Below are 144,179 nucleotides of genomic sequence, written 5' to 3' on the forward strand. Positions count from 1 at the left end.
AGCTATAGCTTAAATATATACCAGCCTTTCTGGTTATTTTGTTGTCATCAGCTCCATGACGACAATTTAAAGAACAAGTTCACCTTCATAATGATGCATGGATTGAATGAGTACATGCAATACTATAGTAGAACACATCAGTGACAGTTTGAGGAAAATCAGACAATCCGTTCAAAAGTTATGACTTTTTAGATAAGGGGTCACTGCTGATGGATAAGAACTTACTACCACAGTAAATGATTGCACATGCGTAGAAAGATTATACAGAAAGTACAAAGAGAATTTCATAAAATTTCATGTTTTGAAAAAAGTACACACATTCCCTCGACGTGTGACTGACATTATGTTAAGGGTAATAATATATTATGCCCTGCCTGCTGAAAGAGGCAAGTCAAGTGCTCTGTTATTAAGTGCGAAAAGTGAAAATATGTTGAATTTTCTTTATATTTTCTTTAGATTGTTCTACACAAGTGAAATCAGAAGCTGTAGTATTTATAGCAGTCTTCTCATCCTGCAGTGACTGCGCAAAAACTTCAAAAATTCACAACTCTTGAATGGATTGTCTTATTTTTCGAAAGCTTTCACTGATGTGTTCTATCAATATTGCTGCATTCTCTCAATTCACATGTATAGTGAACTTCTCCTTTTATCTTGAGAGGATATAGATGCCAACGGGTCTCACACATTGTACATTGTAGCACCTATAATCATTTCCACTCTTTCCTCTTTGCTTTCTACGTCTTTACTTGCAGCTGCTATCATACAGGACTCACGGAAATTAATTTATGCCCTTCAGGGGGCATTTCATGAAGCGTTTTGTCAGATATTTTGTCTGAAAAACTGTTAATACAATATATACAACTGTAATACAGTGTACAATGTGATTTTGCACGGCACAAAAAGACAACTTTTTTTTAGAGGGGTATGTTTGAAGCATATTTTCTAAAAACTGGAGCGAACAATTGACATAAGTTGGCTGAATTCGTAATTTCCAGGAGTCTGTGAATAAGTGATGTTTCATCCTCTGAGAACGGAATTCAAAGCCACGAAAAAAAAAAGCATCCGGTAATTGGATCTACTATATCCTACACATACACTGTTGTATTACATTTCTAATTGCTGAAGTGTTAATCAACTGTACTAATTTTATATTTTCCTGGATACGTATTACAAAATATTTAGAGTCTGGCAAAAATAGTCAAAGCTTAAGGCCGACTGCATCCAACACAACACACAACACCCACCCAGTACCACCCATGCAGTCTATTACAATGCACCTCCTTGGTAGCATGGAGCTACAGTCTATGTTCTTCGTATTTGCGATCTATGTGTTTGTAAATAACTGTAAATAAATTGTATTATGTAAATTATACATTCGAACGAAAGACGTATATACTGTGAGCACACACAGTCTGTATACAAGAATCTTCAGTTTATTGAAGGAGGCAGACTTAACCAGACGAAGAAGAAAAATAAGAGATCATGTCAGTGATGGCCACTGTAGTATCCCTCCACATCATCGCATTCACCGCACGACTTGTCGCTTCACGTTTTCCTCTTTTTGTTTAATTTCTTATTACAAATATAGAACAAATTTACTCTGCCTAATTTCGGGTTTCTGGTTAAAACTATGGGCCTTGGTGTCTCCAAAAGGACTAGTTATATTTCGGGGCTGCGCTGCGCCCCTTAGTGAACGCATGTGTACTACAATTGGGCAGTCAGACCGCAACGTCCTGAAAAGCCTTCGCATTTATCGTACGCGTATGCATGGACCTCGCGGACATGAATACGTAATGAGCTGGGAGACCACATTTTTAGAGTGTCTGTAAATCTAAACGACATTATCAATCTTCATGATTTATACATCGATAAAAAGCTGAAGAGTTGTACTTTGATGAAATTTGACCACTTAAAAGGTTATGACATATAAAATATACTGAACAAGGAAATTATAAAACACAAAATTTGCATATTTTTCATTTTTCTCAAGGGGTACGCTAGACTAACGAAATTAAGGTGGACCAAAATGGAAGAGGTATAAAATGAAAGAGGAAATATCATTCTATGAAAACATAATGACTTTATGTGGACTGATCCTATGAACGGGTCAGGTTGGCGAATAACTCATTGCGTTGTACAGTTAATTTTTGACGAAATTTCAGTTTGCCGCGAATACGCGTTTCTGATTGGTTAATTCCCTCTGAGTGGAGAGTTGAACGAACCTCGCGGAATGACAGTAAACGTGTACTCTAAATACACTGTGTGTAGATGACAGTGTAGGACCCTATGGTGTGTGTGTGTGCGCGCGCACAACGTATGTATACGCGCTCAGGTTCAGGCAACTGCAGCTAAGATCTCCACGTAAACAACACTCCACTCTGATCGACATGCTCAACTTTGGCTTGAACTTTGTTTGCACAACTAGATAGAGTAGCGTGCATTAATAAATAGCATACGAATCAATAATAAAAGATCTAGCACTAAGTTTGCACACATGAGTTCTTTGGGGCTCTCTATTTGGTATTAGAATAATTATTTCTTATTAATCCACTGTATACATCGCTGAGTAATTTATCTAATGATACCCTGGGAGCGCATGATCATTCATGTATCTCAAATTGCCACACTATGATTTTTACTCGACGAGACTTTCAATTTTTATTGTTTTCTGAGCGAGGGACCAATTCAGCTCTTACTGTGCTATTATAACAAGTATATCTAAAACGTTGACTATCATTCATGTGGTGATTCAACCTATGAACGGGTCGGGTTGGCAATAAATAGAAAGCCTTGTTCTAATTTGTCCCAGGGTCGTTTGGAAAATATCGATATATTGCAGAGATATGAATAATGGTATCATAAGCTCATTTTATATAATGTAAGCATTAAAAGGTGTGATTTATTTCAAATATTCACAAACCATGTCAATTAGTCGCGGATAGTAGATCTTCATGTCGTCAATAAGTGAATCTCGTAGACCATGCACTTTGTCTCTGAATTATCTCGCAAAATCTCGGGTGCTGAGAAGGACATGCGCAAAAACCTGCGCGTACGATAAATTTTTGATTTGAGCTCATTAACAGCAGCGTTGCGGTCTGACTGTGGGGGCGTCGATCCGTTTTCACGTTAGGGCAAAACTTGGAAAATGTATACAATGTGCAAGGGAGCGGAGCGACCAAGCGTGAGGGGGGGGGGGGTTGAAGAGGCCACATGTGTAAGAGGGATATCCCCCTCTCACACTAGGGAAGGATGGGGGTGAGAAGAGCTTTTTTTTTTTTTTTTTTAATGATTGCAATTCAACGATCTGGTACACACTTTCGGAGGAAGATTTGGAAATTAATTGTCAATCCACAAAGTGTATAATCAATGCATGGAGGGGAGTCTATAATAGCAGAAGTGTGTGTCCCCAACCCGTTTCATCGACGAGAAAGCTTTTGCATTTTAAGAATTGCAATGAAAATATCTCTCATATAGCCAGGCCGCATAGCGTTAAATTCTGAGATTATCGTTACAGGCCCGGTTACAGGGCGGATAAAAGCGCTAAATTTGGAGAGATGATCCCTCAGGATCTACTCAGTGATAGAGTATTAGCCATCTGGATTTTTTTTTTTTCATTTTTATGGTATGAATGCTGAATTTCTTTTTCCAGGAATTTTTACATGCATGAAACTTTCGCAAATTTCGCGAGGAGCTAAGATTCGCGAAAGGAACATTTGCGCGACTCTACACAGTGCATTGAACGCCAGTGACAATTCGCGGAAGTTTTATGCAGCGAAAGTAACACTGTATTAATGTACTTAGTATCTGATGAAGTATAATAACCAAAAAAAGAGGTTCAGATTTGCTGTAAATTTTCTCATTTCTCATGGAAATGAAAACATAAGCTCAATCTTGAATTCCATGATCAAGAAAGTATTTGAAAACATGGAATTGATTGAATTAATTGCTGGTTTATATGCTGTTGAGGTGCCACAGTGTGACTATTATGAAACTACAATAACCCAGTTCAGAGTTACGTATGGGGCTTCGGAATGTTTTCTATGATAATGTGTGTAATGTGTGTGTGTGGGGGGGGGGGGCGTTCAAGGGTCAGTGATCCCCCCCCCCCCCCGCCACACACACACACACACACACACACACACACACATACAAAACGATCCCAGGCCCCTTTGATATCGATATACGCAACTTTGAACTGGAAATAACGCAGCACCTTACACTGCAATGCACAACACCTAAACAACATTTTAAATTTAAAAATTGGAAATTAAGTCAGCCACCTTCATGTTTCAAATGCTTTGTTGATCATGGAATTTAAGATTGGATTCATGTTTTCCAGCTCCATGGAAAATGAAAACTTACAACAAATCTGAACCTTTTCTGTCATCCCTCAGATACATACAATGTTACTTTCGCGACATGAAGCTTTCGCGAACTGGAGCCGACGGTTTTTTTTTTTGGTTTTTTTTTTTTTTCGCGGCATAAACTTACGTGAATTCCCTTTGCCATACAATGCATTCAATGTTCAACATACTTTCGCGCACATTTTGCTTTCGCGAATCTTGGCCCCACGTGAAACTTGGCGAATGTTTCATGCATGCGAAAATTTCCGGAAAATCAAATTCAGCATTTATAGCATAAAAATGACAAAATTCTAGAGGGCTCCCATACTCTAATATCAATGAGTATGCCCTAAGGGATAATCTCTCCAAACTTGGTGCTTTGGTGCCGTATAACGATGAATCGAGCGGGGGAGGACAAATTGAAAGAGGATATCCCCCTCCCTCATGAGGGAACTTTTGAATTTGTTGGAACTGAATTAAGTGACAGATGTGGTGCACACTATTCATAATAATAATAATAATAATAATAATAATAATAATAATAATAATAATAATAATAATAATAATAATAATAATAATAACAATAATAATAATAATAATAATAATGTCTTATTTACCCAGGGTAACCTCTTCAGTGTTGTCACTGCTCTACCAGAGGGCCCTGCCATTATTATTACCCCAGCGTTGCCAGATACCCATTTATACACCTGGGTCGAGAGGGACATGGTGGGTAAAATATCTTGTCCAATGACGTAAGCACTGGGCGGGATTCAAACTCGGGTCCTGATGAAATATTCGCATAGCTGTAAATTTAAAGTATATTATGGCCTTTTATAGGCCTATACTATGAAGAAAATAAAGGACCGAGTGGGTAAGGTGTGCGAGGGGGTAGGCTTATCCCCCTCCACGCGAGGATTATTTTTGCATTTTGTATATTTGGACAGTTTCTATTGAAAAAAAAAACAAAAACAAACAAGAAAATATTCCACATCTAGGAAATTTATTGAGATGGGGCAAAGCGATGCACTTGCTTCCCTCCCCCCCCCCCCCGACGCCCCAGGTGCTACTTTTTTGGAGTAACCTCTGCCTAAAGCTTGATGCGATGTTATGTACCTCTGGAGGTGGTCCCACTTCCCTGCTGGATGTACAATCCCACTTCCAGGAGCTCAGTCTCATCATTGATGCAGCACAGGACATTTTCATCAGTGTCGATTTTCATCTTTGTAGGACGCCATCTTCGATGTCAAAGGACGAATGTTAGCGCACTGGCATGGCGCGGCGGCACAGATATAAATAGGTAGATTGATCAAGCCCATTCACAACCCACGCGTAGCTTTATAGCCAGTTGCGCGCACATTACATGCCGCCATTTTGATTAGTCTTTTGTTACGTCACGGCTTGCGATGAACAGGGGGAGGTAAAAAAGAAGAAAAAAAAAGTCAGCGTAGGCCTGCGCTATGCTGCAACTCTGCAAACCCTGTTCTGCGCACGCTAGCCGTGACGTAACAAAAGACTAACCAAAATGGCGGAGATCGCGTGCGCTGGCTATGCTTTCAGACCCCACTTGATCATTCTACCTATATAGTTCTGTGCGCGGCGGCAGTACTCGGTATTCGCGTACACCGCGTATCGAAGATCGGCAGGGTACCAGTCTTATGTACAGTACGTGCAGTGGAATGGGAATGTTATAGGCCTACGCTGTATGACTGGGAAGGAGATGGTCGTAAAAAGTGTGGTAGCATTATCATAGCATGCACGATACGATCGACAGCAGTGCCGCCCCGTAAATCCGTAGCATGCAAATTGTTCAATTCCCTGACTGATCACTTAGCTAGCTAGACGTAGACGCCGATGAATCGAGTTTGCGGCTTTACCAACAGATGGAGGATGTCGTTGTGTGCTATGCACGAAGTGTGAGTGACTTTTGGAAAATTACCGGACATAAACTCGAGCAATAACTGGCGTTTGTGCTGGATCATACGTCTTGTTAAGTTTCGTCATCTCGTGTTGGTACCGGTGGTATGTTCATGTTTGCTGCATGAAAACATCTTCTTTGCAACCAACAAGTTTCAGCAACATTTACTTCGAGTCTCCTCCAGTCGTACAGTACGCGTACGTTGTAGGACATTCGTTGCTTTTTCCAGCAAAACGCTGGTGTTCGTCCGTACGTTGCGGCCGCTCAGCTATCGTTGGCAAACAGGGTCGTAGAGCTGGCCTGTAAAACGCGAATAATAACGGTTAAAGGTATTTCACTGATGAAACCAGCATGGCGGTGCCTAACAGCAGAGATGTTGTCGGTGAGTGAGTCATCGTGACGAATAGTTCTTGACTATTTAAACCGTTAGTGTCTAGATAGGACTCATAGGAGCTCTGCCTCTGGGTTTAGGCACGCCAGTTTCTCTACTGTACATACACTCCGGTTCCTTACCCACCAATGCACCATACATTGGTCATTGCATTGAAGTGACCGACTCCCCCGGTCACTTCTTTCCGCATCCCTAGCTACTTCACTTCTTGTTATGATCGAACGTCTACAATGTACAGCACCACCAGTTGTATTAAAACTTTAGACAGAGAGAATAGCCAACCATAGCCTAGGTATGCACTCTGGGCCAGGCTGGGCCTGGGTGAAACAGTGGATAGACATGTAGGCCTAACGGTTAGATCTAACGTCTAACGCCACGGTTAGTGCCCCCAGCCCTGCTTGCCCTCACTACTCCTCAGACTCGGTCGGAGTAGAATCTAGTAAACTGCGACCTCCCCATTCACTGTAGTGTCAGAACACTAGATAGATGGGTATCTACTGCATTTAGAAAGTAGCCTAGGTCTACAGGAAAAATTATTTGAATATCTGCTCTGATGCTATAGAAACCTGGGCCTGGGTTAGGACTAGAAGCCAGAAGGCACTGGGCCATTCATACTATTATATATTAATAATAGTTGTGTTGAGATCAGTAGAGTTTAGTAGAAATACTGAGAAGAGAGAAACTGATACTCAGTCTGACGTTAATGATAATTGTATTCGTAATCTTATTCCTACTATTGTACTAATAAACGAAAGAGGTTGATATGACCAGTGCAGACTACTGTATTCCTATTCTTAGTAATAACGTCTTTAAATTAATGCATTTTCTATGGTGATCATTGTTGTCATTTGAGTGATGAATGAATGACACCATGACAGGATGGGGAAAAAAAAAAAGGATTAAAAAAATGTAGAAAATGAACAAGGCTGGTAAGGCCAAAGCCTAATGGCTAAGGGGTCTTGCATCCTGCACGCGTACACACTGATCTCTGTTACTTTAGAGATCAGTGTGCTTGTATATATGACGTGTATGAATTATTTGTATTCAATGATTCGTGTAGCTAGCAACACATCGCCTATATTTGTTTGTACATTTGAGGTATTTAGGATTGCATGATGTGAACAAAATTAGTTCTCTCATACAGTGTATGTCAGCATGTACTGGCTGACTATACATTTTATACAAATTGTACATCAAAGACACCACAGAAGAAGCACCTAACTCAAGAAAGGTCAGTCCATACAGAAGCATAATAAACCATGAGACAAGCAGTAAGAGATGACCACAGATCTTCGGTACGGCATGTACATGTACATGTACATTGTAGATGGAAGATATCAGCATAGGGACCACTGGTCTCATATCAGATATAGATGGCGCTTCACATTTTGCAACGTAACATGGAAGGAAGCACTTATTCCTGGCTGACCTAGGGCCCGTTTCATAAAACTTGTCATCAAGTGACAAGTTGTCATAGATGTGACAAGCTACTGAAATCCTTGCATCTGATTGGCTGAGAGCAAATTTGTCATACTGTAGAAATGTGGCAGTTGTCACTGATCACAAGTTTTATGAAACGGGCCCCTGGTGTGATGGTGGCATCTTTTCCTGAAACTTCTCCATGTATAGTTACGTCCTCAGAAAGACAGTGATGTTTTTTTATTTTTACTCTCACATGTTTCAGTTTCCTCATCTTGTCATTGGAATCCTACTTTATCAGAAGGTTGTAGATGATGAAATAATCAAAATGTTTGTAATGGTGCCAGAGAGTACATGTGCGTGAACTGTACAGATGCAGATATGGAGATCATGTACAACTCACAAGGACATTTTGCTGTACATACAGTATATCATGTACAACATGTACATTGTACGTACACTGTACGTCCTCTACTTGTCAGCACTGTCCACTATACAAATGTAGGTACATACAATATATGTACATTCATAGGTGTAGACCCCTCTGTCGTTGTATATACAGTAATGTCAAGGTATGGTGGCCTTTAATACTCCTGAACAATGGAGGAACACTGGAGTTTGCCTTATTTTTTATTCTTCTTTTTTTCTTTTCACTCTCAAGAAGAGACAGCCTTATCATGAAAATGCATTGAAAGTGACAACAAGTTTGATGTATTTGGATGAAGTATTATGAAAGATTATAACGATTTAACATCACAAGGAAAAATGAGACATGAGAGAAAAATATTCAGCGAACCAATCAATTTGTGTCATTCTTTTTCTTTAGAACCAAAGATCCCTCATCAATGTTTATCTCCAATGCCCTTGCTATGTACAGTGTGTATGTAGTGTATACATTGTATTGGATGGCAATGAACGGGATATCAGGGAATATTGGCCCTAATGTTTGCAATATTCCCTGCTATTCCATGAATTATTCAGCCATCAAATATAATTATTATTATCTATAATCATTATCTATCAGAAGGCATAAACTGTAAAAAAAAAAAGTCTTTTACGTGTATAAGACTTTGAAGTTGACTCTGCACTGAAAAAGGAGTGACTTGCACTTGTGTGTGTAGTATCAAAGATGTTTGTGCACTTGTGAATTGTAACGAGAGTTTGTGCACATACACAGCACAAGCGTTGGCGCATTCAGCAAGTGCTCGCACAAGATATGAGATAGAATACAATGTATTATTGCACGGCCTCTAACAACGGTAGGTTGTGGGAAATTACATGTAATACATTCATCTCAAATGCAGTTTGTTCAGTGCGCTCTGGTATTGCACAGTGAAAATTGAGCGGACAAGAATTATGCATCACTAAAATATCCTGCTGTAAAAGTGGAAATTTTTGCGGTGTTGAAATTTTCACGCAACCAGAAACTAGCGCAAAAATAAAAGCACGCGAATACGTTTGCTTGCCATATGTTCCTGTGTGTGATGTCTTGATTCCGCGGAATTAAAAAACACACAAAACTCTTCTTACCTGGCCAAGCGCAAAAAATTAGTCGCGCGAAAATATCCACTTTTACAGTACATATGTATATGTTATACAAGTGTATATTATATAATTGAACACAAACCTAAGCCTGTGTAATGTCCATGTTTAAGCAATATTTGTGACTTTTTTTTCATTTTTGATATTGAAAAGGTTTGGAAAAGGGCCTATTAAAATTATATCACTTGATATTGAGCCGTTGCTTTTAAAATGTAAACAAATGAGTGATTTGCAAGAAAGACATTATTACTGCAATAATGTGTACATGATCAGTATCATGTAAAATAATATTGTACAGATGTATGTACACTGTAAACCTGATGGCCCATGGCCTCTTCAACAAAGCAAAGTCATGTGACTGTGAGGTTACATGGCCTGTGAAAAACTCCTTCAATACTTGTACTGCTACAGTGTAGTGTGTTTTGAATTAAAGCCAGAGTTGTTTTCTATGCTATTGCAATCTCAACTCTAGAACAATCATTCAGAGCCATGCACCTTCATACTTTTTACAAAGATGGTAATTTATGTTACTTCTCTTAAATCTACCTTTTTAAAATCTATATTTGCGAGATTAGCAGTCGCATGTCTCTTGAAGCTGAGTGATAAAATATTTTTTAACATAAAACTTAGACCCCTTTTGGTCAGAAAAACAATACAAAGGTAGTACTCACTGTAATAGCATAACCAAGTTTGCAACTGATTGACAAATTGCCCTACATCGACGTAAATAAGCACTGAATTGATCAGTGTTTTAGTAGTAGCCATGATAAAAAATCATGGGCGTACATACTCGAGCAGGATTTTACGTCGATGTAGGGCAATTTGTCAATCAGTTGCAATGAAAACATCTCGACGGAAGAATTTCATGAATTTGAATAACCAAGTTTGTAGTACAAAGATGGTAACATATATTTCAGCAGATCTGGAGACACATTTGCATCAGGTATTTTGTTGTTAAAGAATGGTTAGCTTAAAAAATTGTGTTAGGTTTTCATAGAACGTTAGGCTACTTTTCTGAAACTGTTAGTAGGCTTCTTTTTTATACTCATATTTTCCCACAGAGTTGAGAAAACATAAAAAATCATCGTTGGCGACATGCACTTTTAAGCCTGTTGGCCGAACTTAATCCTCCATCAATGGCTTAGTGGTATAATCTCGCCTTTGAAATGATTTCAGTTTTTGTTTATATGTCCCTTGGCATCACATAAAATCACAGGAGCATTTTGAAAGAGCTTTTTATCTCTCCTACATCGTGAGTAGGAACATAAGCGACACGATTTTTGACCAATTGCGCCGAAATAGTGGTTTTGGGCCTACATAAATGTATGTGTGTAATTTAAGAGGAAGTGAGTGCACATTGTATGATTCAGCATTAATTCATCATCTTCAATGCATGTGCTGAATACCCTCCTTGATGTATTCAAATCATTTGTTGCTTTATAAATACCTGGTACTCTTTTGTTCCACTCTGTGAGGATAAGGCCATGACCCACATGTCAGATGTAAACATTTCATTAACAACAACGATCGTGGGAGAGGGTTACAATTATTTTCTGACACAAGTCGATACCTCGTGATTGAGTTGCCCTCACTCCTTGTCCAAGTCTTGTCATTATTTTAATTGGTACTTGTTCCTGCTATGTACTGCTGCTCTCTGTGATCGTGACTGCCTTCAAAGAGGCCCCACCAGGGAGGTTCACCTCCCTGGCCCCACCAATCATCTTGTCTTGCAAATGAATGGCCCTAACTCCAGAATAGTGCTGTCCCTCCACCACACCCTCCAAGGGCAATTGGGGCTGGAAGGACATGATCTCGAAGGAGAAGGATGAAGCAGTTGTAGCAGCTTCAGCACACTTTGTGGATGCTGATGCAGCAGTTGACGCTAGAGAAGATGAGGAGGGTGGTTCCAACAGCGATCCTGCTCGAAAGAAATTTTGGTTGTCATCTTAGACGGCGCCCTGGAGTCTACTTGATGAGAGCGCAAGCTCTTTGTTGTTTGTTTGTTTCTCAAGTTGCCCAAGTCACCACAACTGCTCAGTTGAGACAGTTGCAGCAATATTTCTGCTAAAGAGATGGACCCCGTAGTGGTACCCGATTTTTCAGAGACTATTGTACCACCTATAGATGTCAACTTGAGCTTATAATCAGAGTTGTTGACTCTAGAGGTATTTTTTCGGAGTCATCCCACTAGACCGACACCCACGAGTCATACAGCCCACGAGTTCGACGTTGAAAACAGGTCCATGAGTCATACAGCCCACAAGTTCGACACTAGGCAATAAAGCCCATGAGTTCGACACTAGGTAAAGACAGCCCACGAGTTCGACGGATACAACACGGCGCGTAATGTGTCTGTCTCGTGGGCCTTGTTGGCTTAGTGTCGAACTCATGGGCTGTATGACTTGTGAGCTGTATGACTCGTGGGCTGGGCCAAGGAAAAAAATATTTTGGTTTCCGGTAACCCGACCGACCCGACCAAAAGGTGCCGACCCGGCAAATTTTATCCTCATAGATGTGCTGCAACCATCGTTTGGCCCCCTGTACTCGTTGTTCGGCCCCATATGTCCGTGCATCAACATGCGCGACGTACCGCCCCGTGCGCTCGCCCTGCCTATGTGAATGTATTAGCGCGTGTGCTACGCATGGGCGAAACTATATACATACTGTAGTACATCGCACTACGAGAGCGCGGTACTATATCCATGTACTCGCACGCTGTGCGAGAGATTCAACGCATTCACAACATGTTGCAATCGAACACTTGTGATACAGCAAATTCTGGCACGGGTGGCATGCAAAATATAAATATCGCGTAAACGCTCAAGTTATCTCAGAAACGGCTGCAATTATGGCTGTAAGTGTACTTGCTGTATAGATTCAATGCAGATAAACGGACTAGTAACGTCAAAACTTGGAATGAAACGAGTCTATATGTGTTGCTATGCAACTTTACTTACTGTACCTGTTACTTACCCGTTGAACTGCTTGTGCGAGTTGACCCAGGAGGGTTCGACAATGATTTCGGGGGTCCGGCGACATGGCCCACTGTTGTGCTCTTCGGAACATGTGTGGAGATACATTGTAATTGCACAGTTTGAATTTCGCACTTGATATGCGCCATTTTTTATTCATGAATTTCAGTGAATTTTTCTTTGTAAGAGTGGGTGATTCATGGAACCCTGTCGAATCAAGGGCCACTTGCTTTACTGCACGCAATTTACTGTGAAGTACCGTATAGCGTACCCGATACATTTTTTTACACAATGCAATGCATGTGTGTACGGTATAAAATGCATAGATGACTGTGTGTGCATTGCAATATTGTGCGACTTGCATACGTACGTTCCTGTAACGTATGCTGCAGAGCTCGGTCTACTTATACGATACGGTACATGTATGAAAGATACCGATACGTACCACACAGACATACATAAACATACATGGTACGCTCCGGAATTTTTCTATGGTACACACACATTACACACGTACACGTTCACATTGAAACAGAAACCAAATTTTTCTATAGAAAGGGTAAAATTTTTTTGAAAAACATAATTTCTGTACCTTCCGACCCACTGTTCTTGAGGTCATGTTACCGGAAACCAATGTATTATTTACTTTGGCCCTGTATGACTTGTGAGCTGTATGACTTGTGGGCCGTATGACTCATGGGTGTCGGTCTCGTGACGTGCACCCATTTTTTCTTGTTTGCTGTAAAGCATACTGTGCACCTACATTGTACCTGTACTCACTTTGATTTTCTGTCAGTGTGGAGCAACATACAAACTGTACATGTACAGCCATGATGAAGAAGGGCAATATGCAATACAGTTTGTATTTTGATGCATATAACTGGTTGCAGGTACAGGTACACATGCACATGTACTGTATGTACAGCTGTATGCAGACCAAGTGGTTCAGATGCAGTAACAGTTTAATTTTCGCGAATTGTGTGAATAACTGTTGAACTGTGAATTTAACCACACACAAAAATGTGTCAAACTGACAGGCATTTACAATAGTGCACTTATGATAGCCGAGGTGTCAAAATTGCGAAAATGTCCTTGACTGCCTCATTCTCGAAAATATATGTACGCAAAAATGAAGGCTTTACAGGAGTGCACTGTGTGCTTTGATTGTTGTTTTTTACTTCACGAGGGGTAAAACTCATACTGTAGTGGTAAATCACAAATGTTCCCTTTTCTGTGTACATTGTAGGGTTTTGATATTGGTGTGATTTATGGTTCAAAAATTATTTTAAAATGTAAGATTACCATGTGATAGACAAACACAAGTACAAAATTGTATATGTGCCCATGATCAACTTTTACAGGGTTTACAACATATGTAATCAGAAAACCAACACATATGATAGCATCCCCTCTTTAAAGGTAGGGGATACCTTTTACAGACCTCCCAAAATGCAGCAAAACATTAAATATGAACCTCAGGGGACTTGCTTAGGCCACTGCTTAGAAATTTGGAAGTCAACAGTTATCTAAAATTTGAATAATGCACAAAACTCAACTACTCAGTAGTTCTGTGTGTCAGCCACACTTAAGCCTTTTTGTTACATTCTTCTGTATTTGTGATCTATAAACACAACTCTAAAAGTACAAGAGCTGATGTAATAACATATAGAGTGTGTGGCAAGAATGTATATAGAAATGTTTGTAAGTGTTGATGAACTTTCTTCACAAAATATACATGATGGACACACATGCAGTACATGGGTCTGCAAAGGTAGCCTAGCAATGTACTGGAATTTACGGTGAGCCCCGAAAACAATTCAATTCAAAATCTAACAGTCAAAAAAAATGTACTAAATGTTACCTTCCACTTTCAATACTTTATGGGAGTTTCGAAAATGATACTCTCTTCAACATACCACTGTATTTATACAACTCTTCATTTAGGGCGTGCAAATGGGATTCCCTACCTTTAAGGTGAAATAGGCCTACATCTCTACATTGCATGAGGTGTAATCTTCATTTTCAAGATTGATTGATTTCATTCTGAATATTATTTTCTTACATTTAAACATACAAAGTCATTTGAACTCAGTTCATTAAGTACAATGTACCTGGTATTTGGATCTAACAGTTGAAACAGGTAAGTGATTAACTAAAATGTATGACATTGTTTCATGATGATACAAAATGAAGATGAGCAGGTGTTATTCTATGCATATTCAAATTTGAAAAAAACATTGTTACAACAAAAATTCAACATGCTCCAGCTGGTACTAAGAAAAATTTAACAAACTCTTGACATGGATTATGGCCTTTCATATAAAGGTTGATACAGAACATTGATCTGTTTGTGTCATCACAAACAAATGTCATCAAACTTATACGGAATTCTTTTCTGGGAACCACCTCATCAGATTGTGGGAAATTATTGCTATCCTGTGAATACAACATGTGCATCGTGTCTCATTCATATTGAAGGAAACAGACATTGAATAAAATATTTTTGATGAGGTTTGATGAGATTCAAATGTTAAAGGTCCAGTTTACCTTTGGGAGCAGTGATTTCAAAAATGTTCAAGATATCACATTTGATGCATATGTGTAGGTCTGTTGTATCACAAAACATCCTACCATATACAATTTTTGCAATAAAGCCTAAAATATGAGGAGATATCAGCATTTTTCTCAATAAACCATAAGTGTATACGGTTTAGTCTTGAAGCATTCTTATTATAACTATTGTTCACATTTTGCGTATTCAACAATACTTAACATCGATTATACGGATTCAAATTTTTACAGTGGTTGTTTCTATCCCTAAATCACATTTTAGAACTATTTTAAAGCACTAATGTTGGGTTTTTGTTTCATCTGCAAATGGTAAATTATGCCTTTAACCCTCCTGTTGGCTTCTATGCAAAGATTTTGTAAAGGTTGATTAAGATTTTGCTCTCAGAAATTATCATTGGTATCTTTTGTCTTGTTTTCTTTTTTTTTAAAATGAAAGCTAGAATGTGCACAGTTGGTCACAATACTCACGGGTTTCTTCTTTCTGATTGTACTTTATACAATGCAGTGCCTTTTTTACGTAGGCCTGATCGACCATGAGGAATACATGTAATTGTATTGTTAAAATATTTAATAAGAAATAGAAGGAATGTTGCATACCAGAATGTGCCGAGACTTCCAGTTTCAGTTTCGTCTTTGTCTGGAATATTCTTGTACAATGACGCTACAGTGTAGTTCAGTGTTCTTGTTGTAGCGAGTGTCTGCTTTTGAGTGGTTCTGTACAGTTGTATACCATGTATGTACGTGTGTTTTTTTCTGCTGGACCTTGAGTCCCATGAGATTGGTTTCTATATCATTTATGCTTTCCAAAACTTGTGTACTTTTTTCTTTGTAATAGTAGCCTTATTTGTAGTGCAGTTTTGGCGCATTCACTTGCTGCAAATGTATATAACATGTATACAGTAAAATGCCTTGAAACAAATCAAATCTCAGTTTGATTAACAATTTCTCGTATGGGTGTTGAAGAGAGACGGATTTCAGCGAAACTGCTTGTACACACTAGTCATTGAAGAGACAACATTAAGTTGGCAATCCCTTACTCGTCAAGGTGTTGATGTCAATGCACTTTCAAGTTGTATTTTCTATCTTTATCAAGGCACCTTTAATACAATGTACTACACGTAAGGAATGCTCACAGCACATGGCAGTATTGGCTGGAACTGTGGCACTACTGTAAGTATAAAATCCAACCCTCTCAGAACCAGCGTCTTGAAATGTCAAGTACAGTAGGCCTACGTGTACATGTACACTGTACATTGTGAAATAAGCAGTGAGTACAGCTTGTTGGCAGTAACAACAAAGTTATTTCAGCATTTGAAAACTTTTCAGCATTTGAAAACTATACAGCAGTCGTTTCTTTTGCATCTAGGAGACCTCCTTTAAAGTTAGTTTTCATTTTTTAATAGTATTGTATATTTGTACCCCGAAATACATGTATGTACATGTAGTTTGCTATACACTTGTCAGATGAGAAGAAGAATTTATCACTTGACCTCTCTTGAACCATGTGGTGCCATTTTGCAGTGGGGGATCCAGAGGGGGGCGCAACCAGTGCACACCCCACTTTATTTTTTGTTAGAAACAAAAGAAATAAAAAGAAAAAAATGAAATGAAACCCGGAAGTGGCACCAGCCCCCCTTTATAGAATTCCTGGATCCGCCCCTGATTTTGAGTGATGTGTTCCAATACTCCATGGACCATAAGTGGGGCTGCGACCTCTGAGTGCTACCCAAATATCATCCATAGACATACAAGAATTGTATGTTCAGTGTTGAAGAATTCCAATCTCAGAATTGAATATTTGTTTTCTCCTATCAAATATCACACTGTGGGATACATTTCAAACATACAACAAACAGAACAAAAAGTGTATCTGGCGGGGGGGGGGGGGGGGGGGGGAGGGCTTGTTTGGGGGTGGTGCATTTCATCAAGCATTTTGTCAGATACAGTACATGTTTTCCTGACAAACTGTTTTAAGCTAGTGAAATCCTGGCAAATGATTGACGCAGAGCAAATTTGTTACACCAAAAATTGACAAAGCGCTTGGTGAAATGCCCCCAAGTCATATTTCAAAGACAGTGTTGATATCTATTCTGAAGACCAAAAACACACAAGAGATTATTAAGCCATGTGATACATTTTGTAGCATTACATCTTGCTGTGGCTGATGGTGTAATCTCATTATATGATTCAGACAGCCCATGCACATTTGTTTTTACATATGTACGTGTATACATGTACAAATTTGTATTATGCATGATACTCTTCATAGCAAGCATTCTGTAGAATGTGTGTCACAAAGTGGTATTCATATTAATCATGAGTGCGTTGTCATGGGGGCAATGATACAGTACATGTGTGAGGCAAGCATTAACACTGAAAGTGCACTGGGAATACATGTTCAAGTCTGCAAAATCACTGAATTGAGTTGATTTGATCTCGTGCCGTATGAGTTGTGCATCATGGGTGCCATGGTGGACGTGATGCTGGATGTACAGGTAGAGGTAGTAGAGTGACACTGCTGTATAGAGTTTGTTCAAATGAGGACTCAGGAAGGTGACTCACAGCATTGGGGTCAGTGGTTTTCCCTGAATTCCTGGGATACATTACTGGTGGTTTACTCAGCAAGGACTTGAATCACATCACCGGCGATGTGGGTTGTTTAGCTTGACTAGCATGGCATCCCTGCTCAGAGGGTAACTTGTACTTTTTGGCAACAAAACTTGCACATGTTGATATGTGTATATGTCTTTGTACCATCATGAGCTTGGTTAAAGAATGTGTTCTGAAGATCAGAAAAATGTTGGGGGCTGATGGAAGTCACAAGCTTGATTGGGACAAGTTCATGTATGGTCTTCTACATGGTGTAGATGTACAAAGTAAACCACTGCTGGGTGGAAAAAACAGGTTTGAAAGTACCATTTAAGGATGTTCCTCAATTAAAGTGAAGTCCATGTAATTTTCTTCAAACTTTCCATACTGTAACTTTGACCCATCCGAAGCCAAAATATGTAAATAAAACCATAGGTTCATGTGCTTGTTTTTCTTCTACGGGACTTTGAAGAATATGACTAATCTACCGTCTTGTACCAAACTACTGATAGCGTTACAGGATCAAGACCATGATTGGCAACAAAATATGCAATGACAAACTTAAATCCCTACAATTCTTTCAAAGTCCGCGCTATTTTCTCCAAATTTGCAAGAATTGCAGAAAAGGGTACCCAAAACGAGGAAAAGGTTTTAAACTTAGGGTTTACACTCTCATTCTTGAGCAAGCAGCGCCCTCACGCGGCAGAAAACACTGAAATCTCTCAAATCCTTCTCATCGACGTTTTCTGTTAGGGGTGAGCCAAAGGACAAGGTTCATAAAACTTATGCTGTACATTCAAAACCCATGTCATTTTCACGAAACTTGACCAAATTGTAGAAGAAGCCTTACTAATTCCAGAAAAACAATAAAAAGTGGGGGTTCATGTGCTCGTTTTTGTGCTAGCAGCGCCCCCATGCGACAAATATCATTGTAAGTCCCCAAAATCTGTTCAGGAACCTATGCAGGGATGCCCTGACAGGGTGGGTTCATAAAACTTATGCTGTACATTCAAAACCCATGTCATTTTCACGAAACTTGACCAAATTGTAGAAGAAGTCTTACTAATTGCAGAAAAACGATAAAGAGTGGGGGTTCATTTGCTTGTTTTTGTGCCAGCAGCGCCCCCATGCGACATATATCATCGTAAATCCCCACAATCTGTTCAGGAACCTATGCAGGGATGCCCTGGCAGAGTGTGTTCATAAATCTCATGCTGTACATTCAAAACCCATGTCATTTTCACGAAACTTGACCAAATTGTAGAAGAAGGCTTACTCATTCCAGAAAAACAATAAAAAGTGGGGGTTCATATGCTAGTCTTTGTGCTGGCAGCACCCCCATATGATAGAAATCATCCTATGACCCCCAAATCTGGTTATAAACCTATCGTGGGTGCCCTGATAAGGTGGGGTTCATGAATGTCATGCTGTACATTCAAAACCCATGTCATTTTTACGAAACTTTATCAAATTGTAGAAGAAGGGTTACTTGATGCAAAACAATGCAATAATGGGGGGTTCGTGTGCTCGCCTTTGTGCTAGCATCGCCTCCTTGCGACAGAAATCATAAGACCCCCAAATCTGGTCAGGAACCAATGCAGGGATACCCTGCTAGGACGCATGAATCTCATGCGGTTCACTCAAAACCCCATTTTCTTATCTTTTTTTAAAAAAAAAAAGGTGTCAAATTGCAGTGATACGGTGCAAAAAATATTCAGAAAGGGAGGTCCATGTGCGTTTTGTTATTATTTCCCTTACACAGCCATAATGATATCATGTGGACGCAAGCGTGGAAAACTCCTCATTGACATGCATGCTTGTTTGTTTGTTTGTTTGTTTGTTTTACCCACTTGCTGTAACCATGTGCAGAAAGTGATAATGGAGGAAGAAGAATAGATATAAGGAAATGGGAATTTTGACATTAGTCTGACGGTCCTCCAAGGTAAAAACAAATCTTAATATAATGATGTTGATAGTAGATTGCATGTGTTGGTTGTTGCAGTGGTTGGTAAAGTGCATGTTGTGAACTATGGATATGTGCCTTGAGTACCCCCCCCCCCCCGAAAAAAAAATAATTCTTTGATTCTTCTTTTGTTACACCAGATTTGATAATCAAAAATTAATATCTGAATGGTGAAAGTGATAAATACATGTGTGGTAATACTTTCGTGACCTTGTATTTTGTAACCAAAAAAAAACCCAAAATATTTTGTATTATGTAATGACAAGTTTAGATCTGATTTAGATTTTAACAGAGATACTCAGATTGTTTTAGTTGTTAGACCTAAAGATGAAATGTGTGTCATATGTTTGTTTTTTTGTTGTTGTTTTTAACGCCTAGTCTAGTAGACTAGTAGTCCCCGACTAGGGCCTATAGGCCCTAGGTACCTTAGCACTCGATTTGACCATGTTGATGAACAGATGATGAACTGCATGTCACAAAACAGATCTATAGATTGAAAATGGAAACAGCTCAGTTCCACTTCCAGGCTTCCCGATCCTGTCGATCAGTGTTGTGCTACTATGACCATGTATATGCGGCTCAGACCGCTGAACTTTATGTTGTACGTACAGATTGTAACGTGTACAGTCGGCATGCGAGCCGAGCGAGGCCGCCCAGCGCGGCTGCGGTGGGGGAGCTGTTGGGTATCCATACAGACCACACTCTAGCCCGATCTTCTAGTCAGTGTACTGCATGCTCAGCTCAGCTAGCTCAGCTCATCACTCGTGCGTGCGCTTCTGCGCTCTTTGTTACGTCACTGCCAACCTGCGCAGCTAGGATGTGCACAAACACAACTGAGGAACGTCCTTAATGTGTCCTGTAGAGTAGGACCTGTAACACTTGTTTCTTTTTTTCACCGGTGGAGGACGAGTCCCGAGTATACTCGGGCAGGAGTCTATGGGAAATGCGTGTTTTAGCAAAATCAGCCCGTCCTCAACGGGTTAAAGATAGTAAAAAGTTTTGGTACCTCAAAAGTTTCCCTGAATTTCCGTGTTTCAGGTTAAAGTACGTTTCATATAACTAACACTGTGAGACTTACTCGCCCCAAAGTGCTCTCATTTCTTAGTAATCATGCAATTAACTGCGACCAGCAGCCCCATAGGCATAGCGACCAGCAGCCCCATACGCATAGCGTAATGGGGCTTGGCATTGTAGCATTCAGGATCATGACAGATTTAGTATTGCGGGTAAATATCGACTTAAAATCCAAAAAATTCTTCAATTTGAAGACTTACCAATTAAGTTGAAGTCTTGAAAACAGGTTTCGGGCAACGTTTGGTTCTGCCAATAGTCCCTTTCTGTTCGAATTGATGACTGAATGTGACTCTGTCGAGAGGACCTTGGGAGAGCTACATACACTGAATACTACGGCCAGCGCATTGGCACACATCACATGCGCACAAATTTCAAATCCATGAACGGATAAGATGTTTGTGTGCGCATGCGCTGGCCGTCAATTCAGTGTAGCTCTCCCAAGGTCCTCTCGACCGATCCTGTAAGCTACCATTTAGCTATGCGTATGGGGCTGCTGGTCGCAGTTAGCTACTCAGTATGCGTATGGGGCTGCACGCTGCTGGTCGCAGTTATCATGCAATAATGGTTTCGTACAATACGTGTACTGCCTCGCCGCCGTACGGCGGCGGCTCTGGTACGAAACCATTATTGCATGATTACTAAGACATAAGAGCACTTCGGGGCGAGTAAGTCTCACAGTGTTAGTTATATGAAAGGTACTTTAACCTGAAACACAAACTAAGACAAGAAAATTCAGGGAAACTTTTGAGGTAATACCAAAACTTTATATTATCTTTTACGTGATACTTTGCAGGGATTATCATTTCAAACGTTGTTGGCTAGCATTAAAGAGGGTAACACTACCGCTCGGAGCAGGAAGTTGTTAGACTTATATTGTATCTCGAGCCTTTCATGTCAATGTGACATACCGGTACATATTTCATGGACACGAAATGTATGTGGTATGTATTGTAGATGACTATACTGTACATACAATGTCATTGATACATCTCCCCACCCCCCCCCCCCCCCCCACCCCCTCCCCCATGCATAGTGATGCACCTGATCAAGTGTGTATGATACCGGTACTCAATCTTGACAGTTTCTCTTTCCTTTTCTTTTTTTCTTTTTTTTTTGTTGAGATTTTGTAGAAAGGAAAAGAAGAAAAGAAAAAATAGAACATCTGGGTAGTCAGTACAGTAATATACACTGTGTACAAATGTACCTTGAAGTAGATACTCATAGCTGATGGACATTGCTGAGATTGTATTGACCATATTGCCAGCTGGGCATCTTTTCCTCATGTACGAGTACAGTGTAGGTGTGTGATGAAAGAATACGATTGGGGAAATCCAAAAAGAATGGCAGTATTCATAAGTATAAGTTATAAGTTTACTATTTATGCGTACTTGTAGATGCACAATTACCTCCAAATTTTGCCACTAGCAAGTACAGTGTTTACAAGCAGAGATGTCTTGAGGCATGTGAACCTCATATTGCCCTGGGAGAGAGACCAGAGTATACCCAAGTGAATGGTGAGTCATGCTACTGACCAAAGCCAACTGCCGTGATCATTCAATGGGTTACCAAAGTAACATCCATTCTCATAGAGGGGACATCTGCTTGTGTTGACAGTGTGGGACCTGTAGACTCAGGTGATGGAAAAGTGATCTTTTTCTCCCACTCATTCCCCTGCTACAGCGTAGTATCCAAAAGCTGTGTACCATACCTTGCCTTGGACAAGGGCAGTGAGCTTGTGGGACTGTGTCTATGTACATTGTGTAACAAACCGTATCACTATAATCGGTGTGTATGATACATACAGTGTACAGACATGTCGACCTTCAGAGAAGGTGTTGTAAAGGAAGTTCAAGTGCACACACACATGTGTAAGCTGTGCCTCCTCCTGTAGTTCCTATCTATTGTTTTGAGAGAAATTATTGTACATCAGGGGCAGATCCAGGAATTCCATAAAGGGGAGGGGGCAGTTTATATTTCTGGTGCCACTTCTGGGTTTAATCACCTGACAAAAAAAAAGAGAGGCCTAAACAGGAATTTTCTCGTACCATTTCCAGGTTTCATCAGCTGACAAGCAGAGAAAAAAAAAATTGTGCAATTTCATGCATGCTTAAAAAAAAGAGAAAACAAAATGGGGGGGGGGGGGGACGTGCGCCCTGTGCACCCCCTCCTGGATCCGCCACTGGTACGTAGTATATATTGGTATACACCATACACCCTTGTATTGTTTTATGTGTGTGATACAGTACTGTATATGCCATATATTTCGCGAGTCTGGAATTCCTGATGATTTCACGAGTGGTTAAATTCGCGATCGTGGAGTCTTGTAATGAACAGAGAAATTTACATGTGTACCTCACATCCACATTGGGATCAGAGTCAATATTTTTGCGTGTTTTTTTCGCAAATAGCACCTGACTCGCGAAATTCACGAAAATAAAAACCTCGCAAATTATTCGGCGCACACAGTAATTGTTGATAAAATGTGCCATATTTATGGGTAAACTTGGCCCCTAGCGCCCTCATTACAAGTGGCCGAGTTTATCCGCAAGGCCAAGTTTACCCACAACTACAGTACACTATCTATATTTGCCAAGCAGGTGAAACTACTGGTATTTGCTTGAAATCGTGTCCAGTATATAATGTACAGGATGCCAATGCCTATTCCAAGTTGTAGGATTTTGTGCAGACCAAACAAACCAACACTTTACCAACAAAACATACATTGTACCATGATACATGTGGTGTGTTTTTGATACTGGATAGATTTTAGCACAGAAGATTTTGATTTTTATATCCATTGTTTCAGGTATAGTGGTGATGTTTCCTTATAACACACACACACACATTACGTGATATGTAGTGTATACTGTAAAACCAGAAATATTTGCGTGCATTCTAATTTCACAAATTTTGCGAGATCCAAAATTCATGAAATTAAACTGCACGATCTGTGCTGATACAAGTATCTGTGCTCCACACTCTTGAATTTTACCACTCACGTAATTGTCATGAAGTCCTGATTTGCAAAAATATTGGACTTGCCAAATATGTGGTGAATACAGCACACTCACCTAACAAAGCATTACTTGTATACTATGCTATCAGCATTAGATATATTATTATTTTCAATCTAAGCTATTAAACTTAATCACTGATAATATGGCGCAGTTGTATAACACTAGTGACTGGAATGAAGATATGTTGTGAAGTGCTGTGAACACTACGGATATGGTGGAAATGTGATACGTGTACATTAAAAAAAGACAAATTTTTCTATTCATTTCGAAACCACAGCAGGAAGTTGACACAGTGTAGGAGGACTTTTGTTTTATACATATATGTACACTTTCATGTCTGTTGTTATCATGAGAAAACTTCCTGTTGAGGGGCTACTGAATGCCAGTCCAGTACAAACCCAATATCTTGGAATTTTTTCAGCCTTCTCTCAGAAAATGCTGTGGGATTGTTCCTGTTGCCGCAGCCATTCCTCAGTAGTGTCTCAAGGTCTTTATTGTGAGGGGTTTTCCCTCATCTTAGCAGTAGTAACTACAGAAGTTGATTTGGGGCACTGCCAAGTGGTACAACATTGTATATTCAACCAGGAATTCGGGAACTACGGATGTTATTTTGTTTTCCTACAAGCTATGTATGAGTTTCCTCCTACAAAGTGATCTGTCTTTGTATTCCATGTTCACTAACATCAATGAATACCATGATAATGAGATGTAATGCTTGCCACCATCAAAGAAGAAATCATGTAAATCAGTCGACACATGCATGAGTAGAAATCAGTCACACTGGATTGTACAGAGTGCCTACCCAGTACAATGTATAATTGGTTGAATGATTATACACATACAGGGTGTAGTCATTGTACATATTATACCAGTTATCGTCATTTATGCCGGTTGATTTTAATGATCATATGGTGTTATCAAATACATTTTGTATGTACATGTGTGGTATTCAACTGAAGAACTAGTAGTGTGTAGGTGTAGGAAATAACATGATTCATGTACACTGTACCATTGTTGAGTTTTGCTGTTATACACAGGTGTACAAGGTGTTGTTGTATATATAGGAAGTGGTACACCGTAGAGAGAATCTGTACAGGGAAGAGTGGAGATGTCTGTGATAGCGTAGTCTACCTGGACGTCTGTCTCATTAATCTGAAACAGAATGTTGGCTCCTGAAAGTTTTTATTGCATTGTTTATACCTGCCGGTAGAAACACATATGAGTGATCTCAACTGCTTATATATTTTGCCCCCTCCTTTTTTTTTTTTGTAGAAATATATTCGCTGCAATTTTTATTGTACCCTATAATACTATCACATTTTTCACACATTCCAGAGCTATAAAACAAGCACTTGTATACAAATACTGTAAATGGGAAGTGCATGTCTAAACATGTTATTAGGGTGTATGCTCTATTCAGAGATGGAGAAATGTCGTGAAATTGTGAAGAATCTGTGGATTCATAGCATTGGAAATTTTATTTACATTAATAGATATTTTAAACTTTAAAGGACAAGTTCACCTTCATAGACATGTGGGTTTTGTGAATGCAGCAATATTAGTAGAACGGATCAGCGAGAGTGTGAGGAAAATCGGACAATCCGTTAAAAAGTTATGAATTTTTTGAAGTTTCTGCTCAGTCACGACTGGATGACAAGAATACTATAGCTTGTGATGTCACATGAGTACAACGAAATAAAGAAAGTATAAAGAAAATTCAACATATTTTTACTTTTCTCGGGAAACAAAAGAACACTCGACTTCTCTCTTTCAGAAGGCATGGGGAATAATATTACCCTTAACATACGTCAGTAACAAGTCAGAGAAATTTGCACTTTATTTAAAAAGTAAAGTTTTGTGAAATTCTCTTTTTATTTTCCTTATATCATTGTACGCATGTGACATCATACACTGTAGTAGTCTTCTCATCCAGCATTGTTGTCTTCACTCAATCCACATGTCTTTGAAGGTGGACTTGTCCTTTAAGAAGTAAGAGCTTCATGACAAATAAGTTCCATTCTACTTTGCTATATTATAACCAAATGGACTTGTGTGGTTACGTAAAAGGCATGAGCTGTGTGGTTTCCTAAATGCCAGAACGATAACACTAATGTTAATTTTAAAGCACACTTAAATGATAGGATTTAGCATGTCAGCCTTGTGAGTAGTGATTGTCGGGTATTCAGATTGTACAATAGAATGTATTATGATATCTAGTAGCACAAAACAACCATATTTTCTCACTGTGCTATTGTTTTGAAACTACTTATCTTCATGCTACAGTGAGTGGAGGAGGGCGAGGCAGGCTATCACTGAGGTTAAACATACACAACAGCACACCCAACCTGGTGGAGATGCCTGCAGAGAACACAAGGGAAAGAGAACAGCTGTAAGTACCCATGACTAATGTTGTTTTAATAAGCAGGAGATAGTCATTGTAATGCATTGTTCTACCTGTCAGTGATTTGATAGAAGTGATCACATTACAATGTATAATAGAACCAGTTTTTATGTTCTCCCATGAGCAGAGCATCCTGGGATATTTTACCCTGGAAGAAACATCCCAGCAACAAATATTGGCATATTTGCTTGCAACAGGTATCACTACAGTCAGTGAAAACATGTTAGATTTTGAAATTGTATACTCTTTGAATACATATTTTAAGTTCAGTTGGCATGAGATTTCTGCCTTTCTTTTCACCTGATTTGACTTTGGCAGTTACAGCATGTTAAATCTCTTCACTGTGTTGTGCTGTTAGTCATGCAACGTGTGGAGTGGTTGGTGTATGAGCTGGCTAACTGTACGTAGTTGTAGATCAAGACCCACTTTTTTGTTGTTACCATTCAATTAAACAACACAGAGCATAAATTTAGCCATAAGACAGCTGTCCTCTAAGGTTGTCCAATCTCAAATGTCAGGGAGGAATCATTACTTGTACGTAAAATTCAGATAATGAGAATATGATGCTAAGATGGAAAAATATATGGAACATATTTTGGTTTGATACATTTTTTTTTTAGACCCTTGTTGTTGTCTACTGTGTGTTTAGTATTAATATTTGTAGTGCATGATGGGATAGATTGGTCATTTTCCTATCTGACTGTATGCACTCAAGAGAATTTATGACTACAGAAGTGTGTAATAGGAGTTTTTATTATGCAGGTGTGACATATCATTTTCTTAAATTTCCATCTTTTTTTTTCCTGTAGATATGAAGGATGCTAGACTGTTAATTTTCCCTAACTCTTTCCCGCTATCTCTCTCATCCATAGAAATTCTATGAGGTCACGCAGTATGGAGTCTATTGGCAAGCTCAGCATCTCACCCGATGAGGTAAGCCATTAAAGTCAGCGAACACACCCAGGCCTCATAAATCAGTTAAGAATGGCTCTGTTAACCCACTGGTGCATTTGATAGCAGTGCATCAGGTTCACATTCAAGTCCTGTATATGTGCACACTTTATACTTACAAAATTTGTTTTTGACAAATCAGTCAATTAATCAAACATACAAACCAAACGAAAGTACAGAGGTGTGATGAGAGTTGCTATTCTGTGGGTATGGCTGTACTGTCCATTGTGTGATTATGATTTGTATTGTTTAATATCTAAAAAAAGGAAACAGAAATGGAATTTGACTGTATTACCGTTTTTTTTTTGTTTTTTTTGTGCACATTGTGGTTTAATTTTTAGTTTTTGAGACTTTTGACATAGTTTTCCAGAAAAATTAGGGATGTATTTAATTTCAGTAGGCCTACTCGAATGTTTTATATTAAGTCAGGCATGTAGATATAGTTTCTGAGAATTTGTACTCAATATTATGAAGAAAGCAAAACTTAATATTTCTGATTTGTGTGTGTGTGTGTGTGTGTATGTGTGTGTGACTATTTAAAATAATTCAAGGAGGACAAACATTTCTGTCAAATTCAAAAAGATACTTTGAGAAAAATATAGGGGGTCAATTGGTAATCCTTTGGAAAAATGTTATATGTGTATTAGAAATGTTATGCACTGATATCATAACATGCTAGACAAACCTATGGACCACTTTGAAGTGATCCCCACAGATCTACCTGATGGCTTTAATAATCTAAATGTTTGAAGTTCATGGCATGTGCATACACAGTACAAAACATTGACAAAGTTGTTATTTTTGTGAGCTGCAAAAAAAAAAAAAAAAAAAAAAGGGGGGGGGGGGCAAAATGGAGTCCAGAATACTAGAATCAGAGGTCAAAGGAAAGAATATTTATACTGTAAAGTAGGTGAAATGAGGTAATGTTTCAATGTATATATTTACATGCTCATTTTGTTTTTCCCACTTCGCAAGATTACACATTCAGAATAACAAAGGAATACAAAATGAAGCCTTACAGTAAAGTACTTCAGACATTACAGCAAGGTTCTATTTCCCACATAAAAAAAACTGTTACTGAGTGCACCTGTTTTCATAGATTTTTTTTTTTGTTTTTTTTTTTTTTTAGCAAATTGGAAAATCTGCTGTAAAAAATTGTAGCACCAGAACTTTTTTCATCTATTTTAAGCTTGTGAAAGTGTTAGTAAAGAGGACTTCATGAATATAACATCTTGTCTTCACTGCAATAGTGTATTTGATGCTGCCATTGCTCTGTTTGGAGCTAGCACCCCATGAAAGATTTAAATATTCACATGTATGCATTGATACATGAAAGGGTTCCCTGTGAAGCAGAGAGTAAAAAAAAAAAAAAAAAAAAAAAAAAAAAAAAAAAAAAAAAAAAAACTTGCCTATATTGGTTCCTAGCAGTGGGAGGAATTAATCAATCATATGGCTGCAGGGAGTCTGAGGAGCCATGGAGATTTCTGCTCCTTTTGGTATAGGGTAACATATGTTTGAAGGAAAATTTACATCATTGGGCCCCATTTGCACATAAAAACTTGATCTATATAGATGGAGGCTTCTGAGAAAACCAGTAGAATTTATGCTCATATTGGTTTGGGGACAATTTTCAAGTAGTCCTTTATGCATAGAAAACCTGATTGTTACATATGTATTTTTTCTTACTCTCTAAAAAAAAACCGAGTGAAAATATTCACTCTTAAAGGAGTGAATACAAAAAAGAGTGAATTTAGAGTGAAATTAGAGTGAATTTTGAGTGAAAATGTTCTTTTTCACTCATTTTGGAGTGACCTCAGGGATCACTCCTAAATCTTCGAGTGATCCCTGAGGTCACTCCAAAATGAGTGAAAATGAACATTTTCACTCAAAATTCACTCCAATTTCACTCTAAATTCACTCTTTTTTGTATTCACTCCTTTAAGAGTGAATATTTTCACTCGATTTTTTTTTAGAGAGTAACATTATACATTTGTGCTTATATTTGGGATGTGAAACTTTGAAATTTGGGTGTCTTTTATGCCCATGGTGGTCCCTTTTTATTTTTTAGTACAGTGTAGACATGTATTTGAGCAGGTTGAAAGAGTATAAATTGAACTTATAGTTGTCTCAGATGTGTAAGAAAATTATTTCTATGGTGTGTCTATTGGGTGAGGTCTGAGGAAATACCTTTTTGAAAAAAAAGAAGAAGTTGAAATCAGTAAAATTCCAAGTGCAAAAGAAAGAAAGGAGTAATGAGAGAGCTTTATTATACTAGTGGCCCTGGCATAATTATGCCCACTGGATATGATATTGTTGACTTATTGGTAGTCGTATGATATTAGCAGTCGAGAAACTTGATTTGTTTGATTTTTATTGAGTTGATACTTTTCTTTAGTTTTATTCCATTTTTTCAAAACTATTTTCCTTGTCTGGCTAGGATATCATAGATTTATTATTTACCCACAAGTGATTACAGAGCCTCCATGTGATTGGCTTTAGCTCTCAAGCTGAGCATGCTACACAAAGTGTACATTAATTTATTGTTAAGTGCCTAAAATGTGAAGTGAAATGGTGAAGCCATGTGGTGATAAAATTCCATGTTTACCTGAATATTGATTTCAGTATGATATTCACATTGCATGTCAGGAAACCGTAATGTATGCTCCCAGCTTGTTTCCAAGAAAAATTCACTTTGTGATTGAGAGGGGTGTTGAGCATAAGTGGTAATACATGTTGTATCTCCATTGTCTGCAAATTGATCGGTGATACAGAGCATCAATTGTCTCTTTGGTGGAGTGAGTGTTTCTCCCAATATTGACACAGATTGAGCATTACTATTCCCTGGCTACAGGGGCTATGCTGTCTCGAAGATACTTCTTGTGTGTATGTGAGATGTGCAACCCTGACATTCTCTATTAAGTGGCATTTAGGCATGAAGCATAAATTTTGCTGATTAAATTCGCAAAGTCCCCAGTATCTAGGTCAAGAGGGTGTGTGTGTGCATGCATGTATGGATGCCTGTGTTTGTATGACGTGTAGGGGACAGAGAGGCATTTATGTATTAGATGCAGGTTAGGGTCAAACTGAGTATGCTGGCTGGTTAAACTGAGCCCACAAACTGTAGGAGCTTCAATGTTGTTATTACATTAAATGACATTAAGATCATCAATACCTCCGGTTCCTTGTATTTGTCTTGAGCAGGTTAATAGAACTGGGCTACCATACCTGAAGGGAAAAAACAACAAGAACAAAGAAGATTATCAAATTTTTCTTGTCAGCCTTGCATCTGAAATGTTTGGAATCTAGCTTGTTAGAGACAGGGATTCAAATTCAGGTAATGCAAATTTGCATGCATTGATTCTTGTCAGTTTCATGCCAGTAACTGTAAAATGCCCAGACGATGAGCTGCAGAGGAACACAGAACTGTAATGAGGTGTTTCCAATGAGGCCAAAGACGGATGACTAAGCAGCTTCCCCATCTCACCAGCCAGCCATTTGACTGGAGAATGGTAGTTTGATTGCCTGCCCACCTCATCATAGACTCGATCAACTTTGGGAGAGAGGAGGGGAGGGATGGGAATGGGCAAGGGCTGTGATGTGTACTAAATATTTCAGAGAGATCAGGAATGACAATCAGTATTGCTTGAATATTGCAGAGAACACTGCTCAACAGTCAGCTTTTCAGGCAACATGTACATTGCATCTTCAAGTTTTTACTGGTAATAGGGTAGTGTTGATCCACAGTCAACGTGGGATAAAATCAGCACTTGGCAATCACACTGTCAGTGATGATTTGAAATACCCTCATTTTTTGTCACATTTAATTTTATATTGGTCTCATGGAACTGGGATTTCAGTTGATGGATGGTAACATCCTAACTGAAAATGTTAGAATTTTATTCATCTGTTATCATTTATTTTCAAGTGGGTAGCATTGCTACAGGGTAGAGGCACAGTCCAAGACTGAATTGAGTAACATAATTTTCAAAATTATAAAGATTCAATTTGCCTCTTTACCAAATACTAGGCCAAGAAGGGGCAGGGTAAATGGATGTAACACATTTTATATGCCAAAGCTGTAGAGCCCTTCACCCTCATGAGAAATTCATGAACATTGATCATGCACAAGTATGGTTTACATTCTTTCAACCAAATCATTTTTGTCATTTAGATTTTGACACTTTGCCAAAGTCAGCTGCTAAGCACACAATGGACATTTTCTGTCAGTGAGTCATACATTTTGTACCAAGGTGGAAGAGTACTGATCATGTGAATTGTACAGAATTTCCAGGGCACTTGCACACTGCATTATACAAAATGTATCATATGACATTGACTCATTGATAAAGTTGATACAGTGTAGCTGTGCATTACTAAACATGTTGCATTTGGGAGAGTTATTTGAACAAAAACGGGCCTCTTGTTTGATTTGACATATATGATAATCTGGTACAACAAATAATGCTCATATGATGCTGGCAAATGCCCATCTGCTAAACTAGATCTGACAATCACAGGGCAATAACACTGAAATACATCATTGTCTTTTTTTTTTTTTGTAATTGTATTAAGTAGCGTCTGCACATGATTACCAATAAACATACCATAAACATATATCAGGCAAAGCGAGAAATTTTGAAAGCAAAAATGTCTGCTGTTTGTCACGATTTCATTGTATGTGACACAGATGGCTCTTGTAGTTTTACTTTAGAAATCTCCACCATGTTAAGTACTTAAGATGTGCACTCACTGTCCACTTGTATGGTTTTGATTGATTGTACAGGAAATGAAACCAAGCAGACCCATTCTTATATGATAAATGGTCTTGGCATCTACTATTTAACACAAGCAATGCAGGACATGGCACATGTAACATACAAGATTATCTTGCTAAGATGTACAAATATCAGTGTAGGAAAGGATGCTATATTTGGTGACTTTGCTGGATAAAATGGGGTCTCTGGTTTGTGTTTTTATCCTGGGCTGAACATGGGCAGTGGCATGGTACCGCCCGGGGCCACTAAAAATTGATTCGGACCACCAATAAAAAAATAAAAATAAAAAAAAAGTTTTCTTCTGGAGGCCAAATCGGGCAACTAAGTTTCAAAATGGATCGTTATAATTTCCTTTAATTTTGGGTTAAAACATTTCTTGTTCAGGCCACTAAGATTTAAGATTTTAGGGTCCTGAATGGGCCACCAAAGAAAAAAGATAGTGTCAAGCCCTGTGCTATAGATCTATTAACTGTATGTCATTTTCTACTGAAGTAAAACAAGCTTTGAAAATTCCAGAGAGCAGTTACATGTACTTGATTTTATGTCTCTCTTAATAAACTATGACAAAAAGAAATCATTGTCAAAGAAAGGAGCAGATAACATGTACCTTTAAGACAACATCAATGGCAGTTTCATTCATGAGGGGAAACGGACGCTAAACAGAGAAATAATGTCAGTGAACTTGGTCTTGTCTTCCCTTCTCTCTCACTGTGGGGATCATCCAGTGAGTGTAACAAGTAATTCCCCCTGCTGGATGCATTTGTCCTCTTCATCATCATGATGGGGCTGTGACTCATCCAGCCAAGGATGCTTTCTGACAGTGTTGGCTTGCTGGCACACACAGGGTGCATGGTCTTCACAGCTGCCCATGCAAACTGTTGAGGCAGTGGCTGCCATTTACTCTTTTGCATCATTTTCATCACAGTTTGAAATTTATGTATGTGCAGTCAACATTACAAAACACAAAAGATGACAGTAAGAATGTACAAAGAAAGCTATCAAAGTATACATGATGTTGGTTATTTGTTTATCTTGATGGAAACAATAGTGACAGCATTAGATGATATGCAGGACACATTTTCACATCCATATTGCCGAGTGAGCGCATGTTAGGTACACTGTAAATGCATATTGTATGTCTCAGTGTAATCTTGCATTCATGTATTTATTTCCTATTTGCCTGAAGATGCCTCATTCCAAGCTTTATGGATGAGGAGCATGTATGCAGAAAATGTCTCTCAAGCCTGTTTAAGCCTGAAATGAAATAACAACACAGTAGATTATGTATCTTTTGCATCAAATATTTACTTGTCATTAAACCAAGCAAGGATGTCTTTTAGCTTTATCTTGATGTCATGATCTTTAGTGCCATATTCTTTGTGTTATCAGTTTTGGCTGATATTGGTGTTTCATGGAAATTTGTTAGATTTCCTACTTCTTATTGAATTTACTGTCTGATATTGACACTTCCACCATATTGTTTGTTATGTTTCTTATGGTTATGAATATTTTTCTGAAAGTCAGCTTTCAAAGCCTACACCTGGTCGTCTTCATATTTTGCAGACATATGAGTTCACATCAGAAGATCTAGAGGACAGGGGAGAGATAGGGCGGGGTGCCTTTGGCTCAGTCAACAAAATGTGGCATCGACAGAGCCAGAGCATCATGGCTGTCAAGGTAAGATTTCTTTTGAACTTTAGATGGAATCTTGTCTACGTGAATCATATCACAAAATACTATAAAAGTGACTGATACACTAACTTTTCCTGCCATAGACCTTAAATTCTTCTATATTTTTGTATATTCATGAAAGAGAAATGAAATTTTCTATTGCAATATATCTATTTGTGTGTTTGTTTCATTGTTGTCATATCGGATTGCTAAAATACAGTCTAAGATGCCAAGTTTAGTCTGAGGTTGGTTTTTGTTTGGTTGTTTTGCTTCATGAGTGTTTGACAAGGAAATCTCAATGTTTTGTCACATAAAGGTACAACTGAGAGGTTAACCCTTAGCACTCTCCATCCTAATGGACTGTGTCACGGTAGATTCAACACACTTTGCCTAAGGTTGTAGTGGTCATAAACACTAGACTGTATGTTCTATGTGATATTTGTTGCCAACAGAGGATACGGTCCACCGTGGATGAAAAAGACCAAAAGCAGCTCCTCATGGATTTAGATGTTGTCAAGCGAAGTGCCAACTGCGAGTACATCATCAAATTTTTTGGAGCACTCTTCAAAGAGGTACGTGCAAAGTAACATGGTTGTTAGAATGGAGAGGGAAAGCTGTAAGCATTACAAGAACTAAGACAAGATATAGTGAACTTATGTTACATATCTGTGTACCTGAAAGCACAAGAAAGGTCTTTATGTTTCTTTCATTGGTCTAGTAATACATTAGTACTTCCTTGCCTGTCTCAATGTTGCTGATTGGTGTTGATTATGGTAAGTAATTTTCTTGGAGAGGGATACATGGTCAAGGAAAGTGAAAGTCGAGCTGTCATTTTTTTTTCCCCTCAGTGCAGATAATGGACTGTCATTGAAAATATTTTTTTTTTTCTATTGAAGGTTGACAGCCCTACATGTATTTGATACTTCCTGAAGGGGATATTTCCCTAGACTCATATGTGGATTCAAAGAATACAGGAGGATCACTGTACAACCAGAATTATTTATGTGTATGAAACTTTTTACATTTTGCAAGGAACCAAAATATTTGGAAGTAAATGCATGCAAAGGTTTTTGTCTGCACAATGTTGGAAAGCCAGGAGTATTTCTTGCAAATTTCATTGCCGCGAAAAGGCCATTGCACTCTGCATATGTTTCTGGTTTTACAGTAATGAAATATGCGGAAGCAGTTTTAGGACCATAAAACTATACATTGAAAAGTTTTGCTCAATGCTGTGTGTTGACCTTTTTAATTGCAGTTCATTTGTAATGCTGACATGGTACAGTGATATTATGAAAATGAAATTTCACAAGTTTTTTTAGTTTTTTTTTTTTGTTTTTTTTTTTAAATGAACTTCATTTCCTTGACTGAAGTTTTTCTCCATACCTTGTAAAAGAGCTAAGTCATGTGCTGTTTTGGCAACCAAGAAAGTTTTTTTTCTTGTGTGTGTGTGTGTGTGTGTGTGTGTGTGTGTGTGTGTTATGTGTTTGGATTTTCTTCATGCGAAATTGTATTTTTGTAACAATATTTGGGGGAGCACAATATGGTTTCCCCCAGATATGGGGGAATATTCAATTAACCCAAACTTTAAAAATTCTAGACTTTTGAGTAGAATATCTGATTTTCTTTAAACTTTCATTGCACTCATTCATCTTTCTACACTCAGCAAAAAAAAAAGAATAAGCATTTTTTGAGTTCATATTTTTCATAAAAGATTTTGATGAAAATCAGTATACCATATTAAAGCTGATTTAATTGGTTATCAAACTGGCGGGTCAATATAAAGGGAAACTTTACGCATGGGTGAACACTTTCATTTTTGTCCTCCAAAACACAAAGTGAAAATTGCAAGAATTGACATGTTTTTCATTTGGAAATGCCCTTTAAGACAGCAATGATAACAAATGACCAGTTTGACACAATGAAAAACATAAATGAAATAGCAAAAATATTTTTTCAATCTCTTTATTTCTGTATAACCTCAAATAAAAGCAAAATTAGAAACTAAAGGGGGAAAAAGAATTTTCTGTCAACTCATACATCAAATGACATAGGGAGTAAGGGCACAAAGATGATTAAATTATTAAACAGAATATCTTTATTCTTTTAATTTAGTTATTTAATTCATAAGACAAATTCAAGGGTCAAATATTTACAATATTTTGATATGAGAAATCAATTCAATTTCCTATCATTTTTTATATATCTTCTCTCATTTTTTTTTTAAATCTGGATTTGACAGAAGATTCTTCATTTTCCTCCATTTTCTTTTTAGCCTTGATTGAGCTTTTAGGCTTCAAAGATGCTATAGAGGTCATAGCTTTATTTTTGCAGATTAATTAAATGTCTTTTATTATTAGATTTGTCTGATTTCTCTTATTGTTACATGGAAAAGCACTTATGCAGAGCATGCATGAATTACAACTTGCTAATTCTTGCAATTTTAACCTTTGTGCCTTTGAAAAGAAAAACGAAGGTGTTCACTCATACTCAAAGTTTACCTTTTTATTGACCTACATGTACCAGGTTGATAGCCAATTAGATTAACTTTCATATGGTGTATAATACTTTAACTTTTAGACAAATATTCTATGAGAAATATAAACTTTAAAAAGTGTGTACTTTCTTTCTTCTTTCTTTCTTTCTTTTTTTTTTTTTTTTTTTTTTTTTTGCTGAGTGTACATTCAGTGTAGTGCTCATATAGTTTCAAGTTTGATGGAACTTCTCCTTTCATCCAGGAACAAAGTATTGTTGTTTAAACCTTTCTTCAAGGGAAACCTGTCAAACTAATCATCTTCAGTTTTGGAGATGTGGCAAGGTATACATGTATATGTCAAGTGTATTAATTAAAAAATATATATTTATTAAAGTTAAGGGCTAATAGTATTTCTTGGTGTTGGGATGGGGGTAGGTAGAGTTTGACTATTCCTGGTGCCTACATATTAAAACCCCCTCTTTCTCTCTCTCTCTCTCTCCCCCCCCCCCCCCCCATGTATTGACGTCTATGCACCCACTCTTACAGGGGACTATAACAGCTCTTTGAATTCTGTTTCGTTTTGTTTTGTTTTTCTGTGAACATGCAGGGAGACTGTTGGATCTGTATGGAGCTCATGGATACCTCACTAGACAAATTCTATCGCTTTGTCACGGAAGTCCAAAACAGTCGGATACCTGAACACATCTTAGGAAAAATTGCCTTTGCAGTGAGTGAAGCACCATCCATTTGCTGATGCTGGAATCTATGATGTTTACTTCTAGAAAGCATGTGTTGCAATGAAACTTCCGTTACCTTGTATTGTAAAGTTGTTATACATTTTATGGTTAATACATGAAAATGTTATATAAGTTTTGAATGAGAATGATACCAAATTCAAATCAGTCCTCGCAGGGTCCAGTGAGTCATTTTTATATACCCCCGCCACACATAGTGTGAAGGGGGTATATAGGAATCACCATGATGTTGGTCGGGCGGGCGGTCGGGCGGGCGGTCGGTCGGTCGGTTGGTCTGTTGCAAAATCTCGTGTCGCGAACTCCTACAGTCTTGAAGCAATTTAAATGAAACTTAGGGTAAATGATGATATTGAGGTATAGATGTGCAAGACATGTTTTTTGTGTTTGTCAGACAATGCGTTGCCATGGTAACCATAATTTTACCAAAACCTTGCGGATTGAATAACTTCCATAGTATTTAAGCAATCAATTTCAAAATTGGTATCTATGATGATCAATAGGTGTAGTTATGCAAGACACTCTTTGTGTTTGTACTTGACAAAGCGTTGCCATGGTAACCACATGTTTTCTTCGAAATCTTGTGGAGTGAACAAGTTCCACAGTTTTGAAGCAATTGAAATCAAATTTGGTAGGCATTATGGCCTTGAGGCATAGATGTGGAACACATAATTTTTGTGTTTGTCAGACAAAGTGTTGCCATGGTAACCATAATTTTACCAAAACCTTGTGGATTGAATAACTTCCACATCATTCAAGCAATTAAGGTCAAATTTAGTATGTATGATGATCGGGAGGTGTAGTTATGCAAGACACCAATGTGTTAATATAAGAAAAATGTATTGCCCTGGTAACCACTCATTTTTGTATCAAATTGAACCATTTAATCTATGAAGGTGAAATTTGGTGTGTATGATGCTCTTTAAGTGTAGTTTTGCAAAATTCCTTTGTATCGGACAATGCATTGCCATGGTAACCGCATTTTTTTTTTAATCCTGTGGAGTGAACTTCTTCCACAGTTTTCAAGCAATTGAAACCAAATTTGGTAGGCATTATGGCCCTGAGGTACAGATATGAAACACATAATTTTTGTGTTTGTCACACAAACCATTGCCATGGTAACCACAATATTACCAAAACCTTGCAGATTGAATAACTTTTCCATCATTCAAGCAATTAAAGTCAAATTTAATATGTATCATGATCTAGAAATGTAGTTTTGCAAGACACCAATGTGTTAGTATAAGGAAAATGTGTTGCCATGGTAACCACTCATTTTTGTATCAAAATAAACCATTCAAGCTATGTAGGTCAAATTTGGTGTGTATGATGGTCTTTAAGTGTAGTTATGCAAAAAATCCCTTGTGTTTGTATCAGACAATGCATTGCCATGGTAACCACACTTTTTACCCAAACCTTGTGGAACCAACTGTTACCATAGCACTCAAGCAACTGTGGTCACATTTTGTTTGTATGATTGCCCTCATGACATCACATACTATAAAGCAACACTATGGGCGGGGGTATTAATCACCTTCAGTGATGATTCTAGTTTCTTTTTAAATTCTGGTGAGGCATTGAAACTACATCATACAAGCACTTTCCATGAAGACCAGGTATGCAAAACTACTGTTTTGGTCCTCAGTGTGTCTGCTGTGGCATTAAGATACTATGTATTTCAAATGTTGAATCTGATGAGACCTATGGGAGCAAGTATATCATCTTTCTTTATTTAACCAAGAAAGTTCACTCTGTTTTTGATATGTTTTGTGATTAAAAGGTACAAAAAGTAGAATTCTGTCCTGATGGATGTGGACACAGCTGAATGATATCATTGCTGATTTATCAAAACTTCATCTCATATTCTCTCAATAATGATTTTTTTTTTCAAATTTCTGTAGTCAGTACAAAAAGGGTACTTTGTTAAGCATATCCATCATACTGTTTATCTTGAATGCAGTGACATGTTTCTCGTTCTTTCTACATCTCCGTCTGAGAATTTAACAGAAATGTGGTGATAACCACTACATGCGTTTGTTAGATATTGAAACTTGTTTTCATCCTGCTCATTTTGAAGTCATGGCAATATTTCATGTTTGTTCTTTCTGCAGACAGTAAAAGCTCTCAATTACCTCAAAGAAACACTAAAGATTATCCACAGAGGTAAGACTAAAGCTGTGGTGAGATTGCTTGTCCTAACTCTTGAAAGGGTGGAGGGAACAATTTTGAGAAGGATTAGTCTGAGTGTTGGCAGACAGGATGCATCCTCTGCCATTTGCCTTACAATATCATAGTGTTTAAAATGTGCCTTTGAAAGAGTAAGTGCAGACCAAAAAAAAAAGAATGAAAATGAAAGTGCAAACAAGCATTCATAACTCATATATCCTTTTAGTTATTGTATGGGTTGATTTTTTTAATTTGAAACTCCCTGACTTTGCCAGGAAGAATTTCCCACGCTGGTCATTGTCCCCCCCCCCCCCCCCTTTTTTTTTTGTGAGGGGAGGGTTCTTTTAATGCAGTTTGAATATCTTTCAGTAAGTGTAATCTCTGGCCTAGGAATTCTCATTTGTTACAGAAGTTGGTAAAAAGGTAATGATGTGTCTGACACAAGAAGAGTTGACAAGCTCTAGTATTTAGATTAGTGACATTTAGAAACAAAAATTCTTGCTACCTATGCAGTACATGTGTAGTATTCCTCCTGTTCCATTCTATCATCTATACCATAACACTTTGAAGTGAATGCACTTTTTTTAGCAGTCATAGGACTCATAATTGTTTGCTTAAAGTGACATGAACATTTCAAACTTTCTGGGAAAGTCCAAAGAAGATGAAAGCAAATTTGGATCTTTATGTATTGAAACTATGCATCTCAGATCAGAGAAGACCTCTATGACAATGCTACATACGTTTAAAGGAATTTTTAAGAAACCTTTCTAGATGTGAAGAATCGTCAATGATGTATTTTTACTGTTCTGAGCAAAATGATTTCTGTGACATGTCTTTTTCTTCTTTACTTACCCCCACATATTAGATGTAAAGCCATCAAATATATTACTGGATGGAAAGGGCAACATAAAGCTATGTGACTTTGGGATCAGTGGTCAGCTGGTGGACTCAATAGCAAGGACAATGGATGCAGGATGCAAACCGTACATGGCAGTAAGTATTCAATGGTCACTCAGTGTGCTGTTCTCAAATCTTACCTTGATTCTAAGACTCTGGCCAGGGCGGGAGGAGCACTGTTTGTTTGTTGTTTTTTGTTTGTTTCTGTTTGTTTGTTTATTTGTTTTTTTTCTACACAGGCAGAGACACATGCCATGAAGAATAGAATAGGGCCATTATTTGTTTGTGTAATTCATATTGAATAGCCAGAGCATATTTTACCCTTCCCCTGTTTAGTCTTGACACAGATTGGAGACTCTGTCTTTGAGGTCATCAGTAATACGTTAGAAAAAAGAAAATGAAGTGGTGACATTATGCCATAAAATGAATCCTTATGTGCATAGAAATTTTTTGGAGAACGCTGACCTCCACCAATGCAACCTTTTTTCTGCCATTTCAGCCATGAATCGGCCACTCTGTCAAAAGATTCAAATTTTAAAAGTTCCTGTGTCTACATTGCTGGATGAAAAGACTACAACAGTGACTGATGTCACTGCAGAACAACAATATAAAGAAAATATATAGAGAATTCAACATATTTTCATTTTTCTAGCATAAAGAAAGAGCGCTTAACTTATCTCTTTCAGAGAGCAGGGGGATATTTCCTTAGTATTTGTCAGTAAGAAGTTGAAGAAATGTGCACTTTCCATAAAAAATTAAATTTCATGGGAATCTCTTAGAATGTTTTTTTTAAATATTATAATATAGTTTTCCTGCAGTGACATCTCAAACTGTATTAACTAATTTTGTCACAACTTCACTGGTGTGTTATACTTTTACATTGTATTACTGCATTCACTCAATCCATATACGAATTTGGGTATCTTTCCCCTTTTACGTCAGTAAAAGCAGTCAATCACATTTTACTCAACATACTCTGCATCAATTTCCAGTGTCACACCAGTTAGGTAACTGACTTCTGCTCTAGCATTGTATGCTCCAGTCTTTGTGTGCATTCAGTCTGTGCTAGTACATACAAAAATTTAATATGGCTTTTTAATGTGTGATGTGATGTAATCAACTTACATAATGTGCTGGTATCAAGCATGATTAGAAGGCAGCCATATGTGGAATACAGTGCTGACCTCAGCTTCCCTGATGACTTGTATGTCAGATTTTTCCCCCTAAAATTAACTGTTTGCCACTGTGCCATTGAATTGGTTGTTGACATGTTATGAAAAGAAAAACTGCCATTCATGTGATTGTGTATATCAAACCAGTATCTTGTATATATGGTAGAATAACAAGAAGTAATGACAACTTTCAATAAGTTTAAATATTACACATGAGCATGCTGTTCTTTAAGGAAACTGTGGGTGCATTCGAGAGCTCAAATGCTCCCAAAGTGTACCATACTGTACCATACAGTTAAAAAAATTGGAACACTTCCCAGTTGTGCTCCAAAAGCGTAATGCACTGTCCTGTACCATGCCAGAGAGCATTTGAACGCAAAGTGGTTTAAAGTGTACTGAACCAGAAGTTGGCATGAGAAGAATTCACATGACACGCACATCATCATAATGCACCAAATTGATTAGTTTTGTACGGGTCACCTGTATGTGTCGAAAGTGTGCAAGGTGCATGACCCTGTTGCTAGAAAACATTTGACCCCTCTGACTCAAGTCCCAAAGTAACTTGTGAGGTACGCTTTCTCCACAGTGATCTCAAATGTTCCTGATTTGGCAAGGTTGCTATGGTATGCTTCGGTTTGATTTGATTTTAACCTGTTGTGGAGGAGTCGGGAGTATACTCGGGCAGGTGTCTATGGGAAATGCGTGTTGTAGCAGAATCAGTTCATCCTAAACGGGTTAAGCTTGAACACGGCCTACAATATCAACTGCTTCCTTCAGATCAAATCTTGTTCATCATTTCCATGTGAGCTGCTTTACAACCAGAATGTTATATGTTTATGAAAATTTCTGTTTCGTGTTTGCAGCCTGAGAGGATAGACCCTTTCCAGTCAAGACCAGGCTATGACATCAGGTCTGATGTCTGGAGCCTTGGAATCACCATGGTAAGCATACCAACAGGTTCCATCAGACTTGCTTCATCCTGTGTTGTTATACCTAAAACTGCTTTTCTAATGTAGGTACATATTCATTTAAACTACTGATATTTGCAAGACAAGAAAAAATTATCTAGGCCCCGTTTTATCAAAAGATAAAATTAACTTTAAGTCAAGAGAATCTATGATTAACTTCCAAATCCAAAAGTCCGTTTTTATCAAGAGACCCAGAGTTGAAATCCACTTTAACTTCCTTCCAAATCCTTCCAGTTGGTAAATTTATAGTTGATAAAATATTAACTTTAAGTAGAGACAGTCTAGGTAGACTCAATTGTAAGGCAATTTACAGAAGAAAGACGACTGTCACACTTTCCTAGTCTAGCTGGGGTCTTGTCACAAATGTTTGTCTGTCAACTGCTCACTTTCTCTAACATTTAGTTACATTTCTTTCATCTAGTTATGGTCTTTTCCTTGCATGAAATTCACGATCGGCATGCATTGCTTACGCGACTGCTGCACGCAAACACCTAACGTTAGACATCAGTCTCAATCCTACCCTGCGCGCCCGGGGCCTCGGCCCACCCATCAAGCCACCGCCAGCAAGGGCAAGTAACCGAACGCTGGAACTACGTCTGTGTGTGATGCATATCTTGCCAAAGAATATGCGAGGAAACCCGCGATTTCTGACGTGCATAGGCCTACGTAGAGCTAGTTCATTAGATACTAATTAATAGTTTAGAAGGCCTATACAGAAAATAAAGAGTTTAATCCTATAGCACCGAGTACGACAGTAAGATCTATCTAACCAGTTAGGCCTAAGTAACGTTACAGCGGGTTGTTTGTACTTACCGTAACACTGCAGACTATGCGAGAGCATCTACTAGGTCTAGAATTTCGACATGTAGACTCTCGATCTATTCTTTACAAAGCTGATCTGCGAAGTAGATTACTCACCACACTCTCACAAGTTTCCATAATCCTACATGTAACACACAAGACTTGAAACAATGCATGCATTGGACAGTCCCACTGCAGAAATCCTCTGTATCAGTTATTTATCCATGTCAATGAAAACTAACGTTATGTTATCTAAGATCCTCGTACTGTAGTGTGCATCAAAGAGTATAGAAGCTAGCGCTTCTATACTCTTCGGTGTGCATGATCTTCACGGTACGCGCGTACACAGAGTTTCGTTGAGCTCGAGATGTGCTAAATCTATCGACCTTTTTTCGTCAATACAACACAAAACGGTGTATTTTGAGGTTCTGTTGCAAACATAGGGCCTACTTCTAATTCAGCGGCTGTAGCGCTAATTATACTATGGCGCACTAGCAGACTACGCTTCCGTGGCTGTGGTAAACAATCATACATTCGTGTTTTTGTTGTTTGTTTTGCTTTATGTATTGTATTGTTTTTAAGCAGACAGTACCGGAAACCAGCCTCGTCCTGTGTTTTTCGTTTGATTAAATCAATAATTAAGTTATGGTAATCAGCTATAACTTTAATCGACTATTAAGTCTCTTCGTAAAACGGAAACTTAAAGTTGATTTAAAGTTATAGCTGACTTTAAGTTGGTTAAAGTTAGAGTTGATTTCATAATCAACTCTTAACTTTATTTTGATAAAACGGGGCCCAGAGTGCCAGAAGTGTCATGATAGCCTGATTCAGTTTTGAATAGGACAAGTCAAGTACTGTCCCAGTGATCTGTTTTACACTGTACAGCCAATGATAGCTCCATCATCACATGGGTATTCTGTGGATGTATGTAATGTAGACATGAGTGGAACCAGGAACAGTGTGCGTAGAATAAATGGCTGTAATAGTATGCCATAGAATCAGAATGTGATGGTATGAGTATCATTGGACTATTTCATGAGAAAATATATATCTTTGGTTTTAAGATAGACCTGAATTTGTGTAATACTTTTTATTGGAGGCATTTGACATAGGGAACTTTCATATTATGGTGCTGTCCAAGTTCATGTGCTATTACGTAGGTCAAAGGTCATCAGAGGAAACACGATAAAATTTGTGCACAAGATTCTCCTGTTTTGTTTTGTTTTTGTCCATGATTTTCTAATGCAATCATCAATCACCAATTAAAGGGAAATTTACCCCATATACATTATATGAATCCAGAGACTGACACAAAATAGAACACATCAGTGAAGTTTTGAGTATTATCAGATTTTCTGCTCCAAAGGTTTGGATTTATAAAGTTTTTGATAATTCCATGTGCCATCATTGAATTAGCCAAATTATTGTTAATTTTAACATATATCCCAAATGTAGGGTAAAAGTGATACAGTTATATGGTTATGAATTTTGTGTGAACGGATAATGGTTACTTGAGTCGTGTTTATGTCTTTGCAATTTTTGGCATGCACAAGTTTGAATTAGGCCAAGTTGTTATTGATTCAGGGTTCCCACAGTCATGGAAAATCCTGGAAAATCCTGGAAAAATTTGTGAAAAGTCATGGAAAAGTCATGGAATTGCATTTACCTCTTGGCTATGGCAGCTTTCCAGTTTGTCGTGTCTCGCAACTCTCATACTCTGTGATCATACTCTGCTATTATAATTGGTGTTCATGATTTCCATTTTTCCCAGTTTTTTGACATCCCAAATTCTACATAACTCCCGGGACATATACTAATGATAATAGATGTACCTTATGTCATGAGTAAGATAGTGGGTGGAACGGATGGCTGTGAGGGGAGGTGGAGGCTATCATAATGTGTCTGATTTTGGAAACCATGCCAGAAAAGAAGTCATGGAAAGCAGCAATTTAGTCATGGAAAAGTCATGGAATTCTGTTTTCAAATTTCTGTGGGAACCCTGTGATTTAAGCATGTACTAACTAATATTTAGGGTATGGGCAAAATAGTTAATCTGAAGATATATAAGAAAAACATAATGGCCCGAATTCACGAAGGTGGTACAAATGAAACCATGGACAAAAACCATGGAGCACCAAGTGTCTCATGGAATATTTCGTTACGAAATCAGTCATTTCGTCGATGAAATGATTATTTTGTAACGAAATGACAACATTTTGTAACTAAATGAACATTTCGTGCACAAAATGATAATTTCGTTAACGAAACGGTCCGGTCCGTGCGACACTTGGCGCTCCATGGTTTTTGTCCTTGGTTTAAACCATGGTTTCATTTGTACCACCTTCGTGAATTCGGGCCAATGGTTTCATTTTTGCCACCTACATTGTTCTCTCCTACTTACACTAGGATGTATCATTAACATACTTTGTACCTGTTGTTATGTCTCTTCATTTCTTCCCCAGTATGAAGTGGCCACGGGGGAGTTTCCCTACCCAAAGTGGAACAGTGTCTTTGAGCAGCTCTCTCAGGTGGTGAAGGGTGACCCACCCCGTCTCAAGAGCAATGGCAGACTTACATTCTCGGAAGATTTTGTCCACTTTGTGAACAAGTGGTAAGAGACGGCCCAGTCCATCTTGAACCTCTAGTATAACATCAACAAAGGAAGAAAAAACCCAGAACATGATATTTCTTGCATTTATATGAAGTGACAAATTGTAGCTTTGAAGAATAAGTAGGTGTATGATGGCCTTTGTGCATTGTAAAGGTGGTATATCGCTTTTGCAAATGTTACAAAATTTTGCATGAAGAATAGTGTCTCCGAACAGGGTGTATGAAATCTTACACTACTACACGTCAGAGTTTTAAAATGGAAATGAAAAATTAACCCCATGACACTCTGAATATGCTCACATTTTCACCTTTTCTACTGTGAATAATTGTTCAATTTTTTTTATTTTATTTTTTTTTTTGGGGGGGGGAGGGGTCAAAGGTCAAATGGTCAGTTACTGTAAAAGTGGAAATTTTTGCAGTATTGAAGTTTTCCCCCATTTCGCGCATTCAGAAACTAGTGCAAAAATAGAAGCACGCAAATATTTTTGCTTGCCATATGTTCCAGTAGTTGATGTCTTGATTCCGCAGAATTAAAAACGTGCGAAACTCTTCTTACCCGGCCAAGGGCAAAAAATTAGTCATGCGAAAATGTCCACTTTTACAGTAACTTAACCTGATAAGCACTGTACACATCGTCGCTGGGGTGACAAGACCTTGTATCTGCAATTTTGGTGAAAATGACTTTTTTGAATTAATGGTCAAATAATGGGTTAAGTGATGTCCTGTCCAAATCCCAACTGTCTTACTCCAAAAATGAAGCCACCATGGCATGTCAAAGGAAAGGCTATCCCATTGACCACAGTGCTTTGGCCGCCATGTTTTTTGGCTCTCCTGAACATTTGACGTTTTATAGATACGAGGTCTTGTCGCCCAAGCGACGACATAGTACTAGTATTGTGGTGTACTCTCAAGGTACATTACCTAAAGATGCCAGTCAAATTCGAATAAGAGTGAATTCTGACAAGGTCAAACTGTCAAACTAGTAGTATTCCTGGTTCAAGCGCCACATATTGTGTGTGCTCAATAAATTTCTACAGCTTTGAGCTATGACCACAAATCTCACACCACAGGCACATTACCTAATGATGACAGTCAAGTTCTTATGTTGGTTAGGTCGGACAAGGTCAAAGGTCAAAAGGTCAATGAATTTACATTGAAAAACACTGTAATCTCAAATTGCAATATGCGGGTGAGACATCACTTGTTGTTCGCCTGGTTTTGTCTGAACAGTTCACCCTGTAAGGATTCACTTGGAATCTGGTTTTGACAAAACAATTCTTGCTAATGCACAACAGGTGTTTTGAGTGTCTGTGTTTGTGTGTATAATGTGTGATACAATATCATGCCAATTGTAAGCTTTCATCCTGTCTTCGTGATTTGTTTTTTTTCCAGTCTGACCAAGGATGAGAAATACAGGCCAAAGTACCGAAATCTAATGGTGAGTTTACATTTTGCATTCTTGTGATTGTAAACTTTTTGTGAAAAAAGTTAGGATACTTTTAGGTTTGTATTGTAGTGCCACTGTTTCTTTTTCATTGCATAAGCCATTATATCTTTACAGAAGTTAACAGTTAAGTTGACATTTTAGATTTTGAGTAATAGTTCTGTTTTACCTGTATACATCCATGTGTGATGTTGTGGCATAAAATGTTGGCATGACTAACTGATCAGGGTTAGAATGCTGGACTTTATTTTTTCTTTTTAACAATATCATTTATTAATTGATAGGATTGTCACCATTACTTCTGTGATGCAGTCTAAATATTTATTCCATTCTGTTATGCTCTCATTCTCTGCAGGAATACCAATTCATCAAGGATTATGAAAATGCAAACATCGATGTTGCATCATATGTTGGTGAAGTTATGCTGGAAATGAATGGACACAGTTGAGAAAGATTCTCTGATCTGCCATTAATCAGACTCTCATTCTCTTGTCTTACTGGAACCAAAAACCAAATGAGAACCAGAGAATTTGTGATGATATCAAAGAAGAGTGAAAGTGAACAGGTCTGGATTGGATCTGGCCTTCGAACAGTAGAATTCCCCGCCTGTGATTTTGTTACATCCATTTTCTTTCTTCATTTCTTCATATTTTCTTGCAATACAGTGATACTGGCCTTTGAATGGCTGATTCTACACTTACAGATAATGTACCTGATAGTGCTGTTATGTATTTTGTTTGATGAGGGTTGAGTGTGAAGTCTGACAGAGATTTGCCACCGCTATGTACAGAATGCTTACAAGCAGGGATGGATGCACAGTAATTCTCCTATGCGCAAATCTCACATGTGTCATTGGAGAATCCATATGAAATATTGTGATCTGTACAAATCCTTCTTGATGGAGTCAATCATGTCTGGACAAGATTTTTATCTGCAAAACAACGTAGTTGTGCACGTTATCAAAAATTAGGATTCTTGGCTTCTGATATTCAGAAAGAGCAAAGATTTACAACAGACATGTGGTCTTTTCTTTTCTTATCCTGTCAGTCATTTTTAGAAATTGTAGATGCACTGGTTATCTGTCCTGTTCAGTTGGTTTGATCTACCCTCTGTATGTGACAGTTTAATAATGAGCTTTATTACACAAACTGTGTACATACGGAGCCGAGTTGATGTAATGCTGCACATGATGAAACAGGACTTTGGCACAGTCTGCTGTTTGCCAACCTGGAGAGATAAATATCTAGGGTGCCTCTTCACTTTACGCACCCCCCCCCCAATACCAGACATAGGTGTATGTGTGGGTAATTCATGACATTTTTGTAATACATCACGTGGTATACAGTTAGTATTAGTCAGCCATCATGTATGATATTTGTGGTCTTCATACTTGATAAATTGCATGTGAACACCGAAACACCTATTAACAAAGCTACTTTTGTCTGACCTGATGTTTAGTAAAAAAATTGTTTTGTTGCGGGCTTGTTGGCAAACATTTACTACAATCTATTTTACTGAAAGAATGATTTTTCAGAGAGATCTTCCATTTAGTGTACACAATGAAGTCAAGTATTTGATCATTTTGCTGCAAACATGTGTAGTCAAAGTAGGAGAGCCAACCAAAGCTCTACAGTTTGCGACTGAGGGCACTGAATTTCTGACAACAAATCATAATGCACCAAGGATTTAAACAGGTTTGAGGTGGTGTTGTTCTCCTTTTCACTTTTGAAATTGTCAGTACAAATTTTAGGTAAAGTATGCAAATATTGATGTTTGTATGTATGCACTTACATGTATAAAGTTGTATATGTATAATTTAAGCATACATGCGCATACTAACATAAACATTTATTGCAGACAGAGGTGTGGAATTCTGTAGTGTCAAAAAGTAAGGTATCCCTTGTGATTTCATGTGATACTGATGCCATTACATTGACTTGCCAAATAGTGCTGTAAGTGAACTCAAAGCCTGGAACCCTGACTTGATAGTAACCAGATTTTGAATTCTTGAAAGTATGAAGGGAGGGATAGGGTTAAATGTAACCTGTGTGTGAATTTTGACAATTTGGATTTGTTTTCTGTTGCAGTGAATATGGTCCCCCTTCCCCTGTTCCAAAAATATTGAGTGAATCTTTTAAGACAGCAAGTACTCTTTATGCCATTAATCGCAAGGTTTAGTATTAGTGTTCTCTGTGTAATTTGTGCCACTGGTGTAACAGCACTTTGCCCCTCTCTGCAGGCTTTTATATACAGTCAAACCTGCCTATAGCGGCCATCCAAGGGAGATGAAAAAAGTAGCCGTTATAGACAGAGTTGTTAACATGCTTTTTCTCTCGGAGGGAAGTGTTTTTAGTGGTCGTATACGGCAGGTGGTCATTACAGACAGGTTGTTGCTAAGACAGGTTTGACTGTATTATCATTTCATATTATGCCAGCCTTGCAGTGGCTATGTACCCCAAGTACCTTTATTCCTACATTAGGGTATGAGTTGACCACTGATATATGTCTCTTTTGAAGCCTGTGATGCTGCCAACTTTTGGTTATATAAACGAAATCAACAAACATGCAGGCAAATTGTTTCAAAACAGTACTATATTTCCACAGCCACATCATTCTACAGGATATGGCAAGTAAAGAATTCTCAGATAATACCATAGAATTTCCACCCTGCAACTTTGTGATGTAATGTGAAGTTGAAAATCAGGTGACGGAGGATTACCTCTGCAATCATTAAATAACTATTTAGGCATGTTGTAATTCTTTGATCCCATATTGCGGCACTTGTGTGTATTATTTGTTTCCGCATCTTTTTATCTTTTCTTAAAATCAGTTTAAGTAAACCTTCTTTTTTTATGCCTCTGCCACAAAGTGTCGCTGGAGGCATTATTTTTTTTATCATTATTATCTTTTTACAGTGAGCTCACAAAAATCTTGCTTTCACTCCAGTTGGAATAATTCGTAAATATTTTCATTCAAGGAGTGTTTTGCTTTGATATTGGATCATATATTTTGCTAGTAAAGGTTAACTACTAGATTCCAAAAGAAATCATGCTTACCTGACTGACAAATGTTTGTACACAACAATCCCCACTACAGAAACTGTGTGTAGCCTGATGTGTTAAATGAAGAAGAAGAAAAGGGCTTGTGTATATCAGTAGAGGCTGATCATTTGCAAAATAATGAATGTGTCTTTTTGCAAACCAATGCCCCTTTTGATTTGTTGAAATTCCTGTGTTTTTGCCTTCTTGTATTTGCAATCATGGAGGCATATGCTCAGCTCTCATTCTATTAAGAGCATTTTGACCAGAAAGAAAGAGTGGAAGTTTCTAGTGCTGTGTTGCAAGGGTAAGGGAGTATGCTTGATTGTAGGATTCACACATTCTCTGTGTAATGTTTTAGCATCTGACCTAGTGAGCAAGTATTTATTGATTTTAGTTGGGTTTATAAGAACAAAGAACAGAAGTACATACACTTACATACAATGCACATATCGTCGCTGGGGCGACAAGACCTCGTATCTCAAAAATGTCAAATGTTCAGGAGAGCCAAAAAACATGGCGGCCAAAGCACTATACTGAATGGGATAGCCGTTCCTTTGACATGCCGTGGTGGCTTCATTTTTGGGGTAAGACAGCTGGGATTTGGACAGGACATCACTTAACCGATTATTTGACCACTAATGCAAAAAAGTCATTTTCACCAAAATTTGAGATACAAGGTCTTGTCACCCCAGCGACGATAGGTTACTCTGTGTGTCCACCTGGCATTGGAAAAAAGAATAAGTGGCTGCAATCCTGTCAAGAAGCATCAATTTGAATATAAGGCAACTGACCCATTTCATATGAAAGGCATTTCACTACAGGTAGGCTGTAAGTATATTGTGATTAAAATGTAGTGATGAAATGGCATAGTTTTCCTCCATGTCCTATGATAAGACATGACAAGACCCATATGTAGGGGAGAATAACACCTTCTGTATAAGCTGCTATTTTCGCGAGGGTTTAATTTTTGTGAATTTTGCGAATCACAGTTGGATCGCGAATTTAACATCATGCTTTGTTAATAGTGCATTAAGGTAAGCATCGGGGTCAAATCGCGAAAACATCTTGTGAAAATGTCTATGACCTCGTCATTTGTGAAAATTTCTGTACGTGAAAAATAACAGCGTATACAGTATTCAGTTTTCTCACTTTTAATTGCAAGAATTGTGTCTCATGACATTTGACTAAAACTCTGCCAATGTCGCTCAATTCGAAAATCAAGATCTTTGGTTGGTTTCCCTGAGAAAAGGAGGAAAATGGATAATGTGTGAGTGAATAAAAATGGAAGATTATTTTGTTGAATCCTCAAAGATCAACCGTCACATGTGGCATAATGTAAGCTGTGGTCCATGGCAATAGGTTTTTAGGTGGTTTGATGAACCTGAAAAAGTACCGTTTCTTGTTCAGGGGTATGTTGATATGTATGCCATGTGTATTTGGTTTGGCTGGACCAGTTCCTAGTTGTAGTGTGTGCCTATTACTATATTTGAAATCACTAGTCAAGCGGCATGAAATGTCTATGATTTTAGTGGGGGGGGGGGGGGGTGGAAGAAGGGGAGTTGCTACTTGGTAGAAGGACATTGATTGTGATGGGTTGGTTGATCATGGAAGTGAATACGATGTTTGATGTTCTATATTCGTAATCTTTCAGACTAGGAATAAGATATACTGTAAGTTTCATAGTATTGCTATTACCATTTGAATGCTCTGTTGCAAGGGCATAGTCAAGAACTAGTGAGCGTAACAGGAGGTTTTGAATATGGGAGGTATAAACAACATCTTATGATCACTGTCTTTATGTTGTTAGACTCTTTTGTACACACATGCTATGAATGAATGATATCATGCAGTTTACATTTCATTTCATATGTCGTATATGTAAATGTGTATTTCATGAGATGGGGTGGTATATTCATTATCTATCCTCTTCTCAAACTACTCCTGGCTATGCCCTTGCTTTATGTACAGTCATCTCAAAGACAGAATATTGAAATACTAGAAAGAAGAGAACTCTATCTTTATAAATCTCACACATCGAAACAGTATTCTTTAAGGGTTTCTCATTCCCTATTCACAAAAGTGGTTTAAAGTCAGTATAGGGTCAGTGCACATGTGTCGTGAGTGTGCATTGTAATTTGAATATTGAAGAGGATGTAATTAATGACTGACTTTGAAATTTAGTAGTTTACTTAGGAAGAGGACAGAGTAGAGGTGTCAGTTTTAAGTGTGTCTGTTGTTTGTGCAAGTGAAGATGGCTAGATTTGACCTGAATAGTACAAAAGCTTGGAGTTTAAACCACTCTTGAGAATATGAGACTAAATGTGAAATATATTTGAATCATGTATAGTGTTTGCATTGAATTGAAACAAAAAATAAGTGAGCTGAGGTGTCTCATTTCTTTGTGTCTGAAAAACAAGAAGATAATAGAGAGATGTATGTATTTATATTTGAAATATGTTTAAAGATTGTATTTGTCTCGTCCAATGAATTTAAAAAGCATCTTTGATCAAAGATTTAAAAGACAAAAAAAATACAGTGAACTTTGTTGTATATGTTTATTATTACATGAAAAGTTATGCGTGTATTAAATATTTCTGTTATTGAACAAAAGGGAGTGACTGAATTCTTTGTCGTCTTTTATCTCTATTTTGATTCCTTAAAGATTAGGATGATTTAACATACAGTCCCTGGTAAGCCTGTATAATTAAACTGGTGAGAAAGGTTCTCGCCATTCTGCAGTGCCATTATTAAATGTTTTAGTGGCTTGGGTTAAACCTGTGATATTTTGATATTCCATCTCTTGGTGGTTTGATCCCATACACTCAGAACTAATGTGTGGTGGAGCCAAATGAGTGTGACATTCTCTTGTATAGGGCAGAGAAGTGTTGCGTCTTTGGGTTGTGTGTGCGTGTGTGTGTGTATATACATTCACTTTCTCTTTCATCACAGATTTTTTTTTTTTCAGTTGTGGGTATCTCTTTATTCTAGAACTTAAATTCATTAAAAGCTCCATTTGCACGGGCACACCTTGTATATAGATGGGTATATTTACTGCTCACAAGTTTGTGGGGGGGGGGGGGAACAAAGCTGATTCTTGGGTTTTAGATCAGATTGTGTTGTTCAGTGATACAATATAATAAGGGCACAACTTCTCAATAATGAAGTGTATGTTTCTGGTACAATTTTATAAAGCTTAGCAAGTGGATGTAGCATGACAGAATGATTACGTGATGGTAAGAAAAAAAAATCATTGAATGTCAGAGATGAGAGGTTGGGGTAAAAGAAAAAAAAAGTCCATATAATTCTGTACATTTGATTGTATTAATGTTGACGTTGAGACATGATTGTGGGCTTGCTAGTGCTTCAATATTGACGTAATGAGGAAATGCACACGTGACTAACCATGAACAAACACTACTGTGAATGACCTTGATCGCTGGGGGAAAAAAAAATCATTTTGCTAGGGATTATGATAAACATAGTTATGAATGAGGTCCACGTTTTGGGAATTTAGGCTATCTTTAGGATGCACAGTGCAGGCCGCTACATGATTTCTTCATACAAATTTGGACATAAATGTAGGTGGTTCATAAGGTTTATATTTCTCCTCAAAATTTCAATTTCCCGGTCCACCATTCGCTTACAAATGATTATGCCGTATGTGTATACCAGTACCAGCGCGCATCTCTAGACACAAAATGTAAGAAATAATCAAGGTATGACGTAGACTTTAATGATTACAACATTTATTGATGATTATTAGTCATGATTAATTCCGTTTACTCTTAGATCTCCTTGAAGGGGATCTCTGTTATCAGTGCATTTATTCTAATTACAGGAAAGTGCACAATTCATGAAATCATTCATACGCCTTCAGATTTGTTAGCTTGTGCGATATACATGTATTCTTGTTCATTACCATGGCGCTTGCATACGAAAGTCACTGACGTTAGACGTATAAGGAAGAAGCCCGTCGTACAGGTTCTTGGTGCTTATTGATGTGTGTATTATTGTGACTGTTGTCACAATACATCTGAAATTTCAACCTACTGCAGTCACTCACTCTAGACGGACTTGAAGGTGCTGTTTTGAAGATGTACGGAAATCAAGGATCATACTAGTTGAACAAGATATTCATTTCTTGTTTTTATTCTTTTTAATGATATTTGAGAATACATGATAAAACTCCTGCTTGAAAATTTGACGTTGAAGATTTTCATGCGAAGAACAGATAAATTTGTTTTACAATATTTCGGCCGCATCTAAAAGAACACACAAAAGAAAATTAGAAAAAATGCAGGCCAGTCTATCTAAATTCTAGCAAGAACTTGATATTGAAAAGAAGAGCTCAATCGTTGAAGCAAACCGTGATTCTTACCAAGTTGCTTTTTGTTCAATATCAACATTTCAGTGTAAGGTGGAACAGTGTGCTCGACGAAAAGTTACAGTGAATAAAAAGAAATAGAAATGATTTTACTAAGAATACATGTATTGGGAAAATGTTGATGTAGAGATGTTGTGAATGAGTGAATATGAAAGCAAGAGATTATTAAGAAGAGGGGTGAAGTTTTATGTGTGAGTTTTCTTCAATTCCCAACAGTTGCGATCTTACAAATTTCGTTTGTAAAGCGAGACAAATAGAGACAAATTGAAGAAAACTCGCACCCGAGTCTGGATATGTTTGCCATTAACACGATTGTATAGCATTTTAGGTACAAGGTAAGGTGTGGCTGAATACTGTCGTCACTCAATGATGCCATTCAATGATAAGACAATGGGCCGGATGCATAAAAGGTATAGCTTATTGCTTGCAAGCAATTGTCGTTTTTATGCGATATACTGTATATGGATTCAAGCAAATTTATAGCCCAAGCAATTGCTAGTTTTTATGCATCCGGCCCACCCTTTCCCTGTTGATGCTTTGGATTATTCATTATAGAATGTTTCCTTTAGGTATTGTGCTGAACATGTTGCTGAGGACACCGTTCGTTTCTCTTTGCCTCGATACGTAGAGTAGCACTGTAGGGGAGACCCAGGAGAGTTGAGCCACTTTTTACATAATTTGTCATATTTCCCCCTAATTGTATTTTGGGCTGAAGACTTTCTTATGATTGGAAGTTAAGATCATATGTCATAATCCAGTTTTGTTAATTATACGGAAGGTGATTGCATTTCAGAATAAGAGCCCGTTCAAAAAAAGATGTCAAATGGCACAAGTCTCCTGTAGGACGAGGAGAGTTGAGCATACCCGCAATGAGAGTTGAGCCACCCATGGGTGAGTTGTGCCACACTGTACTAGGGAGTGGGAAAGTCGTATATCTCGTTAGGACGGGCCCGCATAAAAACATTTAATGTGCTGTTCTTATCGAATATCACTATTTTGTAAATTGAGTTACAATGACTCTAACAGAGAACTATGATTTTTTTTTTCAGATAGAGAGAACTTCAAGATAGGCTTTCCAAGTTGTAGACAAATTGATGATGTCATCGAAATGTTCTGACTTAGAGTTGGCTACCTGGGGCCGACAATCAATAACTTTAAAACACTTCCATGACATATGCTCCGGCGACAAATGCTCCGGCATGAATTGCTAATGTTGAAGCTTTACCTTACACAAACCCTTACCCCTACCCTAACCCTAACCCTAATCCAAATCCTTACCCTGCTCTGACCCCAAAACTCAATCATACCCACGAGGCTCACTCTCTCTTCGGAGAGATATTAATGTCAGAGCAATAATTGTCGGCGGAGCATAATATGTCGTGTCACCCTTTAAAACACAATAACTTCTTTGAGAAATCATTACTCATGAAGACAATAATTGAGTAAGCGAAAAACCATTGGCAGCTTAATTAAAACTTTAAAACAACATTAAAACACAACTGATATAACCCTTACTTAGATCTTACAATGCTTTTCAGAGCTCGCTCAAACAGATATGCAACCTTGAACAGGAGATAAAGATTGTAGTGCGTGGAAATTATCATGACATTTTGTTTCATTTAGCTCACATCAGCTTCATGCTATGCTATTGATATTTATGTATCATCCTCTTTGTTGTGAATTTCAATTTCCATGGGGTTTCATTCAACGTCTAAAGACAAGGGGCCACAAAACTTTCCAGAATTGCCTGAATACAGTCACATCTTTTCCAGTCACATCCTTTCAAATTTCAGACGATGATATCATATTGTTAACAATATCTGCTCAAAAAATGTAGTCCCATGAACAACATAATGCTAACCAGTGACTCTTCCATCTACCTGGCAAAACAATACAAAATAACAAAATGACCTCAACAAATGATTTGTTAAATTCAACGAAATGCAGAATACCGTGATTGCAGTGTGAACCAACACAACTTTAACAATAATGACACAACAAATGATGGTGCCCTTCACTCTTAGAAAAAAAAATGTGCTGATTAGAACCTCTTCTTGTCCCGTATTTAAGATTCTTTATAGACCCTTTTTGTATAGTGTTCTACAATGTATAATGAACCCTATACAAAAACGGTCATTTTTCTGTTTATTCATGTATCTCTTGAGTGTCATTCGATCTACACCAAATGCTCGAGCGGCAGCTCGAACACTGTTCAACTCTTCGACCGCTTTTGCTCCTCGCTGGAGCAATCCTGGATCACTCCCACGGTCTGATGTCCTTTTGTACATTTGTGGCATTGTCTGAAAGAAAAGTAAAAATTTGTATAAATAAGATACTGGGAAAAGGAGAGTTGAGCCATGGATCATGTCTCCTCATGATGAGTGGCTCAACTCTCCAAAGGTCGGCCATTTTTGCATGTGACTTAACTACCACTAGAGCAGTTGCATCATATTTAACCGAAAACATCAGAAATAATCAACAATGCAGAGGCTACGGGTTGCCCATATTGCGACCAAAGTAACTGCTAGTATATGAATAATAAGAAGGGTCTTACCTCTAACTCTCAAATCCACTTTTCAGCGCGATATTTGGTTTTCCTTTCACAAAATCTCCCATGAGGTACCATGGATCTTGCTGACTTAATGGAAAGAAAGTTATATTATACACTACCAGCAGAGGGAGTTTTAACTTTTTATCTAAAGTGCAAGTGTGAGATTTAGGGGGTGGATCAACTCTCCTTGTGGCTCAAGTCTCCTGGGTCTCCCCTATAGAACTGCAGGTTGGACAGGAGCATCTGAGCTGCAGGTTGAACAGCGTCTCCCCTTTCTGAGCTGGGAAGCAGGTATATCATATCTTTGGAGTGCGACTCCACAAGGCTTTATAAGAAAACTGTCTCCATACTTTGTATTTCTCACGTGTCGATGTTGCAAGAGATTTTTTCTTTTCTTTTTCGTCCATGCTGCTACATCTCTGTCCTAAATACAAAATAAATCATGAATAGTATAATATAAACCATCATTAAAAGCATGCTTATCCTGTTCACACCAATGGTTAAGTAGCATGTAACCTACTATCAGTTTCTCGTCCCGTGGTTCATATACTTTTCTATCCAGACATGAATGTCAGATGATTTCCAAATCCACGCGACAACTGCGACCACAGTAACTCATTCAAAGATATATCAAATATCAGAAGTGCCTGCTTTCCCAACTTGTCGATATGCTCAGCGTGCGTCATGGCCCAAACAATCTATGCATTATGAGTGAAGCTCTCGGTATCCACGGTGAAGGTGCAGCTGCTTCGCTTCCACACGGCGACGAGTTTACCGGACCCCATCACACGGCCGCCATGGCCGACGAACTTGACATAACTCCACTCAAACAGTCTTTCGCTGTCCAGATCATCGCCTACATGCTGTACGCTGAAGAGGAGTTCAACTATACCCCTTTGGCGGAATCGGCGAAAGACAAATTCTGTGTAAAGAAAGTGTAAAGGCAAATATAAGATTTATTTATTTTATTTATTTATATGTTTTATTTTCACAGGGTGGCTCCGTCAGTGGGTTAAACACTGTTGTTCTTGGAGGCCCTGCATAGGCTGCATGAACACATACATACCATACAAATAAACACAAAAATGTAACTTAGATAATCATACAATACCAACAACAAAATCATATTTGCAGTATCAAATCTGTATACTGATATATATTAAACTCAAAATTTAACAAATATTATGCAACACATTACATTACAAGATATGAGTATACAGTAGTTGTCAAAATGGAGTTTTGAGATGGAGTGTTAAAACAACTTCATGTTTTACGCCCTATGTCTGTCGCATGGTGGACACTTAAGACGAATCTTGAATAAGGTTTGATCCTTAAATCACCACATTTTCTTTGTTTTATTCCCAATTGTGTCTATGTGGGCCTACTTGATCAATTGTCGAAAACGACTTCATGGCACATTCAAAATATACAAAAATATCTAGGATGTATTTAGCCATCCCCTTCTACTCCAACACGATTTTATGAATGTAGTCAGTAACAAACTGTAAAGATTTAGCTTTGGTATCATGAGAAACGAATAAACGCGAAACAATTCGAGTGAAAGAATCTATAATGGCGGAACCGAGCTTAATTTAAGCAAAGCACAAAATTGGACAGTCAGATTAATGCACACCCTATCCTTTTCCATAGTGTAAAGGAAGTTATGAATTTTTTTATTTATTTCATCTATAATCACGGATAAAACACCTACTTTCAGCTATAAGCTGATTTTCAGCACGGCCCTAAACATAGAGCGAATATTTACAAAATAAGTTACAATGGTTGAAAGTAATTTAGCAAACAGTTCTCCAACAGTCTGTTGATATGAATATTCAAATTAAGATTGATGAGTGAGTTGATGGTGTCATCACTTTACGATTTCCATTGATTTTGTGCAAATAAAATAAAATAACGAAAATTCAATTTTCCGCAATAAAATGCAAAACATATAATATTATTCCTGGCTGATAACTTCTAAATACAGTGTAGTTACAAATCAGGTATGTTATGTTAAGTGCCAATAAGAAACTTATAGGCCTGGGTGTGAGAGAATAAGATTTACGCCAGAGGGAAGTTGCTCATTCCATTTCCGACGCTTTAAGGGCCTATTCATTTCATATTTCGATGGAAAGACAAAGTTATAAATCTCAGTCCACTGGTTAGGATTCAATCATTATGTTCATTCTTTCTTTCTTTATTCCTGAGACAGACACACCACTCATAAACATTTATATCATTTTCATCTCCAATATTTAGATGAACTCCACAATAGAATTGTATACTCGTAATATTCCGTAAACGGCGTTGATTTAAATATTTTTTCTCTTCACAGAAATCATAGCTATGCAATCAAGATTTCTAGCATGGCATTTCAAGCAAGAACAGATAAAGAAAAGCGTTCTTTAGCCCGGAGGTCCCTTTAAACTGAGCGAGTAACATGCAGTTGGCGAAATTCATATCAATTGTGTCAAATTCCTCACATTATTTATTATGATTTCATATTATGTTGTCAATATGCACTGATCACAGGCACAACAGATGCCGTCACCCCTTCGATGACGTCACAAACAGCTGCAGCAAACACACGTATCGTAATTGAGCTCAAGAGCGCGCGGGGAGGGGGGGGGGAAGGTTGAACTTGCATACACCCCTGCAATTATTCATGTGGCTTCTAAGATCTACTGGATTGTATCCAACTGGGGCCATTAATATGCAATGGCTGTCTGTCTGGTTCTGCGTAACGGCAACGTCTGCTATTTTAAAGTATCTGTCCTGACTTAAAGGCAACATTTACCATTAGTGATTGGCAGATGACACAAAACCCAGCTTTAGTGCTTCAAAATAGTTTTAAAATGTGAGTCAAGGATGGAAACAACAAATAGGTAAATGTTGTGAAAAATGTTAATCAGTATATTCACTCTTAAGTATTGTTAAATATACAAAATGTGAATAATAGTTATAATAGAATTGTTTCTCGGAATAAACCGTGAACAGTTATGCCTTATTGAGAAAAATAGCGATATCTCCTTATATTTTAGGTTTTATTACAAAATTTTTATTTGGTAGGATGTTTTGTGATACAACTGACCGACACATATACATCAATTACCTAATGTGACAACTAGAACATTTGTTCAATGGTAAACAGTACCTTTAAGGCTGACCGATACGTATACGTGCCACCGCTCCATCTTTATACGAGGAATTAAGTCAAGCCTTCAGACATTTTTTTTTTTTTTTTAATTCTAGGAAAAGTTGAAAGCACGCATGCACATACCTATACTTAGTAACTTGCTCAATTATGAATGCTCGGGAACGTTTGGTTAAGTTTCCCTCCCATTGTATCATGTTAATGGGGAGTGGGAGGAGGAGACATGTACCCGTGTTTCTATATGACGTCCAACACACACACACACACACACACACACACACACACACACACACACACACACACTTCAGGTATATATATATATATATATATATATAGATCATCTACTCATGCTTTCCAGATTTCGATTTGTTATCAAGTTATACTCTGCAAAAAATTCGAATTGATTAATATCATGATAACTCAAGACATCAAAGGCTTCTTTTTTTTTTTTTTTGCTAAATGCAACGTCCTGTCAATCGACACATGCAAAATGTGACTTGACCATCATCCCTCGTATGATCATGAACGCCGTCTGTAACCTACCATCGATACAACATAAAATAATTTGTGTCATTTCCAGTGCAGCAAACCATCGGGCCCAGGCAGCTATAGATAACTGATACTTGCCTGGATTTACGTCGCCACCTGATGTGGAACTACTTCCGGGGTATAGCATCTTGGCGTGCGGAGAATAGATCTTTGAGGCTATTCCTGCCAAATCCTCAAAACTATACAGAGTCATTTGCAAACGACGCTTCTCAAGTATTAGGTTCATGACTGCCGACGTGTTTTCAGGGCAGGATACCGCCATTTTCCCTGTCGGCGATGTCAGTCTTGTTCTTTTGCACAGCCACAGTATTGAGCATACCGCCCTTCTATGATATATAGGTGGGAGCGGTTCACACCGGAGACCTTGCACATCGATTGTCGAGGAGCGTCCTTTCAATTAATAATTGCAGGAACCACATGGATCTCGATTACCTTAAAAGAATTCATACATTTAATTTGTCGTTCACATACGACCATTAGGAGAATATCTAACTCTTAAGTTACGGTCTATTCGATATAGAATGGGTTTGTACTGGCGATAATGATGAACAGCGCAGTGTCTTAGATTAGTGAAATTTAAGGCAATAACAACGACTAGACTTTAACCCCAACAACTCAGCAGTATTGATATAACGTTAAAGCGTTGTTGTACTCGTGTAGAATGATTTCAATGAGGATTTCAGAAAATCTCCATACATCAAATTTGTCTCTTGAAATCCCATCTTCAGTAGATCAAAACGCGCGCGCTACGCCTCATACCACACTTGCCATGGTATGCCATCCAAGAATGACCAGGCAGTCGGCATCAGCTGATCAGTAGATTGGCCAAAACCGTCGTTCTTCTCTTTTTCTTCAAACGCAGCAGTGAGATCAGAGAGATAGCAGAATTACAGCGCCAAACCCGCTGGTTGTGGTGGTCTACGACCTTAATCTGTTCTATAACTTGTAGGCAATCCCAGTGTCAAACTTGTCACTCGAAATCAAGTATCATGGTATTGGCTATATCGTATGTCAACGCTGCCGTCTCTATACAGTCCTCGTTTTTCGTCCTTGCGTCACACGGGATCTTATACCGAACCAATTATCAAATATGCATCTGCACCGCATTATGTGCAGAGCTCAACATCATCGCGGAGTAATTCATTGAACACAGGGCTTCACGGTAGCCAACGACTCGGCACGCACCATTTGCTGTCTTTGGCGGGCACAAGGTGTATAAACATAATTTTAAACTCCCACCCAAACCAGCCGCTAGTGGCAATAGACATTCAGAATATTGACCCCATAGCTACCGCAGTACTTTTCATAATCCGATGTGTCTCAGTTCCTGTAATGATAGACAGGAGTAGGCCTGTAGAAGTAAAGTATAGCAGAAAGTGTACTATTATGACTTGTGTTATTATTCTTTTCATTATGGTACTGGCTGCGTATTCATATCGGCTATCAGATAATAACAGTTAACATTGTTTATGTTATAACTTTTTACTGATTATGGAGGATGGTATCCATCAGTAAAGTCATAACAAGGAAATTGCTGTGTGTTAACTTTGCATGTATAACACTATCAACGAATGTTTTGCTATGTTACTATCACTCAGTAATAGACAATAATCAGATAAATGCATGGGTCTGCTTGTCTCTAGACTATGAAAATTATCTCAGGCATTGGAAATATGACTCTTTTCACAACCACTCAAGTGCGCTACCACTGCAAAACTCTTCGTTTCTTATGGTGTATGAACTCCATGCGTCTGATAAGAATCCGAACAGTTATAGCAGTCCTGAATCATATCATATAGCCGATATAACTGGTATGCTCCGGCATCTCATTTTATGGCACACTGTGTAGCACTCCAGCGGCTAAATTCCTGCTTGTTTTACGGTGACTCATCTCCGTCGCGCTTTTGATAAATCCCCGCCGATATGTTTGCCCGTGGTGTGCGTACCCTTTCTTTCAATAGAAAAAAAACGTCGCCGTTCACCTGTGATATCCGTGGGTATGGCGAAAGGGAGGCTGCAGATGGTGTAGAGTTGCTGGATTGACAGGGGAACATGACGGGAAGGACGTCCCACCTGCTATCAAAGTAAGAAGGTACGTACAACGTACACTAACCTGATGGACACTTTATACCTGATACCGGTTCTTCCAGTGGTTCTCGAGGGGTCCGATTGACACACCACAAACATTGATCATGGTACAATTCGATATTCTATATTTGGTTAATTTTAGAATGGTCTTCATCAATAAACATCAGAATCTATTACTATAACCACAATGTGTGAATCCTTCTGAAATGATGAATGCGTGAAAGAACTTGCTACATGTACTTAAAACATAATCACTACTTGAATTTTGTGCGTCAGTCTACTATGAAGTCAAAACTTATCCTCTAAGACCACGGGGATCGACAGGCCCTGTTTTTCATTCGGTGTTACCCATGTGATTCCCGTTGGCCAGAAGAATACAGAATTATCTAATGTAGGTTGAAAGCAAGTAAAGAAAGATCCACCACAAAGTTTTGCCCACTGTCCTTTGAGTGACAAAAGAATTTGAATACATGTATCAATTTCACATACTATTTGCTTTATAGCATATACAAAGCATTTCTTATTTCTTTTATCATGTCATGATTATTATGTAGTATAAGTGGGGCGTAATTCATGAAAATGTAACAAAATGACCATGGTCTGTGGTGATCTTTTGTGACTTTTAAGAATAGAAAATATTAACTATGCTGTCAGTATCAAAGGTATTAGGATTATCGTAAACTAAGATTTCTAATAAGCTCCTAACTTTCCCGGAGGTTTGTAGGCTGACATAGACCCTACCATCAATTCTTTGCTGATACCGCACTCATACGTCCGCTAGATCACGAAACATCCTTCCATTTATCTCGAATAAACATACAAAGACATATTGCTTTGCAAAATAGAAACACTTTCAAAGCCATTAAATTCTTTGTCTGGAGGCAAAATGAACATTGTGCTGATGAATCTCTCCCTTTAATAACCCACTCTGATCGCCCCAACCATCCCTTGTACACCTCTGTGAGATAAGCACCTGTCACATTGCACCGATCAAAGGTTTGCCTCCAATCATACATACATTATGTGTGAGTGTATGCGTTTGCATGTGCACTTTTGGGTGCTGTGTATGAGTTCGGGTGTGTTTTTGATATGTGTTAAAATATGAAATGTTCGCTGCGTTTGGCAGATCGTGGGAGATAATGGATATGAAAATTAGGCGGAACCGCCGACACTAAATCTTAATGACTATCAAGGGCTCTAATATCCAATCGATACTGAAGCCTTGAGTGACGCAAATTTTAGCCCGTTATTAATTTATTTGTTGTACAGGTTTTCGACGTAAGCACATAGTTCCTATGCACGTACTCAGACATGCACTTGGTCATGATACAAACTGTGCGCTTAATTCATTATGTCCGAGCACAGTCACGCAATCATACATAAATACATGATCTGCATCATTTCGGTGTAGATCGTGTCCTGACAGGGTCGCAGTACCTTGCCAGTAAGTTGAGGATATAGCCGCTCATACTGATGTCTTCGTTATCGGTCTGACAGTCTTTTATTCATGTATTCATAATCGTCTGTGCCATAGATACACTTGACCCGGCCGAGGGGCGAAACGGAGTTACTCATCACAGGTAGTAGGTGGAGCCATTGGTGCATGCAGTAAATAGTGCGGATTAGTCATGATCTGGCATTCGGCTGCTAGGAAGAACACAGATTGATGAAAATACACACCTCCACGACGTATTCCATTCCCAACGTAGTCAAATCCTTAAGTTATCAACATACTACACGTGAAGCTGACTCCATCCATACAACTTTTGTGAGTATGTCAAAGTCAGACATTCTGCATTTAGATTGATTCTGTGATTTACTCTGCTGTTTTTCACCGAAAGATGACATTTTACAGTACCCAGCTAGGTCTCATTCAGTCTCATCATATCAATGAAGTCACACTTCCCTGCCTTCTAAAAAGCATTCGTGCATATCAATCAATTCACAAAGTGTGTTCGACTGTGTGTTGCAGCTCCATGCAGTTAGTTAGGAATGCCTTGATAGAGTCTTTATGTGAATTTAATAATTGGATTTCCAAAGACGATTGTAGACCGTATGGAGATGCATATGTTCTTTCAATGGAAGTAACTATCCAGGATGATGTTATGATGCGAGTCAACCGCAAGGATTAGGAAGATGGCATTATACATTACCTGAAAAGGCCACTCAGATCTGTCGAAACCCATCCTTGATGCGAATGATCTCATGGCTTTGCGATTTGAACGTGAAGATGCATGGGCAATTACTTTCCTATACTGTCCTTAAACTGAAATACAAACAACCCTGTTTATCAGTCTTCCCATTCATCGCACAAAGTTCTACCATTTAAGCCTGATTCATTGTTGCCGGGTTATTAGAGATGTTTTCATACGAATTTATTATTGTGATAAAAGCTGTAGAGCATTTAAACAAAACCTGCTGAACAGAATACATTTCGCAATCTACGCGACTGTGACTTCACTTAATGTTATGTACTGGAGGATTTGACCCATATACGAAAGACATCGTGCTCATGGAAAAAGTAAACTCTCCATCAATAAGGTATATACGATTCACATGACCTATACCTTACTTAATTTCATATACCTGTAGAAATATCTTTCGAAATTAAAGGGCAAGTCTGGACCAAATAAAAGCTAGTCTCATTAGTAGGAGTAAAATGGTACAAGAGCAACAGCGAAAATTTGACCACATCGGGTAAAGATTAAGGACGTTATGAAATTATGAAGTTTCGCTTATTTTCAGAAAACAGTTCCAACACAGGTAATAAGAATTGGTGAAGGAGTGAATTGATGATACCGTCGCCTCTGAACTGGCCATATAGTTCTACACTAAATCTTGAAAGTAGTATGATGTTATTCAACCAAGAGTAATATTGTGTTTTACACTTTGATAGCAGGAAAACTGTATTTTTGTCGGTCTTTTTTTTTGTACACAATCGACGAAAAATTATGAGATAATGACACCATCAGCTCACTCTATTGAGTAAAATTAATTCATATCAACTGTTGGATGACTGTTTATGCAAAAATTAGGAAAACTTCACAATTTCATAACTTCCCTGGCATTAATCCGATCTTGATCAAATTTTCACTGTTGTATCCTTTCTTTTGAGACGAACTTCAAAATTGTCCCGAATTCTCCCTTAACTATCTGCGTCTGCTTGGAAGTAGTGAAGAGAAATGTGTCCGAAAGGTGCATAATTCTGAGGAGGAACACTGTAACAAGTTGCTTGAACCCTGGGAACTTCTTGTAGGATTCAGTTCTATAACTTAATAATTGATGAAGCTGATATAAATGTCCTGACAGAACCCCAAGACATTGCATGTCAGTGTAAAAAAAAGAAGCAAATATCGTAATAAAAGATTGTGTTTTAAAACTGAGCATATTTCTGCAAATAGTGATAAACAGTAGAAGGAGAATGAAACTCAAATTATGTATATTGAGTGAATGCCACAATATTTTAGTACGAACACACAAGTGAAGTTCGAGGAAATCGAACAATCTGTTCAAAGGTTATGAGTTTTAGCCGCAATCGCTGGATGAGAAGACTAACATTTCATGACGTCATGCATGAGAATCTATGGGAGAAAATTGAATTCCTCATATTTTGATATTTCTTGGTGACGTCTCGGAGACGTCGAGGAGACGTTATGCGACTTCCGGACGAATAAATTACCACCTAATTTGGAGACGTATCTGAAGTCGCCGTGGTGTCGGTCTCTGGGTGGGAGCGCAAGCCATCTTCTTGTCTTGTGAGTCGCACGAGTGGCGGCGACGTCTTCTCGCAGTGAGATAGGCCCTTTCGTATAGCGGAATCGTAAAGGCCTATCTCCCTGCGTCGGTCCTTTCATATACAAGCACGAGCTTCTTTGTGGTTTCGTCAAAGTCCAAACACAAGTAAAAAAGAATGAAATTCCCTCGACATGTTACTGATATATATGTATTCCCCTTGCTTTCTGAAAGAGGTAAGTCAAGTGCTCTTTCATTCAGCTAAAAGGATGAAAATATGTTTGATTCTCTTTAGATTTCCTTCACGTCTTTGTTCTTCAGTTACGTTAAGAACTGTTGTAGTCTTCTCATCCAACGATGGCAGCATGCACTGAAACTTTAAAAGCTCTTTACTTTTGAACGGATTTTCAGAATTTCTCTGAACTTCAGTGATGTGTTCTACAGTCCTGTACTAATTTTGCCTCGTCATATAGGCCTGTATAAAGCCGTCGAACGTTTTTGAAAGTGGAGAGGGGGAATCTTGAGAAAAACTTGCAGTTTATTGGGTTTATATGCTTTTGATGCACATATATATGTTTGTTTTAAGTTTGTTTTGCTGATTTCATTGTTGTAGCGTACTTTTGTGCAGTTTTGTTTGTTAGGTTCTCAAAGCTGTGTGTGAATATGTGTGTGGGTTTGGATGTAACTTTCAAGCTCTCATCCATTTCGTGGCTCGAGGTTGAGACTGTTAGGTTGCCAGAAAATCGCACTGTTGCCAAGATGATACTTTTTTTTTTCATTTCTATGATACTCTTTCTCGAAGTAAATCTCAGGAAACGTGATCTGTTGTTAGTTTTACAGAAGAGAGAGGGAGGAGAAAAAAGACAATACACAGTTCCCAGAGAGATACATGCCTCCATGAAGCATCATGACTCGTGCCATCCAAGATTCTTCCGGACTTAACAGATACTTAGGAGAAGAACAAGTTAGTACAATCACGCCACTGAAATGGCTATGCCGAAGATCCCACAGGGATACACAGCTCGCGATACAGTGGGCAAGAGCCGTCGTAAAATTGTGCTTTTAAATGTTACGTTGTAGTGTGACCACAAGCGGATATGGTCAGCGAGTGGACGAAAACAATTCTTATCAAAGTGAGAACATGAAAGCGTGACTCATTGTGCTGCTACAACTTCATCTAACAATTTCTGATTTCAATGCACTAAAGTACTTCAAATTCAACTGCTAAATCAATGAGCCTAACTTATCGTTGTCAAGATACATCAATTCATTACGATACTTTTTTTCCTCATTATTCTCAAGTTTTCTTGATGAACGACTATGGCGTCGTCGTCAGCGACCAGCGTAAATGACACGGTCAGTCCGGCCATCGCTGAAGCGATTAATGCTGCTCACGCCCTCTACGACGAATTCTACAATAGTCGCCAGTTCGACAAAGTGGTTGAATCCATCTACGCTGAGGACTGCTGCATCATGATGGAAGGTCGTGACGTCATCAGAGGGAGAAAAGGTTGGCTAGATTTCATCTACAAGTTTATCTCAGTGTATGACCCTTAGAACGATGTTCAGTAGCTGATCTTAGTGAGTATACTTCAGAGATTTCTATCAGAAGATTTCACTCGAAGTTGCATTTCGGGATGGGTATAGATTATCCGAAATCATCAAATCCGAACACTTACATTATTAGGTTATAGATTAATGAATAACCAAAAATGCATGCTCCTCTCCCTTCTTTCAACAATCCATTTTAACAGCTATTTGATTTTTTCATTTGATTCTCATCAATTTCGTGACACACGAGTAAATTTGTTAATGAAGAAGTGAAACATACCTCGTATTAAGAACCGCGTACACATGGCGTTACCACAAACCTCTCTTCCTCATAATAGGCCTACATCACTCATGCAAACCAAAACAACACATACTCGGTACTCCATATATATATATATTTTTTTTTTTTATGTAGGTTATCGTAGACTGTTAACAGGCTAATGAATTATCTTGTCTTGACTTAATGAAACACTTCTAGCGCGCAAATTTCAATCTTATATACATACCATTTTCTCTCTTTCAGCATTGTTTGAGCTTCTCAGCCAGTTTTCGCAGCACCCGAGCCACCATCGCGTTGAGAGCACTGCCTTGGAGATTCGCGAAATAACTGCACCGGGTCAGCGAATTTACGAGTTAGGACGCTATTCATTTTATGATGTACCCAATACAGGCCGTGCCGATGGCAAACATGTGATTGTGTGGAGCAGAATCGACGGGAAATATCTTATTACTCTACAGAGCATCAATCCAATAACATAGAAGAAAATGATAACAACGAACTATTTTCTTCTTAGAGCTATCGGCAATATTATCATGACTGCTGCGTGGAAATTAAGGGAAACTAATGCAGGCATATCCCTAGCCAAGCCAGGTGAGAATGGACATTGAAAATGACGCTTTCATGGAGGGACGCAATGAACTGTCTGAAAACGCAACAACCACGACAACAGGGAGAGTTTCTCTCTTGTGATGTTAGTATACTGTGCATCAACTTGATGGATTTCAGATGGACAACTCAATACAGATAAATCAGTGTGAAAATGGACTGTTTCAATCTGTGATAACATGTTACTTCAGACCACTGACAACGGAATACAATGTGTACTCATGGATTAGCTAAAATTTTTGTATCGACTTCAGATCGTTAATTTTTTTCGACGCTGAGATAGAGTTCACTTTCAATTGTTTCTGTGCATATTAAACAACTAACCTGTTCCCTGCCGCAGTAAAATGTCTATAAAGTGAAAATAAGCATGCTTGGAGATACTAATGATAAGATGATTGCATCACCTTCCCTCCCCCTCCCCCCCCCCCCCCCCACACACACACAAAGAAAGAAAAAGAAAAGAAGAAATTATAATAATGTGTATGATGCCCAAAATACGCCTGGTAAACAAAAATATGGAAATTAGGAAATGTTACAAACCAGGTGACATTCATGACATGTTCAGAAGTGTTCAATAGCAGATATGTCGCGAGTGAAAGTCATGTCAGAAACTGCTCTCCACTGTCCTTGTTTAAAGACATGTCTCCAAAGGCAACCGAGAGAGGACGGAATGTAAGCTAAGAAAAGATGGCACTGCTGAAAATCCAATGGCGGAGAAGGCAAAAAGCGCATCCCACTGGTCATATCTATAGCTGTATCAAGAATACTAGAACCATATCTGACTCTTTCCGCGAGAGCTGAGAACTTGTCAATAACGACAAAAAGAGTGTGATAGTATAGATTACATGTCATCATTATATCAGAAACATATCTATATTTGGAAATGAGTACACCTGTCAAAATCACTATTATTACTGTTCTTATTGATATCTTGGTGTAGATAGGGAAATACAGGTATAAGAATCATCACACTTGGCGCAAAGCTGTAAGTAGAATTAAACTATTAATAGGAGCATGATTATTGTTAAACAGCAGTAACTCTTGGACAAGTGCTATGGTATAAATGACAAAAATCCTCATTTTGCTTTTTGCTACAGGAAGATGCCAATCTATAGCAAAAAAAAAAAAAATGCTATCCTCACATCTTTCATGATGAAATAAGAACCAGATTGACCTGAATCAATTGCTGCCGCACTAAAAATTATATTACAACATAATCATAATGGTACAGTATGTGATCTCTGTAACTCGTTGTAGAAGGGAAAGAACATTGTGCAGATTAGACAGTATAAGTGCGTTAAAGTGTCATAGGTCAAGCAGGATAAATTTATAAATCCAAACTGCACATGAATTTAAAAGTTGATGTCATGAGGATGATAGTGTTCATAATGAATCTGTAAACGCTGATCTTTCATACGTGTTTATGTAGAATTTCAACGAATGAAATGAAATAAGATGTATTGTATGGCTCACGTTAATAAAGAAAAATAAAAAGTCATAATGCACACAACCTCCTGATTTTTTTTTATTTTTTTTTATAGATATGTTATTATTGTGATTAACATTATTACCGTACTCTTTTTTGTAGCCTCTTGCGCTAATCCTGAAATAAGAAGCAAGAGGATGGCTGGAAGTTGAGAGAATAGAATATGGTTGTATACCTATCGGATGCATTTCTACACAAAAACAAAATGAATAGAACAGATTTGATTTCATGTTATATAATGTATGCCCCCTGGGAAGGCATCTTTTATTCTCGCTATCGGTCCTATGGTAGCTTACTCATGTGCCTCTTCAGTGGTCCACATCACACAACTCCAAACAATCAATTTTCCTCGACGTGTTTCTGACATATATGTATTCCCCTTGCTTTCTGAAAGAGGTAAGTTAGGCTCCTATTGGTAACCAGCATTATACAGGTCCCCACTTTAGACTAAAACTAAATTACCTTTCATTTTCACAATGTCATGTACACGTATTGTCGTAATGCAAGACGGAATATCTATTGGTGCTGATTGTTTACCAGTAGAAGTAATGAATGGCACAGGACTATGATATCAACAAGTTACCCTGTCGATGAGAGCTACCCAACCACATTCCTATCAGATACCAGTCAGATACTCCAGTAAGCAGGGAGCTGGAATTCCCGGTCCTCGGGAATTGTTGTAGCGCCATCTATGGGAGCCTTCCGTAATAGACCAACGGCTGATAACAGCGGCTAGTGTATGTTCTTGTATTTGCTTATATCTATGTGCTTGTAAATAATACATATTTTTAAATAAACTGTATTATGGTGTAAATAACACTCGAATGGAAGTAAATTACGGTAAATACACACAGTCTGCAAGAATCTCCAGTTAACTGAAGGAGGCAGACTTAACCAGAAGAAGAAGAAGAAGAAGAAGAAGAAGAAGAAGAGGAAGAAGAAGAAGAAGAAGAAAGAATGAGAACCAGAATGAGACACATTGTTCTCTGCTCATGGTTTTGCATTACGAATCACCCTAACTCACACACACGCACATTGTGGCGCAAATGATTGTGACGTATTATGACGTAACAAAGACAAAATATAAAATCTGCGCAAAGGTCGAGATAAATGCGCAAATCCAGACCTATCCCGAGTGACGTGACGCACATGTCAGGAGCTGTGAGCTACCTAGGTGACCGATGCAACCAAACAAGACCACGAACTTCACATACTAAGTTTACAACAGAAAGTATTGGTGAAGTCAGAAAGTCGCGAAGTAAAAATAACTAAATAAATACATTAAAAATCCACTGCAGCTGTAGCACCTTACATCACCGGATAATGGTGAGTTGATGGCAATGTCACCGCGTAACGTTGTACAAAATTGATGTGATCTGTCGATTACGTCGAGTCTCTTAGTAACTGAAATAAATGTGTGAAGAAGGTGTACATTTCCAACTATAAAGATAAGACCTGAAGAAAAACGGTTCAGCCACGTCTCTGAGGGCCAAAGTAGCATCGGATGTTCTAGTCCCGCTGCAAGAACCAAATGAAAGTTATCGATATCTATGTGATGCACATAAAATATTCCCAATCTAAATTTCAAGGACTCTATGATAATACTCAGTGTGATTTGTTGGGAATTGTATGCATGGTCAATACACCAATGTATGAGAATTATTTTACGTAAACATTCTACCAACACGCCCCCCCCCCCCCCGCCAGACTATATTCATTTTACACATGCAAATATGCATTATCAAATATTGTGAATCTGCGTGGCATAATGTGGATGGACAGTGGATGCGTTGTCTTGGATCACGTAATGACCATTATTTTGTTCAAATGAGATAGGCAGTGACCACACAAAATTCGAACAGTAACAGCAACTAAAACCTCACCAGCCTGTTCAGACCGCGGATACCGGTACTCATAGGCAACTTTCATCACTTGAGGAGCTCGATCCATGCTTTGATCGTGCATTTCACATTGTGCGTTCTTACTGGATGGTGGTGGTTTATTATGTCACCATATCTCACTGTTGTTTGTCTGATCAGCAGGACCGCCGCAAGTCATACGAAGTATCAACCTCAGATGGAGCTACAGCAAGGTTGCCGGTTGTGGAAGAAGAACAATCCGTGGATTTCAGCAGGGAATGTTGTAACAGTCAACACTCGATTGCACGATTTGACCTTGGGGTTGGGGTAGATCTGGATTGCCTACGTTTCATCTCTTCGCATATATCACCTAGGCTGACACCCCAAACCCTCAAGACTTCTGAAATACACGAATTCCCTCCTGAAAAACTTCCAAAATATCCAAAGCAAGAAATACCATCTGACAGAGGAGAACGTCAGGGAAGTGTCGAAGCAGCAATGCAGTCCCTGTCTTTATCGGATATCAATTTACAGGATCCCAATGTCATCAAAGAAAATCGCACAATGGAGCAGGCAGGCACAAATCATAAAGAGTATCGCACCAGCCTGTCAAATATCGGTAGCAGTATAGTGAAATCGATACACACATTTTGCAGCGAAAACAACAACTCAAACCTCATCGCATACACACCGATGGCGTGTCCGAAGGGCGGATGCATCGAGCGTGGAGACATCTCCTGGAATTACAGCACCCTGGTGTCAGCGGCAGACGATGACGGCCAAATCGGAGAGCCACTACTGTCCCTTCGTCGCAGTAACACCGAGAGTGGCAGCAGAAAACGACCAGGAAAGCACGTCTCCTTCAAAGTTTCCCCATCTGTTAAGTGGTTTAGTCCAGACGATTTCATCCAGCGTGGACCAGGAAGACTCAGAAGTCTAGAATGGTTGCCATTTTTAAAGCACCTCACATGGCCGAGCAAGTCATCGACCAGAGAGACAAGAAATTACTCAAAGCTTGCCCCCATTTTGAAGAAAAAACACAGACGTTTAGTATAATAGAGGGCTAGTAAGATAAAAGAGAAATAGGCTAGCTCATGTCAATCTAACGACTTTTCCAACACAACAATTTTGAAATGATCTCACTGCATGATGTTCAGAGAGCCAAACATTTTTTTTTTTTGATCGCAAAATCGCAATATGAAACAGTCCGACATTGACACCTTAACTCTACAGCCTGCTATTGAGAGAGAATGCGCTTGAAGACGGAAAAGAAAATGCCACAAATCAAAGATCACAGCAAATATCTAATTCACAGAGTACTATGTCCTTTTTATTTCATAAGCACGAAATTGCTAAAGTCTACATCATTTCAAGGCATTGCTACTTTCTTATTGTTGATTCTGAACAACTATCATTATGTTGTAAACTGGAAAATAACTACCCCCCCCAAAAAAAAAATAACTGAATAAAATGAAACAACGCTCATCACTAAGATGCTGTAAACTGAACCCTTGATATAATATTTATAGAGTTTCGACAGCGTAACCGTTTATTTCACAGACACACACCGACACGTAGGTCCATAGATACACACACCATTATACGCACAAACAACATACATACACACTCACATGACACTGTGTGCTACGAGCAATATGCCTTTCGCCATGGTACACGTTCAAGATAGCTGACAACATTGGTGCAAAACATTCTTTATTCAAAACTAAAGGTGGCAAGTTTATTGAATTACACGATCACATTGTACAAGATCCTCGGTAATTTACAAGTAACATAATTATGAACAAAGTAATTACCAGTCTCGTAAATGATATGTACAATTATCAAGTTATGCGTCTTCCCCGCACCTTGCCGAGCGATGAAGACCGCTATCATCTCCGTGAGCTGACTGATTATATCTACTATTGTAACTGATTGCTTGTTATACCTGATTGATGAAATTACTTAAAGAACAACTAGTTTGATACAAAAAGTGAGCAAAGCAAGGATGGTATTTTAACACAGAAATAAACAACAAAAAAGCAACTGTCACTGCAACTTCTACCACTACAAAATAATTAGAAAACATGAGAGAGAGAGAGAGAGAGGGGGGGGGGGGGGAGGGAGAAAAAGAAAGATTGCTTGACGCAACCATGCATGCATGAGCTAAATTATGATACAGACATTTGTTTTGATGTTTCTGACACCACTGGTTTCTGATTCCAATGTTTTTGTGTTTCTGAGTGCTGTTGCTGTTATATTGAGAGAAATAATTTATTATTGAATTGTCTCTAATGCTTTTACGCCCATTTCTACAACAAGATATACACAAAGAAACATTCTACTACAAAGAAATAAAACATTATACGAGTTGTATATACTTCCTTTGTGGTATTATTTCACTATCCAACAGAGAGAGTAATAATAGGAAAGAAAAAAAAAGTGTTTAAGAAATAAACTACGTGGAGTCTCACGTTTAATGCAACATTGCCTATTCGAATTTACAAAGTTATCCAAGGCGCTTTACCGCACGTATGTACACTAAAAATGTTAGAATCGCAACATGCGCTGATGTTTCCATGTTAGTAAGAATAGAGCATGTTATTGTCTTATATCAAAAATGTTACAATTTGTTACAGTAGGCTCAGCTAGTTTGTGGTTTGTTTGTTCGTTCATAATTATTGTCTGTGCATTTTAATATTCTCATTTACAATACTTTTCGAACAGAAAACCCACCCACGCATTGTGGATTGTCCTCATGAAACTCAAAAAGATATTAATTTTCTATGCCTCAATTTCGGCACTGTCATTTTCTTCTTTTCGTTTGTTTAATTGGTGAATTGCATTGATTGCAGTCCACGTTATGCATCTCCAGTTTTCCGAGTACCGGAAAATGAGCTTAAAGCAAGCTCTAGGATGATCTGGTGTTATCACAGAATCGACCGAGTCTGCTAAAAGTATGTTTATATACACAAACTACAGAACTAAAATCGATATGTCAGTCACACTCACAGAAGTCGTTACTGTGTAGGAGTTATCTTTTTTTTCCCCCTTTGATAGACAGAAAGTAATAACACTTTTTTCTGTGAACGAACGTCTACAAGTTTCTTTTGATGGCGGTAATAGGATTATTTGAAATTCTCGTTCTGCCTCAAAATACGCCAGTTTACAGCTAAATGAGATATGTCTTGTTTTAACAGTTGATGTTATGCTTCTTGCTTTTTTACGTGTACTACTCGAACATAGATAGCGCACACACTGACGTCTCTTCAGACTGTGGAACTCCGGAGTACTTGTTCTTTGTCAGCTTAGTGTTTAAGGATAAATCGCTTCTTGCGGTCTCCAAGAATCAATCTGCAAGAGATGGAACATACAGATATAGAAGATAAAACATAATTTTGTTCTCATGTCGAATGGTGATACGATCACTTTAAACTAAAATGGTATCGATTTGTCGTCACAAACTTTAGCTATAATAATATATAGATACTATCAAAGCTGAAAATAAGTTAGGTGACCTGTTCAATATTCCATTTTATACGTCTTGTGGATGTATCAAATCAACTGTATGAAACAGAAGAGTCTTTGAAAGATAAGGCACCATGACGAGAGTGTAATGAATTTGTTCCTAGAAGGGTTGTAGAATATTATAAGGATTTCATTATTGTTTTGGGGTGAATAGGAAAAAACTATGTATGCATTGCTCTGTGTCTTGTACCAAAGTGAGGTGTATGTTTTCACATTGCTAACAACATTCAGAGCAAATGGAGAGGTTTTTTTTTCATCCAGTTAAGAAACTGAATGAATCATAACGCCCCAAAATTTATGTCATTAATTTTGAATAGACTAAATACACAGGTGATTATGCTAACATATCTTACAGACACATTGATAATGTAGTTTATTAAACATCTTGCTCGCGAAGCACTTTGCATCAGTTTGACGTTTGTATGTCGTTTGATTGTGACAAACCTGTAGAAGAGACCCGCCAGCAGACCACCCAGCATAGGCCCGGCCCAGTAGATGTAGTGCTCGGCCCAGTACCCAGAGACAACGGCAGGCCCGAAGCTACGGGCAGGGTTGAAAGAGGCTCCAGTAGAATGATAGCTGTTTTATAAAGAATAAAAACGTAATCAAAGTAGAGTGTTCATCTACTCTCTTCTTCGGATAAATCACGCTCCTGACATGATTGCATGCCTTCATTGTCACAGAAACTCTATGGCAGCGAAAAAAAAAATCCCCTCGACTTCAGACAATATCACAAGAATCTGAGTTAAGATATAGAAGCTTCGTCAAAGACAGAATTTATTGGAGGGGAAACAATAATATTGGCAGAAGCAAATCAAACAACAACTTATGAGAAGCAATCAAGGGAAAGTTGTTAACTTATAGACTGCTGAAAACCATTAAAGATGAATTAATGAATAAGAGAAGCATATAGAGTAACGAAAAATAGTGACGTGAGAAAAAAAAAAAGCTTTGTCTTAGACAAAATATATTGGAATGGTAACAATAATATCGGCAGAAGCAAATTAAACAACAACTTGTGAGAAACAAAGGGAAACGTTATTAACTCGACTGTTCAAACACATTTAAGGATAGGACTCAATAAACAAGAGACAAAGAGAGTAGTATAATTTCCGAAAGAGTAAGTGACACGAGGGAAGAAAAAGGGACGGTGGGAAAAGGCAATACTCACGCAGCGATGACGCTGACGAGAACGGCGAAGCCGTAGGCGAGAGGGCCGGTAGGCTGACGACTCTTGCTGTCCAGGTTTGCCATGAGGTAGACGAGGAAGATCATGGTGCTGAGAACGCTCTCGATGACCACGGCCGTGCCCTGTGTCATCTCCAGTTGGCGGTTGGAGTCGTACTTGTCGAAGGGGACGACGCCACGGTATTGGTTACACCCTCCTTTGATGTCATGGTATGAGTCTCCCAGGATTACCGCCTGTACAGATTTTGATATATACGCCATTACCATTGACAGTATATTTGTGCACAGTGGCAGTATATAAAGTATAGCTTCATCTAGGTAGGATATGGTGACATGACATTTGCTCTTGTGATAATAATCGCTAAAGTCTCATTTTCTCCAAGGACTTAAGTATTGCTGTGATAGGGTTTTAGGTCTAATCTGATGTGAGCATTAGGATTATGGTTGGGGCTATATGTTTGGTGGGTAGAATTTATGTTTGGCATAGCGTGCAGATGGGAGCAATTGTCGCAGGAGAAAAAAAAATGCCATTGAACCGTAAGGTATTGATACATTATTTTGGCTAAGTAACTTATCAGATGTGTCCATATTCCAAGTAAGCATTTATTAAGAACCACATGTTTGTTAATGTGATAGGGAACAAACGACTCAAACTTGCATTCGAAATTTGAAAGTATAATCTTCATATACAGCTGTAATATGGTCACAATACAGGGTTGTATAATACGCAGATATTCATTCATTCTTCTGTTCGAACCATATACAATACAATCAAGCAAACTTGAGACGATAAAACGATACAAAAATGAATTAATCATTCGTAAGTTTGAAATTTACATTTATTTGAAAGAGACAGGATTCTTCATCAGATAGTGTTGGTGACATGTACTTTCATGCAAAAATACTGTCTTGTGAGCATAATTATTATCACATGTGATTTGCTTGTATGTATCAAATTTTGTTTATTGTTTGTTAAACGCTCCGAAAAGATGAAGAAAGATGACACACCCTGACGAAGGAAGCTCCAACCAGAGCACCGACTAACTGGCAGATGAAGTACATGATGGCAGCCACGATGTTGATTCCTCCTGCCAGTGCCATGGAGAAGGTCAGAGCTGGATTGAACAATCCTCCACTGTTAACAAAGAAACGACATACCACGAAGATTAATACTCATATGAAATATCAAGTTTAGTATGGACACGTTTGGAAAGATGTTTCCTTTACCCACCCCCCTTGAACAACAACAACAACTTTGTAATGTCTCTCCAGCCATTCCTTATAAAGTGAACATGTCGTAAAATCTAAAAACACTTGGATGGATAGTAAGGTTTAAACGGCATGGCCTGCTAACTCTCTATCACATCTTTAAGTTATATGTAATTCAGCATACAATGAAACTTTAACACCGGTGCGAATTAACAATAGTAATATAATACCAAATAATAATGATAATAATAATAATGATAATAATAATGATAATGATGATAATAATCATCATCATCATCCAGCATGTGTGCTATGACAAATAACTCTTGAGTCTACAGGCGATGTATTTGTGAATATCTAATACACATGCTTCTACAGGTGCAAATATGAGTTTTCGCGACACATTAAACTAAACTTGACGTTAAACCGTAATGTCCAAGAGCAAAAACTTGCATAACATCTGTATGCATAGATCTACTCTTGCATGCTTGGATGCATGTAATGGCGTGTGTGTGTGTGTGGGGGGGGGGGGTGGTGTTTGCCCCAAAATAGTACTGTATCTGAGTTGGACCTTTAACGGTTACGGTGCTAAAGATCGTTTCAGTTAATGAATGTTAGAGCATGGAACCCATTTGCTGTACCATAGTTTTACTGAGGAAGATCTACTCATAACATGTGGATTCGTGGAACTTTATTATGTCATTGCTATTGCAATTCTTATGTATTTCACTTTTACCACAGCAATATTGATACGTCCGTTTTTTATTTACTTATAACACCATAAATCATTCCTTTGATGAAAATGATCAAACCCATCGTTGTAACCAGGTTACGAATAATGGTCTATACACTGTACATTTCTTTATGTCCATTCAGATTTTAAATAATTCTATGCATTTTCTTTTTTTCTTTTTCTTTTTTTTTTACAATGAATGGCGTACTTTTATCAGAACGAAACACACACAACTGATATTGATATCGTCACCATTATCATTACTTTCAATGTTTGAACAGTTTGTAATACCAGTAAGCACACATCCTTACAGCATGAGGGGCCAGTAATTTTTGAAAGATCAAAACAATATCTGTTTGTAACCTCGGGACTCGATGTAACATGTGAACTGGATTGTGATAAAAGTATAATGGAAAAATCTTTCATCTTTAAAATCAACGCTAGCTCTCATCGTATATAACAGAATGAAATTTATAAATCAATGTAAAATTGGACGTGGGAGGAAGATATCACTGTTGTTCATCTATTTCAATTCGAGTAGAAACAGTTGTTGCTCTAATATCTTTATCAGACAACCTACCAACGATCTGCGAAAAAAAGTAATTCCACAGACTCATGACAGTATGTTTATGGATTCTTTCTATTCTTCTGCGATTGTAGTCAAGTCGACAATGCAATTTAGTATCTTGAGATTTAAAATGATTTCCCGTTGTTGTAAGTTTAACGCCCAATATGCATGTGAATAATCCAACGAAATTGGTCGCGTCTGACAATCCAAATTGGGCACTGCCGTGACATATCCTATAAGAAGCACTGCCAAAGCTTCACAATCAAAGTTGTATAACAGGGAGAATGTAAAACCACAACGGCCGTATGTATCCATAGGCATATAAAAGAGAGATCAACATAAAAAGGGGAAACTTTCCCTGACACCAGACTCTCCCCACCTATCTATAGTAAGAAAACTCTTCTCCTTGCAGGGCAGGAGGAAACAGTAGAAACAAACCGAAAGTTCTGAACCACTTTCTTTGGGATATATAGTGGATGCTATAGGGAAGGGATAGGAAGTTCAATCTAAAATGTATCACGCCTTCACGACGCATGAATTTACTTTTGGGAATCTATAAATCTTTTATTTTTTAACGAATCTGTGCAAAACATCCTTGGAGTTAATTCGTACTCCAACAGCGACGTTACGAACACATATAGAAAACGCAGACGTAATCTTTTCGAAACAATGTGTTTCAGTAATATACGTTTGCAAACTTAAATGTTACTGAGCAAACGAATATAAAAGTTCATTTTGTTGATTTACTTTGATTATGTAGAAGATTATAAAGACCCATCGAAGTGGAGAATCAAAGATGTACTATGCACTCTGGAGCACTGTGGTAAGTCTATTTTAACAGTTTATTTAAATGCAGATTGTATGTCAACATCGGACGCCATTTTGTGAAGAAAAAGAAACATTATTTCCATACTGGGCAGAACCGTGTCTTCTTGGCCCCAGGGAAAAATTAGAAGAAGCTTCATGTTTGGGCAAGCCATTTATAATACTTTTACCCTATTCTGTTTTTACCTGACACTCAAAAAAGCCGAACACAAAAAGGCGATGCCAAACCCTTCAGCGAAGGCAATATTCGTCACATCCATGGTTGTCACAGCTAGGCAGGCGATGAACGTGTAGACCATTGACCCAGCGAATTCAGCGAAACTCGACTGGATATATTTCTCGAAAACCGACGTCGCTTTCGACAGCTCCGCGATCTCCTCTTCAACCGTTATCTTGTCGTCTCGTCTCCTCGCCATTCTGCAAGATTTCACTCACAACTTATTTGTCTCCAATAACAGTATATCCAAGAGATTTATTCCGAAGTGGTGTGAACTTGCATACGCACAGCGTAGGAAAAATGGCGGTAAAACCAGCCCAACAACAAAAAAGCGCTGGGCGCAAAATGATATCACACACAATCAAGAATGGACAACTCCCTGATTTTTTTGATAGGTGCACGAAGGCGAATGGAATGAGATGTGAGTAAATAACGGCTCTGGAATATGTTATGATCGCAAGAACGCCATTGGTCAGACTGGGAGCATTGTTTGTCGAGTCGTAGACACTGTTTGGTAAAAAGTTAATGGTTAACTATACAAAAACCTCTGAGGGTATTTAGTACGTGAGCAATGAGTTCGCACGTATAAATACAAGCAATAGTTTATAGTCTTGGTTTTTTTTTCTTCATCTAATCAATAGGTATTTCATGAACTGATTTGATTGAAATTCTGACCTTTATCATCAATGATCAAGCATTAACACCCAACAAATTTTCCGAACCACTTCCAACACACAGTAAAGTGCTTGAGTTGCTATACATCAGTCAAACTTGCAGTCGCGTTATCAATAGAAAAAGAAAAGTATATTATGCCGATAATAACAATGTCTTAATACATCATCCTGTTTAGTTCTAAAGTTCTTATCATTGTACATGTATTGTAATCTATCGCAATCATTGTCTCCCCACCATCATCGTTATCATTATCATCCTCCCTAATTGTTCTTATGAAAATCCTTATCGTTATCAACACCATCGTCAGTAGCAGTCGTACAAGCCTTGAACAATTCCGTTAAAACGGAAATAGCGGCGGCCTGGTTATCAACACGCGATGATGATGATTAGTCTCGATAGCATTGCCTATTCAAGACCTAGTATCAGCCAGCAGGGTGGAAAGGTCCAGTTCTAAAAGAGGCCTACATATTCACTTCACTCCATCGGAACATTAATGAAGCCACCTTGAAGACATTTTCTGATGTATGAAAATATGAGTTACATGGTCCTATATGTTATCATAGTCTATGATATTTGTGTATTGATGAAGCTATGGAATTATAAGAGTGGAAAATGAATTCTAAATGCTTGAAAAGAAAATTAAAATCTGTGAATGACTGGATTCACGATTCTCAATTTTCTCATATATATAGTACTATTATGAACTATTTACTTAACGAGTTGTTTATAGATCTTCTTAAAAGTGACAGCATTATTCTTATAGGCCTAAGTCTCCTGTTGACGGTTCATAAATCTTTTCCTCCCATTTAGACGTGTCATGTAATCAAGAATAAATCTTTCCCAACGACTACTTTCATGGGAAAGGATTGTGACTTATAGATTGTCGATGTCTGTTTGAATGCAATAAATTCACCACGAAATGGGAGAGCTGTGCTGTTATGGCAATGTTTACTCTTCTATTTTGTGTGTAAAGTTGGGACAAATGTACAACTTTTGTTGAAGACATGTAAAACTTTGTAAATTCCACAAGTGGCTCTTATTCCCCGTTCGATTCTGCTGAGATTTATTCTATTCTGTTCGTCTCTAGGAACTGTCTGTATCAAGTCAGCTTGACCGAGGTGTGAAATCGTACTGCACTGTGTATTTACAATTTTGACAAACGTTTGATATTTAGAAATCACACCTGTTAATCGTCAGCGTTATTGTGCTTCTTTGTACAACTGGGCTGCAGTTTCTTAAGCATTGTTTCTCTCGAGTTCCAGAAATCTTCATTGTATGTTCCTGGCTCTGTCCATGTTTATGTGCACCCCCTCCCACAAAAAAAAAAAAAAAAAAAAAAGCCCACACAAAAATGATGGTGATGAAATGTATTGGATAACAAATGAAATAAGTTGAGAGAGTCTAACAGGTACCACCCCTGTGACTGTATGTCTTCCTCCCAGCATGCTCGTAGCAACTCCGATCACAGTGACGTCAACACAATCAGAACCTCGAACGTTCACACTCAACATCTCTATTACTCTTATTTTCAGGCCGTTCAATGCAACAACATCACAAAACATGATACAATTGTACATTGTACAAAGATGGCTTACACGTTTGTCTCATATACTTTTGTGTGAGTGAATAATTTATTCCCTAAAAACTCACATCCTATATTACATCAATCTGGGAAATAGAAAGGGTGTTACATACTACGTTTACTTATTAACAAAACACTCGTAGATACATGAATATATACAAGTCTCCATCAGCAATTGCGATTTGTACCAGACCGTTATGGAATGAGTTGAAATTCTCTCTCTTACAATGAATTCATCCATCATAATTCACACACATTGTGTAGTTCATCAAGTGACTCATCGTAATGTCAGGTTAAACTTTAATAAGCGACGTACTTGCATGTACCGGCCGCGAGCCACATCTCTATCGACGTGTATTGCCCACTGGTTAATCATTAACTACAAAGTTCATCGGTAGAATTCAAAGGTTCGAGGGTTATGTACATTACCACCAGTGTTGTCTCCCTCGTATATTTGCGTATAAAATGATATGAGAGCGCGGAATGTCTAGTCGATGAGGTCATCTGATGTTCAATGTGTTTTGCAGTTTTACTTTTTTTTTTAATTAAATGGTCGTTAATGCAGCATTTTTTTTTTCAAATGTTTTAATTTTAACTCATATCATATATCATTTCATTTCATTTCATTTAATCTCATTTCATTTCATTTCATTTAATCTCATTTCATTTCATTTCAATTACTTCACGGGTCGATATCCATCACTTCTCACGCATTCCTGTTTGCTACGCAATGCACCAGTTGGTTAGGAGCAAATGATAAATCATAGAAACGCATCATATTTCATAGTTGCAGATCAAGACTTACAAAATTACAGGTTAGAAAATTGTATATCTATGACTATTATCAATTAAATACATGCATATATTACATATATAATCATACAGGTAATAAGTCAGGGTTTAGCGCTTTATATAACGCGTGTAGTATAACAGTTTCCCCATCTTGTTTGTTCTGTTCAAATGGCATTGATGATCTTTGGTTGTATAGGGCTAAGTGCTTGAAAGCTCCGGGCTGCGTAGCTACGTAAGCCATGTCATCATGGTAGCTAGAGAAAGACGAAAGGAGACAGACCCTGCTTCCCTCACTTACCTACATACTCACTGTGTAGTTACGCAACGTGGCATGAAATTACTATTCGACTTTAAAATACACACAAAATTATTCCGACTAAAAAAAAAATGTGTCCATAAAGACCTTGCAAGACTGAACGTTGAAATATTTTTAACTGCAGAATAAGTCTAACGGTGCGACTTTATGTGTATGTATAAAGTAACAGAAAAGAAACCTACCTCGACCAGTCAAATAATGTAATTATCAATCATTTCCTCGATACTGCGATTTGCATTGATCAAAGAACGCCACTTCAATTGCACACACGTGTTAAAATCTACGTGATTGTCTGTCAATCAGAGCAAGGCCACTGTTTGTCCTTTCGATAGATTGAACATACTGTACTCTGCCACCACATCTCATTACTCTTCCTATCTTGAAATCATGTGTCTATTCATCTTGAAAATCATGTGTCTAGCTCAGTAAATACATTGACATCCGTCTAAAGGCTTGCCAAGTCCCTCGTTATTGCAACTTGTTGCCATTTTCCAAGCTACTTTGTTCAACTTGATTTCTAAGAATGTTTTATCGTAGTTGTCAGCTGTTTCCAAACGCATTTCCATATATTATTACATAAAAGTGTGTCATCTCTTGTACTTTACTGTGAAACTATGAACCAAGACGTGGACACTGAAATTCTGGAGCGATAGACACACGTCAGCTAATAGTCTATGATCCATTCTAAGTTAGTCTAGGCAATTTCAACTCTGAAAACATTTTTTAAAACAATTTTCTAAAGCAGTCATATCAATATGACGTGACAGATACACAAATTTCATTTCCATAATTTACATATATGAATTTCATTCCTGAATATAAAGAGATGATAAAAAGGAGGACATCGAGAAGAGAGAAATGTCCATAGGCACAATAAGGCAGTGTGGATGGAGTGGACATTGCTTGTTTTCAGTGGAGTGTGATAAAATCTCCCTGAGATGTTTCATGGGAGATTGATAAAATGAGTAAAAAAAAAAATAACAAAAAAAAAAAAATAACACCAAGCACCCGCATGAAAAGATTAGGCAACAAAGGTGGAATGTTGAATTTAAACATCCCTTCAGCCATCTGAAATATGTTTGCACATCGTAAGGTATTGGTCCGCCAATAAACGTTCGGAACCTCAAACACTATCTAAACCGAAACTATACAATCCCTTTAAGAGCTGTTGAAAGTGTAAAAGGTCCAAGGCGTTAGCACCCTTCATCATCGGGCATACTGTCTACATCTCCCGATTCTCTCGAGAGGACCTATAATCTATGATCCTATTATATGGAATGATTTGCCAACCACGATGGTGTCACTTGACTGGTTATGTTCACATAAGTTAGGTGCATTCAGAAAGATACCTTTGGTCACGATCCTATAAATTTAATCCACGACTCCAGCAAACTCTGTTGGACCGCCATCAATCGTTTGTAACTTAGTGAAAGTGTCTCACGTCGTCATCATATGTCACAACATTCGCTAGATGTGTAACCTTATGTAATAATTTACAGAATAATATTTCCAAATTCATATTATTCATAAAGTTAAGGTATGCTGTATATTCAGCTCTTTATTTCAGTAAGATTCATACCATTTCAGAAATATAAGCTTTATAAGGAAAAGGACGGCCACGTTTAGTGGCCGATTATACACTGTACTACCTCATGAAGGTGTTTATATGTGTGCTAATGTGTGTTCAAGAATGTGTGCAGACGAAACACATCGGAATGGACTGTGAAAGGACAAACATAAGTAACAGATACACAGTCTGAAAGCACACACATGACAAGATAACCATTATAAATAAATACTTTATAAATCCATACAATATGTCTACAAGTTAATTGTACTTGTTTTCGCCGGCGTAAGTCGGTTCTAATAGCTTTTTCAACTTCGATTCCACAACATTGATACATGCGCTGTACCAGTAGTTCGACAGGACACTATGACGAGTACTTCTCATAACTGAGTTATAACTCCGGTACTACACCGTGTATAACTGTAGATAATAAAATAGGATAACATTTTCGCTTTCCCTGACACAAAAACTCTGTCGTGCAAAGGAGTGTAAGGCATAACTGATGACTTCAAATGTTTTCGTTACAATGACCGTCTCTGACTAGGCTGTCGTTCTCCATCTTGTCGCTCGCTTTGTTCACGTCATTTTGCAGCTTCAGCTCGTAGTTCTCACCGGCCACGGAACTCACGGTTTGGTATTTCTTTGGTCTGATGAACAAGAAAATGGATAGTTACAACATGTTTGTTAATCAATGTTCATGAGGCCGTCAAAACAATAGCGGATACTTTCAATTTCAAGATGATCTAGATGTAGCTGTATAGAGTTAAAGTCCGGATCAAAGAAATATTGATGGTTTGTCTTATCCTGCCATGTGATTTGTTTTGTATCACACATCTATGGTAACAACCTTTTCGTTTTACACATTTTCTTTTTCCAGCAAATGCATAAAATCGTTCGTCCGGTAATTACCAGATGAACTTTCATGGATCCGATAACCTATAGTTACTTGAGCGATGAGGGACAATGGTATTTCCTGGGTAGGGTCGGCAGGAACTAAATACGTACAATATTTCTGCATTTTGTCTGAACCACAGTCTTGGGTTGAAGGTAATGTAAAATATCTACTAACCCACTCAACACTCAAACCTGCGCATCATGAATTTGGTATATGTACAAACTTACTATCGTATGCCGAAACGACTTTGCCATGGTGATGATAAGACCACCCCCCCCCCCCCCAAAAAAAAAAAAAATGCAATGTGATTTGATCCGTTTGGTAATTCTGGGTAAAGCCGTCATAAATATTAATCAGAGGAAATTGTTTTGCTTCGGATAATTATACAGTCTACACTGCCTTGGGCTGTGCCACCTGCAGCATTATAGCTACATCCATTCCTTCCTCACCTGATGAATGTCGCCAAGAGCGACGGGTCCACCTCTTCCTCGCATTTGTCGGGATTTATCCGACGTGTAATAGCACGTGACAACTCGCTGACTATTATACCGAATATGAAGGTACTCATCGTTGAGATAAGGCTGTACCACATGAAGGAAATCTGCAGAAGAGCCAATGAGAAACCAATATGGAGAGGGAGAGACAAAATGGTGATCATCCACTCATGGTATTCCAATTATCCCCTCAGACGAATTGTCTTTCTAGTGAATAAATCACTTTATAAAATGGACCTAATATTGTATGTGCTGGTTCCCTTGATTACCCCGATACTGTTTAGCTAATCGTATACGATGAAAGGATTTCTGGGAATATATTATTATCATTAACTTATAAAAAAAAAAATAATAATAATGATTAAAAAAAAACACACAAGAAAACAAAGAACGTTTGTACGTCCATCTGAATTTTACGACAGGACACGATTAGAGTTTGCATGAAGGACAGATCCTCGAAGTCGAAATGTAAAAATAGATTGGCGAAAATATATGGACAATTTACAAAATGAATCCCCCCCCCCCCGAAATACCTATCACCGTAAACGAAACTATTTTACCAACTAATTACATCTTGCTACACTAGATTAGGACTGGTCAGTATTGGGTGAGTGATCAGTTGTCGAGAAGTCGATGTGGGACCTGTCATTTACCTGTGACTGTGATGTGCTAGGCCTACTTGCACTAATTGCTGATTTTGATACATATAATGCGGAAAATAATGAATAATTTATGTGAACACATTTTCATTGTCTATATAGACTTTGATATGGCGAGTAAGCAACTGTGATGATAATGTCGGCGGCACACGTACCCGGAAGAACCAGCTTTTTTCGTCCTCTTCGACGTCTTTGTTGATCATGGACCCGATGGACAAGGTTATACCCATTACAGCTCCAAACAACAGACCAAAGAGGGCGCCCCTGCAGTCAAGAAAGTAAAACATTACAGATGTGAACCCTTCTCTCACTGGTTTTCTCTTCTCTCATTTTTTTTTTAATCCATATTTTGAAAAAACAGAACGCTAGCTCCTGCAGCGCTATCATTATGCAGAGAAATCTCTCTAACGTCTCGTGTGCTTTAAGCTTTATTTTGATCGGCCTTCTGAATGTCTCATATTAGAAACAGAAAAATACAAACTCATAACATTCTACTCAATCTTAAGTAAAATCCCAATTTTGCCCTCTAAACCTTCACAATTTTCCACTGACGTGGAATAATCTCTAGCGGCAAAGTTATACGCGTTGTACTAATTTTCGAAGGGCCGGCGCGGCCGACTTACTATGCATGCACTGCGCTAGCTAGGCCACCCAGGGGTAATCACGTACCATTGCTTTCTTTGTACAATATGTACTTAATTGTGACCTCTTTTGCTGGGCGGTTTAGCAGTCACGTCGGATTTGGCTAGGACTATCATACTTATCAGCCAAAATTCTATGAATTATATTCATAAATTGACGTATGTTTGATCATGTCATCGGTAAGCATGAGAGCAGAGCTACAAAACATCACCTGGAAAGCCACGGTTCTGTACTATTCGACTAAAAAAGAAGAAAAAAAAAGAGCATTTCCGAACGATGTTCAAATTGGCTAAAATCAAACAAACAGAATGTCAACAGTTTCGTAACTAGTACTATTAAGAAATCTAAAATTTCACATGCTTTTTTTGTTTGTTTTGTTTAAATGAAACAGTGGCCCCCTACAAATTAGATGAGGTAACGATATCATGGCCTCATTAGTCTCCTATTTTGGCTGGAAACTGAAAAAAAAAATATATATATATATATATTATCCTCTGCACCACTTTTTTTTCTTTTAGTGCACAAAAAATGTTCATAATTCTGATTATATAAGAAAAAGTACAACACGTTTTTGTTTCTGTATTTGCTTTTCTTTATTCTTCAATCAAACAAGCTTTCATGGATTGTGCAAATATTTGCAAGTCACTGACTAGCACAGTGAAGAAATTTATACAGCAATCAGATTGTAAATGCACTTCAATTTGAGATACCTAGCAGCAAACTTAGAATGACCTCCAAGCGTTTAGCAATACAAATGCTTGTAAAATGTTAGAGGTTAAGTTTAGCACCGCTCACAGCGGTCATTCTTACGAGACGTTGGCACGTTTGTACAGCATGCCGAGGGAGAAGAGACCCACGAGGGGTCCACCCAAGGCACCAATGATCGTGTTTCCCATGCGGACTAGTGAACCCATCTTAGTAGACACAAAGGCAAGGCTGAGTGTGATGAGGCCGAACCCCAAAGCTGTATTAGGAAGAAAAAACACAGACATACACAAAAATAACCAACAAGGTTTAGGAGGACTACACCCTCTACAACCAAAGAGAATTGTATATCCAGGGAGTTGTTAAAGAAGGAGAAGAAACAAGAACCTCTCTTTGTACCCAAGCTCAGTGTTGCAGAGAAATTATGCGCTCTATGACAAGTGTTGGTAAATTGCGTTTGACGAAAGACAGTATTTCATGTTAAGTATGCATCACTCCTCTGACAGCTGTTCGCTGTCCCTGTCAATATTTTCGGGAGCAATCATTTAGTGTACTGAGAACAGGACATGCGAACAAAAGTCATTCGAAAATGTACTTCTTTAAGTGTAAAATACTACTAAACACGCAGAAACACGCATTAGCCAATTACATAATCAGAAAAAACTAGAAATGTCGCTACGGCGACTGGTGTATGCCTCCGCCATAATGCATGGTTCTCCTAATAGGTCTATAGTACAATGTCTTGACAATGTGTGATGACAGTTTCACACAATTGGCAAAATATTAAAATGACAGGTTTGCCACAAATGTGCTGAATGTTCACTTTCCTAGAACTAGGTTCAATTGGATGAATGATTAAAACGTCAGAGTGCAGGTATTTGGGGGAACTGATGATTTTCACTTGACTTTTGACCCTTTTACAAGTTTATGCATTGAGTAATTTTCAAGGTATTGAGAAAAAGTATAATTTCAGTATCAAATGGTAAAATAGTATTATCAAAACCTGGCCTTTGACCTTTGACCCCACAGTTCCAAAGAGAATTACTGTTAGGTAGAACATGCATAAATATGTAAGTTTCATGACAATACCTTGAGTTACTTTTGAGATATGGCGGAAAAAGTGCAATTAGCACTTTCACTTGACCTTTGACCTTTTGGCAAGAAACTTCCCACAGAATATATATTGGTTTATACATGCATACATCAAGTTTTAAAAAAATCCTTCAGGCATTGCATAAATATAAGGAAAGTAGTTATATTTTGAGGAGTTGACCTTGACCTTTGACCCCCTGACCTTTGACCCATGACCCCCAACTTCCCTAGATAATCACTGCCCATCGGTACAAGCATATATACAAAGTTCCATGAAGATACCTTGAACCATTTGCGAGATATGGAGAAAAACATGAAATTTCAATTTTTTTTCACAAAATAACCTGTGACCTTTGACCTTTGACCCTGTGACCCTAAAATCCACACAAAGTATTATCCCCCAAGGATATACCCTCATACCAAGTTTGATGCAAAACCACCACACGGTTCTTGAGATATCGACAAAAACAAAACGGGACGGACGGACGTACGGACGGACGGACGGACGACCCGAAAACATAATGCCTCCGGCCACTTCGTTGGCGGAGGCATAAAAAAATTACGGAGCATAGCGTACAAAATTATTTACAATCCTGAGGTATCAGTAACAAGAAGATTTGAAGAAAAACTGGAAGGATTTGTTCCGTACCACATTATCACTAAGTTCCGTACAGGATTTCAACATTTTTCTCTGATATACGACAGCTTAAAATTGTTCAAATCAAGGACCTCTTCTTTGGTCTCCATATCCACACTCAATGGAAGAGCGGTTTGGAGCATGGAACATCAAAGACAGTGAAATGATGAGCATTAAATTGTCATGCTATAGAACCTAAGCATAAATTCCACAGATCACGAAAGGGATTCCACTCCTCTTAACACCTCCCTGGTATATCATGGCAGGAACATTCATGTTGAGTGTCTATTATTTAATTTTCCCGTTCTGTGATATCTTCCGTCTTCCCTGTCGTTCTCCTTTTAACAAGGAACATTCATGTTGAGTGTCTATTATTTAATTTTCCCGTTCTGTGATATCTTCCGTCTTCCCTGTCGTTCTCCTTTTTCCATATCTTTTGATTTTCTTTTATTTCTTCTTCTCTTCTTCATCTTATCCATCGTCCTCTTTGATTCTAATCTATAACAGTGTATCACTGGGGGATTTTTTTTTTATGTTCATAAGATACAGGGCTCTCTCCGATAAACTTTGGAAAGAAAAACAAAAATCTAGGCCGACAAACAATCCAGAGATCGCAAACGTCGCAAGACGTGACGCTGCCAGATGGAAGGTACTTCTTTCTTCGCACTAGGTTGATGGGTTCACTTACTGAGGAACTTTGACAGTGTGGTGTCGCAGGAGTCTTGTTGTCTGTCGACTATTTCACCCGAGTCTGGGGCTGCCTGATCGTCCCTGTGCCTCCACTTTCGCCATGGTTTCACGATGTCAACCAGGGTCACGGCCGCCAACGAGTTCAGTCCAGAAGTCACTGTGCTGTTGGTGGATTTCAACAGACAGGAGGATACACGTACATTGTACATGAAATTCGGTACATGGATGGATACGGACTAAAAAGCAAATAGCTTCTTATACAGGCACAAGGGATAGGTAAAAAGATAGACAAAGGAGGAAAGAAATGGTTTGTTCACATCCTATTTTGCTCTTTATCATCCATGCCAAGTCTGTGCTTCTTTCAACATTGTTGATGCTGAATCGTACCCGTCCACTGACGTGCCTTTATACAAGCAATACTATTTCCCTAAGAAAAACTATTTTATTTCATCACCACAACTTTTGCATGTTAATCTATCATCACTGGTGCTGCTGCTACGTTAACTACTGCTAACTTGACTATACAACTCTTCTCAGTTTCCCCTGCTGCTTCTTCTACTTCCTGTGACAACCAACACTTCCTTCGATTAAAACTCTACCAATCATGCTTTTGCGACAAAGTTTGCCTTTCAGTATCGCTAATGTACGTTCATTGATACTACCTGATCGTTCCGGCGTAGAGGGCAGCAATAAAAAGTCCTTGGATGCCTGGAATTCGACCAAACTCCTGGTTCACGAAGGTTATCAAGATCTGTTCGACAAAAGTGTATAGCAAGACTGAATGAAACATCATAACATACACATCTTCAGACACTACATACAAAAAAACAAAACAAAACAATACAAAATATATTGCAACTGATTGACAAATTGCCCTGCATCGACGTAAATAAGCACTGAATTGATCAGTGTTTTAGTAGTAGCCATGATAAAAAAATCATGGGCGTACATACTCGAGCGGGATTCGAACCCACGACCTCCTGATCACCGGACAGGCGTCATTTCATGAATTTGAATAATACAGAATATAATTGTATGGAAAAGCTAAAATCTAGACTTGTAAGTTTTAAGATATATTTGGAGCACTATTCTTTGTATCTTTTGGAAGCGTTGATTAGGCTTCTGACCAGGTTAAAAATGTAAGGTAAAACAAACAAACAAACAAACAACCAAACAACCAAACAAACAAACCAAAACTGCTGTTCTGACGACAATGGCAATAGTAAAGCCGATATGATATCCGTATTTCTGAGATTCTGAGAAAATTTGTTGCTACATTGTGTTAGTTTCTTCATAATGGAGGAGGTCCTCGGGAGAATTCTATGATGTCACTTCTAAGCACATATTATTGTTATCATTATCATTATTATTATTATTATTATTATTATTATTATTATTATTATTATTATTATTATTATTACTTTATTGTTATTGTTATTACCATTATTATCATTATTATTATTATTATCATCATCATCATCACTAAAATGTATAACCAAAACAAAACATATACAAATCTGCTAAGAATAGATCATTAATTGTCAGGCTGATTTATTTAGCAGTCAAAAGGAATGCAGCATGACATACCTGGTCACGTTTTCTATCATCTGGCACACTCCTTCCCGATCCCGGGTCTATGGAAGGAAAATTTCCAAAAATATTAAAAAGAAAGAAAGATGTATCTTCTTGTAATGACAAAATGCATGGACTATATGAAGAGATGGGATGAGAAAGAACTACAAATAAAGTTGCACATGCAATTTGCCAAAAAAAAAAAAAAAAAAAGCTTAATACCCGGCCGTATAAAAAAAGAGATAAAAAACAAACTAACAAACGCACGCGATAATCACAACGAAAGACAAGGTGAACGGGATCACAAGAGGGAAGTGTAACTGAGGCTAACACAAACAATAGAAGCATGAGCAAAGACACATGAATTCAAAGTTGCATTGAAAGAAAACATCTTGATAAAAATGATGACGTTTAAAAACAAAACACAAAGTAGAACTCACAGTTATAGTAGGCATACATGACGAGTCCGCTGAATGATACTAGAGCCGTCATGAAGAACTCCCCGGGCAAGCCGTAGAGGAGAGACCTGTAAAGAGCAAGAGTCGATAGAAGACGCCATTTGAAGATATTAATAGTTGAAAACTTCCATCACTTTGTGTGAAGGGGCGAAAGCTATCATTACCGCTTTCGTCTTAGTCGTTATTTCTGCAATCTCGGCTAGATTGTTTCCTGCATGCCATTGGAAAATTGGTTTTCTCCAGATGATATTCCCAGCACTTTTATCAAATCTCACCACCTGTACGGACATCGGGCGTCGGCATCACAATGTTTTTTTGGTTTTTCTTTTTCAATTCTTGTGATACATGTATTGTAATTGTAATGTTCAACTTGTTACCCGGGCAACTGCAATTGCAATTCGTTATTGCACACAATATTACATGAATTATTATTATTGTGTGACTTATGTTTATCTGTCCATTAGCAACTGTATAATCTGCAATCATTCATCAAGTGCGAATCAGTGTATGTTGCAGAATGGGGGTTATAATTCATTACAGGCCTACTGTGCCTTAGTACGTTTGTATGATATAGATTACATTCACATACATGCACATGTAGGCCCCTACAATATCTATTTCAAATGACGGTATGAATTGAATGTCGTGACACAATGATACGATAACAGAACATAAAATGAAAACAGTAACATAAAACGAATTCGCGGATACTCGGCTGACAAAACAGAACATTGCAACTTTTGATGAATGCACTATGAAGGATCATACTCCAGCAGTGAATGGTTCATTCTGTGAGGCTGAGGTTGTCACAAAAAGAAATAATAATAAAATAAACAAACAAGTTTTGAGTACAAGATAATAAGATAATATAGTGTTTATTTCTGTTACAAACAGCTGCACGTGAATGTTAAAAGGCAAGCAATGAACAGCGTCACGGGTACTCACCGCCGGGCGGCTTTGAGAGACTTGGCAGTGAGAAATCTCTGTACAGCAATCTGGTTCACCGACTGAGTCAACCCTTGGAATCCAGCACCAATGATGGCCCCCCAGAACGTCAGGCGGACAGTAGGATCCGGCGAAAACCTGAAAGAAGCCATTACAAACTTACACCATTAATGTGTGACTTAAAACCTTTTTTTTTTTTTTTTTTTTTTTTAGCATTCATCAGATAAGATGCATCAGATTGTGAGATTCATCTTTTATTGGTCTATGATGGGACATGAAAATTGTTGTTTCCACTGACCTGACATTTGTACAACAATCATGACAATATATACACATCGCACATGACAATTACATATCTCAATGAAAGTTACAATGATAAAAAACAGCACTTTACAAATCTATTACACAACCGTACATATACAATATGCATATGTTTATATTTTCGTGGACAGCGGATCATTGGGGGGGGGGGGGGTATTGTTTTGTGCATATGTTTGCTCTTTCTTTTGTGTGTGTGTGCAAGCATTCTCCATTCGTTTGTTCCTCTTTGATACACAATCTGAAAAGTAAATAAATACTCATTGTGTAGTTAGATGTACATGTAGTAATCTAAATCAACCATAATTGGCACCATGTGCTCGGCATGTAGGGAAATATACGAAAATTTTATTTACAGATCGAAGTAATTCCCAATATGATCGATCATAACTATATGAGCAAGTTCAGTGATGTAAAATAATATTTGAAATTGTTAATTATTGACATGATTGACGTCATACTGATGGGAAGATTTCAAACGATTCAATGTCGTTTTATTCATGAGCTGTACTCTACAGCAAAAACCACACGTTAGTTTGGCCCCTTAAAGGAGACCTCCGGATGATTTTTAGATTTTTACATTTGAACAACTATAAATTAGTTATACGGGGTACAGAGTTTCAGAATTTATAGTGATTGGGACGAAGGATAAGAATGTTTTCGAAATTTATAACAAATTGCAATGAACAAGGATGATGACATGTCAGCCTCATCATAAGAATGCATGAGTTGGGGCTCAAGGAAGCAGAACAAAAGAAGAAGGCATGCAGAGATTATACACAGGTGAACTTGCAAGCAAGTGATGTTGTAATGGAATTACGCTGCCACATTTCTGAAATATGTGAGGCTCCTATGTCATCGACACTGTTCAGTGTAATTTGTTTAAGGTTTTTCAAAGTATTGTTTCTCTGCTCAAGAACCTCAATAAATTCCACAAATCCATACATGGAACTATCGATTTATGTATCACATGATATGAAATTATGAAAATCGTCTGGAATGCCCCTTTAAGCGTTTTGTGCATGATTCATTGCCATCTAGGAAAATGACAAACTAAGAGATTAGGTGATCGCATGCCCTGTATCTTATTACATTGTGCTATAAACCATATTGGCATTACTAGTATCATTGTTAGGAAATGAGGTTCACACTGACTTTGGCGTTGTTTGTGGTTACGTGATATACGTGATATACGATTCTTTTCGATCCAGTTTCAATACGAACTCGGATGTTTCAAACGGATGTGGTCGAATCTTAGTGGCAAAACATCTCCCTCCCCCCCCCCCTCCTCTCTCTATCTTTCTCTCTCACTCAACACAACTGAAATCGTCAGATATGGTGACTTCGCGATGTGGCAATTAAGTCCTTAGAGAGATGATTATGTTTACAAGAGACACTGCTGGTGTTATGATTAGGTCTCAGAATTCAGATCAATCGGAAAATCAAGTGGACTGTGAGACGAAGTGCATTTCCTCGGAAGGTCGTGTTTTGATTTTGAGCTTGGGTCAGCAACGTTTAATCGATTAACACAAAACATTTCCTTCACTCACTGCGATGTTACTAGATTACAATAAGCAGAAAGGTGGGGATGTTGCCTTCCCCGATGTCAGAAAGAAAGACAGGGAAAGCTTAAAGGGATGGTTTAGTATTGGTGGAGATGGGAATTTGACTTTTAAATTTTTTCGAGATATCAGGAAACCACTTATGAAATAGTACAGAGGATACCATTCTAAAAGGAATTCAAAGTTTATTTGATGAAAATCGGTTTCGGTATGGTTGAGGCACCCCAAAACATTTGCCAAAACAGATTAAAACAAAGCGATAGTAATAAAAGGTGGATGTCACCTTTTATTACTCTTTATTGCTCTCTTTTGGATATCTCAGCCATTTCAAAACCACTTTTCATCAAATGAATGCTGAATTCCTCTTAAAATAACATGCTTTTTTATGTTTCATCAAAGGTTTCTCATTATTTCACCAAACAATGTTAGACATCTGATGTTAGGTCTCAACCAAAATTGTACAAAATACACAACTATTCCATTTCCTGAAACTATCAAGCAATATTCTCCACCAAGTGATGAACTCACTGCAATCATGAACTAACTGCGATCAATTTTATAAACAGAGTTTTTTTGTATCACCAGGAAAAAAAAAAAAAAAAAAAAAACTTGCAACAGAGTCTTTTAAAGACATCCGTCAGTGACGTTATGTCAACATGTACAATTATGCGGCGTTTAGTTTTAAAATGCTAAACAAACAAACAAAAGACGGGAGGGGGGGGGGGAGGAAATAACATCACGTGACCCACACAAAAAAGTTGAGGTGACCCTCTTCTCTGTTGAACTCCCATACATGCTCAACGCCACCCGCCCTAATGGAACCGAGGATGACCACGGTGAGGAAAGAAACGACCAGCACGAAGAACTGGAACACGTCGGCCCAGATCACTCCCTTGATTCCTCCCTGAAATCAACCATGAAGTAAAAACATCTCTCAATATTAGATACAATCAACTTATTGAAAGATCCGTTCACGATTGAGGATTTAATACTTTCAAAGTGTGCACCTTTACATATCATGCAATGTTATGTGACTTTTTGAAACGTCTGGCCAAATCGCTAATGAAGTTGTTGCACTTTTAATATTATGTGGACGTTCTCTCTAACACTCGATTTCCTTTAAGCAAACGTCAATGTAAGCTCGAAGCTACTCATTATATAGCAGATAAAGGGATACCCTGGTTACTTGTTGAAAGATTAAGTGAGATACCATCATAATTATTGTAATATATGATATTCATTACATAGCTGTTTTGTTTATTTGTTTTACCATACTTACGAGTGCAGTGTAAATGGTACACACAGCCCCACTGATGAAAATGGTGGCCGGCATCGGAAGACTAGTGACTGTGCAAGGAGAAACAAGCCGATGAATCACACCATGTAATATTTTCAAGTTCATAAGCCTTATTACTGTGTTGCTGTTTCTTTCGCATCGTGTCACAATACATATCTCAGCTCTCCACTGAAAGGCAATCACTGTCTCATTTGTTTTGACCTCGAGGGTACTGATCATTTCTAGCAAAATAGAAGCAGGTACGGGTTGTTCATTGGACAAGCTCAGTGTACACTGTACTTTATCAGGTTAGGAGCGTCTGTCAGAAGGATTTACTTCCTGGAATGAAATCTGAAGCACTTTGTACTGTGTTCGACACAGAACTGACGTGTCAACTTACGCTATGGACAGTTGGATCCCCCCCCCCCCTTTCTGGTAATTCGATTCAGTATGATTAGATATAGTTCATAGTGGCTACATTAGATAAGTTCATATATGGCTACATTGAAACAGGCACTCATTGGAGGAAAATACTGTTATAGACAATGTATTTTTTGAGTGCTATTTATAACATTCAAGCATGCAGTAAATTCCTATTGATTATCTGTTTGAATGTTGCTTTTCTGTTTATGTATAATCGAAATGTGTATGTATATGTATATATATATATATATATATATATATATATATATATATATATATATATATATATGTATGTATCTGTATTGTCAAACCATGTGAAAACTGAATTTCCTTATTGGACAATAAATCAAATCAAATCAAATCAAATCAAATCAAATACACTCAACAAGCATTTTCTTTAATGTGATATAATCACGTGTCAGTATTAATTGTCGTTGCATTTCATCGTGACTCATGTGTTTCGTTAGTCTCCGACATCCTACGTATTCCTGTCTTTCCTCATCGATTTTTTTTTCTTCTCTTTGAATTCCCCTCTAATTTCAATCTTCTCTTGATTATGATATTGTATACAGGAGGAATTTATCAACGTTGCCACTTTATTGTTATGGTATTATCATATTATGTAGACATTACAAACATATAAAATGATGTATTTGTATTTTCTTGTGCTGTGTACTGTAAATTCAACAGTTATTTTATAAGTGTTTTGTTAACATGCCACTCGTTTTGTATGAAACGGAGGACTCGGTTTTTCATGGAATTATGTTTCATACGCATTGTCTTGAACTTGAATAAAGTCATGACTTAACGAACAACAACAAGAACTTTGTACATCCTGTTCCTGGAAGAACAAACATTTATTTTCTTATCTGTTAACATATGATTATTGCTATGGACAGACACGTATGTGTTTGTATCCGTATCCGGACAATTACCCCCGGCTAAATACTGGTTAGTGGTAAGATTAGAGCAGAGATCAGGGTTAGGGTTAGGTTTAGAGTTGAGAGTATGTGTTAACCCTAATCAGGCTGGGGGGGGGGGGGCGGAATCCGCCCCCCCCCCCCTCGACGTTTGGCGCAATATTTTCGCAGCGCGATAAGCTCCTGCCGCGATGTTTCATGACTTTTTTCTTTCAAGTATCGCGCAACTTTTGACACCAAAATTGTTGCGCCCGCGCGTACCGTTTTGACGTGACGCCCGTTCGAAAAAAAATTGTCAACCCCAAAATTGCTCCAAAACGTGATTTTGTGTACAAATCCAATGCAAATTGTGTTTTTTCAATTAATTCACATAAAAATTCATATCTTGACTTAGAATGGACGAAATTAATTTATCTTAGCATAATAAAGCTTCAAAAAATGTCTGTGACAAATTTTGGCCAAAAAACAAACAAAAACAAAAGGTCGCAAAACAAAGAAATACATAAGAAATTCAAAGAACAATCAAATACAAAAGAAATTAATTTCGATACAGATTTTTTTTTTTATCCTATGTCTCAGGAGAATGATACAAGAAACATTTCTAAAAAGAAATTAGCTTAATTAGACCATTAATAAGTGATTTAAAGCCCCAAACTGATTTTATGCATAAATTACAATAATTAATTAATATAAAATATAAGAAAAAATTTTCGGAGAAAGCAACCATACATTTTGATAGTATACGTCGCGGGCGTCGCGTGTGCCGATTTTCGGCGCGATCACGCGTTCCATAGGCGAGATCTGAAGGGGGGGGGGGGCGGAATCCGCCCCCCCCCCCCCCCCGATATAGCATAGCCAAAAAAGCCCAGCCTGATTAGGGTTAAGGTTAGGGCTAGGTTCAGGATTAGGATTAGGGTTAGGGCCAGGGGAAAGGTCCGGGGTAATTGCCCAGGGGGTAATTGCCCTCGACCCGTTTGTATCATGTGTCGAAACAGGTGCTTGTTACATTTTGTACGGGCACGGCATCGAAATGTGTTGTCTCGATTTTAATAATACATTTGTACCGATAATAAAAATTGTAAATATATAATCTTTATAATTATCATGATTATGATTACAATCAACATCACAATTTGTATTCTTTCCATGGTCATTCAATTTGATCAGTTCCTCACTGTATACAACACTTTATTCACACGTTACACACACGCCCCTTTCTCATTACCTCACTGAATAGACACGCCCCTTTCCCCCTACACCTCAACATTACCTCCTTTGGAAAAATTACCTGCTTGGATGGCTAGAGCTGGTGCATACAAAACGATGGCTAGGTAGAAACTGGTATGAAGAATAAACATAGCCGTCCCGAAGATTCGAACCAGCAGGCCAAAGCGCAGGTGCAAATACTGCAATATGGACAATCACGAAAGTTGATAAACCAAAGCATAATAATATTGCGACTTGAAAACTTTTGGTGATTTCGTAGTCTCTGTTATAGCGATACATGAGATCAGAATAAAAAGCGACAGTGTCCTGAAAATATTTCCCAAGGGAATGTCATTTTACCCTTTCATTCAAAATCACAGAGCAGTGTTTCTCTTTACTGAACAGGTATTGCACATTAGGCTAAAAAAAGACAAAACAATAAGATAGAAAGAGTTATTCATTCTTATATAATCCTGTTCGTATCATCTTATTGGAAAGATACTGTGATAAAGTATTCGAAATAAGTGGTTTCGAAGCAGACAAGGAGTGAGTGAATGTTAATTCAAATTTTATACCAGGAAGGCTAGTATTCAGGTAAACAGGGGGTGTTTCATTAAGTTAGTCAGCGCTGACAAGTTGTCAGTCTCTGACAATCACCATAGTAACAGTCAGTGACCAGAGCATCTCAGCCAATCAAAACCAAGGATTTTGTTGAAATTGTCAGAGACTGACAACTTGTCAGCACTGACTAAATTGATGAAACACCCCCAGGACTGTATTTTGAAGGTATACATCTGTACTACAAGCCGTGTATCAATGAACATGTATTTCAGAGACTTGCCTCTTTTATTCATTACTTTCGCGTTTTGATAACATTCCACTTTATGAAGCTTATATTACGAGACAAATCTTGACTTCAAATCCACACAATAAATGTGCTGTTTATAACTTCAAGATTTCACATCTTAACATTACGGACATTTTATACCAGCAGTTTCAAGTTTTGCGGGGGGGGGGGGGAGGGGGTGTTAACTCATATTTGCCTTTTATGGTACGGTATCTACTATACAGGTTCCGTATTATGCTAACAGTAATCGCATTACATTGTACAAACAGTACGCAAAGATATTAATAGAAACTGTGATAAACAATGCTGCAACATATAATACATTGTGCATGAAGATTTTTAACCACGCAGAAATACTTACTATGACATACAATGTATACAAGGTCATATAGACAAACACACACAACCAATCAAATATAGAAACTCAAACTTATACAACACACGAGTAATTTCATTGAATTATGTCTGTTCAATGATTTATGGACAATATTACATCCTTGATACAGAAATGTTTTCTCACACAACGCCACAAAACGCGTCATGTTGCTTCTTCACATGCTAGTAAAGGCAACTATCACTTCAGAAAAGAAAAGGGCTGAGTAAATGATATATCAGCTTTGAGATCCTTCACGCCTGTCAATATGCGATTTCTGATGGCAATTATTGACTTTGAGTCTGCTCTCATGTGTGACATTGTCTACACGCTCATCTAGCAAATACCACTCGAACGTCTCTACCAGGGAAAAAATACACTGTTAATATATGGCACTGCTGAACTGCATAAGAAGCACACACAGACACTAGCATGCATTCATAACACAATTATCCACATACATTGTTCACTCACGTAAAAAGCTCTTCAGAAATAATAAGGGGTAAGCAAATTCAAACTGCACTGCTGCGAAATATCAAAATGGCTTGCCAAAGGTGGAAAATACTCAGATATTGATAGAGGCAAGTACAACTGGACATTGTTATGCAGTAGCATGTGTGCATTCCGAGCCCCTCTGATGAAACCATCTTAGAATGAGACAAGGAAAAAAAAATCAAACCAATGCCCTTTGTCGCCGCCATGAGGCCCACAAGAGGACGAAATGATCAACCTGGTTGATATAACTTTCCTTAATCATGGTTGCTATATTTTTGACTTCGAAATAAAAACATTTGCCTATTACAAGGTCAAGATTGAGTGTGGAATTGCTACGTCGCTGCACTCTGAATTGGATATGATTCTACCCTTTGCCCTGAAAGCTTTGGAATGCCCAAGTTGGTAAATCTCAATACCAGCCGGCGGGTAACTCCGGTTAGCCTATTCCTGTGCTTCCTTTCCGCGCTGTATAGACATCTAATCGTCCGAGAGGTGTAAGTGTAACGTCTATAGACATTCTAACCCAAGTCACTCAACCATCCCAAAATGAATAGAGGGGGTCAGAGTCTCAGCCCGAACACAGTCTTTGTATAGTCGTGAAGGGGGGGGGGGGATGTCATCAGAACGCATTTTCTTTTTAACTTGATTAAAACAGTGCAACACAGCAAGAAACAAAGAGTGAAGGTATTACGAACTAACAAGTGCGAAGGAAACTATTAAAAAAAAAAGAAGATAAAAATGATGAAAAAAAGGTGTAAATCTTGTTGTCTCTAAAGACCTGTTGGCTTAGTGGGAGCCCAAAGAAGATCGCTGCCCGAATATCTCTTGAATTCTCTGGGTGTTGTTCCTGAAACGTACTTGCTATTTATCAATGGTCCCATTAAGGACATTCCACCTCTTTATGTGTATATGCCACTGGACAGGGACGGGACGCTAACGAGTGGCAGGCTAATGGTGGGCGAATATACTGCGCGACATTACAACATGTGTTTGGAGGAAGGGTGATATGGTACCACAGTGTTACTCCTTGTAATTCATCCTCTACGTCAGGGAATGTATTTACCAACCGGACACGATGGCTTCTGCATGACCCGCTTTTCAAGCACACAGAAAGTTATACTACCCAAACACGCAAGTTGCATAAAAGTGCATGCTTGGGAAACATCGGGGTCTATATGCACGATATCGGTCTTAAAAACCGGAGAGGAGTCGCCATAAAGGCGGTGGGATGAAAGTCAGCATTTCATTGGCTTCCTGTTTTTTATACTGCAATTGCAATCTGCCCTAGTCTGATTAGAAAATACACGATGGGAAAATCGACACGTGGTCATAGCATGACAAGCATATCAACGAGAATCTAAAACTGTCACATTTCAAACACGAAGTACACATCCAGATTATCAACTTGATCTTCGTTAAAGTTCGTCCATTTGCCTTAAATATAGCAAAAAGTTCTTGTACAAGCCCCTCACACTTTCCAGTTTATTTCAGCTGAAGTCGACAGATCAAACCTACAATTATTTTGTGCTCCTTTTCTTCCAATACTGTGCAGAACCTCCTTGGAGTATGTAAGATGAAAGGGTATTATTAATGCAGATAGTCTTGGCGTTTGAACAATAACAACAACAAAGTGTTTATGGTCCATACAAGATTACAAATTTGGTACCTAGAAACTGACTATGTAGTTGCCAAAGTCAAAATCTCTAATTTTCTCCTGGAAGATGGTGACTAAACGTGAGCTGATGGCACTTTGTGCCAAGGAGTTCCACAGACGTGTGTGGGGGAAAATATGCCCTTCAGCTTTAACAGTGTTAAAGCAAAGCACGGCACGTGCCTCTTCCGGGCTCAGCAGTGAAACATTACAGTGAATGAAACATTACAATACGATTTTGAAATAATGCTTCCGTAGCTGCTGTTCGGCATAGGCAAAAAATAGGTTTGTCAATTCATCATGAACATGAATTAATTCAGTGGTGTGATGCATTATTAATTTGAACTCTCTCTACCAATAACGAGGTCATTTGTTCTGTTTTACGATAGTTTACAATGACCGCACCAGGTAATTCCAAAATATTAGCTTCCAAAACTTAGATCCACAGCAATATGATTCCTTTGAGTGATATTGCATAAATTGTCATGCGCCTTCACAGCGAAAGAAGTATTTGAACAACACGAGGAGCGATTAGCGGTAACAGTCAGTCCGCAGCACCCGATAATTCGCTCGTATTTATTCAACTCGTATGCAAGCCCGCTCTAGGCTTGCATACGTAATAAGCTGCGTAAGGGGATTTTGTCCTTGGGCTTTCGGCAACAAAAATACACCTTATGTTCACAAATTTGGTATCAAATTCAAGGAAAATATGTAATCTATCATCACATGTTACTCAAATTATTGTAAATGAAAAATATCATAGCGTAATTTGAGCTTGAAAAATGATGAAAAAAGTAATTCGTGCAGTGCATGTTCAAGACGTCAAAAAAATATCAAATTCACCTTGCGTCTCAATGAAAATGCTTTATTTGGTAGTCCATCTCCTAATCTTTGTATCAATGTAAACATCTTGACAATTTGTTGCTTAATCCGGTCAGGAACCAGTAAAATATACATCGATGTCAGTGCTGATCAGCTTGAAACCGTGTAATCTCAAGAGTAAGCTCTCTCATTGGACAGCGCTTGCATTCAGCGCTTGCATCACATCATTACGCTGCTACATAACGGTTTCATGCCACTTGCGGTTTCTTGGCACGCGTGTAGTTCAAGCGCTGAATGCAAGCACTGTCCAATCAGAGAGCTCTTATCGCGCCACTGTTGACTTTGTGTGGAGCGTACTTCCGGCTTAGGAGTGAATTTTACAGACATTTAAAAACGGAAAAACTAGTATAAATCATGCTTGCGTCTCCTTGACTCCAATATATGATGAACATCTAAGTTTCCTCTCTACGAAAAAGCCAAAATCAGAAACAACAGTTTCTTAATCCGGTCAGGAACCAAAAAAGAACTTTAGACGACAAAATCTTCCGTGAAAAGCAGGTAAAATTTACGCAAATTCAACTGATTATTTAGGCATGATAAGATCCGATGTTATACTCAAATTTAGTATCAAAATAAAGATCTAAGACTGGAGAACAATTTACCGTGACTTGTAGCCATGACAAATGTATGTACAAGTCGCTACACTGTGAAAACCATAGCCCTATCAAAGTCTCGCAAAATCTCGCACGACGAGACACCTTTCGAACGCAAAGATCGTCAACGAGAGTGCTGAATAAATCTTGCTGGATCGGCTCATTAGCATACGTGCTGCGGACTGACTGTAATGTTTCAGCAATGTAGTCTTAACGAGGATCTCTCTGGGAGGACACAACAGCTACGATAGGAATGCCACGCAAAAGGTGTGAAACAGATGGCATCTGCACAGATGGACCGGAAGAAGTGACACGGTCGCATGGCAACATGGGTGAGACCCAAGTTTGGATAGACTTGAGTTTTACATGACGCCTGCAAACAAAATGTGAAGGTCGCGGAATCTGTATTCCTGTAAACAGGAGAGAAGTGTGATATGATCCCTGTGTGCGTGTGTGTGTGTGTGTGTGTGTGTGTGTGTGTTTTGTTTTTAATTTTGGTTGTTTGTTTTGCGTTTGTTTGTTTTGTTTTGTGTATTTCGTGGATTTGTTGCTTTACATTTTTATATGATTTTTTTTTTTTTTTTTGGGGGGGGGGGGGGGGGAGGTAGGGGTGAGTGCTGCTTGACAAGTTGCAATAAAGTTTAGTTCATTCGTGTCTGCACCCCTGCCCCCATCTCAATACTGTGGGATATGACGCTGTTGTATGGACCCAGTACATACTACACCCCTGCTGCGATGTTGCCGTGGGAGCATACCATGTGTTCATTTTGCGTACGTAATCGACTCCTGATTGCGTGACATCATTGTGAAAAACTAGGTTTTGGCACATGCTCATATTTCACTCTGTGACAAACAATTTATGATGTAATGAAGTTTGGGTAGTTTACTACAGGGCATATATCGTTTACAAGGACAACGTTACAGCGCCATAACGTAAGGTTTGAGACTGTTTGACCGACTTCTACACGTTACTCATACAGAGGGGTCCTACTCGTGATGATGAAGAAGAGCGTATGACAACATGCTTGTCATCGGCGTCTTGGCTGCCTGATAGTGTTTGTTATTGTTATTTTTAACTCTACAAACGTCGAGAAAAAAACTACCTTATAGCGACTGTTCAGAGAAAAACTGAATGTCCGTGGAATAGAATTATCACAGAGTGCAGCAACAATTTCATCCTTTTGGTAGGCAACAGAACTTCAAGTCAATACCCCTCTCTGATGTAATCAATAATTACAGAATGGAATTGCACACTAGAGTGGGCAGAAATTTTATTATAGAGATCATACTCCAGTCAGTATGTTGCGAATCATTGTTATATACAGAGGAGAGAAATAAAAGTAATTTCTCATTTTCATTTACATTCCTGAGATATCCGGTTGTAATGGCTCTGTAGTCAGCAATGCACAATCAAATACATTTTTCTCATTATCTCTACACTGATTCAGGTACATTACCGATCGATTAAGGTGAGGAGATAGTGTTCTCATCAGTTAATCTGAAGTGACAATCTGCTCAGCATATTTCCCCGGACGGTAACGCCGTGCAAACTTGCTTTGCAGCACGCGTAGTCACCGTGTTCCATTGCATCTCCAGCAAATCAAATATCGCTCCTACATTTTTTTTTTTCTGAGCTACCAAACCCCGTCCCAACCCACAAACTACACACAGCTAACAGACACACACGATGACAAGCGTCCAACTATACTGTGGACATCATTCTAGTAATTATCTCCGTTATCTATCATCGCGTCATCTCATTTCACTAAGGCCTATTCATACGAATTTCCATCGAGATCTGCTGAAATCAAAGGTAATCAGTTAGAACTGACTCATTCATTAAGATAACGTTCATAAAAAAAAAAATTGACAATTCACTCAGTAGTTCAAAGAAAAAACAAAAAACAAAACAAAACTCCAAAGCATTTGATAGATCCGAGGAGCCAACTTTTTTTTTTTCAGTTTTCTCCCCAACACTCGTTTGGCAGGAGTAAACAACTTATTATGAATTGATCGTAAAACCCAACTTTAATCAGCTGTGTAGAGTGTTTCGCAGCCAATATTTACAAAATCAATCGCATCAATCGAACATCCTCCATATTGCATTTTCAGCTGCAGTCGTCGACATATTTGCTATAAATGTGTGCAACGTTCGCAGTGATCTGATGATTTGTGACATTCCTAGTGCCATTGCATCCTGGTTTTGCGGAATTATGACTAAAATATCAAAATACATTTTAGTCGGTACTGTTCTGCGTGACGTCGATATGTAAGTAATCCCACTACTACCTGAACGTTTTATATAAAACAACAAAACCTGAACAGTGTGAAATATTTCGTTGTAAAATACCCATCCAATCGAACGAGAAATGACTAGGATGAAACGCATCAAAGCATACTATTACGACAGAGGCATAAATACATATGTATATTGAGGGACACAACCCTGATTGTCGATGAACTACTCACTATGTGGTCGTTTCCGCCGTAGTTATTTGTTTTTCATCTCATCGATCTTGTTGTCTCTCTTTACTCAGCTGCAGCTCCGTGTCAACTGTTAGAGCAGTCTTTTTGTTTTTAATTTCTAATTCGGGCTAAATGGTTTTTCGTCTTCTAGTCTCCATTTGCTTTGTAGGCTAGTATTTTCTCTATCCATGGCTTTCACTGTCATATTTACTGCGTAAATTGAATTATGAGTAGTTGCACCTGTATACATAGGCCTACATTGATTGTAGTATAACTACTATAAGCTGTCTTGCATGATAAATACCACAGAAACTGACACAACATTAAAGCGTCTTAAGTGTTCGATTAATCGGTCGATCAACCACGAACAGTCGTGTTTCCGTCATGATGTATACCACCGCTTTCCCCTTTCTTCTCACCTGGTAGGCACTGACCAGCCCCAGGCCGTAGTAGACAGGGACGAAGACGAAAATGGGGACGGAGACCCTGATGATGAAGCTAAATGAGACCAGCCAGTACTGGATACCGTTTTGGTAGATCTCAGCCGGATGACCCAACAGTGTGATCGCCGACAGGAATGATACTACTGTCGATAGTGCAATCGGAAGACTGGACATGCTGCGATCGGCCAACAAGAACCTATGTGAAAAAATGAAAGAAAGATCAAAGGTTTCCTTTTCTAACTACCAATAATGGACTAAGCAGCCCTCCCTGCGATTTCCGAAATCAGTTGATACCGGACGTATTTGTGTAAATGACAGTAACATGCACAATGCCTAAACTGAAGAAGACGTCGTTGATGGAATGTTGCGATTCTTACGTTAGTGCGCTTTGTCTTACAGACTATACAGTTATACAATTACCGTAGCTGTAATTCATCTGGGTCTATATATACACTGTACTATAATATAATAAAATGGAACATAAAGGTTCTTTCTGCTTGATTTCGGTTGAGTCTCAACTCCCAGCATGCAATTTCATAATGTTACAAAATGTTGTTACTCTGAAATAGAGTTATTGCATGCCACAAATAATGATAATTGTGCGAGAGATTTGAAACAATCCGCGATCAAGCTGATCTATTTGGATCTTCAAACGGACTGTTGCCTTGTTTTCCTTATTTCATACCTAAAATGATACGTCAGTGTCCGTGTGGAATGGAACTGTGCTTGAAGACAGCGCTTCTATACCATTCGTTTTTTGAGGCCCAGTAACATGTGTAGATCAAATACTATTCTCCTTCTTCTTGTTCTTGATCTTGTTCTTGTTCTTGTTCTTGTTCTTGTTCTTGTTCTTGTTCTTGTTCTTGTTCTTGTTCTTGTTCTTGTTCTTGTTCTTGTTCTTGTTCTTGTTCTTGTTCTTCTTCTTCTTCTTCTTCTTCTTCTTCTTGTTCTTGTTCTTGTTCTTGTTCTTCTTCTTCTTCTTCTTCTTCTTCTTCTTCTTCTTATTATTATTATTATTATTATTATTATTATTATTATCATTATCATCATCATCATCATTATTATCATCATCATCGTTTTGGAAAGACATGGCAGCCAAACTGCAAGAGCTTCGTGGCCCATAGGTTGAGAAGCGTCAGGTTTTCTGGAATGTTCATTTGTAAAAGGAATCCTGCTGTTAACGGGAAGGATATTTTACCCCGTGTGACTGATCATGTTTTGTGGGTATACCGCGCAAGTTGTTAACTGTGGAGCCAATAGATTAAGTGCTGTCAGAAAGGAAAGTCTGACTTTATTCAATCAATTGAAAACTTGATGGAATGACTGCAATGGGTTACTAATCACTATATTTATTCGTTTATTGAATCACTTGTCTGTTTTCATGTTAAACAACAAAAATATGATAGGCGGGATGCATGACGGGCGTTGCCTTACACTAATTTTCCCGGCCTCTGACGTCAACATTTAGATGAAAAGAATGCCAAATTCACGGTACACATACCTTTGAATTCCTGACCTGCACGGTGAAGTCGTATCGCGTCGACGTGCTTGTGTGTGAATGCGTGTGTGCGTGCGTGTGTGTGTGTGTGCGTGTGTTTTCCCATCCGTGTCAAAAAAGACAATGGCCTACGGAATATCATTCTTAACCGTGTTTGGAATGAAGGCGTGGTGGGTTAAAGCCTGATATTTAATACACACCACCAATCTTCTGTAGAGTAAACGAGTGCCATTCAAGTATTTCACCAGTTTGCTGCACAATGCAAGGGTACAAAGTCCATTATATAATAATATGATATCTGTGAATGAAAACAACAGTCGACGCTCTATGACAGGCATATTTCAGAAAGTGACAACAATATCCATAGACGACTGAAGCAGTTCATTACGAAAGCAAAACTAATTCAAAACATGCTGTATAGATTGCATTACAGACAGCAAATTTGTGCTGTCATTATGCAATCGTCATTATACGGTTATTACTACAAATATCACGACTACGCTTCAGATCGGAGTACCATGTGTTAAAAAAGACATCTAAAATTAAAGCGCCGAATATTTTGTAATCTGTATTTTCGAATCTGGTTAATCAATAGATGAATTAGTAAACTATCAAACCAAATATGAATCTACAGCAATACAATAATTCATTGCGATTTTTTTTCTCTCTCTCACACGAGTTCCCTGATTGCGACAATATCAAATTTATTAGACATTCAAACGCGAAACCAAAATGACAAGAAAAGAAAAAGGGTAAGAGTATCCTCTATAGACTCCAATTTCACAATCAGTACTCCCACTATACCTTCTCGTTGTTGTCTGTCCACCACCTGCGAATGCGTGGTAGAGACCTGTGGCTAGAGAAGCCGCCAGCATTGCGCTAAAGACCACGTAATCGATGGCGGAGAAAGGCTGGTTGTTTCCGTTCATCGTTGCATTGGTGCTCGCCATCGTAGTGGTCTCGTTTATGTCCATGGTGGTCGGAGACTGTTGGACGACTACGACGGACAAGTCGCAAGGGCGAGTCTTTCACAACTCACGTTGCTCTCACTGCTCGATTTACCCTCGAATATACACTTTCACAGTGCGTAGAAATACTCGTTATTATACCTCCTGCATTTTGATGAAATTAAACCAAATAGCCAATCAAAAGAAAATATAAGACACAGAATATGTATATAAACATTTCGCATTCTACATGATATAAATGAGATGACAATTATATAAATTGTTGCAACTCTTCATACGTCTGACAACGGACGAAGGGTGTGGCTGGATCCAGGTTTGATTTCTGTATATGTGACTAGATGGTCGCATATCTGACATCGGTTGTTCCCACATTTTGGTTTCCAGTATAGGTCTGATTGTTTTGTGGACTTGTGATCGTGTTAGCAAACTTTTGAGATAAGGTGGCTGTCGTTGGAAATGCAGGGGATGTACTGCTACCTTGGGGGCTAGGAGTGATTGAACTTGTTATTCCTTCCTAACCTCCTTCATGAATTGCTGTGATGTTGGATGGTAAAAAGTGGTTACAAAAACCTTGGGTGTGTGAGAGTCTTTGATCTATAGACATCAACAGCTGATCAAGGACTCCTTTACTTCCTTGGTAACGCGGTTGCAATATTGTTACGACTTACTTGTTATTGTTCTCTCAATATCAACACTAAGAAAGAGCGAATCGCTCGAAAATCTGTGTGCCCAAATAAACCGTGAATACAGCATGAACTTTGTTTCAGTTTTGATGATATTATCACGCCAACACGTTGACACCTTACTGTTGTAATCATGTCTTTATTGATAAGTAAAAACAAAGGACATGTTGACATATATACCAGGTCCATGGTCCTATTCTGGACACATGGCAGGTAATGACACACTTACAAATACTTACAATGAACAAATAACAATATAGAAATATTTGTAACAGATTTGTGAGGTTGACAACAATCACAAAAAAATTCATTAATCACCGTACACTTCCCCACACAGTACACATACACTGTATTACATTCCTGATTGCTGAAGTGCTAATCAATTGCACTAATTTTATACTTTCCTGGATACGTATTACATAATTTTGAGTTATTTAAGTGTCAAAAACCAATGACTCATTTCGTTATTTTGTCCAGGATGTTCCATCACATTTTCTAACTGATCAAATGAAATTCGAATAAATCATTATATTTGTCCGGGATACATGCAGTGTTCGCGTGTCAATCCAATTTTACCCATTTATACACTTTTTTGGATAAGTGCCGAATGTAATTCCAGTAAATCATTAAATTTATCCATTTAATGTAATAATTCTCAATACACATGATTATTACATATTATTAATTGTCTTTCATACTTACATACACTACATTTCTAAGTGATTAACGTCCCCCAATTCTGTTCTTTTCTTGCACAGAATATGGTGAATGATGAAACCTTTTGCATAGAATGTCTTGATAGAATGCAGTATGGGACTTTGTTTGGATTTATATGTTTTGAGTAGGCCTTTCAGTCGTCTTCAGTAGTGTTTTCAAGTGTTATCTGTCCCTTGCTCCGATCTCGATGGCAAGGAAAGAAGGCTTATAGCCATGTGTTATAGTTCATTAAATAATACTTTGTATTTCTCTATACTTTTCTTTCATGAGCGGCCTCAGTGTTAGGTTCGAATGGTACTGTCAATTCAACAGTTAGGATTTGCTTTACTCTTTCTAGCAAGACTACTATGTCTGGTCGTTGATTAGTTGTAACTACGTGGAGTGGAATCGTTCCGCCTGCCACTTTGCACCCATCTAGATCAGCGTATGACATGAATAGTGAGAAGAGACTCTTTGATCGTATGGTAAATATATTGCAATGTGTTGTTGTGTCTCCATTCGTACCTATGATTACACAGTGTTCTTACAATATACATAGTATATTTACTGATGACCACTGAAGTATGGTGCCCTTATTCGAAACTATTGTAAAGCATTTATGGGTGGACCGTGATACAAGGTCAGGCCCAAATCTTGATTTCAGAAGAAAAAAAAAAACCCAAGAAAGGAATTACAAAATGTACGTGTATTTGGGTGTGGTGGAGTTGCCACATATCTGTGGTTTGTTCAATCGAAACGCTGGACAAGGAGAGTGGCGTCATGTACTTTTGAGAAGTACTTTGTGACAAAGAGTACCAATTAATGATAAACTTTTTCCAGCTCTATTCGTAAAAGTTAATAAATGTATACAGCAACGAGGGAGGGGGAAAGAGGGGATATGAAATGCAATCACCACTCAATATTGACTTTTGTCATCGATGGAAGGGTATGGAAAAATGAATCATGTCCATTTAACCGTAATATTCCGAGAGAGGTCCATGTAAAGCTGAGGAGATTAGTCGAGATGAGGGATACCAATCACGCCAGTTTGCTAACTGGCGTGATTGTTTTTCATTTTCCAGCTTCTCCGTTGAATCTGGCCAAACAGGCATATTTTGGACTCTTCTCGAACAGGGCTCGCGCCATAACTATCGTTTATCTGTCTTTATCGTACATCACGCTGATGATTAAATCATGGGGGTTTCTACCTCCATGATTAAAGGTACCTTTTGGAGCTTCTCAGTAACATGGTGAGCTCTCATTGCATACGATGGTGCTTCACTTCCCTCTTCCCTTTTTGGGAGGATGGGGTAACAAACACACAAGCACATGCACATGCACACTCTGATACACAACACATGTACAAACCGATTTCTGAGGGGAAATTCGTGAATTAAGTCATTGTTCTCACGGGCGGATCCAGGAATTCCGCAAAGAGGGGGCGCAAAGCGAGGGAGCGTATCGAGCGGGGGCAGGGGGAGGGTGTGGAAGGCAGGAGGGTGTACCCCCTCCCACGATAGGGCGTTTTGGTTGTTGTTGGTGTTGTTTATAATGGTCATCGTGCGATTTCATGCATACTTTTGGTATTAAAAATATACAGGGACACGCCCTGAATCAGCCATTTGTTCTAACCGCCATTGTAAAATCAAATACATTGAGAATCTTCATCAATATTGTATCTCAATTTCTGAGCTATAGCATGCAGAATATTCATCACCTCTATGTATGTCAGGATGTTTAAAGGACCCTCACGTTAATCCTGGTCCTGTGAAATTCAGTGTCATGGTGATTCTGCTGATGAAAGTAGTTCTTCACATTAACAATTCAGGGATCTTTTGGTCCAATTTAAGTGTCAAATGTAATTTCATTTATAATTCTTTTTTCTATCTCTCCATCCATTGAACTATTCTCCACAAGCGGCTCTTTCTTATACCTTTCCTGGTGTCATCACCGTTATCAGTAAAGGCAACTGATTTAGCCTAAACCTAAAAGTTGGCCTACTTAATGCATCTTGCAATAACCAGGTGGGTGTAATTTACACACTAACATCAAAAATTGAAAGGTCTTATTTACATACAAAATAAATTCCACACTTTTTCTGCCCTATAATCAATCACTGAACATTTTCCACAGAGTAGACCTAATCACTCATAGTATTGTAGCTATGAAACACGTCTTGTTATCATTAATTTGCGCATTGGTCAAGGTTAACTTCACAAATAATGACGCAGCTTAGCATGAAAGTCAAGGGGCGGAGCTGAGTGGACGTGGGTGCAGAATAATATTTGAAAAATGATTACAATTCGTTGTGATATCTGTAAACCACTTCCCGGGGATCACTTCACACCAGTAGACGCCAACATGGAATAGGATCCCAGGAGACCTTTGATAGGAAGGTGGAAGACAGACTTTCCACCACCGCCCTTCTAAATTAGTAGACCGACTAACGTGACGCTTGATCTTACGAAGCGCATGATCAATACCAAGAAATAACGTGTCAGAGCAAATGCACTGCGTGCGCATCGCATCGCATCGCATCTGACATACCTCCTCCACGCCTTTGCCCTTCCCCACTACTAGACTGCCACAACCGGGCGTGGTTGCATTCATTTGTGAGGTGGAAATATCTACACCAATGTAAGACCAAACTATAAAGTCATCAGGAGTACTTACCCTGTCTTTTGGTTACAAGACAGAACCCTGACTGAAAGAAGCTAGAATCATCAAATGCTAGAATATTAGGGGTATAATGGCTAGCATCGGCACAGCTCCGGCGTTCGGTCTATTCCTGAAGGCTTCCTTCGTTTCCCGGCACCAACCGTGCGCAGTTCAGTTGACGCTGCCTGATCTTCCAACGTGTGATTTGTAAACACTCCGCCGTTGTACAGCTACGTGTAGTAATGTGTGTCGCATGCGTCTAGCAACCAATCGGTTGGGCGAACTCTCATTCATTCATCGAATTCTATCAACGACGTCCACATAAAAGGGCCGTGCGCGCACACGAAGCGTTACCACAACTGAGAGCGCTCTGATTGGTCCTTCATTTTTTTTTTCCTTTTTTTTTTTTTTTAATATCCGGTATGCTCGGTAGAGGTACTGTACTACAGTATTAAACATATCGTTACAGAGGGGGAGGATACTAGTACTTCTTCTTCTTCTTCCGAGTAATACATATTAATCAAGGCGGTCATGCCCAGGGCAAATATGTTACATTACCTTATAAAACAATAACCGTTCGGACAGAATCTCCTCAAAAGAAAGAATCTACGAACTCTGACTAGTCGGGAAAAACAGTGCCCTAATCGTCCCGATAAAGCCACCACAGAAGAGGGGAGACACTATTAAAAAATATCCACACTTCCTAAAAACAAAACAAAGATTATCTCTGGAACACTCATACAATAAAAACTGATAATTCCAAGAATACTAGAATCTCATCAATGAGGTCCAACTTTTATGGTTCAATTCTTTAAGTGACTACTCACTTTACTTTTCTTTTCAGGGATTTTCTTTTCAACGTTTTGTTTCACTATTTTATTATACTAGTATGTAAATGTTTGAAAGCTTGGCTGTCGATTATGAAATTTACATATATAAACTAAATATCTTAAACATACAAATGTGAAATAGACGCAAATTTTTTGTTTCGTTTCCTCATTGATACCAAACATACATTGAACCAGTGTTAGATTCAAACTGAGACCAGTTTCTTTACATTATTAGTATATTACTTTCAAATCATTCCATTAGAAGTGCACAAGCACTTCATATCTTAGTGCACAAGCACTTCATAAACTGATGGTCCATGGTTTCAGGTTGGTAATCACAAACATACACACACACATATGCACACACACACACACACACACACACACACACACAACTGAGTGGCTCCTTTCTTTCAATCTTTATAGCGGAAGCTAAAACAATGGCGTTGTGAAACAAGGGGTTTTAACCGTCGCTACAATGCTTGTGAGGTTATTGTTGTGACAAACATCCCAAGCTATAAGATGGGGTTTTGGCCTACTTCTTCCTCTTCCTCTTGAAATAATTCCAACCATGTGCACTTCCATCTTATCAGGATTAGAAACACATATCTCAGTGTAATAAGAATGGTGTTTCACCTTTTTAACATTTAGCAATTAATGATTCGTCCATCGAAATTTCCATCTTTTTCTTCATGGTTGATTGCTCTAGTATAAGTGTGTGTGTTTGTGTATTTTCTCCCATTGGGGAACGCCGGCCGCGTATTTTTTATTTACACCACTGCTCCGCCACAATATATAAAAAAACAAACAAACAAACAAACAAACAACAAAAAAAAAAAAAAAAAAAAAAAACAGAAACGGCTCGCGCCCTAAGACTACGAGCATAGGGACTCTACCTAAAGGCCCCCTCACCTGAGCGAATTGCCTGAAATATGACTTGCGATGGCTGGCGAAAGGCATTTTTGGAAAAATCGTTTTCAATGGTAATTGATAGTAAGTCATATTTACCCTTCGTGTTTGGGTTCGTACACCTTCTGAACTAACAGTTGCGATTATTCAAATTCGCACGGGATTTTTGAACATGTTTAAAATTTCCCGACGAATTGAAAAATCGTCTGTCATTTGCATCTCTTATCTAGTCTGCGGTAATCGTTCGTTTATCGTTCGTGTGCTACTGTCACGCATAGTCCCTCATCGCGCTTTTGCCAAGGTGGACCGATCTCGAAAGAACCCTAAACGAAGCAACACGATGACTAAATATGACTTGCGCATAGAAACGAAGATACTATGACAAATGTGTTTTCGCTTGCCATCTATATGCGAAGGGAAACTAAGATTGACTTTTACTAAATTTGAAAGGCGATGCATACACGAAGGCAAGTCTAAGAGATACTATGACAAACTATGGATTGCGAAGTGATACGAATACGAGCGAATGACCTGACGAAGAAATTGGCGAATGCTGTGCTGCTCTCTGTGACCAGCCACTCGCCACGATACTCATCATATAAACATTCCACCTGAAAGTTTCAAAGTTTCTTCAGAAAAATGGAAGATGCAGCCCGCCTCAGAGTCCAGTATTTACTGGCAATGGCTCAGAATAATATTATACATCAGCAGCTGAACCTACACCAGTTCATCAGAGGCCGATTCAGATGGAGACGAGGCTTCAGACGACGTCGTATCTGGAGAAGGACGTGGCTGAACCCTGCCAGAAGAAGGGCTTTTGGAATCGACGACCAGCTGTTGGTTGAGCTCCGAAGAGAAGACCCTTCGACTTTCAAGAAATTTCTCTGCATGCCCCCTGAACTCTACGATGAAATCCTGGAGAGGGTCAGAGGAAGAATCAGGAGGCAGTACACCTGGTACAGGAAGCCGCTGGAAGAAGGTCTCAAGTTGGCAGCTACTCTCTGTCATCTTGTGTCTGGCACCAAGTACTCCGAAATGCAGTGTGGGTGGAGGGTGCCTGAAAACACCCTATCTGTAGTGGCAAGGGAAGTGTGTCAGGCCATATGTGACGAGTATGCAGATGAAGTCATGACATCCCCTAAACCCCTGATGGATAGAAATTGCAACTTGCTGGTGGATTCTATAACTACAAGCGGTGGAATTTTCCCCACTGTGTGACAGCTATTGATGGCAAGCATGTGGCCATCAGAAAGCCTCCTCTGTCCGGCTCGCTATGCTGCAACTACAAGGGTTTTTTTTGTATAATCCTGTTGGCTGTTATAGTGGACAGTGACTACAAATTTATCTGGTGCGATGTTGGTGGTAGGTATGATACAATAGGGGAAAGGGGGTAGGTCGAGTCAATTTAGGGGTACGTCAGATTTGTTATCACCTCACCTCCATTGTTACTGTTTCAATATTTGTTTTTTTTTTTTTGCTAAAATGATAGCAATTGGGAAAATTCATCTCAGTTTTTGCTTGATACCCTTTTTCTTCTTCAAAAACGTGCTTTAAGAATAATTAATAATATTGGATATTTATTTCACACAAATGATCTTTTGTGTAGAAGCAAAAATCTGAAGTTGATTGATTTGTTTCATTATAATGTTGGTATTTTTATGTATAAATTTTCAATTGATGAGCTTCCTGACATTTTTGCACATACTATGTTCATAAAAAATAACTCTCTTCATATCTACCCAACTCGTCATCGTGATGACTATCACCTTCCACGTACTCGCACAATTTTTGCGAAAAAAACCCAGTAATGTTTACAGTGCCAAAAATACTGGAATCTTCCGGCTGATTTTACTGTTTATCTTTGACGTCCTTTAAATGTAAATGTTGCGTGGATGATTTCTCTGGCCGCACTGAAATCTAGACGGACCTGGTCGCTTTTATACTCCCCGAGGAGCGCACACACACGTACGAGAACGCCTGATCTATTCTTTCGTCTTCGTTTCCAATCGCACGCCATATCAAACCATTGCTCATTGTTCGTTCGTCTTATCGGGTCATATCAACCCTTCGCTCGCCTTCGGCCGCAATTTACTCAAAGAAGTGAACAGAAAAATCGTTATCCTTCGCATGTCAAATTTATCCTTCGCTTACCGTACGTTAATCATATTTGACTTTAGTTTATAATCGGATGATTTGAAGGCAATTTTATTTGAAATCGTTGAATTCGCGCGCATTTTGTGCGTTTTTCCCATTCGTCCCCCTTCGTCCCCCTACATTCGCTCAGGTGTGTTCGCATACAGGGGCGGATCCAGGAATTCCGTAAAGAGGGGGCGCGTTTACAAAATTAGAGGGGGGTGGGAGCACGAACCCCTCCCCCATTTTTTCTTTTTATTTCTTTTGTTTCAACAAAAAAAAAAAAATAAAGGGGGGGGGGGGCGTGCGCCGGTTGCGGTCCTCCCTGGATCCGCCCCTGGCATATATAGGGCCTACTTCTTAATGACAATGACCACAGATGTCGGCATCACCTCGCTTTGGCATGGTGAGTTAGGGCTTGGACTGAAAATCAGAAGGTCCGGTGTCACGGTGGTTCGACTCCCAATCGGGGTCTTGTTCAACATCTTGTTTTCATTTTTGCTCTTAATTTCTAAAGTATATGTAACGGTTTATTCTGTCAGGCTCAAGGCTAGAGAGAGTAATAAAGTCAAAGACTTTTGATAGCCGTTTCTTTCGTATTTCTGGGAATTGTGGCGGAGCAGTGGTGTAAATAAAAAATACGCCCCCGGCCCATTAGCCAGTGCCGCATATAAAGATATCCGTCACTGCCAACAGCCAGAGCCTAGTTATAAACCAGTTCGGGGTTCCACTTTGAGCATGAGCAGAAAAAGGTCATCTGTACCAGCATGTTGGTTTTTAAGTTCACTGATATAAGCATCCATGATGTAATGATTATTCAAGCGATCCTTATAAGTGGTGCTTGCTGGCACATCAACCTGACATTAAAAGCGGTATTTAATATCAATAGAAAAAAGATTGTCAACACGTTCAATGCATAATGATGAAATGGTACTTTCCCAAAGTGCTAATTATTGATGGATCATTCTGGTCTACGCAAGTTCATCCTTTGTTTGAACATGAATTGTTACGTCGGGCAAGCTTATGCCTTCTGTCGTTTGAAAACTAGTGGAGTGCCTAATCAACTGAGAAAGAAGAAAGGTCATTTGTACCCATGTGCCCATGTAACCCCGAACTGGCTTATTGCCAACCAGTGCCGTATATTATACGGCACTGTTGCCAACCAGACTGTTGCCAACCAGTGCCGTATATTAATATACGGCACTGTTGCCAATAGCATCAAAGCGCCCTCTCACGTTACCTCGTTTCATTCATGACGCAGTAAAAGCGCCATCGGTGAAGTAACTGTTGTCGTGTTGTATTCAGGGATCGCTCTCCCAGATTCATGACCACAATGCATTCATGCTAGTTTATATGCGTCAAAAGTGTGACGTATTTTCTTTCCAGATGCCTTTCCCTTCAAGTACTGCTCCTTATATCATTCTAACTTGGGGGGGGGGGGGGGCATGTCATGAAGCAGTTTGGTCGGATATTTTTCTAGCAAACTGTTACAAACTACTGAACTCCTTGCATCTGACTGGCTGAGAGCAAATTTGTCTGATTTGTCGGACAAATGCTTCATGAAATGCCCCCAGTTCACATAACAAGGGGGGGGGGGGGCGGGGGGAGTTGAATTGCTCCCTGCTATATGGACCATAAAATACATGTGAACATTACATGTGTAGCCCATGTGCAGATGAAACATTGTACACGTGCATGTATTAATTATATGACAGTTCTGCGTCGGTGTGTAATAAATAATCAGTTTGTATAGATATCAAGAGTAAAAACAGTCGTATAAGCACCGCAGGAGCCAAAAAATTGGACTGACGTTTCGGTCAAATTAGACCTTTATCAAAGTAAGTCTGAACATGAACAATTTGATGCAAGAAAGTAAAAAAGACGCATAAGTTGCCAAGATACAAATAATGATAACAAAAGGCTGGCTGGACGCAAGGTATAAGCGCTAGGGAGTGACGCCACAAAAGAAAGAAAGAAAGATCCTAGAAAGAAAGATCTTTCTTTCTTTTGTTCATGTTTTATTGTTTATGTTCGGACTTACTTTGATAAAGGTCTTTGACCGAAACGTCAGTCCAATTTTTTGGCTCCTGCGGTGTTTATACGACCGTTTTTACTCTTGATATCTATATGAATATATCAGCAATTAGTTTTTGCTCGGAGTCCAAGAAAGTATAAATTCACAACAGCAGTTCAATATGAAAACTCCGTGAGAGACGTAGTTTTGACGAATTTTCGCCCAAATTTTTGAATTTTCGTGTTTGACTTGACAAAGGCCCTATGGGCGAAAATTCGTCAAAACTACGTCTCTCACAGAGTTTTCATATTGAACTACTGTTGTGAATATATTGTGAAGGAAACCCCCTCCTTTGACTAAATTCATTTTTTTAATCCCCCCCCCCCTGTTGATTCATTTCCAAATTCTAAAACATCAATTCCTTTCAAAGATTAACTGGTGGCAGCAATTTAATATGATTTATAGGTCTCCGACTCCCCATGTCACATTATTATTAGTGGCAGCCAGAAGGATTTATTTATCCTCCCCCCTCTCGCGTGACAATATCTACCTTATTATACAGGTTGTATATATATATATATATATAGATTATATATCCGTTGTCAGTCTTTGTCAGTCTGCCCGAAGATCGCGACAGCGTGAAACCGCCGGTAGCAGACAAGGCACCAAAACACAGGTACGCCTATAGGCCTATCTTTTCATTTTTGAAGCGCCATGAGCACTGAAAGGTGCTGTGCCCTATACAAATGGCCACTATTATTATTACAAATTTCCGCAATGTAGGCCTATCAAAACAACCCAACTGAAGTGGAATCTCAAGAATGTTCATGGTTTTCAATAAACAAGACATCAGCGCTAGGATCTATAAGCGGCATCGCATGTCAATCGCATTGTTGTTTTTTCTGTAACAACAGTACTCGGTCTATTTTTGTTTGCACTCCATTTCCCCTGACGTTAGGTATAATAGGGTACATTTGAATATAAGAAGTACTGACTTGAGGAGAATTCGTGTAACTTGATTGATGATCAATGTGATAATTCCAGGGTAGATTATTGTCTATCATCTATTGTAACTCCAAGAAACTTTGTAGTCTTGACTTCCTTAATGACAGCATTGTCAAAATGTCGAATTGCTGAATAACATACAACTTTTGTTGTTGTTTATTCAAAGACAATCTATTCGTCTTTATCCAATTTGTCACATTTACAGGTTCTACATAAAAAAAAAAACTTCAACTAATTCAGGATCACTATGAGTACAAAATAAATTTGAATTATCAGCAAAGAGATAAAGGAAGAACATTCGAAGAAGTTTTAATGTCAATAATATTACTAGAGAGAGAAGAACAAATGGGCTAAGAAGGCTTTTTTGATGGGGTATACTCCACACGTGATAGACAAGTCATTTCCGCTAATGGTAATGACGAAGTATACTACTATCTTCCAGAAAGATAACTCTCGAACCATTCTAAAGGGTCTCGCCTTATACCAGTGTATACTGTGTTTTATAAGAACACTGTCAATGTCATCATAATAGCCAGGGGCTTTGCTTGTTTTGAGCTGAAGTAAAATTTTGATTAATTCTTGCCTGTCTGTTGGTTCGAAAAATATTGAGTATTAATTTTGTGAGGATAGAAATTCGTAAAACGATTTATCATTTGGAGCAATATAGTTTGTGGTAAGTTTGAATCTATTTTAGAAAAATTTCAGAATTGGATTTAAAGGTACCATTATCAACTTGTACACTCAGCAAAAAAAGAAAGTAAACACTTTTTCAAGTTTATCTTTCTCATAGACTATCTGGCAAAAAATGGTGTTTTATATACCAAAATAAAGGTAATTTAATTAGCTATCAACCCAGCAGGTCAATGAAAATGTTAACTTAACGCATGAGTGAACACATTCGTTTTTCTCTTCCAAGGCACAAAAGTAAAAATTGCAAAATGGACAAATTGTTATTCAAGCGTATCTGTTTTTCCATATAATAATGAGAACAAAAGACAAATTCAACACATATAGAAATGCAAATTAATTTGCAAAAATCAACCTATGATATCAATAATGTCTCTGTAACCTTCCAAAGATAAAGAAAGGCAAAAATAATGGAGGAAAATGAAGAATCTTCTGTCAAATCCGCAGTCAAAAGACATAAGAGAAAAATTATGATAACAAAGAAAGTTAAATTTGAAACGTTATTCCAAATTAAGAAAATTTTAAATAATATTAGGTTCTTGAATTTGTCTCGTGCATTCTTAAATTCCCAAAGGTAAAATGAAGAAATTCTGCCGATTTTATCACCTTTACGGCTTACTCCCTATATATGTCATTTAAAGTTTGAATTGATGGACAATATGTTCCACATTCAGTTTCCCTACTATGTTTTTGTTTGTAATATAAAGGAAAATAAAGGAACAGAAACTTATTTCTGCTATTTCGTTCATGTCTCTCATTGCGTTAAATTGGTCTTTTGTTATCATTTGCTATCTTGGAGGGCATTAGCAAATGAATCTCAATAATCTATGTCCAATTCTGCAATTTTTACTTTTCTGCCTTGGGGGACAAAAACGAATGTGTTCCCTCATGCGTAAAATTTCCCTCTGTATGCACCTACTAGGTTGATAGCCAATTAAATAATCTTTGATATGGTATATGACACATTGATTTTTATCAAAATCTTCTATGAAAAATATTAATGGGAAAAAGTGTTTACTTTCTTTCTTTTTTTTTGCTGAGTGTACTTTAGAATGGTATTTGTAGTTTACACTCTGTTCTATAATAAACGGTATATACCTATTATCACCTTCCAAGTATATTCTTGATATCACTTTTGCATTGACTCATTTGGTCCACAAAATATTTCGTTTTCGCTGTAATCTGAGCGTATTGGTTAGAATATTGTTGCATGCGATATAATATAATTATTCGAGAAGTTTCATTAACATAATTAACATAAAGAGTATTCTTGCTATCATTAACATTTTATTGAGCATTAAATTGTTTTGGATTTCATTTGTAATCCTGAGTACGATATTTCCTGAGAGGAATGGACGTAATCTATAAGCAATCAATCAAAATACCAAGAAAATTGTCAAAATTATGCTTGGTCATAGTTTCATTTGTGTCATTTTGACCAGACAACAGATCGAAGTTTTTCTTGAAGTATAAAGGCGGTAATTATTATTTTCACTTATTTTCATTTTTACTTACATCCCAGCTATAGTTCAGCATCAATATCCAGGTCCAAGTATACGCTCTGTATTATTGATTGATCACATCACATGCCCTTTTATGCTGAGAGTTAATCTGTTATGCCTTTTAATCATGTGCCGGTTCACAATGAGCTTGCTCACGGTTTTATCATAGCTAATTCTCACTCTTCTGGCAATCCATTATTAGTCAAGTTTCAGAAATTCATGCCTCAAAATTGATTGAACTGTAAGCGGTTTTTGTTAGAAACAAATTATGGAGCAGTGTCGTCCGCATCATGACTTGAAATGGACCCTATACGTGTGTCGAATACAAGGTAATTATGATGAATAGCAATTAAGGGACCTATGTAAGATAGATCCTTGAGACACCCCTATAAATAACCCATGGGTAATTCTTCAGAAATACAATCCTCTGATCCTGATCCGAAAGGTGATTTTTCAAACCACTGATCCCATGAGCCTGAAGTTGGAGTGTCAGTCGACCACGTTTCAGACGGGCCTGCGCCTGTGATACACTGTAGGTGTCGTATATAGGCAAATCAACGTTATCAAGAAATAAGTGGATATTTTCGAAACCTTCGATTAGCACTTTTTTATTCAAAGGAATTTAAAAAAAAACTTCTTTTCCAACGCTTGCAAGTGTTCTTTGAAATTTATAATTTTGACCATTGTGCTTATTGTTCTTCGTTTGTTAACACAATTGACAAATTACTACAATATTAATTTGTGCTAATGTATCTATTAATAACCCATTATGAGGGCTGGACTGAATTATACATATATATTCTTACATATTAATATCCATTCAAAACGCCATTCAGGGGGCCCAATATACTTGCCTGATCTAACTGTTAATACGCCATTTAGGGTATCTGACGTCTGTAGTGACGCCATTTAGGGTTAGGCCTATGTTTTACACCATTTAGGATGCAAATTTCACTCGATTAGAGGTATAGGCCTACTGTCAGTTGTGTTACTGACGCCAGGGTCAGTCATCTATCAGGATGCTAGGGCAGCAAATGGTGTTTAATTGGTCAATGATGCTATTTAACTTGATGTGTGGTGGGACTATGATAGCGGTGATGTCTTCGTCACCCGATGCTGCATGGGTCCATGAAAAATAGTCATTCACAATACATTCATCTTCTGTGTGCAATCCGCATGATACAGATGTCCCCTTCTGTTTTTGACCCAATCCGGAAGTCAAAATATCACGAATAGGGGTACTGCGATTGCGCGTTGGCAACAACCGTGCAAGCACCTGCACTAATCGACTCACTAAACCTAATGTAAAGCGCTCTAGTACATGTACAGGTATATCGCAAATACTCGTCCTATCCAACCAAGCCCAACGACAACTACAATATATGTCGCAGCTCCGTCTCCTGGGCTGGTGGTAACGAGAACTACTGTGCGTACTTATCGCGTACATACAAGGGAAACGCTATTTCAAAACAAGGGAGTCGAGAAGAGTTCAAAAACACTTGCGCTTGTTAGGAAAGAAGCTGCACATAGACGTTACATCGCAATTCTTATTAACCAGAGAGCTGAAGATCACGATGTAGGCCTCGGCGTTGTTATCGGTAACCTTTGTGTCACTGTATCGAGGTGTTTACTTTGTGACTCGATTGTCTTCGTTAGCCGAGAGCACAACTTTTACACGCGGCGAGTTCCCCGCTGGAACACGAAGACTGAAGGGAGGGAGCTGAGAGGTAGTCGCTGCCGGGCCCGTAACCGGGCAGCCCGGGCGAAGGATGAGCTTATCAGGTTGCCCGCATGTTGCCGCTTTCAAGGAGAGCAAGGGGACACATCCGTTTAGGATCATACAAGCTTACTTTGTGTCATGTAGCTCCGCAGAAAACATCAAGAGAAAAGTGAGCAGATTCCATCAGTGTCGATGTATCGTTTGTGCAGTTGACCCGTTACCTTTGTCCAGCTTCCAGAAAACCGACACTAGGCCTACCTTTCCTTCTTTTCCCTTTGTTCACTCCACCGGAATCTTGCCCCCTCCGTCATGAATACTACGCATTCAACTTGCAACAGATGTCTTGAATCAACATCACATTTGCAAGCTTAGGAATTTGATCATTACTATGATGGATGGTACAATTATATTTCTTGTCTGAAGGTTGTTGTTAGTTTTAAAAGTGTTCTCCACTTCCAAAAAGAGTTCAAATTAGTGAAATCTCTTCCTTACTGGATTGGCACATTGGGGTGCCTTCAGTTGCGGGAAGTAGTACTAAGTATGTATGGTTGGACCTACTACTCATCGACCGCCTAATGTTTATTTGCTCGATAAGAATATTTAACACTGAAATTCACGTAAAAAACTTGACGTACGTGATTGAGAAAATCCAGCACTATCAAATGCCGTTGTTCCCTTTTCGATTCGAAGTTTCAGTGCAAAAATATCGCCATCGAACTTGCGTGGCCTCGTTTCAGCTCCCCGCGGTAAAGCTCCTTATTGAGATCGACCGCTGTTTTTGCATTGACAATGCACGCAAACCGAGTTGTATTGAACACTGTATTGTACGAAGCTTTAGAAATTTTGTCCTTGATTAAAACAGTGAATTTTCGCGTTTTCCCACACCATCCTCATCAACGGTCAAAGCCAATCCATTTTTATGTGCTCTGCGCACGGTGAAGTGCGTACTGAGCGTTCTGTGTGCCAATGTATACGTGGTCGGTTTCAAAAAGGGTGGTCGATAGGTAGTAGAGCTACCATATATACTGTATATAAATATATATACACACATGTATGTCAGTGCTTTGAATGTATGATAAACAATATTCATCTTAGCTAATCTTAACCCGCACAAAATTGCAAATAGTCAAGTAGAGCATATTTATAGAAAATTATAAAACTTAAGAGTAAGACACAACAAGTTTTGACTCGCGTAGTCGTAAGGTAGAGGGAGAATGTTGTATAGTGTATTTCATTTTCATAAGCTGGGATAATCAGTACAACGGATTGTTGGTATTTTTACCCAAGGGGTGTTAAAAGAAAACCATAAGGTTTCCTTTATCCACTTGTCTTATCATGTGCACTTTTGTCTTTAATCCTCGTTATGCCTTAACAGTATAGAGACTCAGAATATGCAAGAGAGCCTGGAGAGCTAGGATGGAGGAGTCTCGTGATCGATAGTATCTCCTTCTTCTTCTTCCTGTCCAGTACAGTCCACCTTTGTGTATTGTTGTACTGTTGGCAGGCATGGTGTGGACATGTTTATGTACATTGCAGGTTAAAATAACTACATTTTGTACAGTGCAGCTACAAACACCCCATTCCCTTCTAGCGGAGTTGAATATCTTGCACCACTTGCTTAAACTGAGCTAAAGTGGTGCAATTGAAGGTATCCTGGGGCAGAGCACTCCTCTTGATTACTCCACAATGATATTTCTGTTGCTAACTATTTCCCACTCCCATTTTGCCCTAGCATAGAAACTAAGTGCACACATAAATAGATTTATAAGGGACTACATTGGGACTGATCGTGGGATGCTTCACATCCATAATGTTACAGACTGAGGGTGGTATTCTGACATCCTTCCTAGGAAGAAATTTCTTCCCAAGTTAGGATCTTTTCCAAAGTGGTATTCTGAAAATCTTCGTAAGTTTCTTCCTAAGTCTGTTCCTAAGTTTTTTTTCCTAAACTTAGGGAAAAAAAACTTAGGAAGGGGGTGGGAGTATGCAAATTTCTGACTTAGGAAGAAGTTGGTATTCTAGAATGCACTTGGGAAAGAATTTTAGGAAAATATTAAGGAAAGCCCCACCCCTGCCCTAAGTACGTTGTTAAGAATAGCAAGCTGCAAAACATTGTGATAGCCACACTTGTCATTCACTGCGCACAACATGTGCTATGATGCGCGAAATGGGCGTGGGGAAAGGGGACATGCCGCGCACACATGTATTTGACCCTACGTCATAGTAATATGCGATTGTCATTGGTTGGTTCCTTATGATACTGCATTTCGCATTGGCTTGAGAAAGGACATGGGCGGAGATAAGGATGGTCTAATTTGCATTAAGAAAGTTCCTAGGAAGAAATTTCAGAATACCAATTGTGTCTTTCCTAGGTACTTCCTAGGAACTCAGAAGTATGAGTATGGGTATAGGAAGATTTGAACTTAGGAAGATTTTCAGAATACCACCCTGAGAACATATGGGCACAGTGCAAGGCCTATCAACAGTCATTTGAAAATTGTCAAAACAAAATATGGGAGGATCAATTATAAAGTGCCCCTACTTCTACAAAGTAATGTCATTTACTAAAATGTTTGTCTATTTGGAAATAACCCCCCCCCCCAAAAAAAAAAAAAAAAAAAAAAAAAAAATGAATCATAAGACTTAGTTAGCTGGGCTCATAAGCATGACAGTAATCTCTGAATTATGGGACTGTGTAGGTGAGCAAAGCCTACTTCTCTTCTGCTGCTACTTATACTGTAAGTAAAAACATCAGAATACAGTATCCAGTAAATCACACCTTGATGGTCCTAAAATTTCTGCAGGCAACCAACTTCTTTATTGAGTCACATTGTCTCAGCCATCAGCTAATCAGCTAGAACAGGAGCTGCAAATCAGCCATGCACTTGCAGCTTACCTGAGTAAGCATGCACTGAGTTGTGGATCTACCAATTTGCCATCACGTGACGGTTTCTGCCTTCAGGGTCTTGAAATGTGCCTTTACACCCACTCATTAGAAAGACTTGGTAGCATGGGGATTCATGGGCGGTCCAATGCATTCACCGCCCATTAGGGTACATACGAAAACCACAAATAGCACCAGTCGGCAAATATGTGCATGCATCAAAACGTGCGCTCATTGGTTAACGGTCAACTCCAATCGAGATTCTGCGAGATTCTGTGTTTGTACTTACACAGAGATCGATGATAAAGCTGTACACAATTTGTTATGGGGAGTTACGGTATGTCCAAACTGGACCAGCCTTCTAGCTCCATGAGTCCCTGTGCTACAGGGTCTTCAAGTCCTTATTGTGCATAATTTTGTGCGTTTTCTGTTAATGTATTATGTATGTTAATCACCTTTCTTTTTTCTTTCCTTCCCTTTGTTTTAAATTTTCATTCTCAGGCTCGAGCTGGCAGCTGTCATGTCTGCCATAAGTGTAACCAGCGTCTACATTCATGTTTGCACTGTGTGTTTTTTGGCTGCTACACCATGGGACACATCCATGAACATGCCAGAACAACCCAACATAACCTAGGTGACTTCATTGTAGAGTGGTACAATGTGACTGAATTTGTCAAAAATAAAAGAAAGTATGTGAACGGCAAAAGTTCATGTGTGCTATGATCCTTGTGACTGAGAAGTTATATTCATGAACAATAAAATGCAACCTAATGGCCACTAATTTTAATTCATACCAATCATGGAAATCGTCTTAAGTCAAAATAGTCTTTTTCATGCAAATTTTGACAAACTAGCTCTATTCTACTGTAAATTGTGAAATGCTTCAGAATAAAAAAACAAAATTGTAACAAAATCATTATTTGCTCCAAGTCATGTATACTAAGCTGTATCAAAAATATGTTTCAGATATACATTGTAGATTAAAACAAGAATTTCATGTGTATGAAGCATGATTTATCCCTGACTTTCTGAACAAATGTTTTTCTAAGTAAGTTTCCAATCTGAAATTGCACAAGTACAATGAAATAGCAGGGGTAGCAGGGGACCCCAATGCCCCCAAATTATGAAATCTTTATTAAATATTCTTTTCTAGAACCTGAAATGGTAGAGCTAAGTTAGTGCTATGGGTAAGTATATTGGGGACTGTATTGTGAAGTTTTTTTTCATTATAGATCTTGGGATACCCCCTGTATGTGGGATGGGGGACCAAACTAGGGGCCAGTTATCGCATTTACACCTTCATGAAAACACATGGTCAAATTTTTACAAAACTATTATTATTCCTATGCTAGGATGATGTATTTGTACAAATGGTCACCATGCCCCATTTGGGAGCCCCCTGAAATTAAGGAATGGTGAAAATCATCATTTCTAGAACCAGAAGTGATGGAGTTAAAATGCTGTAAGTATGTTTGTGAGTGCAGTTTCCAAGTTTGTTCATGTCAGCATTAGAGGTGCCCCTGTTGAAATGGGGGCAATTTTCACATTTGTCACCAAACTTGGCAGGTATCAATAGGGTGATAGAATATTTGTACAAGTGGCCACATGCCTCCTGGGCTCCCAGGGGGTTCCCTCTCCCCCCTCCCATAAGGGAACCTGTTAAAAAAGTCTTCAATAAAACCATAAATGCTCTGAGTAAATACAATTTACACTAGTATGTGTACTTTGAAGTTTGTTTAAGGCAGATCCATGGGTGGTCCCACTGGGGCCGGGGCCGAATAGGGGGCCAGTTTTCACATATTGAACTTCTTTTTGAAAATGCATCATCAAATTTTCTACAAACTTGGCAGGTTTTATTGCCAATGTGATAGAATATACAAATGAACACCTTGCCCCAATAGAGGCCCCTTAAGTTTGCTCTGTTCTTCCTAATAATGGTCTATAAGAGTGCATGGAAGGTGAACTTGTGATACTCAAGGTAACCACTAAATTTAAAAGTTCCTATATTAATGTACCTGTTTATTTTAGCAGAACTCGCTGTCTTGTACAAATTTCATGACATATTGTGAATCCCTGTAGTGTTTTCTGTACTTTGATAAAATGCATCCTTGAATAAAGTGAAAATGATTAATAGATGAATATGTCCACTCTATGACTGTATAAACTCCTACATGTGATGCATGTGAACATTTTCTCCTCTGTACTACCTTTCATGGTTAATAGTTCCTGTTGTATTTGCATGTTGATGAGCAAATATCAAAGAATTTTGTGAGTTCTACCTGTCTGAAAACTTTGACAGATTTTTGTTTGCTTAAGAGTAGAAATGAGTGATAGGGTTTAACTGGTGTAGCGTTACTCAGCTATACAAAGTTTTTGTTTATGAAATACATGTCTTTTGTTCAAGAATTGGTTACTTTATGAGAAGTACAATTCTTCTCAATAAGGACTGCAATTTGTGTCATTTTCTTTTGAATGCTCAGCCATTGATATGACACACGGGACTGTATTCTGCTTTGCCTGTGCGGACTACGTTTACGACTCAGAGTTTGAACAGATAACGCAAGAAGAGAGATTGAGATGTTCAAAATTCCATGGTAAGCCCGTTGAACTGAAATTATATGCACTGCTGATATTTCACCCTCTTACTGTAATATTTGGTATATGGCAAGTGTTTTGTTTTATGACTCTTAAAGAGTTGACATGCTTGCGAAATCTCGCAAAGATATTGCCTCCCGTAACACAAATGTGCTGTAAAATGTCTCCCAAGGTCCCAATTTGCAAAGTATATTGTGTACACAGTAGTTTTTGTTCAATATTTCAGTTCGACTGTGCTTTGATTTTGATGTCAAATCTTACAAATGTAGCACATTTATGTCACTGCCCAGACAATGACTCTGTTCAGTTACATAGGTATGATTGCCTATTACCTCCCTACAGCTCACTGCTGCTGCTTCATAGCAATACTATTCAATACGCAGTTTGCTCGCCACATTGCGTATTGTATGTCGTTCGTTCTTTGTTCGTTTCCTGCTCACTAGCCACTCGCACCAGCTGATCTCATTGCATCTCGCTGCGTGTTCCCACGCTTTTAATAGCTGGTGTGTTGTTCATACTGCTTCGAGCCAGTTCACTCTCTGGTTGCAGCAGTGCATAAACATGAGTCATTTTACACAACTGGGCATAAACATCTTATCTTCTAATGAGTCTAAATTATAATTATAATAATGATAGGAAGATAGGATAAAGATAGGAAGGATGATGAGGATGATAATGATGTTGATAATAATTGTATTAATAGGGACTAATGATAATGATGATAACAATTATATTCTTTATTCAATGATTTGATGGTGATAATGCAGTGCATGACATATATTTCTGGGCCCATTTAAATTGTGAAGAGAGCATTTTTACTTCCATGAACATTGTTTGTTTGTTTGTTTGTTTTTTTTTTTTTGGGGGGGGGGGGAGAGGGGATGAAAACAGTACTGTAGTAAAACAAACATTGATAATTTTTTTTAGATGTATTTAATCATTTGATTTCATATGGAAAGCTATGAATTAGCTTTACTTTTTTTTCTGCATGGTTGTTTTTGTTTTCATTGGGGCCTTTATTTTGTCATGATTGCGTATACCTGCACTAAACCACTCATTGTCACTCGCTCATTGCTCAGTGTTACTCGCTTTCACTGTTTGCCACTCGTATCTGCTCGTAAGCAATTTGCCCTTGTGCTTGCTTGAGATAGTTTTTTTTTTAAAATTGTAAACTAGTGAGCGACTAGCACAGGCCTTTGCACTTGTCTGCATACAAAGTATGTAGTGAGCATGTATCATTGCGCTTTATTGGGTATGGCTGCATACTTATGTCTGTCTTAGGGCAAGACACAACAAAGGGTGATACACGACAATAAGCAAGCCGAATATGAAAAGGTGTGACAGTAGCATAACACTCAAACCATCCAGCCAGTATTGCCACACTCATTGTTTATTTACTGTAAAAGTGGAAATTTTCGCGGTGTTGAAATTTTCGTGCATTTCGCGCAACCAGAAACTAGTGCGAAAATAAAAGCACGCAAATATTTTTGCTTGCCATACGTTCCTGTGCGTGATGTCTTGATTCCGCGGAATTAAAAACACGCGAAACTCTTCTGACCCAGCCAAACGCGAAAAATTAGTTGCGCGAAAATATCCACTTTTACAGTAACTAAGAAGCTTGCCATCATTCCAGTTAAAAGTGTTTGTATAATAGGCATGACAAGTTTCAAATGTGAAACTGAATGACAGTCCATTTTACCCTATGACACATTATGGATCTATAGACCAATAAATGGATAAAATATGGTATATATATTTCTAGCAGTCACATCAACAGAGGTATAGACATGGGGCATATGGGTATGGACAAATCGTGCTGAAATGTGTTTGAGGTGTTCTTACTAGTCATATAGTGATGTCAATATGAGATGAATGAGTATCACATGGTTAAGAGTGTGTAATTGAATTACTTAATGCTTTATGAGGGCTGATGGAGACATCTCATGGTAGTCTACCATACAGCCTATGGCTATCATTTCTGGGAACCTTCCAATGTTTTGATACATCTTTTGCTGGCATATTGGTATATATATCCTATATGGTAAGAGAGACTGATATGCAACAGATTGCCTTTCTACTCTGAGTGACTTTGTGCTCCTAACAAGACTGTATTTGAGGGACCATCCCCAGAGAATACAGTATGGGGTAAGAGATTGCATAAAAGCAAATAGCACATTTCTCTTTTCTGTGAGTCAAAAGCTTTCCACACAAGAAAAAAAATCATATTTCATGTGAAATGTTAAACCAGGATACCATTGCAGCACCATGGCATTGATAGATAAGACAAAGGCTGCTAAAAACATGAAAGAATGATATGGGTTACTGAGATTATAATTCAAGGAAGTACTCTTGGTGCACAAAACATGCATTGCATGTGTGTGTTGTGGCATACACCTCTTTGTTGAATGTTTGCGGTATGAATCATTCTTGTGTGTATTTGGTAGTGAGCAGTAGTGCCCTTTGCTGTTTACACATGAATGGACAATCCTGTTTAGCATGAAGCCATAAAGTATGAAAACCCTTCGCTGTGTTACTCTTTTCTTCTCTTCTGTTTTGCCTATTTTTTTTTTTTTTTTGATTTTTCTATCTAGGTTCTAGTGTGCAAGGTTTCTCTGTATGGGAAGCCACAGGTTATGAGATTGAGCTCTTACGCAGGAACCCAAAGAGAAAGAAGGTCTCTGGGAGCTCCACCATAGGTTGGTATTTGAACTCCGTGGTTCTGTCTTATCAGTAGTGTAATATTCATTGCTTGCAGCTACTATAATAAAATCTGTCTCAAATCGTAGCAAGGTACTCCAGGTGCAGGACCCCAGTTCATTTCAATGTGTAATTATCACTACCACAGCAACAGCTATAGAGGTATTTCAATTTTTCAGACATTGACAGATGGATGTCATGACAACAAGTAAAGTTCTAAAAACTGGTTTGTCAGGACTATGGTAGTTGCAATACTTTTTAGTTACAAATGTTTTTACACACATACTGATATTACCATTATTTATCTGATATAAAGATATTATGCTTTATATAGAGATACATGTGAAAATAGAGAATCCATATTAATAGTCATAATGGTAGTAAAATCTATCTTGTGCTTTGCACAGCCATATGAAATATCAATACTCTGTGTAGAAAAAAAAATAATTAAAATCCTATCTATTCACAAAATTATAACTACAGAAGTTACAATTGATGTTATGATTCTGACCAACGCTTTGGTCAGAATGTTAATAGATAAAGAGTAAATGTCCATTACATTGAAGAAGTGAGAATTTTAATGTGGAAAAAGAAATGTGGAAGACTGTGTGAGTCATATTATAAGTGCAATTCCATACCACATTCAATTTGGTTTCAGTGAATAAAGTGAGGTCAAATAGGTGGAATAACCTAGGAAGAATGTGACTTTTTGTGGGGAAGAGTTGTAATTTCTAAATTACAACCAAAAACATGGAATTTGTGACATTTATGCACAAATCAAGGGAGCATTTTCGGTTGATGTCATCATCACCTCAGATATTTTGTAACTAGCATAATTATTCTGTGAAAATACATTAAACTTTACCCATTCATATAATTTTTATTTCATGTCTGACTTTGATGAAGCATAAGGATATCATAATGTTATGTCTGATTTGCCAGGGTGCTCTATTTATCAAGGTCAACTTGAACAAAGTGTCCTGTAATTACTGGAATGCTCTGACTGGGCAGAGAAAAATTATAGAAAACTTCAATAAAAATTTTGCTACAACCTACAGTTTGATTCTATGGACTTGTAAAGTATGGTACTTCCCCCATGCATTGAGAGATAATGAAGATCTCTGCTTTCTTCTCACTATTACAGGTCTTAGGGGATTAATCAACTTGGGCAACACATGCTTCATGAACTGCATCGTGCAAGCCCTGACCCATACTCCACTCCTCAGGGATTTCTTCCTCTCCGACAAGCACCACTGCACGGGGGAACAGAACCGGGACCAGTGTCTAGTGTGTGAAATGACCAGGGTATTTCAAGAGGTGAGTATGCAGCATTGATATCACTGGGTTTTTGGCACTGGTCAAGAGTTAGGTGTAATGGACATGTGGGATGCATTTAAAACTAGTCAGAGCTCATCCACTGTTAAATGCCTCCATGTTGTCGACAAAAAAAAAAACAAAACAAAACAAAACAAAACAAACAAACAAACAAACAAACAAACCAAAGAAGTGAAGTTGGAGATTCCATTGGAATAAGCTATACATTGTACCTTGCTGGAGAGTTCTATTTCTCAGCTGTACACCAGCTCCTTTTCAGACTTGTTCAGCTGACATACCTGACAAGCCATGAAACTGAAATGCATTTTTATGATACAAATAGGATGGGCCTGTTATAAACCTAACCTAGAGTACCTTGTGTATGGGAAGTAAAATGCAATTTTACAGTCTTATTCTCTTCTGTGTACACTAGTGATAGACATATCTGTAACTTTTCCTGGAACTTAGAAATGATCTCACATTTAAAGCATTTGTTGTTGTTGTTTGTTTATATATTACTTTTATTCAGCATTTAATCTCAGCCTTTCCTCATTACATATTGATAGAAAGTAACTTAGCTCTCATAGTTAAGTATGTGTATTGTGTGTGTGTGTATGAGTGTAACTGTGACTGTGACTGTGATGGTGTGTACATTTTTCTTTGCCCCATTCCTCTACCATTTTTTCAGGAAAATAGGTGAGGACATTTTGTTTGAAAATGTATGAAATATATCTGCTTCTAAGAAGTGATTCATTGCCTATACTTCAAGGATTTCTCTAGGAGAATTCACCCCCAGAAAGTTGTACTACAGCAAGAAGGTCAACCAAGTGTGAAGCCATGATAAACACTAGAGTAAAATTGAACAACTGATAAACAATTTTGTGAGAAGCAATTTTTTTATATAATCATGGGATTTGCCATGGTATGTATAGTATAGAGATTTTTACTGCAATACCGTTCCCAACAGGACTGATGGGATGACAGAGTGTAAGTGTAAAGTTTGAGAAGAGGGGAAATCTTTTGCTGGAAATTAGTTCTGAGCAGACCTAATCAATACAATGCAGTGAAAGAGAGTGTGCATTTGTGCGCTCTCCTAAAGCGAAGCAAACCATACCGTACCCACGCCATAGGAGCGCTTGAACGCTCCTAAAGTGTACTGTACCGAACTGAACCAAGCCAAAAATGGACCACTTCCCGATGTGCTTCAAAAAGGGCACCAAAAGCGTACCAAAGTTAGCATGTAAAGATTGCGCGTATCATGCACATACATCGCAATGCAAAGAGTTCATTCTCTTTGATCTGTAAGTAGTTTAAGTGCGGCAGATGAATGACCATCTTGCTACAAAATGTGTGACCCCCTCTAAAAATAACTCATGAGGTACGCTTTCTCCACAGAGTGCTCAAACAATGCAAACCTAGCACAGTACAGTTTGGTACGCTTTGGTTTGGTTCGCTTTGGTTCGCTTCGGAGTGCTCGAATGCACCGAGAGAAAGAGAGTTTATTATTGCAGAAGTTATGAAAGAACCAAGGAGACCACTCTCTGAGTGATAGAGCTGGCCTGGTGGGCAATTGATCTGGATGTGGTGGTGGGTTAGCATGGAGTAGAGATGCACTTTTTGCATGGTGTGCTGTCTTGTGGTACTGTGTTGTGCATCAGAAAATTGGATGGTTTCCTGGGCCCATCTGGTATGTCAGTGTATGATGGATGTCATGAGGCTCCTCTCTTCCCAGAAGACTTCATATAGTTGCTGTTTTGTGTGTTTGATGGTGGCTGATTTCTTCTATTTCCCAGGTTGTTGGCAGGCTTGATGTTCCTGAAGTACCTTGAGCTTGTGCAAGACATAGCATTTTGTAGACTCCTGGCTAGGTATTCTTGAGATTTGAATCCTTGTGAGTGTGGAGTGACAAGTGAAGTTTCTTGGTAGAGTGTGGTCTGACTTTGATGTTGACTTGCTTTAGTTCCTGCCCATCCTCAACCTATTACAGTAGAGCACTCTCGTGGAGGGAGTTAATGAAATGTGTAGTAGTGAAATGAAATGCTTGATACAAACTGAAGCTGCAGCACATATTAATTGTTTGTGTGTATCCTTCACATTTCTCATATTCTTGTCAACCTATGTCTGCAGTTCTATTCGGGCATTCGATCAGTGCACATTCCATACCGCTTGCTGCACCTCGTCTGGACACATGCCAGACACCTGGCTGGTTATGAGCAGCAGGATGCCCATGAGTTCTTCATTGCAGCTCTTGATGTCTTACACCGGCATTGTAAAGGTACCACTGATCGGAATTGCCAATTCTTTGAGATATGTACTAAAAAACTTGTCAGATTCAGAATGTTACATACTTGGATGAACAAGAATTATATGTTCCTATAAAACCAGAAATATTTTCAGCATGAAATTTTCATGAATTAGAGCTGATGGGTCTTTATGCGGCATGAAATTTTCACGAATCTTAGCTCCCAAAATAATTTCTTGCACCCAAAAATTTCTGGTTTTACAATATTCCCTTCCTCCATTTCCTGTTTACTATTCAGATGAGATAAAAATAATTTTATAGAGACATATAAGTATTATTCAATGCTGTTTGTATAATTTCCTCTTGTCTACTGCAAGAAAGGTTTTTATTCATACAGCTGAATTCCGTGCTTGAAGCCTTTGGTAGTTCGGTTTCACCAGAGGTGGTGACTCTTGTGGGATAATTTCACTGCTTTAATGGTTATTGATCTGTCTGTGGACATTGATGAAGGCAACAATCTGTCCATGCAAGTGAACTTTAAATCTAGAAATAAAAGGGGAAAATACCGTGATGCGGAACTTTTGATAATTATGCAGTTGCAACGACTCAAAAGAAAGAAAAATAATACCTGCAGTGGTGAAAATGGAAACAAACAGACAACAAGTCAGGAGATGATCAAATCCCAAAGAGTAGCTGTGGACTAATACACTGTCTTTTTTTCCCCAGCAGGACACAATGGAGTCTCGGGCAATAATCCCAATCATTGCAATTGTATCATTGACCAAATCTTCACCGGTGGGCTGCAGTCAGATGTGACATGCCAAGCATGCAAGTAAGTCAGCATGTTGATGACATTCCCTTAAACTTTCACCAACCTTTGCAGATGAAAACAAAAAAGGTCTTCACCAACCAGATATTTGGCAAATTGATTATGCTAAAAGTTGCACTGATGAAAGCACTTTTTTCCAAATGAACTGAAATAAATGAAATTAGAACAAATCTTGTGAACTTTCTTTCACGAAAATCTTAGTGTCCACATATCTCAAAGAGTTCTTAGCCATGAATATGATTCTGTTTTTGCACCTTTGACTTACTTTGAGAAAAAAAAATGTATCCTGCTTGATGTAGATCTGATTTTCACTACATATTGAGTGGAAAATATCTGCTTATAATATGAATATGAAAAACACTATTGATGTGAAACAACTTATTCAGAAAAAAATCAGTATTGTGATTTTGTGTTCAATTCTTGTCACTTTTGTCAGTATTTTAAAAATAATTTTGTCAGTGAAAATCAGAACAACTTTAGGTGAGGCACGATATGTCTCTAGCTACAACATACAAAGAAAGTGAAGTAGCAATTGTAGAAAATATCAATGCATCTGGGGTGTGCAGTCCATTATGTGTGTTTTCATTTGTGTTCAAATATACAGAGTACTGGCTACAGCAAGGAAAATCGGGCTCTCTCTTCAAACCTTGTTGGACCCCGTTTACAGTGCAGGGCCGAGCCCGGCCTCAGTTGCGCGGCCGAGCCTCGCAATTTTGTCCATTTACACTGTTGGGCTCGGCCGCGCTTTTAATTCAAACCTTTCAATATTTTGTCGTAGTGGCGCTCTGCTTGTAAACAAACGTAATTTGGTATAGTCTGGTTTTCAGACCCTTTGCCAACTAGACGAAGTCGCCGTTAAGGCAAAGGCCTTTGCCGAAGGAAAAATCTTTTGCAGGACAAAACCACCTTAAACTATACTAGCTTTCGACGTTGAGGGGGTTAATATCCTGAATAGCGAAATAGTATGGGCAGAGGGTCTGGAAGCCAGACTAAAATTGGCCGCGCATTTAGCCCAGTTTGCATTTACACCAAGAAGAGGCCGGGCTCGGCCGCGGCCAAGACCACCTCCAGAGCGAGGCCAAATGCAAGGCCAATTTTGGCCCCGCATTTGGCCTTTTGCGCGTTTACACTGAAGCGGGGCTTGGCTCGGCCGCGGCTCGGCCGCGGCCGAGCCTCGCACTGTAAACGGGGTCTTAGTTTCAGCTGCATTTCCAAATGATTAAGGATGCATTTTGTGCTTTGTGTGTGTGTGTGTGTGTTCTGCTTTTCTTGAATGAACTGATATTAAGAGTTTGCTTGTTCTTTTTTCCTGCTGATGTTCGTCCCAAGGACCATCTAGAAGTCACTGTCTCTTCATTGAATGTGTTTGTTTGTTTCAGGGGTATATCAACTACAGTCGATCCCTTTTGGGATATCTCACTAGACCTTGGCCCATCAAGTACTGGTAGTAGCAGCAGTGCTCCCCTCCCTGTTCCCCCCTCTCAACCTCCAGTAGGCGACTTTTCTGTAGACAGTAACTCTTCAGGTGAGTTAAAGAAAACATTGCTCAAGTGGCTGAGACTGACAGTAGGAATATACTAATTACTAGTGCCAGAATGGCTGTATGACAGATAGCTTAAGTATAGTGTAATGGGATGTAGTCTGATAGTTAGGTTATCATAGACATATAGTGTACTAGATATAATGTTTGATTTTATTAGTTGATTATAATTCACATTCTGAAGGGATGACTCCAGAAAGGACAAAAGGATGTGTTTCATTTAGCTTTACAGTATAAAGCATGTGTGTGGTAAAGCTGCCCAGCACACAGTTTGTCACTCTCATTCAATAGTCAAAGTAATATTTTTGCCAGATTTTGTAATATTGTGATTTTTATTCTTTATCACATATCAAATAAATGTTATACCTTGTCAGTCCTGATATTTGAATTTTTGCCCGATCCAAAAAATAAAAGTTGCAAAGACAAATGAGGTGCATATATTGTATATTGTCAATGATTAACAAAATTATTGCCTAAAATTTATCGTGTTGCAAACCTTGTTTCCAAAGTAGTCTAGAATATAAGCTTGAATTTTCGTTAAATTCTTGTCTGTTTGTATGTTTGCATATGCATGTGCTTTGTTTATATGATTGTGTGTGTGTCTGTGTGCAGGGAGGTGGAAAATGAAGCTCTTTCCACCTCCGTGGTGTGTGTATGGAGAGAGTTCTGTGATTGATTTTGTTGTCCCTCCATGCCACTCCTTCCTCTCAGGTTCCAGTACTAGTAGCAACAGTCTCCACAATGGTGATTCAGGCCTTATGTCACCTCCAGGGTTTGATGATGTACCACATTCCCTTGATGACTGCTTACGAAGGTAATTCAGAGGCTTTCTCTCTCCCCCTCTCTCCTCCTCCTCTCTCTCTCCTCCCTGTCTCTGTGAACAGATACCTGTATTGAACTACATACAGAGTATCAGTGTCGAGTGATTACCAGATTACTGAATCAAAATGAATAGTATGGTACAGTAGTCTCCGCTAAATCGGGTAGTATCTGGCAGAGCATTTCTTAACTGTTCAAGTGGAGATTACTGTACTTTTTTTTTTCTCTGTGAGAAACAATGACTCCTCTCATGAAGTCTGTTTATGATTCCAACAGACTGCTCTCACACAGGCAGTTGCTCCCTTCTGTCAGTTCTTGTGTACTTTTTTTTTTCCCTTCAGTCTATTTGGTATATACCAGTTGTTTTTTCAAGAGAATGTTTGATATCTCAAGTCAGCATCACACGTTGACCATGTCTCAATAGAATGTTGGCTATAATGAGCTTGTTCATAACCATTTTGTACCCAGACCCGTAGCTTTACTGGCCAAGCTTCTTCATTAGCATTCAGTAAGACATCTAAACTTGGCCTAGTTGTAGATTAGGAAGCCTGCTTAGGTGTAGCAGTGTGCAACAGTCCAACAGGAAGACCCTGATGACACAATGAGGATTTTGGTGATTAGATAATTTCTGTTTGATGACGGGTTGTTTACAGACATTTGTATCACTCAGCCAAGAAAGCTCTCCGTCATGCATGCCAGGTGGCAAACAAAACACAATAAGGTTTGAGGTCCATACCATAAACATGCTCTATGTAAGATCCTATCACTCTTTGAAGGCAGTGTTATCATGAGTGTGGTACACTGTATCAGGTAATGACAATGTGATACCAAATCACAAGTCCCTGTAAGTCTTTCTAAAGGGTAAGCCTATTGTGCACCAAAAAACTGATACATAGAATGGGGAAATCTGAAGAAACTTACAGGTTATGAGCCTATATTATTGAATGCCTGCAGTCAGGTTGCCATGTCTTAAATTGCTTTTTCCAATGATGACACCCATGCTTTGAAATATGATCACTGCACTGACTTTTCTGACTTCATTTTGTCAAGACTCTTCAGGTCAGCAAGGATGGCTTTACTGAAAACAAGTCACCCTGTATGGTCAGAAACTTCATTAAACCTGCAGTAAAAGCGTGTAAATTAAATCTGTTTGACTGGACTTACTTGTGAAAATCACAGAGAGAACAGTTTCGTGACTTGTCTGAGTCACTTCTTCAGCATCTCCGTAATTTTCACAAGTAAGTCCAGTCGAACAGATTTAATTTACACGCTTTTCGCATACTACCTGGATGAATCAAAATCTATATCGAAACCTGCAGTAGTATTTTTGACATGTAATGTACAAATATGTTTGTTCTCCACTTCTCTCCCGCCTAGATTCACCCGTCCAGAGTATTTGGGTAGCAGTGCAAAGATAAAGTGTAGTGTCTGTCAGAACTATCAGGAATCCACCAAGCAACTCACCATGAAAACACTACCACTGGTTGCATGCTTCCATTTGAAGGTGAGAAGTAATAGTGTCAACCAATGCTTTTAATGTCTGTTGCACTGTGCAGCTTATTTTGGATACATATGAGCCCTTTGCTGAGAGTGTTTACCTTTCTGACTGTGATATATGTACATAAAACTACAATCCAGCATATTTGGATTAATATATTTATTAGCATGCTGACAATTATATGTACAAAAAGCATGTTCCTGTCTTCTTTTTCACTTAATGCGGGTAGCATTTAGTCAGTTCATGTATCTTTTATTAGCAATAAAAGTGATATTTGTGATTATGATGGAAGTTGTGACCTGCAAGTGACTACCATTTGTGCCTTCTGTTTTTTTCTTTTAATGCAATAGAGATTCGAGCACTCAACCAGATTTAGGAAAAAGATCTCAACGTTTATATCCTTCCCACACGAGTTAGACATGACGCCATACATGTCTACTCACCGTAGAGCCAATGGTCACCACCATAGGCAGAACAGGACAACTACCTCAGATAATCAGTGAGTATCTCACAAAGCCTGACTCTCCCTTTCTTCTTCTCCTTGATCTACTCCTGGCAGTCTAGCTTTGGCTCTCATTCAGACATAGAATTAGTGATAGTAGCACATGACATTGTTTCATCAGCCTTCTTATCTTCTCATTATGTTATAACACTTTGGCTGAGATGATAAATTTGGCTTTTTCTATTGCGATTCAAGATAGGTTTTCCCAACGTTATGTAGCTTTGATATTGAACAGCAAACATATTTCCTGCAATGTTGCTGTGTAATGAATCTGGATCATGTGTGTTCTTGAACGTCCTCTTTTTTTTTTTTTTTTTTTTGGTGTGTGGTATGTCATAAGTGTACATTGAATATAATGGGTTGTTCAAGTTGTGTGTTGGATTTGATGAAAAACATATTCTGTGTTCAAGCGCTTAAAGGGGATGGCTGGTAACCGATCAGTAGGAATCAATGGGAATGCTGGGGGATGATTGTTCCAATCCTTGTGGGATTCATTTAAGAGTACATTATATATCTATTGTTGTGTGAAAATTATTTGCTTCAGAATGGTCTCATATTCAAGTAATGTTGTAGTTCAATGATCAACGATCGCCCCGTCACTGTACAGGCATGCTAACCTGGAAACATTGAACTGCACATTACTTGAATATGAGACCATTCTGAAGCAAATAATTTTCACACAACAATAGATATATAATGTACTCTTAAATGAATCCCACATGGATTGCAACAATCATCCCCCAGCATTCCCACTGATTCCCACTGATCAGTTACTAGCCATCCCCTTTAAAAGGGAACCAAACCATACCTTACTGTACCATAGCATACCAGTCTGGGAATGTTCAAGCGCTCTGTGGAGAAAGCATACCTCATGAGTTAATTTTTGGACTCGAGTCAGAGGGGGTCACATGTTTTGTAGCAACAAGGTCATGCACCTTGCGCGCTTAACACTACTTACAGGTTTCCCTAACAGCAGAGAGTCAACTCTTTGTATTATAACGTTGTGCGTGTTATGTGCATTCTTCTCATGCCAACTTTTGGTTCAGTACTGAACACTTTTGAAGCACATCGAGAAGTGGCCCACTTTTGGCTTGGTATGTTATGGTACAGTAGACTTTGGGAGAGTTTGAGTGCTCCTTTGATGCGGGTATAGTATGGTGCACCACGCTGAAGGAGAGAGCTGGAAGTTACCCATAAACCTTCATATAGGAGACTACCGGATATTTGAGCTTTTGTTAACCACTGCAAACAGTATCAAGGTTTGTGAATTACACCAGTTAACTGGTTAAACCTGAATATATCAAGCCAGTCCCTCAGTGTAAAAATATTCTTTTGTATGTCTACATTAGCATCTACAAACAGATTTTAAAACCAAAAGTAGCACTCTGAGAATTAGTCCCAAGCAGATTTGATATGTAAGTGTTCTTCTCAGTTGAGGTTGAACAAACCAGTGTATTGATCATTGGGATAGTTTGCACTTTGTGTGTTGATGTTCTAATATTACGAGATCTTGCCTACAGAAGATGTAACCCTTGTGCTTTGGTGTCTCCTTTTCTCCAGATATTCACTCTTTGCTGTAGTCAATCACCATGGTTCCCTGGAGGCAGGTCATTACACCTGCTATGTCAGGCAGCACCATGACCAGTGGTTCAAGTGTGACGATGCCCTCATCACCAAGGCAACCGTTCATGATGTTCTCCACAGTGAAGGGTGAGACAAGTCACTTGTCAGGAGAGAAGCTGTTACAGTGCACTCGCGTTATAACAAAATTCTTGTTACGATGAAGTAACATTTCAGTGCCGTAGATTTTCATCTGTATATCTTTGGGCGCTGTAGTGTTCGGCTCTTCAGAAATTTTGATACAACAAAAGAGAACTGCCGGTCCTGAGGACTTCGTTATAACGGGAGTGGCTTGTAGCATCAATTTACCATTGCCAGAATGTGACATCATCATTGCTTCAACAATGCTTACTTCCTTTCCTGAGATTCTTATTGTATTACCTATTGTACTTAACAACCTGTTTTTGTTTTTGTGGGTTTTTTTTTTAACCCCGTATGCTAATCATATAAATCATTTTGCAATTGATTTTTTCTTGACTAATTTGCAAGTCTTATCACATGATTTTCAAAGGGTTATACAAACATGTACAAGGTTTGCAGCCCTGCCACTTTAAATCTATATTTTATGAGGGATTATCTAAAGTCATATTCTTCCTTTGTCACTGGACACTGACACATTTTGAATTACAGGGATATTTTTGTGACTGTTTGATTTATTTATATGTAAATACCGGAGTGTGTAGTGTGATTCCATTTAGTGCAGCAGCACTTTTGTTTATTGAGACTTCTTGTCACATTGC

General features: G+C 38.4%; 5 protein-coding genes across 6 annotated transcripts in view; 3 read left to right on the forward strand and 2 right to left on the reverse strand.

Annotated features, from left to right (window-relative positions):
• Positions 1-6,524: 6,524 nt before the first annotated feature.
• On the forward strand, positions 6,525-51,447 carry LOC140232308 (dual specificity mitogen-activated protein kinase kinase 4-like). 2 transcript variants are annotated; one of them, XM_072312437.1, is made up of 12 exons: positions 6,525-6,640; positions 26,080-26,185; positions 27,070-27,130; positions 33,487-33,600; positions 34,047-34,166; positions 36,675-36,794; positions 38,931-38,982; positions 39,851-39,978; positions 41,918-41,995; positions 45,286-45,434; positions 46,826-46,871; positions 47,233-51,447. In XM_072312437.1, exons 1-12 carry the CDS (start codon positions 6,610-6,612, stop codon positions 47,323-47,325), a joined length of 1,098 nt encoding a protein of 365 aa, XP_072168538.1. In that variant the 5' UTR covers positions 6,525-6,609; the 3' UTR covers positions 47,326-51,447. The 2 variants fall into 2 exon arrangements, with proteins under 2 accessions (XP_072168538.1, XP_072168539.1); XM_072312438.1 differs by lacking the exon at positions 6,525-6,640 and adding an exon at positions 17,569-17,648.
• A 12,847-nt stretch (positions 51,448-64,294) lies between these two features.
• On the forward strand, positions 64,295-69,139 carry LOC140232290 (uncharacterized). Its single transcript, XM_072312419.1, has 3 exons — positions 64,295-64,409; positions 67,676-67,883; positions 68,448-69,139. The coding sequence occupies exons 2-3, from the start codon at positions 67,694-67,696 to the stop codon at positions 68,681-68,683; spliced, it is 426 nt and encodes a 141-aa protein (XP_072168520.1). The 5' UTR covers positions 64,295-64,409; positions 67,676-67,693; the 3' UTR covers positions 68,684-69,139.
• Positions 69,140-75,365: 6,226 nt separating this feature from the next.
• Positions 75,366-80,741, reverse strand: LOC140231948 (aquaporin-8-like). Its single transcript, XM_072312094.1, has 5 exons — positions 80,390-80,741; positions 77,877-78,003; positions 76,852-77,102; positions 76,125-76,259; positions 75,366-75,506 (listed from the first exon to the last, which is right to left on the reverse strand). Exons 1-5 carry the CDS (start codon positions 80,617-80,619, stop codon positions 75,461-75,463), a joined length of 789 nt encoding a protein of 262 aa, XP_072168195.1. The 5' UTR covers positions 80,620-80,741; the 3' UTR covers positions 75,366-75,460.
• A 1,963-nt stretch (positions 80,742-82,704) lies between these two features.
• Positions 82,705-114,253, reverse strand: LOC140231604 (sodium-dependent multivitamin transporter-like). Its single transcript, XM_072311755.1, has 15 exons — positions 114,115-114,253; positions 109,899-110,206; positions 107,573-107,792; positions 99,929-100,046; positions 97,301-97,368; positions 96,771-96,925; positions 94,142-94,279; positions 93,179-93,264; positions 92,754-92,800; positions 91,829-91,917; positions 91,165-91,328; positions 88,853-89,006; positions 87,556-87,664; positions 86,697-86,848; positions 82,705-85,999 (listed from the first exon to the last, which is right to left on the reverse strand). The coding sequence occupies exons 2-15, from the start codon at positions 110,066-110,068 to the stop codon at positions 85,861-85,863; spliced, it is 1,809 nt and encodes a 602-aa protein (XP_072167856.1). The 5' UTR covers positions 110,069-110,206; positions 114,115-114,253; the 3' UTR covers positions 82,705-85,860.
• Positions 114,254-124,642: 10,389 nt separating this feature from the next.
• LOC140231424 (ubiquitin carboxyl-terminal hydrolase 22-like) overlaps positions 124,643-144,179 on the forward strand; it is a 20,985-nt gene continuing 1,448 nt past the window's right edge. The window contains exons 1-12 of the mRNA XM_072311545.1: positions 124,643-125,068; positions 128,285-128,417; positions 130,264-130,377; positions 132,970-133,074; positions 134,220-134,392; positions 136,517-136,664; positions 137,361-137,463; positions 138,840-138,985; positions 139,712-139,814; positions 141,197-141,323; positions 141,668-141,816; positions 143,380-143,529. Of these exons, the coding sequence (XP_072167646.1) occupies positions 124,949-125,068; positions 128,285-128,417; positions 130,264-130,377; positions 132,970-133,074; positions 134,220-134,392; positions 136,517-136,664; positions 137,361-137,463; positions 138,840-138,985; positions 139,712-139,814; positions 141,197-141,323; positions 141,668-141,816; positions 143,380-143,529 (1,571 nt within the window). The 5' untranslated portion in view covers positions 124,643-124,948. The remainder of the gene's footprint in view (positions 125,069-128,284; positions 128,418-130,263; positions 130,378-132,969; positions 133,075-134,219; positions 134,393-136,516; positions 136,665-137,360; positions 137,464-138,839; positions 138,986-139,711; positions 139,815-141,196; positions 141,324-141,667; positions 141,817-143,379; positions 143,530-144,179) is intronic.

The sequence above is a fragment of the Diadema setosum genome, chromosome 8, assembly GCF_964275005.1.
Source record: "Diadema setosum chromosome 8, eeDiaSeto1, whole genome shotgun sequence".
Lineage (NCBI taxonomy): Eukaryota > Metazoa > Echinodermata > Echinoidea > Diadematoida > Diadematidae > Diadema > Diadema setosum.

Coding starts and splice junctions, on each gene's coding strand:
- LOC140232308 (XM_072312437.1), top strand. CDS start 6,610: ATGGCGGTGCCTAACAGCAGAGATGTTGTCG. Junction 36,795..38,930: donor TAGGAAAAATTGCCTTTGCA/GTGAGTGAAGCA, acceptor TTCTTTCTGCAG/ACAGTAAAAGCTCTCAATTA. Junction 41,996..45,285: donor GGAGCCTTGGAATCACCATG/GTAAGCATACCA, acceptor TTTCTTCCCCAG/TATGAAGTGGCCACGGGGGA.
- LOC140232290 (XM_072312419.1), top strand. CDS start 67,694: ATGGCGTCGTCGTCAGCGACCAGCGTAAATGACACGGTCAGTCCGGCC. Junction 67,884..68,447: donor CGTCATCAGAGGGAGAAAAG/GTTGGCTAGATT, acceptor TCTCTCTTTCAG/CATTGTTTGAGCTTCTCAGC.
- LOC140231948 (XM_072312094.1), bottom strand. CDS start 80,619: ATGGCGAGGAGACGAGACGACAAGATAACGGTTGAAGAGGAGATCGCG. Junction 77,103..77,876: donor TTGGAGCTTCCTTCGTCAGG/GTGTGTCATCTT, acceptor AAATCTGTACAG/GCGGTAATCCTGGGAGACTC. Junction 75,507..76,124: donor CTGGCGGGTCTCTTCTACAG/GTTTGTCACAAT, acceptor CATCTCTTGCAG/ATTGATTCTTGGAGACCGCA.
- LOC140231604 (XM_072311755.1), bottom strand. CDS start 110,068: ATGGACATAAACGAGACCACTACGATGGCGAGCACCAATGCAACGATG. Junction 107,793..109,898: donor GGACAGACAACAACGAGAAG/GTATAGTGGGAG, acceptor TTTTTCACATAG/GTTCTTGTTGGCCGATCGCA. Junction 93,265..94,141: donor TCTCTCAAAGCCGCCCGGCG/GTGAGTACCCGT, acceptor TGCTCTTTACAG/GTCTCTCCTCTACGGCTTGC.